The 138865-nt window shown below is 34.8% G+C and overlaps 2 long non-coding RNA genes across 2 annotated transcripts; both read right to left on the bottom strand.

Moving 5' to 3' along the window:
• Positions 1-70568: 70568 nt before the first annotated feature.
• Positions 70569-71647, bottom strand: LOC116423545. The gene is made up of 3 exons (XR_004234154.1): positions 71525-71647; positions 71339-71407; positions 70569-70931 (listed from the first exon to the last, which is right to left on the bottom strand). It is a non-coding gene; the product is annotated as an uncharacterized LOC116423545 (long non-coding RNA).
• Positions 71648-105354: 33707 nt separating this feature from the next.
• LOC116423544 lies at positions 105355-132455 on the bottom strand. The gene is made up of 4 exons (XR_004234153.1): positions 132319-132455; positions 116244-116386; positions 106380-106456; positions 105355-105831 (listed from the first exon to the last, which is right to left on the bottom strand). It is a non-coding gene; the product is annotated as an uncharacterized LOC116423544 (long non-coding RNA).
• Between the last annotated feature and the right edge of the window lie 6410 nt (positions 132456-138865).

Here is a 138865-nt window from a genome sequence, read left to right as displayed (position 1 = left end):
GGAGTGATAAGGTCTCAGTGTGAGATGACCTGGAAAATTTCTACAGGTTTTCATAATGATGAAAGAGAAAAGCCTATGACCTTTATGCTTCTCTTAATAAAATTTCCACATCCATTTGTTGAATATGGACACTTCTCTTTTCTATGGGGGGGTGGGGAGCTAAAGAGTAGGACAATCATTTGCAGAATTTGTTTTCACTGATTCTATTTCCTATTTCTTGAACATATATGGTCAAATATTTCTCTTTCCTCTATTCTAGTGAAATTAGGAATTACTAGCCTGACAATTAAACAAAAAGGATTATGTAAGAAACCATGAATCTCTTTTATAGGCAGCTTGTTCTTTTAAAATCATATGATAAATATAGCAAGTTTTTTTCAAAACTGTTGGACTCTTTTCAAAACTCTAAACTTTTAAGTACTAGCTAGCAAACTATAGCCTAAGGGACAAATTCAAGGTATGGTTTTATACAGCTTGGTAATTTAAGAATGATTTCTACATTTTAAGGTAAAACTTCATTTAAAAATATATATGCATATATATACATAGAGAAAGAGAGAGATAGAGAGAGACACACACAGAGAGAAACAGACACAGAGAAAGAAAGACAGAGATAAAGACAGAAAGTGAAAGGGAAGGAGGGAGGGAGGAAGGAAGGAGAGAGAGAAGGGGGAAAAGTGAAAGGGAAAGAGAGAAAAGGAAAGGGACAGAGAGAAAAGGAAAGGGACAGAGTATATATTAGCTTGAGAAACATTTGAAACAGGCTTCTAGCTGAATTTGGCTCAGGCCATTGTTGAACCTTGATCTAATTTGTTTATGATGTGACCTTTTGTATTTAGGTGTTTTTATCCATTTGGAATTTATTATGCTATATGGTGTGAGATCAGTCCTGATTTCTGTCAAACCTCTCTGTATTTCTTTCTAGTTTTATTCATCAAATAATAAATCTTTACTTTGATAGTTGCTATTTGGGGATTTAATGAACACCATACTACTATATTCATCCCCTCTCTCCCTTCTCTTGTATTCTACATCAGTTTTTATGTTTTTAAACAAATATTAAACAGTTTTGATGTTATAGCTTTATAGTATAGTTTGATGACTCCATTGCCAAGATCTTTTCCTTACTCCTGTCCCTTCATATGATTTCCCTTGAGAAGCATGATTTTTTATTTCTCCAGATCAATTTATGTTTTTATTTAGCTTTCTAAAGAAATTTCCTGGTAATATGATTGTTGTAATACTTTGTTGTTAATTTAATTAGTATTATCAATTTTGAAAAATATTGGCATGACTTAAGTATAGACAATTAATATCTCTTCATTTATTTCAGTCTTATTTTTATTTTTGTAAAGTGTGTTTTAAAATTGTATTCACATAATTCCTATGTGTGTCTCAGAAGGCCACTTTGCTTCTTAGTTGATTCTTTCTCTAAATTCCACAAGAATAGCCTTTGAGCTGGCATTATCATTATTCTATTACCCTTCATTTATTCACACTTTGTGATGGTGTGAAAGTTTACAGGCTATTTTCACTAATTTTATTTGTTTAGCTGTCTAGTGTGAAATTTAATAGAATATTTTTACTGTTTCACTGTCTACTGATGATGCGACAGGAAGAAAGTTTGTCTTTTCAGCAATAATAGCATCTAGCATTTATATAGTGCATTAAGTGTTGCAAAGTACTTTAAAAATGTTATTTTATCTTCACAGAAACATAGAAGATACATGTTATAATTATCCTCATTTTGCAATTAAGGAAACCAAGGTTGAGAAGTAAAATGACTTGCCAAGGATCACATGGCAATGTCTGAGGCAGAGCATTTACTCAGATCTTCCTGACAAGTCTAGTATTTTATTCATTATGCTACTTAGTTGTCCATTACATGATGGGAGAAATTACATTTGGAAAACTTTCATTAAAAGCTGAAAATATGACATAGGAATTAAGATTATTATAAATACATGAATTAAATATAAAGATCATTGACTTTGAATCCAGGTTCAGTGGGTCATAGGATCATAGTTAAAAGGGATCTTGGACTAACTATCAGGAAAGCTTCAGAGGGTATTACACAGGTCAAATTTAGTATCTGTAAACTCTGAAGGATTGTCCAATAGTACTAGAATTTGGTTATATTGGATAAATTATTGATGAGTGGGTTACTCTCAAAGTATCTCTTTATTGTTCTTTAGGGAGTTCTTTTTTGGCTGCAATCTGACCTTTTACAATGGAAAGGGGAACAAAGATCTGGAAGGAATCTTAGAGGTCATGTAATCCAAGTTCCTCCCTTTACAGATGAAGAAACTAAGTCCCAGGCAGGTTAAGTGACTTGCTCAAAATCAAGCCTTAGTTCTCTTTCCACTCTGCATTGATAGATATCAATTTTGTTCATATTGCTTTGCTACCACAAGGATTATTACTGTCAATTTTGATTAGTTATGGGATCATTTTATGGGCATGGGATTTGTGTCAAAGTATATCAGACATTTCATATCTTTCTTGTTTTTCAGAATGCTTTAACATCTATCTTCAGAGCTCCACAACAGTATTAATTGTGTCTGTTATATTGTATTAATATGCCTATCTTCCTACAGCCCCTCCATCAGTTTTGTAGATGCTTTATTTTCTGTAACTATCAACATACCTCTCAGTCATAGGTACCAAGGACACCTCATCTGCATGATATCAATGATATTGTTACAAGAAGGAAATCAGGAACAAAGCAGTGTCTTAGAGAATTGCTCAATTCGTATCTTTATCTGTTTTGTCAAATTCTTTCTTACCTGAAGAACTGACACTTTTGGCAAAGTTGTCCATGCTTTACTCATCTTTTTTCTATGGGGACTCTAAATATCAGTGAATTGGGCAAAATTTTTGATGGTGATATTAATCCAGAATGAATGGACAGTGAATGTGATAAGGCGACTGAGCTTGTCAAAATAAAATAATTAGACTCCTATGAACCTGGTACCCTGGTAGGCACAAGTGGAAAAATATAACTCCTGAATATGACTGAATCCCAGACCATGGGCAATTTATAATTCTTCAAGGAGGTAAAACTGATGATCAAGAAATAACTAGAGAATGGTTCAAGAAAACATATAATTAAGGGTCCAACAACATCTGTCAGTCAATAAGCATTTATTTAGTATTTACTATGTTCCAGACACTGCTCTGTATGCTGGCAAAAAAGAAGAGGCAAAAACCAATTCCATGAGGTACAGATAGATGCTCATCCCTCATAATGCTCCCACTTTTATAATACTTTGAAATTTACAGAGCATTTTCTTCAAAAACAATCTTTGCTATGGACATGTAAGTACTGTTACATTTTACATTTTAAAATTTTACATTTAAGAAATAAAATTTTAAAAATTTTATCGTTAATCATTTTAATAGTTTAAGAAACGGAGGTAAGAAGTAAAGACTGGTATAGCACCTCATGACTATTAAATAGAGCTGCGGGGTTAATTTAATTCTTTTAATTCTTGGATCTTTCCACTACACTGAAAATACTACAAGTTTTTAGAAGAAAGAAGATGATGGATATCAGCAGAAGTTTCTTGGAGGAGATAAATTAAGTCTGCATGAGACATTCAATCCTAAGAAATAATGTAGTACAATGTAGTATTGGGCAGTGAAAACCAGAGGAATTTGTTTTGGCTTCTCATCTTGAGTTTGTCTTCCTATCCTGTGTGTGACGTGAGCTATGTCTCTTCACCTCCCTGATTTAATTTCTCCTGGTGGTGACAAGGTAAACTTGCCAAACAAGTAGATGCTACATCATTGAATGCAGAACCATATGAGCAACTGGGGCATGTCTAAGCAAGATTGTTTTCATTTTTAAGTTGAAAGGAACACGCAATAACCAGATTGCTTCTGCAAGTCTCTCCTTACATACTTAGTTATTCATCTATGTGGTGAAAGTATTTCTTTTTCATAATAGAAACATTTTGGTTGTTATCACACAAATCCATCTGACTTATGTTAAGCTACTCTATAGAGAATTAGCAATCTTAGACTCAGAGTTCAGTATATTTATGTTATCATCTCTAAAGTCAATCCATAGCCTTCACAAATGAACCTTCCTTCAGTTTCACTTTGTCTGGGAGAGACAAACCTAAAGAAAGAAAGATGAAGTCAGAAAAGCAAGGAAATAACAATAACTAGCATCTCTATATGTTTACAGAATACTTGAAAGTTATCAGAGCACTTTTAGTCTTTCAACAATCCTGAGAGGTAGATGAGATTATTATTGCAATTTTTCAGATGAGAAAACTGGGGAAGAAAATGGTTAAGTAACTTGTCTGCAGCCATACAACTAGTAAATATCTGAGGCTGGATTGTTAAAATTATTTTTTATCAGTTACATGTGATAACAATTTTAAAGATGCATTTAAAAATTGAGTTTCAGATTTTGTTTCCTCCCTCCTCATCTCCCTCCTTGAGAAGGTAAATAATTTGATAAAGATTATATTTCCATCTGCATTCAAATTCCAATAAATTCTTTTTCTAGACGTAGATAGCATTTTTCATCATAAGCCCTTCACAACTGTCTTGGATCAACTATTGCTGAAAATTGGTGTCATTCACAATTGGGATTATGATCATCATGCAATATTGCTTTTACTGTGTACAGTGTTCTCCTTGTTCTGCTCACTTTACTTTGCATCAGTTCATGTTAGAATTCTTGAGAATTTCTCAAAAAATCTTGTTCATCATTTCTTACATTGCAATAGTATTCTATCACAATCATATACCACAACTTGTTCAGTCATTTCCAATTAATGGACATCCCCTCAATTTCCAATTCCTTGCCACCACAAAAAAAGAACTGCTCTAAATATTTTTGTACATATAAGTCTTTTTCCTTTTTCTTTGATCTCTTTGAGATATAGGTCTAATTGTGATATTGCTGGTTTAAAGATGTGCATGGCTTTTCTTTCTTCCTTAAATGGAAATAGAAAGTTTACTCTTTTCTCAATGGTACATGGCATCTTTAGATAATTTGACAATGTATCAGATCATAAAAACCATTCAATTTTCTCCTGAAGTCTGTCATATATAACCTTTCTAAAATTGTATTAATTTCCTTAATTTACTTCCTGCTTCTTTTCTTTTCTTTTTTAGATTTATCCAGTTCTGAGAGAGGAAATTTAAAATCCCCCACAAATATAGTTTTAATATTTCCTTGTTTAATTTGGAAGTGGCATTTGGTGCATATATGTTTAGTATTGATATTACTTCATTGTCCATGGTACCTTTAAGCAAAATGTAGTTTCCTTGCTTACCTTTTAATCAGATCTATCTTTGCTTTTGTTTTGTCTGAGAATTAGACTAAACCCTCAACTCTATTAGGCATGAGGTACCGTACCAGTCTTTATTTCTTACCTCAGCTTCTTAAATTGTAAAATGATTAACAATAAAATTTTTAAAATTTTATTTTTTTGCTTTTTTTTTTTTACTTCAGCTGTAGTATTATAGCTTCTGTTACATTCCTTTATTTTTACTCTGTGTCTCTGTTTCAAGTGTTTCTTGTAAACAACTTATTTTTCAGATTCTTGTTTTGAATCCATTCTGCTATTTATTTGTTTTATAGGTGAGTTCATCCCATTTACATTTGCTGCTATGATTATAAACTATGCTTTTCCTGTCATCCTGTTCCTGCTTCTACTCCTCTCTCATTCTCCTTCTTTTCTTTTCTGTTCCTAACCCTTCTCAAAAATCTGTTTTGTTTCTGAATATTGATTTCTTAATCTACTCTCCCTTTTTTCAGTATCCTCCTTCCCTTCTCTTATCTCCTTTCTCCTACTTTCCTTATGGTATGATAAATTCCTATATCCAACTAAATGTTAACTCTATTTTCTCTTTGAGCCAATTCTGAGAACAGTAAGGTTCAACTGCCACCCATTATCCCTACTCTCCTACCATCTTCTCTTCCATTGTAAGGAAGTTCTTTCTATTGAAAGTTCTTTTGAGGTTCTTTTATGCGAGATAATTCCCTCCCATTCTACCTCTCTTTTCCTCCTTTCCACAATGCATCCCTCCTTCTCACCCTTTAATTTTATTTAAAAAAAAAAAAAAATTGCATCATCATCTATTCTCTCCTGAGGCCTCTATTGATACTCTTTCTAACAGCAATAATAATAATACATTCTTAGGAGTTGCAAGTATTATCTTCCATATTAGGAGGATAAATAATTTAACTTTATTGAATTTCTTGTGATTCATTTTTCATGTTTTTCTTGTGTTTCTTTTGAGACGTATTTGAAAATCTAATTTTCTTTTCATCTATGTTTAAAATTCAGGTATATTTAAAAGTCTTCTATTTCTTTAAGAATCCTTTTTTTATTCCAAAGAATTACACTCATTTCTATTGGATAGGGCATTCTTAGTAGTAATCCTAACTCTTTTGCCTTCTGTAATGTCATATTTCAAGTGTTTTGATCCATTACTGTAGAAGCTATCAGACCTTTTGTTATTCTGACTGTGGGTCCATGTTATTTAAATGGTTTCTTTCTGTTTGCTTGTAATAGTTTCTCCTTTACCTGAAAGTGCTGAAATTTGGCTATTATATTCCAGGGAGTTTTCATTTTAAGATTTCTTTTGGGAGGTGATTGATGGATTCTTTCAATTTCTATTTTGTCCTCTAGCTCTAGGCTATCAGGCCAGTTTTCCTTAAGAAATTCCCAGACTCTTTTTTTGATCATGACTTTCAGGTAGTCCAATAATTCTCAGATTATCTCTCCTGGACCTGTTCTCTAGGTCCATTGTTTTTCTAATTGGATATTTCACATTCTTTTGGCTTTGTTTTATTTTTTTCTTGTTGTCTCATAGTCATTAGTTTACATTTGCCCAATTCTAATTATTAAGAATTTTTTTCTGCAGTGAGTTTTTGTATTTAGACCTTTGCATTTGGACAATTCTCCTTTTTTAAAGGTGTTTTTTGTCTTTAGAGTATTTTTGTGCCTCTTTTGCCATTTGGCCAATCCTTTTTTTTAAACTGTTTTTTTCTTTGGAATCTTTGTGCCCCTTTAAAAACCATCTTGTTGACTCTTTTTTTTTTTTTTTTTTTTTTTTTTTTTTTTTTTTTTTTTTTTTTTTTTTTTTTTTTTTTTTTTTTTTTTTTTTTTTTTTTTTTTTTGTAATTATTTTGCACCACTCTCATTAAAAGTTGTTTTTGAGGGCTTTTCTGGGAATTCTTTTTGGTTTTATCCAATTCACACTTTTGTTTGAGGCTTTTCATGAAGATTTTGATTTTGTATTCTCTTTTGACCTTGTGTCTTGATTTTTCCTATCTGCTCTGTATGTAACATGTAACAGTCTATGATCAGGTTCTTTTCTTTTTCTTATTTGCTCATTTACCCAGGCAATTTCTTGACTTTTAACTTTATGTTAAAGTTAGTCTTTGTTCCCAAGGTGGCTGGACTACTATCCCAACTTTCAGATTTTTTTGTGTTGCTGTTTTCAGGACTAGTTCAGGTGATCTGCAAGTTTTTTTTCAAGGTGTTATAATCTAAGGAGAGTTGTGATTACTATTTTCCAAACCTGTGCTCTGTGAGGGACAACAAGCACTGTTTGCCATTCTAAAATTATAATAAAAATCCTTGCTCCTCTGCAGTTGCCAGTGCTCACATTTCTAATGGCCTTGGAAATGTGACTTAGGTTCATCCTTTTCCGTGGGTAATACAAGCACTTTTCTCTAACTTGGAATCATAATGAGAGTCTTTCTTCCTCTTCACCCTTGAACCATGGCTCTGAACTGTGTATTGGCAATACAACAGCATCCAGTGCCAACAAAGAGACTTTGCACTTTCCTTCTGATTTATTGTCCAGACCTTTTATCATCTCTGAGCTGATTGCTCCCCAAACTGCCACTGCTATTGTTAATGAAGATGCTTCCAAGACCTGCTTCTGATTGCTGAAGTATAATTTGCATTGCTCTCTGCTCTGGACCTGATCACCACTCAGGTGAGAGAAGCCTTTCCTGATGGCTAGAAAATTGCTTTACTCTGATCTTTTGTTGGTTTTGACATTCCAGTATTTGATTTGAAGCATTGTTTTCAAGTTGTTTGGAGGGGAATTTGGAAGAGTTCAGGTGCTTTTACTTTGCCATCTTGCTCTGTACTCATATTGCTGAATTTGAACTCAAGTCTTCCTGAGTCTATATCCAGCACTCTCTTTCCTGTTCTACCTAGCTATCTCTGGCGAAATAAGGAAATTACTTTGGCCTGGAAAAGCATGGCACTTTTTACTATTTTTTTGCCTTTTGGTATGTTTATATTTGGAGTTTCTATAGTCTAGAAATTAATATAGTGGACATAACTCTCTACAGGATCAAAGGGGATCAGTATCTACTGAGAATTCAAATCTTGTTTTGCACACTATCTAGCTTTTTAAAAACAATCTTTTAATATAAAGACAATGTAGTAAAAGGGAAAGAACTCTGAACTTGGACTCAGGAGTTCCAAATTCAAATAGCACTATCATTTACTAACCATAGGAGCTGAGGCAAGTCACTTCATCCCAATCTGCCTCAGTTTCCACACTTGTAAAATGGGAATGTGTAATAAATAATAGATGAGTGCCAATTGGCATATTTTTACCACCATATGTAAGTTATTTCCTCCTATATATAAAAATAATACCTTGGTTGAAATTGGGGCCTGCCATGTTGCAACTGCTTGTTGCTTTGTTGTGCTCATAAACTCCTTTGTATTCCTGAGTTTGCCTTATTAACCAGGGGAGGCTGAACCAGGATTTCTTTTAACTCTCTCTTCACATCTTTGGTACTCTTTCCTCATACTGTATTTTAGGTGCTCATCATCTTACCTTTTGACTAAGACAATAAACCCCTAACTGACCTTCACTCTCCTATCCAACTTGGATGTTATCCTCCAAAATAATCTTTTTGCAATTTGCTTTTAAGAACTCCTAAAATAGTGTCCTATTATTTCTAGTATAACAGATTTCTCAGTTGTATTTAAGGATCTCTTCAATAAAGAGCCAATCAAACTTTTTGACCTTATTTCACATTCCTCTGGCATATACTCTACATTGGTGACAAACTGAGCTATTATCTGAACCTCAGCTCAGCATTACATCTCCCACCTCTCATATCCATGCATTTGCAGAAGCCATAATTCATTCTAGGCCTAGTATGCCTCCTCATCTCTATGTATCAGAATCCTTATTTTCCTTTAAGTTTCTTTTCTTATACTATTTTACATGTAAAGTCTTCCAGTTTGTTTTCTCCTTTAAAATTATCGTGTAATCATTGAATCTCTGTGTAAATTGTATCTCCCCAGGAAAAAAAAAATACTAAACTTCCTGAAAGCAGGGACTATTTTGTTCTTGTCTTTGTATTACCAGGAGTTAGTATAGTGCCTTGTCATAGGCTTTAAAAATGTTGGTCTAATAGAATTAAACTTTGAAAAAACAATGGATTTTGATAAAGACAGATAAAAATCCTGGCTCTGGTTCTACTTTTTTTCTAGGCCATTTCTTCCATGAAAAATTGCTTGTTATGCCATTTCAAGCATACCTGTATATCTCCATGGCTGGTTGTCTCAAGCTATTAATTTACATGAAATGAACTTGGTGCAATCCTGTGGACTTCTCCAAAATCATACATCATTACCTCCTTTATGGGGTTAAATGTTTGTACCTTCTCTGGGTTCCTCCAGCAATCTCAAAATATAACTCATGTTAAATTTTTTCAGTGATTTGGGTAAAGGGGTCAAAAGTTTTCAGGCAAGTATTCAAGGAAAACATGAATATCATATATAGAACAATTGAAATGACTGAATAATAACATCAACTTTTATTCAAATCCTTGGAAAATGCAAAACAAAATGAAGCATTCATAATAGTTTATAAATGATTATAATTCTCTTTCCCTTTGCTTTAGGTTCCACCTTCCATCCCAGGGACCTGTATAGGCTTTCAGATTACAGCACTACTCTCAAAGTTCACACTTCTACACTAAAAAAGAAAACATGTGAGGGTTGACTGACATTCCAGTCAATCTTAACATCAAACAACTGATGTGTTTCTCTAGATTTATAGCCAGCCCTTGAGGTAGAAATAATCTCTTTTCTATCATGTTTGTGTGATATCACAGTAATAATGAAGGCCAAACTACAAGTTTTTGCTTTTTTTAAAATTGTAGTTCAGTCTCTTGTTGTTCCTTAAGCATCAAGACCATGTATTCATTTCTTTTTTTTTTTTTTTGAAGAGTCTATCAATCTTCAGAAACTTTTCTTTTCTCTTGAAACTTGGTTATCATAATTTTCTAAGCTGTCTTGGGCTGGAAAATTGTTTTGCACCGATATATTGTTGGCTTTAACATTCCAGTATTGATTTGTTTAAATTTTGTTTAAAGGGAAATGTATTATTATCCAAGAAACATATTATTGTCCAAGAAATACCCCTTCCTCCATCTAAAAGTCTTAATCTTTACTGGGACCTTAGAATTTGGCTACTGTATGTTGTTGTCCTTTCTCAGGACATATGGTTGAGAATCTAAGTGATTCTTCCTGCTCCTTCGGGATTGTGGTTCATGGCTCCTTGGAATATGCTATGTGGGTATAGATTCCCATTCTACTCTTTCTATCCCCAGACCTTTTGGATTGTGTACCTCAGACTGTCCCTTTTTATAAACTCAAAACAAACAAGTCATGCCATTAAATGGGCTCTTAGGCAGAATGACTCATTCTTAATGAGGAATGAATGAGTCAATAAGAATCTTATCCAGGAAATATCAGTCAGTTCTCTTAATGAGATTTATAGGGCAAGTCCATATTACTCCATAGGAATATGCAACTAGAGGACCAAACCTCATCTCTTTGACTTTGTCAAATAAATCAACCCATCTTCTACATATATTCGATTCAGAGTAGTATGCTCAGTGAGGAAATTCCCTTCACTCATATGGTATGGCAAATAATCTGTAACTTAGAATTCAAGATTGTTGCCTGGAACTCCAAGAAACTACCATTTGCTCAAAGTCATAGAGCTATTAATTCTTATGAGAGGCAGAATTTGAGCTTACGTATTTTAACTCCAAGGCTGTTTCTAGCCTCTTACTATGATGCCTTGTGTTTATCTATGGAAAGATATGTACAATGTGCAAGTTTGTACTTGTGTGAATATATGTATATAGCTAACTTGTTAAAATCCAAATGAACCAGATTAGACTCTGGGAATAATCATTTATGACCATTAAAATTTTATTTTTCAAAAAGTAAATTATCATGGATTATGGGAACAATGTTTCATTTTTAATGGTTAAATTTTGTTTTTAACTAAGAAAAAATAAGCATATCCATAATATAGTACAATAAAAAGTACAATTCTAGTATGCACCACTTGCTATTCCTTTTAAATATACAACAAAATTATTATGCAAATGTCTTTCTTTTTTTTTTTTTAGGATAAAAAATAGTGAGTGAAATAACATGGAAAGGAATTCACAAATAGCGATTAGAGATTTGTCAAAACTCTAAAAATACAAATAATTTCCCAATCGATAAATGGTCAAAGAATATGAACAGACAGTTTTCCAATGAAGAAATCAAAACAATTTATAGCAGCGTTTTGTTTTAAAAGCAATTCCCACAGAGCATCCTTTAATTTTGTCAGTCTTACTGTAAGACATTTCTTTTTTTTTTTCTACATAAGGACTTTTCTCTAAAACAAAATTGTTGTGACTTCTTCCCTAATGGTGAAAAACTATTCTCCAAAATTTCAAAATGTATCACCTTTAAATTATAGCCTCATCATGTCGTATGACCCTAACTCTGCTTTTGGTATTCATTACCTTTAATTATCTGGAAGAACCCTATTTCCAGATTGTGTTCTAGATTGTGTCTGACTCACTCTTCTGGTTACTGAAGGAAAGGGATTGGGTGCTTTCTAGAGGATATAGATATTAGTGATGAGAATTGCCTCTGTTTTCCTGTCAGTGCTAGAGAAGAAATCTTCTGAGTGGAGTGTGGTAGAAAGTGGGGTGTCATCAATAAAATCTCTGAGTAAAAGTCACCCATCACTCTTTCCTTCCTCTTTCATTCCCTTCCCCTGCCAAAGATATGAGCTTTGATTATATTTGTCACCAATCTGTTAAAGCTAAACTGTTATACAAAATAATTAATTCTAGAATTGGAAACCAGAGAACTGGAGCTGAATTTCCAAAGCTCCAACTTTATTACTTTTAAGATGTCATTTAATTTGTTTGGTATTCAGGGTTGTCATCTGCAAAATGCAAGGATTGAATTAGATGAATAGTAAATTCTTGGACTATTAAAAAAAAAAAGGGCAATTGTTCAGGATGCTCTTCTCATGAGGATGGCATCATCCAGGTTCCGGGCCTGGAACTTAACTCCTTAGCCTCCACCACCCAGTTTTAGCAGCCATCCCAGAAGAGATCAAATTCTGAAAAGTTATCCACATTAATCTTATAAAACAGAATTTCAATGTAATCATTTTAAGGGGTGGTGCATATGCCAGGAGAACTGGAACCCAGTTTCATAGAGGGTCATTCCCTCTCTTGGAGTATATGATCCTTCCTAGGATAGCTACTGAGATGTTATTTAGTGACCACAGTTATATAAAATAGAAGTTCCACTATGTTTTAAAGGATATTCCCATTAAACTAAGGAAGCTTGATTAAATGTCCTTTTTTCTCTACTCTAAATATCTATCTAAAACCCAACTTTTTAAACTGTGGTTTGTTACCTGAATGTAGGGGTCATGAAATTATGTTATTTTCAGTAAATGTTTGATTTCCATACGTCATTTTACATACCCGGGGTCACAAAATTTGCAGGGGCAAAAAGAGGTTGTGAGTAGAAAAATTTTAAGAGACACTATTGTAAAGAATATGCATTGGTTATCCAGAATCAGAAGATACTTGCTCTTGAACAGTCCTGATAATGAACAAATTGCCCAGGAAGTCCAGCCCATCTTATTTCTTTGAGGAAAGAAGGAAGGAAGAAAGGTAGGGAAGGAAGGAGGGAGGATGGAAAGAAAGGACAGAAAAAGGGATGGAGGAAAGAAGGAAGGGAAAGGAAGGGAAGAAAGAAGGAAAGAAAGGAAAGAGAGAGAAGGAAGAAAAGCAAGAAGAAAGAAAGGAATTACAAAGTACAATAGCTTCCAGAGGAGAAGGATCTCTTCCTATGTTGGAACATCCTATAGTAGTTCTGTATAATATTTATGGGAAAAGCCATGAGAATCCATAAAAGGCAACCTCATGAAAATCTGGCAATTTCCAGGATACCATCAAGTAGAATTTTCATGATCCTTTCAGTAATTTTTAATTCCATTGTCCTAAAAAAAACATGGAGAAGCAATAAAATACTACAAGCTTCAGGTTCAATGATTGCTTGCCACCTTGAGGAAATGAACCTTGCATGTAGATATAAAAAGGCAGAATCTCACCTGATCAAAAGGAATCTCTTCTACAAGAAGCAGGCATTTAGTTTTAGCTCAAAAACTGCCAGTGAGGAGAACCCGCTACCTCTAGAAGCAGATTAATTTTTTTCAACTTGCAAAGGTGTTAAGTATGGAACTTAACTTGAAAACTTGGAACTTGAAAAGTATGAAATCTGAGTGAACTTCAGTGATGACTTTTTTTCTTGTGTTATTTACTATTCACTTTTTAGCTGAAGTTGTTTTAAGTATGATTATAGGAGTGTGATTCACTCTCTTAATCCTGGGGATTTTTTGAAGAGATTTCTGTGAATCCTAGGTTTTATAAGCACATAGTCCATTAGGAGGATACTTTGTGTTCCATGGTTCAGTTACCGGAAATCAAACCATATGGGATCTTAGATTAAACTAAAGGAAAAAAAGTTTTTATATTAAACCATGTGACTCACTATTAATTAAGGTTCTCTTCTAATGAACGTTCCAAAATTAACATGGGCTGGTTGAGACCAAGTCCTGACTAGAGAAAGAAGCAGGCAGGAAGGATATTTTTGTAAGGAACATTCCTTCTAGGCCTATGATCTAGATGTTTTGGGGATAACAAGAAGCACTGATCCTTGCCCCCAAGATAATAATCATAATAGCCTACTTTATCTCTAACACATTAAAGCTTACAGCCTACTTTGTATGCATAATCCTATCTCATTATGGTATGAATGCTAGATTTGGAGTCTCTTCTAAGACTTACCACTAACATTGGGTAAGTGACTAAACCTCTTGAAGTCTCAGTTACCTCTTTATAAAAGTAATTAAGAAACAGTAGTATCAATGTCAGAGTATTGCATTGAAGTGAAAACGAAGTGGAATGTATGAAGCACTTTGCAAGCATGAGCACTATATAGAGGCTACAGCTATGAGAGACATTTTTATCCTCACTTTATAAAGGAGGAAATGCAGAATACCACTAATGATACCTTGGTCGAGACAAAAGATTTATAAATTCCTTGAGGAGCTTACATTCCTGGGACAAACTTCTTCATGAGAAAGTTCATTATTCGATGTAGAGTGCATAGTTAAGCTAACAAAAAACAAGGTTTGATTGTAACTTGGAAGCAGATCACTGGAGTCTTAGAAACATTAGAGTACACATCTCCTTGGTTCTCTAAGGAAGAAAAATTAGAGCCAGATAAATGAAAACTAGCAGGAGAGCCACCATGAGGATGATCAAAGATAGAATGGCTGTGGCTGACTTTGTCCTCAGTTTATATACCCTATTAGATCGACTGTAGAACTATTACATCACCATGCTAAGTACTAAGTATATATGTGAACTAGACTAGAACAAGCATCTCATCAATTCTACTGAGTTAACACCTTGTTTCAAGTATACTTCTCCAGACTTCTGGCTCTCTACAACTAGAGAAAATAGAGAGGTACATTCTAAGACATAATATAAAGGAAGTTATTTATAAAAATATCATTAAATGCCAGTTAAAATTGTGTTTAATATGTCCCCTTTTTAAGGAAGGGTAGGAGGAGAAACCCAGGAGGAAGGTTTCAGTCAGCAAAGACTCAGGGGTAGAAAGTCAGGAGATCAAAGGAAGACAGCCAAAATCTTGGCCCTCATGATTGGGAGGAAGACAAGACCACTCAATCTAATCTATAATGGGGTTTCTGCAAGTTAGATGCCCCTACTTGTATGATTTCAGGAAAATGAATGAGTAAACTGAGAGATGTCCTGTCAAGCTGCAAGCTAGAAAGGAATAGGAACAATAGTGGAGGTTTTGAGGTGGCCAAGAAAAAGTCAAGTAGGTGAGAGCTCTGCCCCCAATATCTGGCAATGACAGGACCCAGAGGGAAAACTGCCATAAAGGACGTGGTGGGGTCTAGAAAGATATCTACCCCTTATGGCCCTAACTGTTCACTGACCACCTATTAACAAACAAGAGTAGATGCCTCTTTTTGATAGAGGAACCCAGGTCAGTCTTATTCTTGGGAATCCCAACACTCATCATGGAATACCTAACTCATACAGGTACTTGGTACCCGTAATATTATGAATAAATGCACCTTAGTTAATATAGAAATGTGTCTTGTGCTGGTTCTCTGACCTTTAGTTGTCCTGATATCTGGCAGTCACCTCCCTTTTTCCATCTCTTCCTTATCATGCGAAACCCTCCCTCCCTTTTTTCACTGGGGAATTTTTGGGATTACTTCAATCCCTTCCTTCACAAAAAACACTCATCAGCTGTTTTTACAGATGGGACTATGATGCTAAGAATAGAAATGGGTAGCACTCTGCTTTTCATTATTCTTTCAATACTCAGCACAAAAATCTCTGGCAGAGGTCAGAGGACACAATAGGCAGAGCCCAAAGTAGCTGACCTCACCCTGAAACATGGCTCTACAATGATTCTTGGACAGTCCCCAGAGCATATGGTTTGTCATTGAGCTAAGCAGAATTAGAGCATTCAGAAATTCCTGGTCTAGAATAAGGCCTTTTGGTAATGGATTGCTGGATGAGCCTCCCAACCTATCCTATGAGTTTTACATTGCCCTGGGACCTTGTTATGTTTTTGTTTTCTTTTTTTCTGGAGAATCCCAGCTTCTTGGTTCTTCTCCATTGATGTTTTTTCCACCAAGACCTTATCCATTTGAGCGACACTTGGGTGATTCGAGTTGGAATCTCAGTCATTCAGGGCCTCAGTGTTACCAGGATAAAAACTAAACTCTACTTTAGCATCACAAAGCAGGAAAGAAATACACTGTAATATCTAAGGAGGTTCCAACCACTGATACAGAAAAGAGAATTCAGAGATAATTTCTTGCCAGTCCATGTACTTGCAGGAATAGGTTGTATTGTTTGTTCCATACTCATGGTATTCCATAGTAATCATAGAATCCAGACAATAGCCAATAATAGGAGAATTGGGAGTAAGAGTTTGCAGTGGAGGCTTAGACATCTTGGGAAGAGATCTGGGAACAGTATAGTGGGGTGACAACCATTAGAAAAAATATGTAAGATTGTTTCCATAGATAGAATTTAGATATCACATCTCATCCATTTCAGTTGATGAGCTCTTCAGTTTCCATGGATTCAAGCATTGTTTCTATATAGATGATTCTCAGATCTATTACTCTAACTTCTCTCAATTTCAAATCTTGCATCTCCAAGTGACTATTGGAAATCTCAAACTGGATATCCTATAGACATCTTAATTTCAACACATTTAAAAATGAACTCATTTCTATCTCCAAACTCTACATTCTTTCTTTAATGACTTTACAGTTACTGTCTTGAGTATCCCCAACTTCCCAGTTACTCAGGCTTAGGTAACTTTTTTGTACATTGTTGTCTACATGTTGTCTCCCCATTAGATTATAAACTCCTTGGAGGTAAAGCTTGATTTTGCCTTTATTTATATTCCTAGGACTTAGTATAATGCCTGGTACATAGCAGGTGGTTAACAGATACTTGTTGATAGGAAGAAAAACAGAAAATTGGCTGGGGAAATTAAGCAGTTTCTCAGATAAAGGTCCTATATCTCAAAGAACTTAATAAATGATCCATTAGAAATACCCAAATTAACAATAAAAGATAGATGAAGATAATATTTGTACCCAGAGAAAGAACTGATAAATAGAAATAGGTATAGAATGATTTTACAAATATTTACATATTTATTTCTAATGGGAGCCATCTTTATAGGGCAGGGGTGGGGGAATAAAGAAAAAAAGGAGGGAAAGAAATTTAGATGATAACATTATTGCATATCTTAAAGGAATATTGCATATCTTAAAGGAATATAACATTTCTTTTAATAGCATGCTCTATAAAGGAATAAACGAATGAATGAATGAAGCATTTAAGTACTTAATATGTTATATATGTTATACAGTATGTATGTAATATATGTGCTACTGTGCTAAGTATTGCTTTTTTCACAATGCTATAAAGTATATGAGACAAGCATTATTATCCTCAATTATCAGTTCAAACATAGTTGAAATAAAATGAAACATCATTTCATTTGCATCATTGAAGTTATTGTGAATATTATTCTAATTCTGGTTAATTCACTTTTTATTTGCTATTACAAATCTCCCTGTGTCTCTGAATTCTTCATATTTATTTTTTTCTTGTGGTGTAATTATATTCTAAAACATTGACATATAATTTGTTTCACCATTCTGAAATCAACAGATATCCATTTTATTTCCAGTTTTTCCACCACTCCACTACCACAACAAAAAAATCCTTCAATGACAAAGGACCTTAGCATGGTTGTGTGTTTATCCGTGTGTTGTATGTGCCTACATTTTAACTTGCTTGAGATATGTGCCTAACAGTAGGACACCTGAATCAAAGCATATATATAGCTTAGTAATTTTTTCCCCACTATTTCAAATTATTATCCAAAAGTTAGGACTAATTCATAGCCCCATCAATAGTGTCTTTATCACATTATATTTTGTATAAAGGTTTATGCTTATATCTCTGTGATTATTAGATTTCAAGTTTCTTTAGGACAGGATTACTGTATATATTTCTAACCTCTACATTAGTGAGTATTATGAATTATGTTCACCTTGATAAAGATAAGGTTAATGGCATTGATTCTGTCAACTTCACATAGTCATTATGTGGATGGAAGGAAATGATAAGTGTAAATATAATTGGGAGAAAAAATAAAAACTATATAAAATGAAGAATAAAAATTTTTTTCTAATTAGAGGCAATTAGATGGCACAGTAGATAAAGTATCAATCCTGGAATCAGAAGGACCTGAGTTGAAATTTGACTTCAGGCACTTAACACTTACCAGCTGTGTGACCCCAGGCAAATCACTTAACCCAATTGCCTCACTCCTAAAAAATGAATAATAAAAAAAGAATTTTCTGATTGTCACCAGAATATTCGAGGAAAGGGATGACAAAGGAATAGTCAATGTTAACTTGACCCCAAACAAATTGTATACCTTCTATTTTCTCTTCTCTATTTATGAATTGGGCATGAGAAAATCAACTTCTCCTGTTGAGGTGAAACAAGAATGGAGAGAAGAGGTCAAGTAAAGCCTGGAATTATTCTTTTTAGGAACTCAATAAATATTTCTTGCATGAATGAGGAATAATTAGTTAAAGACAAAAAGAAATGACATATCCTTATAAAATCCATAGCTTCCTTCATATCCCAGTTCAATGTACCACCTCCTGACCTTTCTGTTTTTCTCTCCCTACTCCACTTCCCCCAGATGATTAGCACTTGATTGAGCTTGAAATTTATTTTGTATATTCTTTGAATTTCCTTATCTGTATTTCCTTACTTGTATAGCTGGCAATCATGTCAGAGATCATTTATTAAAAATCTATTATGTGCCAGGCATTTCCTAAGTGCCAGAATATTACATACTTCCCAATATAATTACACAAAGTAAGTCCCAGTGAATGTCAGCTGAGTTGAATGTAAGTCTTTCCTTTAAACATTGTCTCATGTGAGTTCCATGAAATGAGACAGATGTTCCAATGGCAGAATTTAAATAAACTCATGTTCCTGTCTTCTGTTTCATGCAAAACTGCTACAGTCACCATCATCCTCTTCTGGAGGTCTTTTTGTTTTGTTTTGGGTTTTTTGCTCACTGCACCAAAATATCAATAATAATTGGCCACCTGAGCAAGCTGACTTTACCTGCATGCATAGCCATCTTAGATGATGTTGAAAGTTGGCAGACACCTAGCCTCAGTGCAGTTTCATGGCACCTGGTAGGTGTGATTAAATCCTTTTAGTATTGAGAAATCTTTTGTGGATGCATTGCCTCATCGGAGCTCTCAATGATCTAGAGAAACTATTTCTTTACTTCTCCCCACCCTTCTCTTCCATTGGGCTGTGCTATGCATTATAATTATGACTGTTTTCCATGTATGTGAAGATGAACTTTAAGAAAGAAAATGACCAGTAAAGGTCAGGTGGAAGGAATCAGCTTTGGGTGGGAATTAAATACAGGAAATCTCAATCTGTCTCTATATAGGATATACTATTAAGTTTCCACTTTGCATAAAGCTAAAAGAGCAGGGGCAGTGTACAATGGATTGTAGGGGCAAGGCTGGTTTATGATGGACTGTTGGAAAGAAGGTACTATGTGACTCAGACTTGAATAAGGATAGGGAAGAAGACTTGTTAAATAAAACTGTTCTAAAACAATCCAATCCAGTAAACATTTTGTAAAGGTGTATTAAATGCAAAGCACTATATAAGAAACTAAGAGACTTAGGATAAAACTGAACCAAATGAAAAAAAAAAAAAAACTAGGAGACTTAGGATAAAACTGAACCAAATTAAAAAAAGTTCCCTAAGTGACATATCTTATTGGAGATAATATAACACATAAACATATGTGTGTGCATATATAACTATGTATATATGTATATAACTAAAAACTAAGGGCCGCAATTAAAACTCCCTAAAGTTAATAAACCTAGGCTAAGGAAGATACATAAGTGAACAGAGTGAATTCTAGATATCTGGATTTCCCAGTCATTAAGATTAGAAGATGGAGTTCAGAGCTCAGTTACAGCTTGGCTGTAACATAGAATCATTGATAGAAAATAATCCACAATAAGCCAGGAAGTTGAAAAACACAATTAACTAAGTAAAAAGCAATTGAATCTACATTGTAGAGTTTTTTTTTTTAATAAGTAAGAAAGTTAATTTTTAAAAACAAAACAAAACAAAAGTACAAAAGCAATGGAATATTGTTCTATAAAAAAATAATGAACAGGCTGATTTTAGAAAGCCCTCAAAGATTTATGTGAACTGATGCCATATGAAGCAAGCAGTATTAGGAAAACATTGTACATTGCAATAGACGGACTGTGATGATGAACCCAAGACTTGGTTTTTCTCAGTAGTTCAATGATCCAATGTAATGCCAATAAACTTTAGATGGAAAACGCTATTCTATTCTAGAGAGAGAACTGTAGAGACTGAATATAGATCAGCACATACTATTTTCACCTTTTTTCCCCATCACATTCTTTCCCCTTTTGTTCTGAGTTTTCTCTTCCAACATGACATATATGGAAATACATAACAAAAAGAAGTTTGTATATGTAACAGGGGAAATAAAAAATTGTCTCAAAAAGAAATAAAAAAGAAAAAATATTGTAAAGTGTAGCAAAATCTGGCACAAGAAAAGCAAAAGAAAACCAAGTTAAAAGAATATGTGAATCCAATACAAGCTAAATCAACTGACTTGGAAAATAGTATGGACAAAGATAATATAAAGATCATAGACCTTCCAGAAGAACATGAAAAAAAAATGCAAAAAACAAAAATCCTGAGCAGAAGAATTCAAGAAATAATGAAAGAAAAACTCCTTAGAATTTCTAATGCAAACAAAAAGCATCAATGAAGAAAATTTATAGATTTTTTTCAAAAAAGTAAAAACTACAAACCACAAACAAAAACAACAAAAAAGCTATTCAAACACTACAGTATGTAGTAATTAAATTTAAGATTTCAATTACATCCAACTTTCCAAGTAACAAGAAGAAAAACCTTCAAATGTAAAAGAGAAAAAAAAATTTTAATAATACAAGATTATCATTGCATCCATGAGAAATGTGGGGAATAAAATAATAAAAAATTTAAAAACAATGAAACTCAAGCTGTAACTAATTCATATAGCCAGCAAAACTAAATCTAATTATCAAATTAACAAGAGACCAAAACAATGATTTGCACCACTCTAAATAATAGAAACAGGATATGTGGCAGTCAAAAAGTAATAAGGAAATCTTAGATTGCATTGAGAAAATATTAGACATGGAAACATGATAGTCCTATACTATTTTATTCTGGGAAAAGTACTTATCTGGCATATTATGTATAGCACTCATCACCACATTTTAGTGAGGTTGGCAACAAACATTTATTATGTTAATCTTTTATATTATATATATTATATGTTATAACACTTATTATATGCTGGTCACTGTAATAAATGCTGGGGATACAAATATAAGTTAAAAGAAACATAGTTGTATTGCCATTACTGGTCTGTACCCCATACATATGCAAAAATGTAGCAGTTCTTTCTGTGGTAACAAAGAATTGGAAAAGGAGTAGATGCCCATCAATTGGGGAATGGCTGAATAAGTTGTGGTACATGAAGGTAATGGAATATTATTGTTCTATAAAAAATGATGAACAAACTGATCATAGAAAGGCCTGGAAAGATTTAGATGAATTGATGTTGAACAAAACAAGCAGAACCAGAAATACATTGTACACAATAACAGCAACAATATGAGACAATCAATTATGAAAATCTTGGTTTTTCTCAGCAATTCAGGGATCCAAAGCAATCCCAATAGACTTTGGACAGAAAATGTCATCAGCATCGAGAATGAGACTATATGTAAATCAACACATCCTATGTTCACTTCTTTTTTTCTGTTTTATATCTCCCCTTTTGTTCTGATTTTCCTCTTCCAACATGATTCATAAAGCAATGTGTATTAAAAATAAATAAACACAGTCTCCTGTCTGTGAAGGGCTTACATTCTAATGGGGAAAGACAACATACAAAAAACACAATGTGGGGAAGAAAGGAGGGGTGCTGCAACTATAATATGAAGTCTGGAAAGTCAGAAGCAGAGCCAACAGGGGAAGGAAGGTTAATTAGCTTGGACCTTGTGCAAAATGGTGGGTCCAGGAGAAACTCACTAATGAGAAAAAGGAACCAAAATGGCAGAGATATTCTGAAGTGAGAAGGCTATATAGCAAAGGATAGCTCTTGGCCCTGGAGATTTTTTCTAGGGAGTCGATTAATATCCTGTCCTATTTCTTTTCCTAAAATGGGACCATTTAAGTAATTTATTTCCTCTTCTGTTAATCTGGGCAATCTATTTTTGTAGGTATTCCTCCATTTCACTTAGATTATCAAATTTATTCACATATAGTTGGGCAAAATTGTTATGGGCCAGAACTCTGTACTTGAAACAAGAATTCTTACAAGGTGTTAAGTCAGTGGAATCAATAAGGCAATGGTTATCCTGTTTAGCATGGTGAGTAATAGTTCTCTAGTTCAGTACATGTACTTAGTACTTAATAGATTGATATCTATTCTACAAAATTCACACCTATGATAATGTAATTATAATAGAGTATATAAACTGGGATAAACTCAGCCAGATTCATTCATTCCATCTCACACCACCATGGTGGCAGGTCTGTCTTCCTTCATTTCTTCACTGAGACCAAGGCCTGTCTGAGCCAGAGAGAGACTCAGAAGGGCTCAGAGACAGACTCAGAGAAGACAGAGGACTGGTGGCTGGAGCACAAGCTCTTGGACTGAGACAGACTTTAAGGTAGAGACCATGGTGGTAGTTTTCCTGCCTCCCCCACAGAAACCAAGACATATTCAAGAGGACCTCAAGAAAGCTAGCCTAGGCCCCAGGCAAGGAAACAAGACTGTGAAGGAGATAATAAAGAATTTCGACTTTATCCCTGACTATTCTCATGGTGATTTCTCTGCTGAAATGAAGGCTAATCCAGAGATCTCCAGAAAACCAACCAGAACACTACACAAAATAACTTAATTATTGCTCAAATTTCCTCTAAGAACTCAGTATTTCACAAAAAAATTGCTGAAAAACTTCGGAAATAATATGTCATAAACTCGACATAGACCTACATCTCACACCACATACCAAAATAATGTCAAAATGTCCATACATGATATGAGTATAAGGTGATACCATAAGCACATTAAAATAACAAGTTCTAATTTACTTCTCAGATCTCTGGAGAAGGGAGGAATTGGTGACCAAAGAACTAGAGAACACTATGAAATGCAAAATAGACAATTCTGATTATAGTAAATGAAAAAGTTTTTACACAAACAAAATCAATCAAAGCAAGATAAAAAAAGAAATACAAAGCTGGAAAAATTTTTACAGCCACTATTTCTGATAAAGATCTAATTTCAAAAACATATAAAGAACTGTGTCACATTTATAAAGCTGTACAAATCATTCTGAAGTTGATAGATGGTCAAAGAATATGAACAGACAATTTTCAGATGATGAAGATAAAGCCATTTATAGTCATATGAAAAAAAATACTCTAAATCACTCTTGATTAGAGAAATGCAAATTAAAACAACTTTGAGGTACCATCTCACACCTCTCAGATTGGCTACAGGAAAAGATGATGATAAATGTTAATGAGGATCTGGGAAAAGTTGGACACTAATGCATTGTTGGTGGAATTGGGATATGATCCAAACATTCTAGAGAGCAATTTAGAACTATACCCAAAAGGCTATAAAATTGTACATACCCTTTGACGTAGCAGTGCTACTACTGGGTCTATATCCCAAGGAAATCATAAAAGAGGGAGAAGGACCCATATGTGCAAAAATGTTTGTAGCAGCTATTTTGTGCTAGCAAAGAACTGGAAAATGAGTAGATGTCTATTGCTTAGGGAATGGTTGAATAAGTTGTGGTATATGAAGATAATGTAATATTGCTATTCTATAAAAGTGATAAACAAGCTGATTTTAGAAAGACCAGGAAAGATTTGGATGAACTGATACTGAGTGAAATGAGCAGAAGAAGGAATACATTGTACATATACAATAATAGCAAGAATGTGTGATGATCAACTATGAAAAACTAGATTCTTCTTGTTGGTTCAATGATCCAAGGCAATAATAATTGTCAATAAACTTTGAAGAAAATGCGATTTGCATCCATAAAAAAAAAAAAAAACCTATGAAGGTTAAATGTAAATCAGCACATTATATTCACTTCTTTTTTTCTTTCTTTTTCTCTTCTGAGGTTTTTCCTTTTTGTCCTGATTTTTCTCTCCCGACATGATTCATGAAGAAATATGTATTTAAAAAATAAAATAAATATTTTTTAAAAAGATAATGGGATACAGCAGTTGTCCTTCCACTAAGATTCCCACAAAGACCCGGATCTCCTGGGGTTAAGTTCAAGCCTGTGTTTGGGACTGAGAGAAATGCAAACATCTTTGGGTCAACTGCAGAATCAACAAACAACAACCCTGGGACAGGTGGGTTGAGAGGTAGACTCAGCCTTAGAAATATTCATTTTGCAGATAGATGGGGTGAAAGGATGGGGGTCTGATGGCAAAGAAGAAAATTGAAGGATCTTCTACTATTAAGGTATACCAAGCACAGCTCTGCTAAACAGATGCATCTCAGGATGTGGCTATAAGAGGAAGACTACATACATCTGGCTGGAGTAGCAGCAAGGGACAAAGACCTTATTGGCTATGAACACTTGCAGTAGAGCAGAGTCCCTGGTTTCAGTCCCAGGACAAAAAAGATATCTGTAGTTACTATCCATTGGAGATCAAAAAGAACAAGATCATTTGCAGGACAGTATACCTGTAAATAGTAATAGTAAACTATTGCTTAGGAATGGAGAGGTGACTGCAAGGTTTTGCCCCTGAGAAAATAATAGTAAGAAGAGACTTAGGGCACAGTTCTCCATATCTCAGGGTAAGTTGATCATATTAATAGCTACTGAAAACAAAACAAAACAAAACAAAAATAAAATGAGTAATCAAAGGAGAAAGAATTCAACCATAGATAGTTACTATGGGGAGAGAGAAGATCTAGGTCCATATTTGGAGGAGGATGGTGGAGCTAAAACAGCTACTTCTTTTTCAGTGAAAAATATTTAATAGACATCAGCATAAAAACAGTTAGTGCTTGGAAGAACTTAAAAAGGACTTGAGAATAAAGTAAGAGAGGTTGAGGAAAAATTAGGGAAAGAAAGAAAAACAATCCAAAAAAACCCAAGAAAATTATGAACAGAAAGTCAATAAACTTGAAATAGAGAATAAAAAAACTTAAAGTAGAAAATGATTCCTTGAAAACTAAAATGCTTGAAAGTTTTCTATTTTACTGAATATCCATTTCATCCCCTGAAGGTTCATACTCAGTTTTGCTAGGTATGGGATTGTTGGTTGTAGTCCTATTTTTTCCCCTTTCTAATAACATATTCCAAGATCTCCAATGCTTCAATGTAGAAGTTGGAAATCTTGTGTTACTTTTGACTGTGGTTCTACAATACTTGAATTGTTTCTCTCTGGCTGCTTTCAGTATTTTCTCTTTGATCTTGAAGCTCTGGAATTTGACTCACATTTCTGGAATTTTTCATTTTAGGATCTCTTTCAAGTGATTGTAGAAGTTTTTCAGTTTCTATTTTACCCTCTGTTTCTAAGATATCAGGGAGATTTTCTTTGATAATTTCTTCTAAGATGATGTCCAGGTACTTTTTTGATCATGACTTTCAGGTAGTCCAATGATTTTTAAATGACTTCTCCTGGATGTATTTTCTAGGTCACTAATTGTTCCAGTTGATGTGGGTGAGCTCTGTAAAAACAAACAAAACAAAACAAAACAAAAAACCCCCCAAAACTGTGTCCCCTTTTGTTCTGTAAAATTGACACTCTGAAATTGTGTCCCCTTTGATTCCAGGTCTCCCAGACTCCAGAAAATCTATGAGAGAGGGCATATCTTTCTGGCTGGACTTTTCTAAGGCAAATCAAACCTCCCATTGATCTTTTGGTGATTCAGACCCTTTTCAGGACATTCCAAATTCTCTCAAACCTTCAAAATTGATTTTCATTCAATTGGAAGATCTGGGCCTGATATTGATAGGTATCTAGGCCTGGGGACACTGGATTTCTTTTCAACTTGAAACCTGAGCCTCAGACTTCTATAAAGGGCAATTCTAAACTCCACATTTTTGTAGCAGTCCTAAATAGTTCCTATCAGGACTCCTGCCTGTTGAGAAGAGATCCTCTTCTCAGCAAAACTTTTGTTATTTCTCTGCCACTGAGGAAGTCAGTCTACTAGCAAAGCTGACTTCTGCAGTGCCAATAAAACTTCCTTTTTGCCATAAATATTTTGGGTTCATAAATTCTTTCATGTTGAACTTATGCCTCTAACCAAAAGGGAATTCCCACATCTCTCTGTGCTGCCACTAGAACAGCATCACAATGAGATATTTCTCATTGTCTTTTATTTTTCCACTCTTTTGGTTTTGTTTTATTGTTTCTTGATTTCTTGTAAAGTCATTAGCTTTCATTTATTCGATTTTAAGTTTAAGGGAAAATTTTCTTCAGTGAGTTTTTAAAAAATCTCTTTTTCATATTTGGTTAATTATGCTTTTTAAGGTGTTTTTTCTTTATTTTAAAAATCACTCTCATTTCTCTCTCCATTTTTTCTCTCTACTTCTCCTACTTGATTTTTAAAATCCCTTTTGCCTGAGACCAATTCAAATTTTTCTTGGAATCTTTAAATGTAGTTTTGAGTTTATTGTTTTCTTCTGAATGTGTCTTTTGATCTTTTTTGTTACCATAGTAACTTTCTCTGGTCAGGATTTTTTTCTGTTTTCTGTTGTTTATTTCACCTATGGATCATTTAGTAAATTCAGACAATTCATTTAAAAAATTTAATTGAGCTACATATTTGAAGTTGTGAAGGATAAACATTTAGAAAATGTAATACATTTTCATCAGAAGTGACTAAATATTTTAAATTAAACACTTCATGATCATTTCTTCACCCACATTATCTACATCCTAAGTATTATTCTCAACTTTATCCCCACCACAACCTTGGACTCTGTCCATGATGTATCAGTTCTGATAAAGTATTTGCCTATTCTTAAAACCATCTCATTTTCCAACTATTTCCAAAGTGCTCTGCCTCATCCACAACCTCCTTTCTCTTTAAATATCCAGTTGTCTTCCTCCATTACAGAGTAAGTTCACTGAGGGTGAATTGCATATTTATCAGAAAGTTTAGCACAGTGCCTGCTATAAGGTACTTGTTCAGTCTTGTCAAAATCTTATTAATACCATTTTGGGGATTTTCATGGCAAAAATACCAGTTTGACCTTTCCTTCTCTAGCTCATATTTATAGATGTAGAACTAAGACAAACTGAGGGTTAAGAGACTTGCCTAGAGTCTCACAGGTAGTAAGTGACTGAGTCCAGATTTGAACTCAAGAAAGTGAATTTTCCTGATTCTAATCCCTACCCACTGTACCACCCAGCTTCCTGGCATAAAGTACTTAATACTTTATTAATAAATGGCCCTTTTCTGTTTGTTTCCCAGTGTCCCACTTGTGTGTGTGTGTGTGTGTGTGTGTGTGTGTGTGTGTATGTGTGTGTGTCTTCTCTCAGTTTCAATTTCATTCTTATCAGATCATAGATTTGGTGTTAAAAAGAATTATTTTGTCCAATCCTCCCATTTTACAAATGAGGAAATTAAGCCCCTGTAGAGACAGTAAGTCACCCTCCTGGTCCCATAGATGGTAAGTATCTCAGGCAGCCTGGAAACTCAGGCCCTCTGATTCCAGAGTTAGTGCACTCATTACTATATGCCATTTCTTATTAGAGAAAAGCATGGGAATTACACTGGCATTCAAAAAATATCAAAAGGCTCTCAAAAGGATTTTGGGGAGTTGGGAGGGTTATCGTATCATAGATTTATTACTAGAAAAAAATCTGAGATATCATCAAATTCAAATCCCACATTTTAGAGATAGGCAGCTGAGACCATCAGAATTTAGGGGACTTGTACAGGCCATCCATCTTTCATATGTCTTAGGGAGTATTTGTACTTAACTCTTACTGACTCCAGGTCCAGTGCTTCCCTATGACAGAGATATCAAACTTACTGGTTAACTGTAAGCTATGCAACCCTGCCCAATACTACTTCAGTCAGACTAAAATGCAATTGAGAAATATTTAACAAATAAGTAAAAATACAATAAAATAACATTACATTTTAGACTAATAATAGATACATTAATAAATTAATAAATGGATAATATTATATTTTAAAACTAATTCAATACATGGTCCGCAGGGATCTTTTACTTACTGCTCAATGGCATCCATTTATAGTTAAATTTGTCAACCATTGTCCTACATCAAACTCCCCCTAGAGATCCCCTTTAGAAGATTTATGAAAGGCTATCGATAAGATAAGATTACATAGAATAAGAAGACATGGAGAGAATGCAGTGTATGCCAGAGAAAATACCTTCTTCAATAAGAGCAGAGGTGCCATAAGTGAACTCTTGGTAGAATATGTTAATTGAGTTCTGTTGTAAGAGATGACCCAAATTATATCAATTTTTATGTTTTAAGTACCCAAATGAAGGAAATCAAATTTTCTTTTCTTTAATTTTTTGTATTTATTTATTTAAAATTTAAATACAAAATAAAAAATAGAAAAGGAATAAGATAAGAAAACAAAGAATATCATCATGTGCACCGAAGACAGAATTTAAATTATGTAACAATAGATTTCCAGTTCAAGAATGCATATATAATAATAAAAGACATTATATTCAGAACTGTCCATCTTTTCTTTGCTTCCTTGTAGATTATTTTATGTTCTCTGCTATGTACTTTTTACTTTATTCTTTTCCCTCTCTTTTCTCTTCCCCTTACCCCCAAGCACAAAGCACATATATATTAACACTTAACACACACATCCACATATATACAGAAATACACTTATATCTAAAACAATATTAATATGACTGACATATAATGTAGATTAGGAAAATTAGGAAAATGAAAATTAATTTTCAATTGATTAAGCCAAAAGTGAAAAGTTATGTGACATAGTAAATAGAAAGCCAGTCTTGGAATAATGAAGACTAGCCTTAAGTCCCTTATCTAAGATATGCTGATTTGTGCCCCTGCCCAAGCTCTTTATATTAACAGTTTCCTAGAAAGCTTTCTAAGACTATAAATTGAACAGATGACTATTTAATCAGTAGAAGTTTCTTCACTGGAAGTTCCCTATGCAATTACATTTGACCAAAACCCAAAATAAAGCAATGATTTCCACCAAAACATAAGAAATAGATTGCCTGTCTCTAATAGATTTAGACTACAAATTTATCAAACAAATAATAGCTGCCTCTAATATGACTAGTTAGGCATTGGCATTTAACCAGATGGACAATTTCTTATATGGGAAATGTTAATGACGGGACATAAACACCCCTTCATCCTACACAAATATTTCTAGAGTTTTGCCTTGGAAATGTTTGAATTTTAAGATGGGAACACTTGAACCACATGGGCTAGTAGAAGTAAGCCAAAATCCAGAAATAAACTTATGACCATAAACCAAGAAATCAAAACAATGGAAACTGGAACAGTTAATCTGGTCGGCAGGAATGGAAAAGGGAGAGTTACAGAGGGATGAGACTCTACCTAGTCAGAAACCACCAGTATCAGAAGAAAGGAACCACAAGTGATTTTGAGTTGACTAACCTGATATTTATTCTGAGCCCCTTTAAAAATAAATACACAATGGCAGTGTGGTTCAATTGAATGAGTACTGGATTTGGAATCACTACTTATGTCACTTTGGAGAAATCAAGAAACAACCTTTTTGGGGGCTCACTTCCACATTTGTAAAGGGGAAGATCAGATGACCTCTAAGTTACCTTCCAGCTCTAAATTTATTATACCATAGTGAATTGTCATATACCCCAAATACTTTGGGTTTTACGTCCTTTGGTTAATTTACTTTTCTGAGATTTTGAGGGATGGCCAGTTTTATCAGTTAACCAAATATCTTTTATATAAATCCATTTTCTTGAAACATTTATAAAATATATTTGCCTTTTTTTCACATATTAGTCTCATAAGAACATAGTTTTACCCATAGTTGGTATCCAGTAAACTTTTACTTTTTAAATTTAAAATTAAAGTATATGGGACATAATCAAGAATGTATAGGAAAATGATTAACATCCAAGTCTCCAAAAAATGTGCATGAAACATTTTAAACTTTAATCTGAATTATTAACATTTTCTCCATCATTCCTTTAAATCTGGATAAATAATTAAATCCTGATGTGTAGCTGTTTGCCAGTTTTCCACATATAAATGCTCATGGTGGATATTTAACATATTTAACAACTAGCTCAAGTATACCCTTTAATATAATAAAAATCTTCTAATGTTGATTTTGGATCCTGTTGCCATTAAAGTCATTATTTCAAACAGATCAGTGTAAGTGATCTTGTAATAATTCTGGACTGGGAGTTAGGAGGCCAAAATCTTTTGCTTAATTACTCCATTAATTATTGTACAATCTGGGGCAAGTCACGTCTCTTTTGGCCTCAGTTTCCTTATCCATAAAATGAAAAAACTGGATTGGATTACCCATATGGCATCTTCTAGTTCTCTGGTATAAGTACTTCATCATTGTGTTATTCATTAGCTCAATATCTTCATTTTTATCAACCAATAAGTATATTATCTACTAGATGTCTGGTACGTCTAGACATTGGAGACTTAAAATCAAGACAAAAAAGTCTCTGCCATCAGGAAGCTTAACATCTAGGCAGGTATTTTCAGGTAAGTATAAGCAAAATAAATGCAAAATAATGATGTTAGAAAGTCATTAGCATCTGAAATGGGGTGAGGAGGCAAGAAAGGTTTACTATGATAATATTTTTTTACAGTGACATTAACAATAATGTAAGATGATATGACTCTGAAAGTCTTCAGAAGTCTGAAAATGACAACCAAATATGACTTCAAGAGACTGAGTATGAGTTGTACATTCCATCTCTTGACAGAAAGATGATAATTTAGAAGTAGAGAATCAGAAATGCATTCTCATGCATGACAATTTTGGTGATTTGTTTTGCCTAACTATAAATTTTTGTTATATTTGTTATTTGCTTTTTAAATTTAAAAACATTTCATTTTCTCCCCAATTACATTAAAATTATTTTTAACATTTTAGAAAAACTTTTGAGTTTCAAAATCTATGTCTCCTTCTTTGCCTTCCTTTTTCTCTGAGATGATAAGCAATACAATATAGGTTATACATGTACAGTGATGTAATGGTTTTCCATATTATCCATTTTATACAAGAAGGCAAACAAGAAAAAAAGAAAGAATGAATGAAAATGAAAAATAGTATGCTTCAGCTCGTATTCAGACATCAGTTTTTTCTCTGGAAGTAGATAATATATTTCATTATGAATCTTTTGGGATTTTAATGGTATTACCAAGAATAGGTGAATCATTTGTTGTTGCTGTGTATAATGGTCTCCTGATCCTGCTCACAGATTTTTACAGCAAGCTCTTTTCATTATCAAAGATACTTGAGGTATCACATTGGGGCTCATATCACAGTTCTGATGTGATAATAGTGGAGGTAGAAAAGACATTGAAGCCAACAATCAAAAGCAGTTGGATTAGACCAAAAATACATATAATCCATATTAGGGAAGGAAAGATACACACATTTATTAAGTACCTACTAAGTACCAGGCACTGTGCTAAGTGCTTTTGTAAATATTATTTCATTTAATCCTCACAGCATCTCTATGAGGTAGGGGGTATTTTTATTATAATTTTGCAGTTGGGGATACTGAGGCAGACAGATGTTAAGTGATTTGCCCAAGGCCACACAGCTAGTAGGTATCTGATATCATATTTGAATTCATCTCTTCCTGATGCAGGTCTCATATTTTATCCACAGTATCATCTCAGTTTCTCCAAGGCTAGGGACAAAATCATTGTTGCGTCATTGATGGAACAATTCTCAAGCCCAAAGTGGGCAAATTCCCTCTCCACACCTCAGACCTTATTACTAGCAAAAAATATAAATGAGAGAGTATTTATTAACTTATAATGTATCAACAATAATTACCATCTTATATGCTTACTTATCTATCTCTATAAAAAGTATATTAGAATAATCTACAGAGACATTGAGAGCATCCTTGATGAAGCTACTAAAATGGAGTGGACAGGCTTTTACAAGTATTATTACATAATAGATCAAATCCTTGCTATTGAACAACTGATTTACAGATGTAACAAATGGAAGGATCTATTGTATTTTCTGTTTATTGACTATAAAGACATTTAATTCAATCTCATGCAGATGGAGGAAGAAAAACTCTACCTTAAAGGTTTTCTTCCAAACAGGTGTCTTCAAATACACACATTCAAATTTTACAGAACTCTGTGACAAACATAAGAGAAATAACTTTATTTGGTGCACTTCTGACCATTACTACAGGTCAAGGTATAAAATAGAGAGAAGTGCTCATCAAATTTATTTACTGTCATCATGGAGGGAAATCATCTATATTGAAGATTTATCATTGCACTGTGGTGCAGTCAACTGGCGCCTCTTAAGGATGATATTATGCTGATTGCATTAAGTTGGAACTCTGCAGATCCTTCTGGATGAGATCCATGACCACTCAAAAGAAGTATGTTTAAATAGTTACCAAAAAAAAAAAAAAAAAAGAAAACAACAACAACAAATGGACAGATAGTATACTAATTGCATCAATTTCCTCTCATCCCACTCATTTTCCAACCTTTTGAAATCTGGCCTCTGACTTTACCACTTAATTGAAAACATTCTTTCAAAGGTTACCAGTTAGCTTTTAATTGCTCAATCAAATGGACTATTCTTCATAATACTTGACCACTGGGCATCATTTTATACTCTTGACCATTCTCTTCCTGAGCAATTTCTTCTTCCTGAATTTCTGTACTTTTCTCTTTTGATTTTCCTACCTTGTTAAACCCCCACCTCTTGCTTCAGTTTACGTTGCTCAGTTATCATATATATCTCACTACCAAATTGTGGGTCTCTCTCTGCTAAGGATCAATCCTGGAATGATTTCTTTTCTCTCAGAGTTGTCTCTGACTGATCCCATCATCTCCCATGGATTCAATGATCTCTATGCAAATGATTAGAACATGTATATATCCAACCTTCATCAGTACTCTGAGCAATAGTATTGCATCATTTGGATGTCTCCAACTGGATCTTATGAATCATGAAGCATATCTAATTGCTTCATTGTTTATTCTATTCAATCCACTTCTCCAAACTTCCCTATTTCTATTGAGGGAATCATGACTCTTTTAATTCCCAAATTCAAAATCTGGGCATTAACTCTTCACTCCTCCTTACCCTTTCATATCCATTGAGTTGATGGATCTTACTTCTACCACCATGGCATCTCTTGAATTTCCTCCCTCCCTTCCTCCTTTGCATCCTCTTTTCTCTTCTCCATAGCCACCACTTCCCTTAACTGCCAAATCATCCATTGCCTCTGGACCATTGCACATGTCATTCTGTCCCTCATTATCATTCTGTCCCTCATTCCTGAAATACTCTCCTTAATCACCTCTACTTTAAATCCTTAGCTTTCTCCAAGTCCAAGTTCATGTTTCCATCTTTTTCTGGAAGGGTCTGTCTTGCAGTTTTGAGTACTGCTCCTTCCTATTCAAATTGTCATGAATATTATTATGTTTACATAATTTATTTTCTCCAGTAGAATGTAACCTTTTAGAGACTAGGAACTCTTTATTTTGTCTTGTATCCTTGGTATCTGGAAAAGTGCCTTGATAAATGCATGTTCATTGGGTTGAACTGACTCAATTCAGGTGTCAACTCAATCTATAAAGAACCAAAGAAGACAGGGGGTGGAGAGGAGAGTTCCCATCATGGCGGGAGAGCTATTCAAAATTCCCAGAATTGGGAGAAAGAATATTTTGGTTGAAGAATAATAAAGAGTTTGATATCATAGGTTTGCAGCTATATTGGGGTAAATAAAATGTAAGAAGATTCAAGAAATGGGACAGGGAGGGAGCAGGTTATGGATGGCTATAAAAGCCAAACTGAGCATTTTATTTCTAATCTTGGAGGTGAAAGGGAGACATTGGAGTTTGTTGACTAGGGGGTAACATGTTCAGGCTTATACTTTAGGGAGATCACTTTAATAGCTGAGTGGAGGATGGACTAGAATAAGGAGAAATTTGTGTCAGGAAGACCACCTAGCAACTGCAATTGTTGTTGCTATTGTAAAGGAAAGTCCAGTGTGTTAGAACCAACATCTACCAGAGTTTTTCCACCCCTTCAAACACCAACAAGGGTTAGAAATAAGCAACAAAGAACAAAGCCAAGGTTTGATTGACTTGAAGATGGGCAACATTCAAGTTATGTCTTTGCGTGGCTCAGAAAGGTGAGTGATGACCATTTAATTAAAAAAAAAAAAGGCTAGAGATATCTCTAGTAGCAAAATGACAGTATATTATATGTTCTCCTAAGAAGATGTCCCTCCAGTAGAACAAGCAATCAAAAGGAGGATGCCCAACTGAATCATCTTCTCCTCCTTCCTCACTTTCACCCCACACATCTATCTATCTGTCTCCAAGTTTTGTCATTTTTATCTCCACATCAGAAATATTAATTGCTTATGAGTAGGCCAAGTCAATACATTAAAAATTCTGATATTACCTAGTGTCTTACCTAAGTTTTATACCAGAACAATGAAACTGCCAAAGAATATTTTATAGAGTGAGAAAAGATAATAAAATTATCTGGAGGAACAAAAGATCAAAAGAATAAATGAAAAAGATTTTAAATGATCTAATGAAGTGGTAATTATCAAAACAATTTGATACTAGATAAAAAATAGAAGATCAGCAAAACAGATTGAATACATACCATATAAAAGCATATGGTTACAGTAGCTTAATGTTTGATAAAGCTAAAAATCCCAGCTACTTGGAGCAATAATTCACTATTGGATAAAAACTGCTGGAAAAACTTGAAAGTAGTTTGACAGAAACTAGGTATAGACTATTTACCCTCACTGCATATCAAAATAATATGAAAATGGGTACATGATTTAAGCAAAAACTGTGATATAATAAGCAAATTAAGGGAACTTATTAGATCTGTGGATAAGGAAGGAGATCATGCCCAAACAAAAGATAAAGAGGTTCACAGGAGATAAAAAAATGAACAATTTTGATTGCATCAAATTTAAAAGGTTTTTGCAAAACAAAATCTATACAGCCAAAATTAGAAGAATATCAGGGAACTGGTAGAAAATTTGCAGCGTATTTTTCTGATAAAGATTTTATTTCCCAAACACATAGTGAACAGCCAAATTTATAAAACAGGTACAATTCTCCAAATGATAAAAGGTCAAAGGATACAAACAGTCTCCTATCTCTTCACAGTGGTTTTCAGATTGGCATTTTGCCATGGGACCATACTTTTGGAACTGATCCATTACTTTTTCCTGTTTATCTGATCCAATTGCTACTTGGCAGGATTTAAATGAAGTTTACAAGTATCACCACATATCTCTATTACACATTTGTATGCTTCTCTGATCTTTCTACTGGGTAGCTTTTGTTAGCCCTAAGCAAACAAAACTCTTTTGGTCTAAAACATTTCTTCCGCTTTCATAATTAACTAATTGGATGGTCATTTTATGTGTTCTCTTCCCCCCTTCCTGACCCAAGATATTTTGACTCCTCCACAGAAATGAAGCCAGTTTCATCCACAAGGTTTTGTATCTCTCCACCCACTTTGTCCTAACTGTAAATTTACAGGCACTTTCTTTTGAAACAAACTCTCAGTAATATAAACTACAGGAATCCTAAGGTTAGAATCCAATATGAGGGTGATGATCATATGATAGGAGTTGCTTAATGCTTATGTAATGAGTGATCATTAAAATGAGTGGGTTGGCTAGCTGATGATTTGTGCCAGTGTAAACATTCTGGGGTTCTCTCGTCTTCCTTCTCCCTCCTTCTCATATTTTTTCTCATCTTTACCACCATAACCCTCTCCCTCCTCACCCTCTACCACCACCCAATTTCCACTAACCAAAGCACAGTAAATGAAGTTTGATATTATACAGAATAGTATCATTACTTATTTAGTACTTTCTGAAGTATTGTGTTACACCAAGAATCTGGAAGCAAAGTTTTAGAAGAAATACTGAGTTGCAGATAGAGGACTGACATTGGCGTCTGGGTTCAAGGTCTTTCTCTAACATATTTTACCTGTATTGTGAATAAATTGGTCAATTTCATAGTACCCTAGATAACTCTCTAAAACTACATATTATAAAAGAGTTTCTGATATGTACCAATATTAAGCTTTTCTACCTTAGGAATTCTATATAATCTCATACCAATTCCTAATACTATAAAATCCAATACCAATTCCTTCCCCAACAATGTAAATCGCACATTTCAAAAATTTAGAAGCACTTATCTCTTTTTTGTATCACAATAACATTTCTTCTAATATTATTCATTTAATTTTACACTAAAAAAATTGAGACCAAGAAAAGTTAAATGAATTGCCCCTATTGGACATCTAGCACAGGCAGAAGTAGAATTTAAACCTACCTTTCTGCCTGCCAGTCTAAAAATCAAACATCATGGGATTCTAGATGTAGAACTAGAGAGAACCATGATCAAACCTTTCACATTATAGATAAAAAATCTGATACCCAAATACATTAAATCACTTGCCATATTTCATAAAGATATATGTAGCAGACTTAAAAATTGAATATGGGCCCCCTGACATCAAATCCAGCACGCTTTTCATTGGAACATCCATTGTTATCCTGTGGCTGACTTATCAAAAGAAAGGGATATTAACGTATCAAAAAGTACTCAAACTAAGCACAAGGAATGTCTTACCATTATAAAGAAAAAGGCAAAAGGTAAAAGTTTGATTAAATGGAACAGACCATCACTATAAAATTTGAACAAGTAAAATCAGAGCTTATATTGGACCAAGACAATGTTGAGTCTCCTCTAGGGCAAAGTTCATGTTTCTACTGCCTCAGTTTTTCTGTCTATGAAATCTCAAAGCATTTTGAGATGCTTTCTTGGGAAAGCTTGTATAAATAGTCATTGTATTCTTTCATGAAGGTTTCTTGGATGAGATATACTGCCTAGTAGTGTACTCTGCTTTGTACCACTAGATCAGTACTTTTTCTCAGAGATAATGAAATGCTTATCAGTGTCTAAATCACCTATCAGTGTTCTTACAGGTTGCCTTGCTGTTTCTGGCTGCATGCATGTGTCAGAGAGTGCAGGTCAATGGCCAATGCTCTTAGAGACTGAACTGCAATGTCATCCTAGTGTGGAGGCTTTTCCTCCTAAGTAAGTTTGGAAATGACCTGATGTCACAGAACAATCCTTCTTTCTCCCTTGCATCAGATTTCCATAGCCACACCTTTTCCCACTGTTCCAAGCCTTGGCCACCTTCCACTCTCTTGTCTTGAAGGGATGGTCAGATGACAGGAGCATTATGTAGAAGCAGGATAACCCTTCTGACCCTTTTTAATGAGATAGCAAAGATGGGGAGCTCTTTAAGATGGGGTGTATGACATTTACCATTTCTGCCTTACTAGATTTGAGTTTGAGGTTTTTATGTCCTAATATATGGTCTGTTTTTGTATAGGTTCCATGAACTGCTGAAAAGCAAGCGTGCTCCTTTCTGTCTCCATTTCGTTTTCTCCAGAGGTCTATCATATCTAATTTTTCTAGTATTCTATTTACCTCTTTGACTTCTTTCTTATTTATTTTGTGGTTTGATTTATCTAATTCTGAGAGTGCAAGGTTGAGATCTCCCACTATTATAGTTTTGCTATCTATTTCTTCTTGCAGCACTCTTAGATGCTACACCACTTGGTGCATATATGTTTAATATTGATATTGCTTCATTATCTATGCTACCCTTTAGCAAGATATAGTGCCCTTCCTTATCTCTTTTAATTAGATCAATTTTTGTTTTTGCTTGATCTGAGATCAAGATGGCTACCCCTGCTTTTTTGACTTCACCTGAAGCATAGTAGATTTTGCTCCATCCTTTTACCTTTATTCTGCATGTATCTCCCTGCTTCAGGTGTGTTTCCTGTAAACAACATATTGTAGGATTCTGGCTTTTAATCCATTCTGCTAATCGCTTCCTCTTTATGGGGGAGTTTACCCCGTTCACATTTATGGTTAAAATGACCAATTCTGTATTACTTGCCATCTTGTTAACCCCTGTTTATGTTTTTCTCCCTTCTTTCCCCCTTACCCCCCTTCCCAGTATTAAACTTGTGAGCACCACTTGCTTCTCACAGCCCTCCCTTTTTAGTATCCCTCCTCCCCACCTTAGAGTTCCTCCCCCTATCTTACTCCTTTCCCTCACAGTTTCCGTATTCCCTTCTGCTTAGCTTATTCCTTCCCTTTTCACTTTTCCCTTCTCACTTTTCAATGAGATGGGAGAAGTTTCACCATATATTGAATATGTCTAAAATTTTTTCTCTTAAAGTCAATTCTTATGGCAGTAAAATACCCACTATATTCATCCCCCTCCATTCTTTCTCTCAGATATAATAGGTTTCCTTTGCCTCTTCATGAGATATAGTACCCAGATGGGGTGTATGACAAAGGAAGTCTTCTAACATTGGCTATTGAAAACAAAATGACATCTTTGGCCAATACTTTGGGTATCAGTAAAGGAAGAGGAACCCTTTTTCCCACAACCTCTTAGGAAGAAAGAGAGGTAGGGCATCAAGTAGTTATTGTGTAGGAGTAGAGAGCTGGCATTTGATATGTGGGCAAAGGAGACTTGGCAAGGATTGCTGAGGACAAGGAGGGAAACCCTGCCCTGTTGATTGTATAAAACTTAGGTTTCGTCAGCATCCAATTACAGCACTTACTCATATTTTTCACATCCAAACCTTAATGTAGAACCAAAAAATATTATTAATGGTATAGATATTACACAGTAAATATAGAGCTAGCCATTGGTATTTTTTCCCCATGGGTTTGAGAACCAGAAAGTTCAGATAATTTAAAGTTACTAATAGCAGGAACTGGTATCCTTGTGAAGGCTGCTGGTGGTTTCCTAAATGCTATGGGCTACAGATAGTAATCAATCCTTGCCTTCTTTTCCTCCTATCACTTGAGCATCCAATCAATTAGTCCCTAATCTGACTATATGACAATCCACCTCCATTTGCAACCATATATTTTTTAGATAGTTGTCTCAATGACAAATTTTATGCTAATTTTCTCATAATATAATTATTTTTGAATTTATTCATGGTTCCTTTAGTGACAATTTTTTTTTAATTCTTCAAAGCCCAAACACCAGAGGATACTTCCCTCTCTTCCACCAGCTATAAATGATGTATAGAGAAGCAAAGAAGTGATGAGAGATAACTCAGTTCTTTCCAAAGATGCCAGTAGTTCTGGCTACTCTGTTGAAAAAAGATCCCTTCCAACCTCACTGTTAGTCAACCAGAACCAGTTATGTAATATCCACACATGCTCCACAGTCTCTCCTTTCTTTACTCAGCATCTTGCTCCCAGTTACCTTCTCCCCAGCTTCCTCCATAAGGGAAGACACCATCTGAACAAGTTGTTAGCATCTGCTTATGGGTGATACTCCCGTGAACTGATAATAATAAAACATGAAATATTAGGGAAAGAGAGACAAGAGGGAAAGACATATCTCAATGACAGAAAAAACAAGGTTCAAGTCCTACTTCTCATAATGTATGACCATTAGTGTTGTTTAACTTCTCAGTATTTATAGATATTTCTAGAGACTTTAAGATATTGAACAAGTGTTGTCTTCATTGTAGATAGAGTTTCAAATGGAAAATTCCCTATATCAATAAAATAAGTAGCCCAGATGACCCTTATTACAAAAAGAAAGGAAGAAAGGAAGTAAAGAAGGAAGAAAGGAGGGAAAGAAGAAAAGGAGGGAGGAAGGAAGGAAAGAAGGGAGGGAGAGAGGGAGGAAGGGAGGAAGGAAGGAAGAAAGAAAGGAAGGAAGAAAAAAGAAAGGAAGGAAGAAAGAAAAAGAATGAAGGAAACAAAAACCATTTATGGTTTGTAAACCCTTTTAGACATCATCCCATTTGGTTCTAAAGTCAACAGCATTTTTTAAAGTTAACAGACTTCTATGACAAAAGGAGTGTGGATATTATCCCTATAGATATAAATTCATTCTATTGCTGGGAAAAAACTGAAGAGCAGAGAAGTTATGCAACAATTTATGCTGTTATATAATTAATATATAATAGAATTAAAAGAATATATATGAATTCCGGTCTTCTGTTTTCCTAGTCTGATTCTCTTTTCACTGAATCATGAAGTCCTTCAAGGTAAGTAAGTGGTGAAATTATTATTATCACCATTTTATAGATGAGAAAATATAGAGAGAAAGGTTTGACTGATTATCTCTTTTGTGAATCATATAGTATGAAATATGAGATTAATTTGAGGAAGGAAGCTGGTTAGACAATCAGGATGTTTCCCCTCCTCTTCCACTAATCCACAGTAAAGGCTTCCTCATATGGCATTAATAAGTTTCATATATGTTTGTCTTTGGGTGCATAGCTGCAGTCCTTGCCCAATGATGTCTCTTCTCTAAGTTGGGCTTGATCTAATATTAGTTTAGAACATTCAAACACCACAAATTCACGATAAATTAATTATAAGCTATTTACAAAGCCCGAAGCAGAGGAGAACATACTGTGAGCTACACTAGCTGGTCCATTAAAGATTAAAAGCAGTTTCTAGAAGGACCTTAAACTAGCAAGAAGGACATACATTGGGAGGCAGAAGGAAGCTTGGTTTATTGATAAGAAAATAGATTAAGCCAAAAGATGTGATTTCCAATTTCTGCTCTGCTTTTTATTACCTGTGTAACCTCAGGATCCTCTTTCTGAGCTAGGGATTCAGAGAGCTACAACCTTAGACTCTTCTCCTAGTTCTGGATTTGTTATTAGCTACCATAAGTCACTTAACCATGTACAGATCCTATCATATAGGAAAGGGAAGAAGAAAGGAATGACAATTTATTTAGCCCCAACTATGTGTCAGGCACTGTGCTAAAGTGGTTTACAAATATTATCTCATTAAATCCTTAGCCTTTGGAAATTCAACATTATTAAATTTGTATGATCTAAGGGAATAGAGAACAGGTACCAAAGGTTAGGACAGGGGTACAACAACTTGTAACCCTCAGAAGGGAAAGGATTGATAACCAGAAATTCTTTTATGGAAGGCATACTTTAGAAAAACCAAAAGTTATTGCTACAAGCTGACAAAAGCTAATTGAGAAAAATTAAATAAACTTGAGAAGAAAAGAACCATATCAATGACAAATACCTTGCAAGAAAGAAATCTAGGGGAAAATGCCCCAGGGAAGATAGTAAATAGTATTCTAGCAAATTCTTCATTAATCTTTGAATTTGGCAATGGAGCAACACTAAGAGACAGAACAGTTTCTAAGAATTTAAACCAAAGAATTTAAAAAGAAAAGAAAATAAATAAGGACTTTAAAAGAAGAAATCAATAAGTGTAGCAATTTGGGACAGAATAAATAAGAAACAAAGCATAGAAATTCAAAAGAATAATTCACTATTTGAGAAATCTAAGAATATAAATTCCTGAGGAAAAAAGGAGGAATGAATTTTTTTAATAAGGAGTGCTGGGAGAACTGGGAAATTTCTTGGCAGAAATTGAGTTAGTATTTTGTATCATATTCCATTAATAAGCTCAAAATGGATACAATTATGGATTGGAAGAGAATGAGTCCAAACTAAAGCCTTGAATTGTCATTTCCTTATGGAAGCTTCAGTTTTAGGCAGATTTTTGAAGCTAATCTATAAATAGTGAACCATGAGGACACTATCTCTCATTTCCTGTCCTGTTTCTTTGACCTCTTTACCACCCAAACAAGTCGTAGAAAAGATCAGAAAAGACAAAATAAAAGACTATCCAAATTTTTTAAAGTATCTTACATGAATAAAATAAATAATTGCAGAATATGTTAAATTATAAAGTAGGAAAATATTTGTATCAAATATCATCAATAAAAGTTTGATATCTGGGACAGTTAGATAGCACATTCTTCTGAGTTCAAGTCTGGACTTGGATACTTGACACTTATTAATTGTATGGCTGTGGGCTAATCATTTATCCCCAATTTCCTTGCCTCTCCCCCAAAAAGTTTGATATATAAGATATATAGAGAACTGGAGCAAATATTTAGCAATAAGAGTCATTTTGCAAATTCTGTTAACAAAATATGAACAAATACTTTCTAAAAAATATAAAAGAATGATGAAAGTCACTAATAATAAAAGAAATTCAAATTTTTAAGGAATACTTAGAATTTATTTTACACTATGTAAATTTACAAAGATAACCAAAACCAGAAATAATATTGAAAGAACTGTAGGAAGTCAGGCCTTCTAATCAATATTGTTGATACTACACAATGGTCCCACAATTCTGGATATCAATTGGGAAAATGTCCATTTACAGAATGCCCCCAAAGTTGTAGTGCACTTTTAACTATAGTTTTAAGGGCACTGAAACTTTGAGTTTGTCCTGTATGTTGACTCAACACTCTCCTCTGTAGCATATCTAATAAAGGATCATGCAACTTCTTCAAGATCATTGGGAAAGGAGATCACTTCTACTGAAGGTAACTCATCACCACTTTCAAATAGCTTTACCGAGGAATGTGCCATAGCACTCCTAAGAGCTGATTGATAAATTTTCAGTATGAGCATTTACATTTAGGAAATAACAAACTCTGCAAATTGAGGTTTGATATGTTGGTTTATTATTGAGACTTAAGAAAGTGATAGGAAAAATGTTAATAATGCAAATTAACATGAACACTTTTTTTTTTTTTATTAGAGTCAACTATTAAACATTTATCAGTACACCACTGACTCTTAATTGTTACTAATTCCATAGTTGGAAGGGAGGCTGTGAAAAGATGGTAAGAGATAAATAGGAACTATTCACTTATACATCTCCTGGACCTACACCTAAAAAGGGCAAATGTGTTAGTGTCAGGGGTTAAGGGAAGATGCTTAATTCTGAGGAGAGAGGGATTAAAGTCTTTTACTTTAAAGAGTTTATCAACCCTTCTAGGCTAATTTCCCCTGAAGAGTTTTGTTCTATGGGAAGCTATCTGGCTTTTTCCAGCACTCTTTGAAATCTATTCTTCCAAAATATAGGCTGCATATAAAAGCACTCCCATATTCCCTTTTCTATACTATCAAAAAAATCTTAAGGTGAGAACATATTTTCTTCAAGATACTTATCAATACATCCCCAACAACCATTTCTGTCTTATTAGTAGGAATCAGCTCCAAAATAAATATGCTACTTGTTGTTTCTGTAGGTGGCTAAAATCTCATCTTTGGCAAAAAGCTTTTCCTGATTCCTCTCATTTTTAGTGTCCTCCCTTAATCATCTCCTGTTTTTCTTATCTATGGTTTTATTTGTACATGGTTGTTTGCATATTACCTCCCCCATTATGTTGTGAGCTCCTTAAGGATAGTGACTATCTTTTGGATATTTCTATCTCCAGTTTTAGCACAGTGCCTTTCATATAGTAAGCAAATGTTTATTACTTGTCTGACTGCCTAGATCTTCCACCAACTGGAAGAATAATATAGGGTAGAGAAAAGAACATTGGATCTACAGTAAGAGAATCTGGGCTCAAATCCATGGACAAATCACATGTGTAAGCCTCTGTTTACTAAATTATTAAAGAAAGAAAGTCCAGATGTCTTTTCAGGGACCCTAATTCAAGAAATCTTATCTGATTTTGATTCATTTTGTCGATTACAAAGACTCCATCAATTGATAACTTTATCAATCTTAAATGATCCCAGTTAAGTTCTGAAAATCACAAGTAGCTACCTATCCTGGTCTTTTCTATAACTTGACTTATCAGTGGCATCTGTTGGGCTTCTGGTTACTCATGGCTCATTGTGCTAGGGAATACATGGACTTAAAATGCAAAGAGCCTGAGATCCAGTGCATGCTAAGACAGGACTCTGTGAAGCTTAGGAAGTCCTCTAGTGATACTTTCTTCAATGAGGTATGAGGTTTTGTTGCACGTACATAGTTATCTCCACCCACAGGAAGAGCACAGGAATATGTTCGATTGGAGTTTTACCCTAAGGCTTTCTCATTAAAAAAAAAAAATGAGGTGTGGCTGTAAACTATGACACCCAGCATTGGAAACTGGCATCATCAGATACTTTCCTTCTCCTTTACTGATTGGGATTCAGGTGTTGGGAATGAATGGTGTCAATTGCTATACCATCACTTTTTTTTTTTTTTTTTTAATTTAATAGCCTTTTATTTACAGGTTATATGCATGGGTAACTTTACAGTGTTAACAATTGCCAAACCTCTTGTTCCAATTTTTCACCTCTTACCCCCCACCCCCTCCCCAAGATGGTAGGATGACCAGTAGATGTTAAATACATTAAAATATAAATTAGATACACAATAAGTATACATGACCAAAACACCATTTTGCTGTATAAAAAGAATCAGACTCTGAAATATTGTACAATTAGCTTGTGAAGGAAATCAAAAATGCAGGTGGGCATAAATATAGAGATTGGGAATTCAATGTAATGGTTTTTAGTCATCTCCCAGAGTTCTTTCTCTGGGCGTAGCTGGTTCAGTTCATTACTGCTTCATTGGAAATGATTTGGTTGTATACCATCACTTTTACTGAGGACTTATATTAGACATTGCCAAAGGATAGAAATCACTCATTTTTTTCTCCCATTTTCTTCTTTCTCTAGGCCATTGTCCAGGATGGTTCACTGGGATATATAACTAGGATAATTGCAACAAGAAAAGATAAATAGCTCTTCCCTAAACCATTCTGGGTTCTTCCGACCCCATCCTCTTGGGGTTTACACGTCTTTCCATAATTCAAAAAACCCCTATCCTTTCATTTTCTCCTGTGCTCATGATAAACATTCTTTTTCACACATAGAGGAGGAAGGAAAGGTATATATATGTATAATAAATGTTTTGCAAATATTATCTTACTTGATCCTCACAATATTTTGAGAGATAGATGCTATAGTAGCCCTATTTTACAGTTAAGGAAACTAAGGCAAACAGAGGTTATATGACTTACTTAAGGTCACATGGCTAGTTAATACTTGAGGCCATATTTAAACTTAGGTCTTTCTGACTCTCTATCCACTGTGCTTTCTAACTGCCTCATATGAAGAAGATAAATTCTTTGACAGATCCTTCCACCCTTTCCTTCTTTCCTCCCATTTCTGATGAATAGACTTTCTCCTTTCCAAGTATAATCATTTTCATGTACTCCTTGATTTGATCCCTTACAATCTTCTCCAGCAAACTATAACTTTACTCATCCCCCTCTCTTTTTCTAATATTTAGTTTCTCTCTATTGACCCTTTCCAAAAAAGGAACAAAGAAAGAACTCTATCATGCTGTATTCTCAGGAAAAGATATCTATACTTGTTTCCTCCACTTTCTTTCCTATCACTCATTCCCATCTCTAACATTTGCAATCTTTCTTCCCACTTTTCTCCACTGAAATCTCTATTTCCTGCCTGCAATCTCTTAATTGCTACATCTGATGGCCTTTCAATCCTCATCCTACTAGATCTGTCTACTCAACTTGTTACTGACTACATTCTTCTTCTGAATATTCTCTTTTTGGGGCTTAAAAAAACCCCAAACAAACACTTTCCTTGTTGTCCTCCTACTTTAGTAACCACTTCTTCGAAGACCTTTTTAAAGTTTTGTTATTGAAATTGTCTCCAAACTGTGTGTATTCCTCAGAGTTCTCTCCTAGATTCCCCACTGTTCTCTCTTTCTATGCCCATAAACAACTATTGGTTTTGTTATTATCTTGCACTAATGACACCCATATCAGTTTTTCTATGTACATTTATATATCTATATATCTTTCTATACAAATATACATGTGTTTATATGTATATAGACACACACACACACACACACACTTGTGCATAGCTGTGTGTTTGTGTAACCCTATCTTTCCCCTAAACTATAATGTTGCACCCTAGATTGCCAATTGGATATTTTAAACTGGAAATGTAAGAGACATCTCAAATTCAACATAACTAAAATGCAACTTGTCATCTTTCCTTCCAAACACAGTTCTTTCAAGTTTCCCTGTTCTTGTCAAAGACACTACATTCTTCCAGATCCCAGCTTTATACCCTTGATATTACCCATTATTTTTGCCTCTTTCACATATGTAAGCTGTTGCCAAATCTTTCCTTTTCTAGTTCCATAAAATCTCTCTCTACTCACAGGCCCTCATCACTTTTTGCCTAGATTAATTCAATCTCTTCTTATTTGGTATCCCTGACTCAAGCTTCTCCCCACTTAAATCCATAATTCACTTTTACACAATTTTCCTTAAATGTAGATTTGACCACACCACTCCCCTTTGTCAATAAAGTCCAGTAGTTTTCTTGTCTCTAGAATAAAAATAAACATTCTTTTATTTAGCTTTTAATGCTCATCTTGTCCCAAACTCTCTTTCCTACTTCATTGGCTATAGCTTTGCTGTTGTACTCTATATTTGAGTTAACTGGTCTTGTCCTGATCTCCACATGATCTTTTATCACTCATTTCCATTTCTTTTCATTGACTGTACTCTGTTATGCCAAAGTTCCCTTTTAATGTGGTGACCCAGTTCCTCCAATTGTTCTATTTAGTTATTCTGCCTTAGGTTATAACCTTTCCCTCTAAATGTTTGAGATAAAGGTTTTATAGACATTCCTTAATGTTTGACAAGATTAAGGTTTATCCATTTTAGATGTCATTAGAGTATCAGTACCCTTCATTAGGTAATCCCCACCTAGGTACCTCCATTATGTCATTGTTCTTGTTATTCCATAAAAAGCTTGCTGCCCGGATACTTGGGGCTAGACTCTTTGAGATGATAGTCTCATCTAACCCTGGGATCAACATGGATCGATTGGTCCCAGTATTTCTCTCTATTTAATAAACTATTGAGTTGGTCTCTAATCTCTGTCTTGCTCAGTTTCTTTGGCATTACAACCCCATATACAGAAATTTATTCTGTCCCAATTTTCACTTCATAGAATTCCTCTTCACTTCCAGATACAGCTCAAGTACCACATTCTGCATGAGGCCATTCTTGATCTTAACTGCTAGGTTCCTCTTTCTCAAAAATACCTTGTTAGTTAATTAAACTACTCTTGTTTTGTTGTTCAGTAATGTCTGACACCTTGTGACTCCATTGGGTTTTTTTGACAAAAATACTGGAGTGGTTTCCCATTTCTTTCTCCAGCTCATTTTACAGATGAAAAAAATGAGGCAAACGGGGCTAAAAGTCTTGCCTGGGGTCACACAACTAATCTAATAACTTTATATTTATTCTCTAATAGTTATACATGGCATCGTTATCACTTTCTTAGAATGCAAGAACCTTCAAAGAGGGATTGTCTCATTTACTGTATTTGTACCCCGCTAGCTGGATGCCTTGCATAGATGGTTGACAAAAACTTGTTAATGATCAATTGGCCTAGAATTATGCCCTTTATTCTAGACATGAATTATTGACTTATTCCTGGTTTTCTCAATTATCGACTTTTTTCCTGGTGTAACCATGTGCCCCACAGAGATTTCTGTCTGAGTCAAACAATTTTCTTTTCTATGAATTCCTTGTTTAATATTGTGTACGCTTTCTTTATAATTCTCTTAGCAATAACAAGATAATTGCAATTGTTTGTATTCTTCAAGTAAACTGTTCTTATCTGTCTAAATTACCTAAATCAGTGTTCCTTAAAATCTAATCTTTGGATTCCATATAGAACAGTGGCAGATGATAACATGTTAATTAGTATCCCTTCTGAACACATTTTTCAGACACAATTTATGTTTTTGGGTAATGCTCTGAAAAACTGGAAATTGGTTCATATCAATCACAGTAGAGAAAGCTTCTCATTAATCTAAAATTGGTTATTAATCATTTGAAAAACCTATTACAACTATCCTTGTTGGAATATATGGACAATGTCCTTTTGCATTCATTGTTCATTTTTAAACTACTTGTATATATATAGAGGGGGGTAATTGGTTTCTCAATGGAATTATCTATTCTCCAGGCTCTATGTTTTTTGAATTGCTCACACTCTTTAATTCTCATACTACAGTAGGATTCCATTATATTTATGAACCACAATATGTCCAGCTATTCCCTAATAGACAAAAACCATTTTGTTTCCATTGCTTTATCACCATAAAAGTGCTACTTCTATTATTTGGAATATAGAAATTTCTGTCTTTGACTTTTCCAGAGGAAAAATGATTCCAACAATGAGATTACTTGAAGCAAAGGGTATGAGTTATTTTATTCTTATAATTTAAAACTGTTTTACACAGTAGTATCTTAAAGCCGTATATACAGTGCATTAGTGGGAGCATATTTCTACAGTGCTTCCAACTTTGGCCACTTCATTCATTTATCATCTTTGTTAATTTGATAAGTAGACCATTAGAGATACTTTGAAGAAACCTAGGGGAGTGAGCAGCTAGATGGTGGGTAGATAGAGCATTGGCCCTCATGTCAAGAGGACTTGAGTTCATATCTAATCTCAGATACTTAACACTTACTAGCTAAGTAAGCTAAGTAAATAAGTAAGCAAATCACATAACCCCAATTGCCTTGTCAAAACAAAAAAAGAAAGAGAAAGGAACATAGGAGTTTATTTCTCTTATTAAATGTAGTTTGTAACATTTTTCATAGGGGTATTGATAGTTTCCATTTTTTCTTTTGCAAACTATTCATCATTGTTGATTACTTTACTTGTCTATTTGGTATTGGCTCTTAGTCTCTTGTATTTGTGTTGATTCCTATATATTTTGCCCTTAAGAACTTCATCAAAGATACTTGATACCATTTTGTCCCCTTTACAAAGCTTCTTTTTTTGTTTAGCTGCAGTGATTTTGTTTGTGTAAAAGCTTTTAATTTTTTATAACTGAAATTGTATTTTGTGATCATAGCTATCCCTTTCTTAGTTGTGAATTTTTTTCCCCTAACCAAAAATCTGAGAAGGGTTCCCATTTCCCCTCCTTTGACTTTTTGATATTTGATTAAATTTTTCTTATGGACTGGGGATATTGTGTAATTTGATACATTTATACTTACTAATGACATTTTTCATTGCCTATAGTATCTTTAAGTATACTGTAATTTCTAGGTTTAGCTCTTTTGACAATGTGAATCTTTAGTGTTACTTTGTCATAAATCATTAATCCAACTCCTTTTTGGCACAAGTGTTCTTTCTAATCCCTTATTTTCACTCTGAATGTATCATTAATATTTAAATTTGTTTTGTAAATGATACAAGTTGTTGGGTTATGCTTTCTTAAGTATTTTGCCATTCTTTTTCATTTTTATTGAACACTTTAATCCATTCAGACTCAAGGTTATATAATATGAAGGTTCTTTTCCCCCCTTCATTTTAGTTATTTATTTTTTATTTAATACCTTTTCTTTCCTTCCCTTTCTTTTCTGCTTAAATAACCATATTTCCTCTAATTAGTTGTCTAAGCAAAGTATTTTCTGTTTTCTCCTCCTTTCCCATTATCTTAGTCTATGCTTATTTCTTTCATTTGTTATAATTATAAATTCATTTATTCAAGAGCTTTTGGTTCCAACAATTTTTCCTAACTTTAGCTATTTATTTGTGGAATGCATTCCTCTACCAAGTTCTTTCATCTAATATAGCTTAAAACCTTCACAAAGGCATTGTTTTTTCTCATAAAGAGGAGGCATCCATCTCTCCTTCCAACCTGATTTCAATAGACAGGGACAGAAACTGACATTCCATTGATCTAAAGGTCTTATTAAAGTTATACAAACTGATCAATGAACACAGGATATTCAGGCCACATCTGCCCTGAGTTGACTGCTTCTACTCCAGCTGTATCTTAGTGTTGATTCTCTTTCTGAGGAATGCTGCAGCACATACAATTCAAGGCAATCAACAATGACCAGAACTTTGCAGGCTGATTCTTAATAGGAACTCAGAATCCTCACCTTCCAGTCCTTTGCCGAGCATGATCTCTTAATTGCCAGATTTAATGGTTCTTTCTTTTTAACCTCTTTACAGCCTTTGCCACTGTCAAAGCCTTCTTCATCTCTCTCTTTACATTTTCATCACACTGTTCTCTACTGGTCCTTCTCTTACTTATGTGAGTACTTCTTCCCAATTTCTATTACTGGATGTTCATCCAAGTCATATCTGCTAACCATTGATGTCCCATAGAGCTCTGTCTCAGACTCTCTTCTTTTTTCCCCTTCACACTATTTCACTTAATTTAATCAGTTCCTAAAGTTTCAATCATCATCTCTAAGTTGATGATATTTAAATCTACTTATCTAGCTTTTACCTCTCTCTTGTACTTCATTCTGACATCTCCATTTCAAACTAGATGTCCCAAAAGTATCTTAAACTTAACATGTCCTTTATTAGCTATTCAAATTTGAACAAATCATTTAATATATTTTTTTTTGGTCTCAGGTCATTTATAAAATCATTTTTTTAAAGAACCAGATCAGGAGTTCTTAATCTTTTTGTTCATGAGCCCTTTTGGTGACACAGAATCATATTGTTAAACAATGGAAATGCTAAATTTCAATTGTTCATCAATCATTTTTTTCAGTTATATTTGACTCTTTGTGACCCCTTTTGTTTTTGTGGTAGTTTTTGACAAAGATGTTGGAGTGGTTGAACATTTGTCAGTTGTTTCTGAGGCATGGTTTGAACTCAGGAAAAAAAAAATGTTGTCCTTATTTCAGTACTGGAGTCCATCTGCTGAAATCATCTAGCTACCAAATTTCAGTTAGAAGTTAGTGAAAATAAAGATGGAATTTTCCACCTAAGTTCATAGATTTCCTAAGATCTATCCATATATCACTTGAGAGTCTAGGACCCCTGATTAAACATCTCTGGAATAGATGATCTATAATACTTTTTCTAGCACTAACAATTTTTATTAAAATCCCTCATAGAAAGTATTATGTATACATTCATGTATAAACATATGTACATAAATATGTTTTATGGGTATAGTATAGAAGAAAAAGTAGAGGGGCTTAAAAGATGGTAGAGATAGTAGGAATAGATTTGGAATGAATAAAATAATGAACATTGCCCAGGACATGAAACTATTAGGAGTAATGGCAGCTATGTATATATCAGGGCCAAGGAAGACAAAATAAATTGAATTTATTTATCATTTTCCTCCCTGCTGTTTCACTCCCTCACCTCTTGGCTCCCCATACCTATCACCCAGAGTGAAACATGACTGTCCCAAGAGGTCTTGGAATCATGTTTCAGCCAAACACTAGTATGATTGCCCCATTTTTTCCTTGTTGAATAACATTCAGACAAGCATAACATACATTTGACTTATTCTTCTCTCATCTGTGTACCAGGAATGTACTTGTTTCAAAGAAGACATAAGGGATTGTAACATAGTGCACTGACTAGAGCACAGCCCTGGAGTCAGGAGGATCTGAGTTTAAATCTAGTCTCAGAGTACTTGACCCTTACCAGCTGTGTGACCTTGTCTCTCTTCCATCTCCCCAAAGAAGCTGTGGCTATATGGATATAAAGTGATGTTTTTGTTTTTTATTTTTTAACTGAAGGAGGCAAAGTTTCTCTCGCCAAGTGTGTCTTCAAACCTCAGCTTCGCAACCCAAATCATTAATGGATTCATTCAGTGACTATACTACTTGTTAATGTTCATTTTAATGCCTAGATGATTAACAAATACAAAAGCATTGCTCAACACACTATCTACAATGCAATTTGGCAGAACAAAATGAAATGGAATCCTGAAGAAGAAAGAAAATTATTTGATTCAATTTCCTGTCTTTAGATCAGCGGCGTCAGTCTGTGAAGCTGATTACATTATAATTTTGAATTTTTTTTAACAAAATAAAAACAGCAGAACATAGATAATTTCAATATGTAGTTTTCTAGGTCAATATGCAATCTTCAGGGATCCTTAAGTACATAAGGTTTAGTGCCCCCCCCATTTCTTTTTGAATTTGATATTATTACTTGTTTAGACCATTCATTTTCTAACTCATTCAAGACAAAGAAATCACATAACCTAAGAGTCTGATTTTCAGTACCTATAAATACTTTCCTCTTCACTGTCACCAAAAGTCTCTGTCCACCATTGTCATTCTACCCATGAGTCAGGTAATAATCACATTTCCATTCTTCCTTACTCAAGCAAATAAAAATTGGATCATTACCACCCTTCTCTTAAGTAGAATCACCTCAATCACTATCTTCTCAGTTAAGAATTGACTCCACCATTACTTCACCTATTAATTGCTCACATGCCAAAAAGTCAAGGCGTCAGTATCTCAGCAGGTGAGGCTCTTGAAAGGTTATCCCTGCCTACTTTAAGAGAGATTATTTTATCCTCCAATGACTTTAGGTAATGCAATGACATGATGAAATCATCCAACCCTCATTTTGTTCCTTTGAACTAAGAACACCCCAGCTTCTAAAAATAGTTTCTTGTGAAACCCAGATACACGTATGAATTTATTACAATAAACACACCCTCCAGGCTCTTGATTCCTTTACTTTTCTTCCCTCAAACATTTTGCATCATTCTTTACCTTTTCTTTCCTTTTGCAAGACAGTGCCTTGTAGAAACAGAAACTCATCAACTTATGGTTTATTCCACAGATTCTGTGATAAGAAGTAAAGACGTTATTATTGACCTAAAAATAGGGTAGAAAATATATGTTCTCTTAAATACAAATTATAAGAATTTCAGGATAATAGTACAAAATGGTTTGTATTCACATAGTCAGTGGATAAGTGGAAAGGTCAGCTCACAGGTTCACATCCTTAATTACAATATTGGTGAATGGGGAGAAGATAGCTGTTCAACACCTCACCTGATGCTTTTTTTCAGTGAATTGATTCATTTATAGATTGAATTAATTAAATGTTGAGATAGCAGAAATTCTTATTCAAATCCTGATTGTCTCTCATTTAGAGACTGATCCCTATTAATCTACAATAAATACGTAAGTGAAATATCCTCAGTGGAACAATATCCAGTCTGTTAATTAGAGGAATTCTCACAGATGTACATTAGCTCATCAAGTATAGAGAGAAGAGCATACAGTTCCAAATAGTCTTCTCCCATTGGTCAATTTGGAGTGTCAAAAACATAGTAGTAGTAGAATACATATGATATTTATTATTTTACAAACTGGTAGTAGTACCTATCTGATCCAACTTCTTACCAATTTCAATTGTTCAAAAGTAGATCAGCCTATTTCAGTGAGTCATGGATTTCTTATTACTAAAGGCCTTCCAGTAGAGGCTAGATGACTACATCATTAGGAAGAGATGCTGTAGAAGTAATGTCATGTAAGGATGGGCCAGCCTCCCTTCTGATACCAAAATTCTGTGAAATACTCTATGTAGGGCCTTACTCAGGACTTTAAAATGTTGTTGTTCCTCCTTCATTTTTAAGAGAATCAATCACATTATAGATGATGTCTTGACCTTCATATGAACTGGATTTAAGTGAGGCAGACTTGCACAAAGATGCCAGCCTACTCTCTCTCCCAGAGCCTTCTGCAATCTAGTAGTAGCAAGACAAAAATCAGGAGGACTGGCAATGGTAAGGAATACAGTGGATGACTTTGGCATCTTTGATGATTGAACAAGCCCTGAGTACTCCACAGGGCTTGTTTGATTAGATGTAGAGATAGCAAGAACCCTTATTTACTGCCAGTGAAAGTCTTCACATACTGGGGGCAGACATTTCTCTACCTCACTGACAGGTTTGAGGTTTATTGGTTACCCTAGAAGCATTTGACAGTTGACCATTGGACAATGGTCTAAATGGAATAATGTGAAAGAGTTTGGCTCCTACTGCCATATATTATATGAACTCCACCCTACCTTCCCAGCTCAGGCCTGGTGTAGTAATAATTCTTACTTATTCTGAGGAATTCTCATTGGACACTGCCAAACAAATGGAATTTGATACCAGTTCTTTGAGGTAGATTCTATTGTTTTGTTTGTATATATTTGTATTCCCCTTGTCTTGCACAGTCCCTGGAACATAAGTAAGTCTTGAATAAATAATTATTGATAAATGACACTTAAAATACCAATTTTATTAGCTGACTCCTTTTGACATAATAATATTAGATATTTAAAAAATCAAATAACCAATATTTATGATGTCAAATCCCTGAGGCTATATTTCCCCTATAAAAAATCTTATACTGTATATCCTTGCAAACTTTTCTATGAATTTAGCTCAGCTATCAGTGGCATGCTCCCACTTCATGACCTCTTCCTTTAATGTCATCTTCCTCTTGGGTAGATTATGAGTTCCATTAGGAAACTTGTCTTTCTCCCAAGCTCTTTTGGATTTGGCCTGTTCTTAACAGTATAAGAAAATCTTTGTCCCTTGATTTGGAGTATGTCTAAGCTTATGAATTCTTTTGAGATGGTTTATAATACCAGCCCCCAAGCCCCAATATGCTTTTGAAGTATCATCCTGTACCTCATCATTTGGTGATTAATGCTGTCATTCTGGTGGTCTACAATAGAAAGAATATAAATGAGCCACATACTTATAATCTCAACATTTTAGTGTTCCTATACAAGGACAGCCCTATAACCTCAACACTAGGACTATAAAAATGAGAGAGTTTGAATTTAAACTTATGATTCAATAAATGACAGCTACTTTAATAAATGAAAGAACTTAAGAAATGGAAGGAGCCTTGAAGATCATTTACTTCAGTCTGCTCATTTTTTATGTGAGGAAACTGAAGATAGACTTGTGATAGCTAAAAGCCTCATCATTGCTTGTTTCAATAAATTGTACTGCTCCTGCCACATATAGAGTGAGAGAAAAAGAGGTGTTAAGAATTTAACAGAAAGATTAAGTTATTCCATCCACATGGTCATATCAGAGATGTCCACTGGACATATCAAATTGGATATAAATTCAACATGTCTAAAATGAAACTCATCATGTTTTCCCTAAAATTTATTTATCTTCTATTTTCCCTACTAATATCAAGGGTGCCACCTTCCTTCCAGTCTCTCAGGCTTATGATCTACATATCATCCTTGACTCTCCCTATATCAAATATTTCCTTATATGAGTTCATCCTCAATTCAATTATAAATTGGTCTCCTTAAAGCGTGTTTTGCCATGTCACTTTCCCAACTTCAAACAATAAACTCCCATAAACCCTATCACTTTGAGGATCAAATACACAACTCTGTTTGACATTCAAAGTCCTTCATAATTCCTACTTTTTCAGTTTTCTTATGCCTTATTTTCTTCCTTTCTTCTTCCTCCCCATCATGTACTTTACAATCCTGATATTGATTTCTTGCTCTTTCTCAAACAAGATACTCCATCTCCACATTCCTGCTTATTACCATCAACTGTTCCCCATTCTTGAAATTCTCTGATTATTCATTGGTTCTTCAAGTCCCATCAAAAAGTCTTGTGATTCCCTTTAATGCTAATGACTTCCTTTTTGGGGGGGGGGCAGGGTTTATCTCCAGTTAACCCAGAATATATCTTGTTTCTGTCTAGTTGCTTGTATATTATCTCCTCCATTACAATGCAAACTTCCTGAGTAGTAGGAGGTTGCTTTTTTTTTTTTTTAATATTCCCAATGCTTAGCCCTGTGCTTTGACTTGACTATAAATAGTAGAAACCAAAATCTTTGCTTGTGAGACTTTGAGGTTCTCACTAAACTATAACTTTCATTTCTATTTAGAAGAATGGACAAAGCAATGGAATAAGATACTTTTTTGTGCTCAGAAAACCTGGGTTCAGTCTCGTCTTATTAGCTGTATGATCTTGTATGATCTCACTTGATCTCTGTGAAATTCAATTTTCCCATTTATATAATCTTGTAGTACAAGATGCTTTTGGTCTTTTTTAGCTGTAACATTCTATGATTATTGTGGTTTGATCACAACTGTGTTATGACAATATTAATTGACATTTATGTAGTGCTTTATGGATTGCAAAGCATTTTCCTTAGGCTATGTTAGTCATCTCTGCTCTGAAAATGTGTGAAAGGATAGAAACATACTTCTAACACCCCAAAAGAAAATGGGAATTTAGTATAAGAGCCAGAAGCTTTAACCGATGAGACATGCTAACCATTAGAAAAATTCAAGGAAGATTAATCTAACTCCTTAGATCATGTCTCCATAAAAAGAGATAATAATAACTAACAGTTTAAAGGTTTTGAAGTTTGCAAATCACTTTCCCAGAGTAATGCAATCAGGTAGGGTGCAATGTTATTATCATTGATAGACAATGAATTTATATCTTGGAGAGTCTGAGTGACTTCTCAGGGGATGGAATAAAGAAAGTTCTTTCAGTTCCATAAAGTACTTTTACCGTTACACTAAACTGCCATCTTCCTTCCCCCAAAAGCAAATTACTTACATCCAGAGAGGGTAGTTGTTTGTCCTTCATTGTCCAAGAGGACCTTAGAGTTGCAGCCGCCCTGACTGAGAGGTCAAAAGCAAGATGAATGAGACAGGAGATTCATAGAGTGTGAAAAGAGCTCCTGTTTATTATACCACACAGCCTTATTGATATACATTTTTGCAACCATGATTAGCACGTGAACAAGAGGCAGTCCCCAATCACCATTCAGAGGAGCAGCTTGTGGGGTTTGTGTGTCCATGGTATCTGCCAATGGGAGAAGAGACAACCCCAGACACATCAGCAACCCGCTAACTGGTGAGAGCCCTTGTTAAGGCATCCCTGTTTATAAGCAATCATGCTGTGATCTTCAAGCTGTTCCTTTTCCAATTGCACATCACTGCTCCTTGCTCAACAAAGACATTTCTGCAATGTAGCAGAAAACTTATTGTGCACCAAAGGTCAAGGTGACTTCTGCACTCACTTTCGCCAGAGTCCCATACCCTAGAACTATAGCACCAGGCAGGTGATGCCATGATATGCAAGTGAGTTGGATTTAAGTGAAGATGGGCTATGCAAAGTAACCAGTGCCATTTTCTCCTCCATAGCCATCTAATCCAGTGACCAGATATAGCTAAAGATAACTGGAGATGGCCCTAGATACAGTGGGAGAACTTGGCCTTTTTAAGCTAATGTATTTAATAGGTCTCAGTTTGACTGAGGCAATACCCGTTTAGTAAATAAGGCTAGGTAAGAATTGTGGCAAAAAATGATCTTTTTTTACCTAGTCACAAAAACCAAAAAAAAATGCAATCTGGGAGGGGAAAACCCTCAGGATTTTTGGTCAAGACAGAAATAGTTGCTATTTACATTTATACTGAATCAATTACGGTCCAAATGATGACCAGTTGGGCTTGGCCTGAGACTTATCCTTGGCCAATCAGTGAAAGCCAGAGTGACTTAGATTTAAGAAATGGTCCTTAGGGAAGAAATCTAGCTGGCAAACCCCAAAATATCTTGGGAGGTTTCAGATATTAAAAAAAAAGCTAAAGACCTGTCTTTACCAGGTCTCAGTTTAATTGAGACTATGCTCATTCAGTGATAAAGGCAAGATAAGAAAAAAACAAAGGGGATGGGGAATAGCCAAAACAAAACAAATATTTTAATCCAGGAGATTAAAAGTAAAGAAGAAAAGAACTAAAATAAAATCTAAGGATGTAAACATCAATTAGGCAATGACTAAACAAATTGTAGAATATGAATGTGATAGAATTTATCACATAAAAAGAAATTGTGAAATCAATGGTTTCTAAGAATCATGGGTAATATGAACTGAGTAGAGTGAAGTAAGCAGAAACAGGAGAACAATTTATACAAGGACAAACATGTCATAATGAAAAAAAAAAAACTTTTAAAGACTTAAGAACTCTGAACATGGCAATGATCATCTATATCTCTGGAGATACTCACCTCTTACAAAGAGGTGACAGACTCAAGATGAACAAAAAGACCTACATTTTTGGATATGACTATTGTATGGCTAGATTAGTTTTGCTGAGTTATGTCTAGTACGACATAATACTCATGTAATTTTAGGTAAATAATTTCTCATTTTCATCACTTTGGGGAAAAGGAGCATTGTCTCTGGCAAGTTCCAGAGGCTTATTGTTTCTGCCTCAATGAGTGGCCCCAAATAGGGATATATAAGGATAATGGGGGATGAGTCTATAGCTACATCCTCAGTGCCTTGAGTTGGAATGTGTGACTAAGGTTTTAAATTCTTCTTTATGATTCTATCAACCTGTCTTTGGTTCCAGCAGCTCTCTGGTAGAGCCCCCAAGCATTCAATTTGTGATATCAGATCCATAATTTCCACTTGGAGAGACAAAGTGGAGATCCAATTCAAAAAGACTTGATTTTTTTGTCTCCAGGTCCATAGGAATATGGACAAATTTCTTTGGGGGCAAAATTCAATTTAGGAAAAAGGATTACCTTACGAGAGATCTTCCATCAAAATATTTAGGAAAAAACGAATGTGAATGTATATATCCCAGAACTCCTGGTTCTGGAGAAACTTCTAATTGGACTCCCTGGAGACAGAGAACTTGAATAAATTCAGAACATCATGGAAAGATGAAGGAAGGGGTGATTATGAAAGACTTGATCCTTATAACTGAGGAGAAATCTTTCTCTTTCCAAGACTCTAACTTTCCCCAAGAAAGCATAGAGGAAGAGGAAAAGAAAGCAATGATCTCTGAATCCCTGACAGCCAAGATGCAGCATTAATGAGTAGACCCTTTCCTTTAAGATAGGGATGGGAACCTTTTTTTTGCCAAGGGCCATTTGGATATTTATAACATCATTTGCTGGCCATTCAAAATTATCAACTTAATAATTCAAGCAGTGGGAAGTTGTTGTACCTAGCTTTCAGTTCATTATGATCTGTGGTTGCCAGGGCAGGGCCAAACCAAATAAATAAGGTTCTCAGGTCAGACTTCTCCTGCTCCAAGGACTACTTTAGTTTTGTTGCCTACATTTTGAAACTTAAATTCGAGGAGGGAATAAGGGAAGGGAAGAAAAAGAAAAGAAAAAAAAGAAACTGACCTAGAAATAAAGAGGCCACTTGAACTCTTCCCAGAGGTGCCCATTTAGGTATGTCTCAGGTAAATGGTTAACTAGCAGCTCTTTGGGGGAAAAACATATATGACAATATAATCTCCTTTGCAAACATTTCCCCCATCACTGTAAGTTTAAACAATCAACAAAACAATGAAAGCATTTATTAATTTCAAGGTATAACTGCTTATACTGAAAATTTAACAACTAGATATTTGATTTCTTGCTAAAAGTTTTCCTACATTTCTAGAATTAAATAAATTTTATATTAATTAATAAACATTTTCCAAATTATGAATTTTCTCATAATTAATAATGGTTGTCCTAAAGCTGAACTCTTTTCCAATTCCATTAGGGTTTTCCCCTTCATGCATATTTATTACATCAAAAGTACTTTTGTCCAGTATGAATTATTTTCCCTTTGGATGGAAGTTTTTTCAGCCATTAAAATTTAAGTTTTGTTTTTTTTTTTTTATTACAAATCCTTTGATGCTTAATAAAGGATCCTTTCTGGTTAAAGGTTTTTCCATATTTGTCTTCTACCAAAGGCTTAACTCTGGAATGAAATTTCTTATGTAAAGTAAGATTTGATTTTTCAGTAAATGCATGCCATATTCACTCCTTTCAAAGAGGTTTTCTCCCCTAGGAGTTATCTGCTGAAGAGGGAGTTGTGAACTGTTGTCCACTCATTAAAGTCAAAGTATTTGTCTCTGATATGAACTGTCTGATGCTCATTGAAGTTTACATTCTGGCAGAAAACTTTTCCATGCTCGTTATGTTCAAAGGGCTTATCTTCAGCATTTTATTTCTGATTTTTAATAAGACCTGAGTATTGTTAAGTCAGAGAAAAGTTTGTGCCTAGTAAGACATAAAACATTTAATTAGGTTTGAAAATCCATTAATGCTTTTTCCAAGTGTCCTAAGTGAATATTTCTTCCTATATGAACTCTCTATTGTGGAAAAAAAGATGGCAACTTTCCATGAATATACTAAAATAGGGGGACAATTGCATCATCAAAAGTTTTATTTAGAGGTTCTGAATATCGATGGAATTACTCCCTGAGGCAAGCAGGAAGGGAACTGATGGGGATTAAAGAGCTATCCTTTGTGGAGGTTATGGGGAGCCCTGCCTTGCTATGTCCAATCCTGAGGCTATATCTCCCCTATAAATCTGTTCATGGCTCACACCATATTTCCTGAATCCCTTTTGGGATCGGAGCACTCTGCCTCATGGTGTTTTTTCCTCTTCCCTTTTCCCCATGCCACATGGTATCTTTCCTCTCATCCCCCATCATACCTTTATTCTTTTTTCTTTCTTATAATTAACTAACTCTTTTAGGGTGCTAAACTGCTTTAAAGATTTAGCCTGGCAGATAAACCTCCTGGGGTGTTTCCTTTCTCCTGGTTAATTGTGAGTTCCACTAGGGAACTTGAGTTTTCCATCATTAATTGTTAAAACCCCTTTCCCAACTCTATTTCATATTTCCCATTCCTGGCTTCTATTGTATCTCTTCATTTTATCTGTAACCTCTTCTCCTAAATAACCTGCAACATTTGATGCTAAACCTCAAACACACCATTTGGAACCAGCAATTGCTCTCTTAAATCATAGCATAAATGATGATCACTTATTTGGACTTTTCCTCTAGCTTCATTTCTGATTTTCTAGCTTGCATGCTCCCAAACATTTTCATCAACAATCAGAAGTTGGATTCCAGAGAATCCCTTTGCCATTATTTCCTTGGATGGAATTCCAAAGAAAAATGCTCTTCTTTTGAGTTGTATTTTTGGTTTCAAATATAACCTTCTGGTTGAAGCAATTAAAAACAAAAACAAAATGCCTCTGGGATCTTCTGGCACTTACAAATCAATAGTAAGATTAGATCTGGCCATGAGAACTAGAAATCCAAAATAGACAAATTTCTTTCAGTTATTCTATTTTGGGTACAGTCATAATGCTGCTTCTCTAGTAAACTCGTGCAAATATTGCTTAGCAAAATAAATTGTGAAAATTTATTTTACCGAATGACTTAAATTACTTTCTTGCCAGAAGCTGGCAAGATGTTCAAAACAGACATAGCCTGTCTGGATTCAGATTATTTTGAATTCAGATTATTTAAGTGGTAGGACTTTCTGAAAAGATTAAAGGAGCAGTTAGTTACTTTTGAATCAGGAATTTCAAGACTGGGAATATACCTTTAAACATATCTTAAAAGAGTATTCAAAATTGTCAAGTATTTTCATAGTTAGATTCTTTGTAAACACACAAACCAAAGGAATAGATGAATAAACAGATAAATAAAACAAATCCAAGAATCAACCTAATGTTCAATCATAAATTGTTATATTAGTATAATTGAATACTATGATATTATTAAGTTTACCAAATGTACGAAAAAATTTAAAAAATCTTAAAAGACCTGTGTGAAATTACTTAAAGTAGAAAGAAAAACAGAACCAAAAAATGACAAATATATTAAATATAAAAGAATTGGTCAATTTAAAAAAGTACTGGTGGAGATATTGAAAGTTCCTAAAATTTTATGACAAAAGATGCATTGAAATTCATGTATTCAGTTGTAAAGAGATTGGTTTGATTGATTTAAAAAATAAAGTCAAAATGGCTATATGGAGAAATAAAATTTAAAAAAGGGATCAAATTTATTAGATGGCAAAAATAGGTTGCTTTTAGGTTTGCAAAACACTTTATGAATCATTATCTCATTCTATTCTCAAAAAAATAGTCTTTTTTATATAACACAGAAGACAACCTAGAAGTCCTAACACTAGAAAAAAAAATTGAATGTATAGTCATCATTGATACTTGATATAATGCCAGTTATATGCTGGAGCTGACACATGCCAGTTCATGAGAACCAAATATTATTTTCTTTGAATTTCACATATAAGTGTTTCTATATAGTCCAATCAGCTCCTGAAATAATACTATTTTTTTTTTTTTGCTTTAAAATAATTGGTGTCAAACAAGCAGAGTTTATATTTAATAAACATATGTGCATTATATCTATATATAATATATAGATATTAAAAATACACATAATACCAAAAGATCATCAGAGATTAGAGCACTGAGCAGAATCTAATAATATGAAAATAAATGCAGATAAATAATATTGCATTTATAAAGTGCAGGAACAGAAGAGCCCTCAAATGGTATGTAAAATTTGAGTTAAGTCTTGAAGATAACCAAGTATTATCTTGAGATAATATCAAGAACCAAAGGAAAGAAGGTGTATTCTAGACATGGGATACATCCAGGATAAAGGCATGGAGATAGGAGATGAAGGATCACATGTGAGATAAGAGGAGTGTTTATCTCAGAATACCAGAATTTAAGATCTGGAAAGAACCTTAGAGTCTATATTTTATAATCCATTTATATATAGAAATCCCCTCTGTTACCCTTTAAATGATAATCCATTGAAAAAAAATGCATTCTTTTCTAAGACAGCCCATTGCATCTTGTTGTTACTATTAAGAACTTTTCCTTAGATCAAGATGAAATTGATCCCTAACTTATACCCACTTCCTTTTCCTCTTCCCACTAAGTCAAGTAGGACAAGTCTGTGGTTCTTCTACAAGACAGAGCTTGGGTGATTTTATCTAATGAGGAAACTGCATGATTTTGTAGAGAAGGCAAAGGCAAGTCCTTGAATTAATTTTTTTTTAAGTTTTTTTTTTTCACATTTTACATTGGGAAAGTAAATATTGACAACAAATAAATTTGGCAAATTTCTGTGAGGCGCATCATCAACTGATGTTACTAAGTCATAAATTCCTTGGCCATGTCCCCAGTTGGATGTGAGAAACCATAGTAGTTTGCTCTTTTCCAGACTAAATATACCCAGTGCTTTCCACTAGTGTTTACCTGAAATGGTCTCCAGACCTCTCATCATTTTAATCATTTTCTTCTCTATGTCAGACCTAAATATGACACTCCAAACTGACCACAAGTGATCTGACCAGAATGTAGTATGACAGGCCTGTCATTTCTCTCATGTACCTTATTAAACAGAAGCAGCTGGATAGAGGGCTGGACCTGGAAAAGGAAAATCTAAATTTAAATTTTCTTTCTTTCCTTCCCTCTTTTTCTTCCTACCTTCCATTCTTCTTACTTTAGTTTTTTTCCTTTCCTTCCTTCCTTCCTTCCTTCCTTCCTTCCTTCCTTCTTTCCTTCCTTCTTTCCTTCCTTCCTTCCTTCCTTCCTTCCTTCCTTCCTTCCTTCCTTCCTTCCTTCCTTCCTCTTCCTTCCTTCCTTCCTTCCTTCTTTTTTCCTTCCTTCCTTCCTTCCTTCCATGTGTGGGAGAGGTGCAAGATTTCTTTTCCTAATTAACTAATCAGAGACATCATCATGTACAAAGAGAAAGCATTTATTTAATCCCTGAAGGGAGAGGCCCAGACACACCTGGGAGCTATCCCAACTCCCACCATGTGCTCCTGGAACCTGGCCAGCTTCTGGCTTGTCCAGGACTTAAAAGCAATAGACCTGAGCCTTCTTATTGCATAGATTAAAAAGATATAACCATCCTTGATTAATGGTCACCAATGTTGGCTTCCTTCCACAGGTCATGTCACTTCCTGCAACTTCCTGTATCCCAGGGTTCAAAGTTCATCCCTCCAGAGATCTTCTGACCCCTTCCTTCCAGGGTCCCAGATCTAGGAACAGAGATCATGTGACTCAATATTGAGAAATACTTCATCTATTCTATCCTATTCCCTCCCTCCCTTTCTTCCTTCCTTCCTTTCTTTTTTCCTCCCTCCTTTCCTTCCTTTCTTCCTCCCTCCCTCCTTCCCTCACTTAGTTTCCTCCTTCCTTAGTCGGAGATTATATTCACTTGTTGGATACCATGTCATGGTATTGACTTACAGTCATTTTTCATTCTAATTAAAACTGTTAGATAACTTTCCCAGAAATCATTTTCTAGTCATGATTGCCCCAGCCTGGATTTGTGCAGTTTATGATCTTCCCTTAAGTTTTGGACTTTACATTTAGCTCTGTTAAATTTCATTTATTATAGTTAGTCTATCATTCTAACCTACTGAAATCTATGGTTCTGGACTTCCTTTGATAATTTAGTAATTACAGTTTGCTTATAATGAGTATGTTTTCTTTATTTGAAGCAATCAACAAACACTTATTAAGCATCATTGTTCCAGGCACTGTGCTAGATATTAGGGAAACAAATATAACAATATATTCTTGAGCTTTTATATGCCAAGGATAGACAATGTGTACAGATAGAAATAAATACAAAATATGAAAAAAAAATGGATGCAAATAAATATAAAGTAGTTTTGGAAGGAGGGTACCAGTAATTGATGGTGGAGGAGAAGATCAGGAAAGGCTTGATAAAGAAGATGGATCCAGTACAAAGGCACAGAGATGAGAGATGGAGCACTGTATGAGAACAAAAAGAAAATCGGTTTGGCTGTATTACAGGGTGGTGGACACAGGGGTTGTATCAAGAATAGTATCCATTGAGAATGAAAAAATAATTTGGAATCCGTTTATTAAGGACTTTAAAAATTTTAAAGATTATATTTTATCATTGAGGTATTAGGGAGCCACTGCAGATTCCTGAGTGGAGAAATGACACAGTTAGTTCTGAGCTTTAAAAAATTGACTTGAGGATGTTTCTATGTTTATATTGCACAGCCTTTCCTTGTGACAGTCTGTTCCAAATCTGTTCCAAAATCTCTATCTTTATACATTCTGGAATTGTATCTCAAAGGGCAGAATATTTCATACTGAGTACTATAATTGTGTATAACATTAATAAACATGTTTTCCTTTGCATTCAATGATATGATAGAATGATTGTTTCAGAAAAATCCTCCTTGTTTTCATAGGGTTGGTGTTTATGTTCAGAAACATTCTCCATCTTTGAAAGGAAAATATTCAGAGAGATATTGCTACTGAATTTTCATTCAGGAGACTATAAGTCAATCAGCCAGTCAATCAACATGTATTTATTAAATATACCAAGCAGTATACTAGATGGTGAGAACGCAAATGGTAGTCTCTGTCCTTAAATAGTTCACATTCCAATGGAGGAAAATAATATACAAAAGGGATCTGAAAAGCAGAGGGTAGAGAGCTTGAGAACAGAGGAGACAGAGGTGGATTAGTTCCAACACAGAAGTCTGAAAGAGAAACAAATCTGGAGACTCAGGAACAGCCAGAGGGAAATGAAGGAGTGAATATGGAACTGACTTGGATAGTCTTCAAAATGGTGCTTTCATTGAATTTACATTCTAATAGAGTAAACAACATGCAGCCAACTATGTACACACAAGATACATACAGTGCCAATATCTTATGGGGAAGTTAAGAGGCACTCGAAAAGGGAAAGGATTAGGAAAAGCCTTTTGCAGAAACTGGAAATGAAGTCAGATAACCAGGAGCCAGTGGTAGAAAGAAAAAGCCCTACATATAATGAGGGATTCAATGTGAGGTAGTCATGGTCATTCCCATACTCTTACAGAAAAAAGTGACCAGGTATTTTTTATTTATTTATTTTTTAAATTGAGGCCCAAATTCATTCCTTCCCTTCAGTCCCTCCTTTAAAAATTTAGGAGGCAAGCAAGCAGAGATTATCTTTTTGCTTGTATCAGTCATCTTGATTTCTATCTTGTCACTGGACTCCCAAACACTGGAGAAGAGAGTGAGATTGAGGATTTTGCACAACTCTGTCTCACTTAAATCCAATTCACTTGCATGTCAAGATATCACTTTCCTGATGTCATCAGTCCTCTTTGAGAATGAAGCGTGACTAACACCAAGGTAAGCTGTATGATGCCAATTACACATGTGAAGTCATGTAAAACATATTTCCATATTAGTCATGTTGCAAAAAAGAATAAAGAAAGAAAGAAAGGAAAAACCATGCGTCACTCTGCATTCAGAGTTCATTATGTTTCTAGAGACACTTTTCATCATGACTTCTTTGGAATTATATCAGATAAGCATAACTGTCTTTCACAGTTGGTCCTCATTACAATATTGTTGTTTCTGTGTACGATATTCTCCTGGTTCTAGTCACTGTGCTATTTCAGTTCAAGTAAGTATTCCCAAGTTTTTGTGAAACCACTCCCTTTGTCATTTCTTATATTTTTTATAAAACACAATAATATTTTTATCATAATCAGATAGTGTGTGTTCAGTCATTTCCTAATTAATGGGCATCCTTTTAATTTACAACTCTTTACCACCACAAAAAATGCTATAAATATTTTTATACATATATGTTCTTTCTATTTTGCTTTGATTTCTTTGGGATACAAACCTAGTAGTTGTATTGTTGGGCTAAAGAGCATGCAGTTTTATAGTCCTTGGGCACAATTCCAAATTGTTCCTTCAGAATGGTTGGATCAGTTCACAATTTCACCAAGAATACACTAATATCCTTATTTTTCCACATCCCCTCCAGCATTTGTTATTTTTCTTTTCTGAATCATCAGTTGCAAGGTGGCAAAGGTTTTTTAGTTTGGATTTCTCTAATTAATAATGGTTTAGAATATTTTTTCAATAAATTTATTGATAGCTTTGGTTTCTTCTGAAAACTGCCTGTTCATATCCATTGACTATTTGCTCTTATTTTTATAAAGTTGTCTTAGTTCCTTATATATTTGAGAAATGAGACCTTTATCGGTGAAATTGAACAGAGACATTTTGTGGACAAAAAAATAAAGGTTGTTAACAGGCATCTTGTAGAAAGAAAGATTAGAGAAGAATTATTAACTTTGTCCTTGCTTTCATATAGATCTTGATTGTCTGTTTATCTGCTTCAATTTCTATGGTCGGGGGAGCAGAGCCAAGATGGCAGAGAATAGACAGGTCTTTATTTGAGCTCCTCCTGGAGTCCCTCAGATCAATACCAAATCATGCCTCTAAATTGGTTTTGGAGTGACATAATCCACAAATATTTGAAGTAAAATAAATTTCCAACAGAAGGTATCAAGGAGTCACAATAAGGATTACTTAGTAACTAGAAATTTATACTTTACAGAATCAAAGGGCCTGGAATCTGATATTCCAAAAGCCAAAGGAACTTGGATTGCAGCCAAGAATTAATTATCCAGCAAAATTAAGCATTATCTTTCAGGGAAAAGATGAACATTCAGTGATTCAGGTGAATTTTATTTATTTATTATGAAAATAGCAGAGCTGAACAGAAAATTTTATGTTCAGGTGCAGAGATCAAGTGAAGCATAAAAAGGTAAAAAGGAAAGAAAAAAATAGCTATCTTTTAAAAGTCAAAAAGCTTGCATTGCTATAGGGGAAAATGATATGTTTAACTCTTCAGAACTATATCTCTATTATGGGTATACTTAGAGGTGCAGGTATATTTTGATTTGATTGGGATAATATAAAAAAAGAAACTAGAGGTAGAAAGGAGATAATACTGGAAGAAGAGGAAAGGGAAGGTAAAATGGGGGAAATTACATTTTATGAAGAGGCCAAAATAACCTGTTACAGTTGAGGGAAAGAAGAGAGGGGGATTGTGAAGACCGCGTATTTTAAAATCAGCCGGAGTCAGGAATTCAGGTTAGGGGAAAATCGTCAGTCTTTATTCTCAGTGAAGAACGGAGGTGGAAGGGAATCGGCAATAGCAATGTGTGCAGTTGAGTCAAGAAGCTAGCTAGACCAGAAGCCACACAACTAGCAGCTGGGAGTATGGAACCCAGGCTCAATCTCTCCCAGCTTCTCTTCCTTTCTCTTTCTGCCTCCACCCCCCAAAATCATCATTTCCTATACAACACATCAGGACTTGCACAGAGAGTGGGTGGGGGCCATTCTTTATCCAATCATGTATATTAATAGGGTATAGTCCAATTACTATTTAGCCTCACGTACTTGGGAGCTCAGTGCATCAACTCAAACCTCAGCCTATTACAGGGGATGAACATTGTATGAATCTTACTCTTGTCAGATTTAGCTCAAAGAGAGAATATCAGACATATTTAGCATCACAAAGAAACTTTTTTCACCATATAGGGAAGAAGAGTGGAAAGGGGAAAGGGGAAAGGAAAAAGGGGGAGGCTAATAGAGGGGAGAACAGAAGTAGAAGGGGAAAAGTATAAGAAAAGAGGGACTGTAAATGAGGAGGGTTGTTTGAGGGAGGTGCTGGTGAGAAACAAAATACTGGAGAAGAGGCAAGGGGTAAAGTAAAAAGAAAAGTATAACTTAAGGAAAATAGGATGGCAGGAAATAATAGAATTAGGAGTTTTAACTCTGAATGTGAATGGTATGAATTATCCCATAAAACAAAAGCAGATAACAGACTGGATTAAAAGCCAGAATCCTACAATATGTTGTTTATAAGAAATACATTTAAAGCAGAGTGATACTGTTTGACAAAAACTGCTGGGAAAATTGGAAGTTAGTATGGCAGAAACTAGGCATTGATCCATACTTAACACCGTACACCAAGTTAAAGTCAAAATGAGTTCATGATCTAGGCATAAAGAATGAGATTATAAATAAATTAGAAGAACATAGGATAGTTTACCTCTCAGACCTGTGGAAGAGGAAGGAATTTATGACCAAAGAAGAACTAGAGATCATTATTGATCACAAAATAGAAAATTTTGATTATATCAAATTGAAAAGGTTTTGTACAAACAAAACTAATGCAGACAAGATTAGAAGGGAAGCAATAAACTGGGAAAACATTTTTACAGTCAAAGATTCTGATAAAGGCCTCATTTCCAAAATATATAGAGAATTGACTCTAATTTATAAGAAATCAAGCCATTCTCTTATTGACAAATGGTCAAAGGATATGAACATACAATTTTCAGATGAAGAAATTGAAACTATTTCTAGTAATATGAAAAAGATGCTTCAAGTCATTATTAATCAGAGAAATGCAAATTAAGACAACTCTGAGATACCAGTACACTCCAGTCAGAGTGGCTAGAATGACAGGGAAAGATAATGCAGAATGTTGGAGGGGATGTGGGAAAACTGGGACACTGATGTATTGTTGATGGAATTGTGAATACATCCAGTCATTCTGGAGAGCGATTTGGAACTATGCTCAAAAAGTTATCAAACTGTGCATACTCTTTGATCCAGCAGTGTTACTACTGGGCTTATATCCCAAAGAGATCTTAAAGAAGGGAAAGGGACCTGTATGTGCAAGAATGTTTGTGGCAGCCCTTTTTGTAGTGGCCAGAAACTGGAAACAGAGTGAATGCCCATCAATTGGAGAATGGCTGAATAAATTGTGGTATATGAATATTATGAAATATTATTGTTCTGTAAGTAGTGACCAGAGGGATGGTTTCAGAAAGGCCTGGAGAGACTTACACAAACTGATGCTGAGTGAAATGAGCGGGACCAGGAGATCAATATATACTTCAACAACAATACTATATGATGATCAAGTCTGATGGACATGGCCCTCTTCAACAATGTGATGCAACAAATCAGTCCCAACAGAGCAGTAATGAATTGAACCAGCTACACCCAGTGAAAGAATGCTGAGAGATGACCATGAACCACTTCATAGAATTGCCAATCCCTCTATTTTTGCCCACCTGCATTTTTGATTTACTTCACAGGTTATTCTTTTTGTACAGCAAAATAACTGTATAGACATGTATACATATGTTGTATTTAACTTATACTTTAGCATATTTTACATGTATTGGTCAATCTGCCATCTGGGTGAGGGGTAGGGGAAAGGAGGGGAAAAATTGGAACAAAAGGTTTTGCAATTATCAATGCTGAAAAATTACCCATGCATATATCTTGTAAATAAAAAGGTATTAAAAAAAAAGAAGTGGTCTAAATCATCTCATTGTTAATAAGAGCCATGTTCATTTATCATAGTTGATCATCACATAATCCTGTTGCTGTGTACAATGTTGTCTTGGTTCTGCTCGCTTCACTCAGCATTAGTTCATGTAAGTCTCTCCAGGTCTTTCCGAAATTATCCTGCTGATATTTTCTTATAGAAAAATAATATTCCATTACATTCATATACCATAAATTATTCAGCCATTCTCCAATTGATGGGCATCCACTCATGGAAAACCAGTTTTCTATAGAAAGGAGAAATTTTAAATATTAAGAGAAAATGCTGAGGATGTAGGTAGAAGAGGACATTATTCATCAAGGAAGAATCCAAAAAGAAGAGTATTCTAAGTGAAAAGAAGGATTAGCTAGGTTGGAGAGAACCTGGGGAGGAATAGTTTGGTATAAGTAAGGATGAGGGAAAGGATAAACATCTACTGTGTGCCAAAAACATACTGTACCAAACACTTTATTTAAAAAAAACATCTTATTTGGTTCTCACAATAGCTTTCTAAGGTAAGTATTATTATTGTCCTCATTTTTTATGGTTGAGGAAACTGAACCTGGACTTGTAACAGTGTCACAAAGCTAGTAAGTATTTGAGTCTCAAAGAGTGAAAACAATGAAAAAATGACAACAATAAAAGGAAGTTTTGTGGTGGGATTTTTCTCAGTTGTTAAAAATTGGACAATAGATAAAGTTAGTCCCAAAATCCTAAATAGAATGTGAAGCAATGGTTTTTGTTTTGATAAGCCTGTATAAGACTTCACACCTCTTACTCTCCCAGGTTAAAAGGCCTTATCAACAGTGTGGATCTCAGATCTGAAAAGAAAGCAAATAAGAATTCTGTATTAATTTTTCCTATATATATTCTGCAATAGGCTCTTGCCTACACTGAAGGTGACTATGAATGGTAACTATGGGGTTTTCTGTTAGAGAGAATAGATGATAAAAAAAAAAGAACTTCATAGATTTTAACCTCCCCCAGACTCCCAAAGCTTCTTATGAATGGGAATGCTTCTGCAATTACTCATCTGTAAAATTAGCTGGAGTAGGAATCTACTCCAATATCTTTGCCAAGAAAACCCCAAGTGGGTCATGGAGACTGAGACATGATTGAAAATGATTAAACAATAACAATGGGTTAGATAGTGAGGAAGAGGTAGAACAAATCTTGTGGAAAGAATTGAAAAAGCTTGGAGTTGGGAATAGACCCCCCTTTCCCTTACCTTAGTCCCAACTTATTTGAATAAGTTGAATTTAATTATTTATCTTTTACTTTGATAATGGTGTTTCCCCTAAGGTGAAAAGCAAAAACAAATGAACAAAACAAGGGAAAAATTATCTTAGTCCAAAGTTATATTGTTAGCAACTTTCCCACATCTCTGAGGTAGGTTGCTGAGAAAATTAATCACCTTCTCAGCAAGAGATAGATAAGGAGGGGAAATGAAGCCGGACAGGAGATGCTGTTATGTTGTCTTATTACTTGTCAACTCCTCTTCCTCCTCCTGGGTTTTCATTAGGTCAGACTTTACCAGTTATCTGTGGGCAGAGAAAGGCCAAACAGGAACTCAGTGACTAACATCACTTTAGTTTCTCTATTAGAGTGCTCTTGGGCCATTTTAGGTGCTCACTTAGTGGGGTTGCTTAAATGTCTTCCTGTTAAGTTGAAAAGCAAAAATCAAATGAACAAAACAAGGGAAAAGCTATCAAAGTTTTCAATGTTGGAAAGAGGTTGAGGGGTCATCTAAAGCACACTTGTTTCATATGAAGAAGCAACTCTTCTCCTTGCATCCATTCTCTCTTCTCAAGCAGATTGCTCCCTCTTTTATCTCCACTCTCTCCCTTATCTTCAATCTCTTCCTGTCTACTCACAAATATGCCTATGTCTCCCCATTCTCACAAAACCACTTGATCCATCCATATTTGCTAGTTATTGTCCTAGATTCTCTCTTTCTTTTTCTGGTCAAACTCCTTGAGAAGAACGTGGACAATTGATGCCTTCATTTCTGTTCCTTTTATTTTTCCCACAATTCTTTGCAGTCTAGCTTCTGACCTTATCATTCAACTGAAATTGTTCTTTCCACCTTTTCTCAGTCCTTATCCTCCTTGATTTATTTGTAGCTTTTAATACTTCTCCTATATATTCTCTTCTCATACAACACTGCTTTCTCTTGGTTTTCTTTCTATTTGTCTAAAGTTTGCAAGGGTCCTCAAACTTTTTAAACAGGGGGCCAGTTCACTGTCTCTGAGACTGTTGGAGGGCCGGACTACAGTAAAAACAAAACTTTGTTTTGTGGGCCTTTAAATAAAGAAATTTCATAGCCCTGGGTGAGGGGGATAAACATCCTCAGCTGCTGCATCTGGCCCACGGATGTCGTTTGAAGACTCCTGGACTCTAAACCCTTCTCAATCTCTATTACTAGTCATCCATCTCCTACTAACTGTGAGAGTCCCCCCAAAGAACCATCAGGGCTCTGGTCTAGACATTCTCCTCTTCTGCCCCTATACAGTTTCATTTGGTAATCTCATCAACTCCTGTGGATTCAACTATCAACTATCAACTCTATGTAAACGATTGTCAGATTTCTTTGACCAATTCTAAACTTTCTTCTGATCTCCAATTCTACTTCTTCAATCACTTGTTGAACATTTTTCAACATGTTTTGTAAATATCTTGAATTCTACATGCTCCAAAACTTTTCCTTCTTCCTAATTTCCCTCTTTCTGTTAAGATTTGCACCTTCATTCCTGACACCTGAGCTTATCTCTTGGTATCAGGGAACAGATTGCAGAATAACCCTATACATATTGATCTTATTTTTAAAAGTCACAGGTATTATGGAGGAAAAATAAATTCTTAGAAAAATAACAAGAATAGGTAAAGAATGTAAGCTGCCTTGATATAGTAGCATCACCATCAGAAGAAAACTAGAAGTAAGTTGAGTCAGAAAGAAATTTCTTTATCCTTCTCTTCCTGATGCCAACATTGACCATAGTACCTTGCAACAGATCTACTTTACCATTAGAAGAACTGCTTTTAATAGTTGATAGAAGTTTTAGAACATTGGTTCAAGCCTCTAGGTGGTATAATGAATAGAATAGAATAGTAGACATAAAATCTGGAAGAGCTTAGTTCAAATATAATTTTAGACACTCTACTGTGTGACCTGGGGCAAGCCACTTAAATGCTCCCTGATTCAGTTTCCTACATTGTTAAATAGAGATCAAAATAGAATTGACCTTTCAGGGTTATAAGGATCAGATAAGGTAATACTTTTAAAGTGCATAGCCTAATAGGAGCTTGAAAAATTCTTGGTCTCTCATCTTTTGAAGCCTCACAATGCATTGAGCTTTATCAGTTACTTTCTTGACCAGTGTGTACTACAATGCTAGTCAGACCATAGAAATTTTTTTATTAAAGCTATTAATAATAAAATCATAAAACTAACTCTTTAGTTTTATTAGTTCAATAGTTTTTATTTTATTTTCAATTTTATTAATCTCCCCTTTTATTTTCAGAATTTCAAATTTGGTATTTAATTGTTTTTTTTTTAAATTTGTTCTTTTTCTAGCTTTTTTAGTTGCATACCCAATTCATTGCTCTCCTCTTTCTCTATTTTATGCAAGTAAGCATCTAGATATATACAACTTTCCCTAAGAACTGCTTTGGCTGCATCCCATTAATTTTTGTATGTTGTCTAATTATTTTCATTCTCTTAGATGAAATTATCAATTGTGTTTATGAGGTGTTGTTTCACCCAGTCATTCTTTTGTATTAAATTATTTAGTTTCAAATTAATTTTTGGTCTATTTTTCCTGGCCCTTTATTACCTGTGATTTTATTGCATCATGATCTGAAAAAGATGCATTTAAAATTTCTGTCTTTCTGCATTTGATTTTGAGGATTTTATGCCCTAACACATGGTCAATTTTTGTGTAAGTTCTATGAACTGCCAAGAAATAAATTATTCTCCTTTATTCTCCTTTCTGTCTCTATTCAATTTTCTCCAAAGGTTTATCATACCTAACTTTTCTAAACTTCTATTTACCTCCTCACCTTCTTTCTTATTTATTTTGTGATTTGATTTATCTAGTTCTGAAAGAGTCCAAACTGAGACCCCTTTGCTTTATAATTGTTCTTGAAGCTCTCTTAACTTTTCCTCTAGAAATCTGGATGCTATACTATTCGGTGAATAAATGTTTAGTATTGATATTACTTCATTACCTATGGTACCCTTTAGCAAGACATAGTTTCCTTACTAATCTCTTTGAATTGGATCTATTTTTGCTTTTGCATGATCTGAGATCAGGATTGCTACCCCTGCTTTTTTTTTTTTTTTTTTTTTGCTTCAGCTTGAAGCATGATACATTCTGTTCCAGGCTTTTACCATTACTTTGTATGCATCACTCTTTTTTTTTTAAATAGCTTTTTATTTACAAGATATATGCATGGGTAATTCTTCAGCATTGATAATTGCAAATTTTTTGTTCCAATTTTTCCCCTCCTTTCCCCTATCCCTCCCCCAGATGGCAGGTTGACCAATACATGTAAAATATGTTAAAGTATAAATTAAATACAATATATGTATACATATCCACACACTTATTTTGCTGTACAAAAAGAATCGGATTTTGAAATAGTGTACAGTTAACTTGTGAAGGAAATCAAAAATGCAGGTGGACAAAAATAGGGGGATTGGCAATTCTATGTAGTGGTTCATAGTCATCTCCCAGAGTTCTTTCCCTGGGTGAAAGCATTACTGCTATATTAGGACTGATTTGTTTCATCACATTGTTGAAGAGGGCCATGTCCATCAGAATTAAACATCATATAGTATTGTTGTTGAAGTATATAACGATCTCCTGGTCCTGCTCATTTCACTCAGCATCAGTTCATGCAAGTCTCTCCAGGCCTTTCTGAGATCATCCCACTGGTCATTACTTACAGAACAATAATATTCCATAATATTCATATACCACAATTTATTCAGCCATTCTCCAATTGATGGGCATCCACTCTGTTTCCAGTTTCTGGCCACTACAAAGAAGGCTGACACAAACATTCTTGCACATACAGGTCCCTTTCCCTTCTTTAAAATCTCTTTGGGATATAAGCCCAATAATAACACACCTGGATCAAATGGTATGCACAGTTTGATAACTTCTTAAGCATAATTCCAAATCACTCTCCAGAATGGCTGAATGTTCACAATTCCACCAACAATGCATCAGTGTCCCAGTTTTCCCACATCCTCTCTAACATTCTGCATTATCTTTCCCTGTCATTCTAGCCAATCTAACAGGGTTATAGTGGTATCTCAGAGTTGTCTTAATTTGCATTTCTCTGATTAATAATGACTTGGAGCATCTTTTCATATGGCTAGAAATAGTTTCAATTTCTTTATCTGAGAATTGTATGTTCATATCCTTTGACCATTTGTCAATTGGAGAATGGCTTGATTTCTTATAAATTAGAGTTAATTCTCTACATATTTTGGAAATGAGGCCTTTATCAGAATCTTTGACTATAAAAATGTTTTCCTGGTTTATTGTTTCCCTTCTAATCTTGTCTGCATTAGTTTTATTTGTACAAAACCTTTTCAATTTGATATAATCAAAATTTTCTATTTTGTGATCAATAATGATCTCTAGTTCTTCTTTGGTCATAAATTCTTTCCTTTTCCACAGGTCTGAGAGATAAACTATCCTATGTTCTTCTGTGTATTTATACTTTCATTCGTTATGCCTAGGTCATGAACTCATTTTGACTTTATCTTGATGTACGGTATTAAGTATGGATCAATGCCTAGTTTCTGCAATACTAATTTCCAATTTTCCCAGATGTTTTTGTCAAACAGTGAGTTCTTATCCCAAAAGCTGGGGTCTTTGGGTTTGTCAAACCCTAGATTATTATAGTTATTGATTGTTTTGTCCTTCGAACTTAATCTATCCCACTGATCAACTAGTCTACTTCTTAGCCAATACCAAAGGGTAATTGATGCTTTATAATATGATTTTAGATTTGGTACAGCTAGGCTATCTTCATTTGATTTTTTTTTCATTAGTTCCCTTGAAATTCTTTTTTTTTTAAATTATAACTTTTTATTGACAGAGCCCATGCCTGGGTAATTTTTTTTTTACAACATTATCCCTTGCACTCACTTCTGTTCTGACTTTTCCCCTCCCTCCCTTTATCCCCTCCCCCAGATGGCAAGCCGTCCTATACAAGTTGAATATGTCACAATGCATCCTAGATACAATATATGTGTGCAGAACTGAACAGTTCTCTTGTTGCATGGGAAGAATTGGATTCAGAACGTAAAAATTACCTGGGAAGAAAGACAAAAATGCAAACAGTTTACATTCATTTCCCAGTCTTTCTTTGGGTATAGCTGCTTCTGTCCATCCTTGGTCAATTGAAACTGAATTAGATCTCTTTATCGAAGAAATCCACTTCCATCAGAATACATCCTCATACAGTATGGTTGTTGAGGTATATAATGATCTCCTGGTTCTGCTCATTTCACTTAGCATCAGTTCATGTAAGTCTCTCCAATCCCTTCTGTATTCATCCTGCTGGTCATTTCTTACTTCTGTTTACATTCTTCTTACTTACCTAATTATTACTTATTACTTATTCTACTTACTTCTGTAAACATTCCATAACATTAATATACCACAGTTTACTCAACCATTCTCCTATTGATGGGCATCCATTCATTTTCCAGCTTCTAGCCACTACAAACAGGGCTGCCACAAATATTTTGGCACATATAGGTCCCTTTCCCTTCTCTTTGGGGTATAAGCCCAGTAGAAACACTGCTGGATCAAAGGGTATGTGCAGTTTGATAACTTTTTGAGCATAGTTCCAAATTGCTCTCCAGAATGGCTGGATCCATTCACAATTCCACCAACAATGTATCAGTGTCCCTGTTTTCCCACATCCCCTCCAACATTCTGCATTATCTTTACCTGTCATTCTAGCCAATCTGAAAGATGTGTAGTGGTATCTCAGAGTTATCTTACTTTGCATTTCTCTGATTAATAATGATTTGGAGCGTATTTTCATATGGCTAGAAATAATTTCAATTTCTTTGTCTGAAAATTGTCTGTTCATATCCTTTGACCATTTATCAATTGAAGAATGGCTTGATTTCTTATAAATTAGTGTCAATTCTCTATATCAGAACCTTTGACTGTAAAAATATTTCCCCAGTTTATTGCTTCCCTTCTAATCTTGTCTGCATTAGTTTTGTTTGTACAAAAACTTTTCAGTTTGGTATAATCGAAATTTTCTATTTTGTGATCAATAATGATCTCTAGTTCTTCTTTGGTCATAAAATCCTTCCCCTTCCACAGGTCTGAGAGGTAAACTATCCTATGCTCTTCCAATTTATTTATAATCTCATTCTTTATGCCTCGGTCATGAACCCATTTTTACCTCACCTTGGTGTATGGTGTTAAGTGTGGGTCAATGCCTAGTTTCTGCCATACTAATTTCCAATTTTCCCAGCAATTTTTATCAAATAATGTGTTCTTATCCCCAAAACTGGGGTCTTTGGGTTTGTCAAACACTAGATTATTAAAGTTATTGGCTGTTTTGTCCTTTGAACCTAACCTATTCCCTTGATCAACTAGTCTATTTCTTAGCCAATATCAGATGGTTTTTAGTAACCGCTACTTATTAATATAATTTTAGATCTGATACAGCTAGGCCACTTCCATTTGATTTCTTTCTCATTAATTCCCTTGAAATTCTTGACCTTTTGTTTTTCCATATGAACTTTGTTATTTTTTCTAGCTCAGTAAAATAGTTTTTTGGGAGTCTAATTGGTATAACGCTAAATAAATAGTTTAGATAGTATTGTCATCTTTATTATATTTGCTCACCCTATCCAAGAGCACTTAATATTTTTCCAATTGGTTAGATCAGACTTAATTTGTGTGGAAAGTGTTTTGTAGTTTTACTCATATAGTTCTTGATTTTCCCTTGGCTGATAGATTCCTAAATATTTTATACTATTGGTAATTACTTTAAATGGAATTTCTCTTTGTAACTCTAACTGTTGGATTTTGTTAGTGATATATAAGAATGCTCATGACTTATGTAGGTTTATTTTGTATCCTGCAACTTTGCTAAAGGTGTGGATTATTTCTAATAGCTTTTTAGTAGAATCTCTGGGGTTCTTTAAGTATACCATCATATCAACAGCAAAGAGTGATAATTTGGTTTCCTCATTGCCTACTCTAATTACTTTAATCTCTTTCTTGACTTTTATTGCCAAAGCTATAATTTCTAATAATACAATATTGAATAGTAATGGTGATAATGGGCAACCTTGTTTCACTCCTGATGTTATTGGGAATGGTTGCAGTTTATCCCCATTACATATGATGCTTACTGATGGTTTTAAATAGATGCTGCTGATTATTTTAAGGAAAAGTCCATTTATTCCTATACTTTCAAGTGTTTTTAATAGGAATGGATGCTGGATTTTATCAAATGCTTTTTCTGCATCTATTGAGATGATCATATGGTTTTTGTTAATTTGGTTATTAATATGGTCAATAATACTAATAGTTTTTCTAATATTGAACCAGTCCTGCATTCCTGGTATAAATCCTATTTGATCATGGTGAATTATCCTGAGGATAATTTTCTGTAGTCTTTTTGCTAATATCTTATTTAAGATTTTAGTATCAATATTCATTTGGGAGATTGGTCTATAATTTTCTTTTTCTGTTTTCAATTTACCTGTTTAGGTATCAGTACCATGTCTGTGTTATAAAAGGAATTTGGTAGGACTCCTTCATTCCCTATTTTTTCAAATAGTTTATATAGCATTGGGGCTGATTGTTTTTTAAATGTTTGGTAGAATTCACATGAAAGTCCATCTGGTCCTGGGGATTTTTTCTTAGGGAGTTGATTAATAGCTTGTTCTATTTCTTTTTTTGAGATGGGACTATTTAAGCAATTTATTTCCTCCTCTGTTAACCTGGGAAGCCTATATTTTTAAAGGTAGTCATCCATTTCACTTAGGTTATTAAATTTATTGGCATAAAGTTGGGCAAAGTAACTCCTTTTTATTGCTGTAATTTCCTCTTCGTTGGTGGAAAGTTCTCCCTTTTCATTTTTAAGACTAACAATTTGATTTTCTTCTTTCTTTTTTATAATCAGATTTACTAAAGGCTTATCTATTTTATTGTTTTTTCGTAAAACCAACTCTTATTTTTATTTATTAATTCAATAGCTTTTTTTTTTTTACTTTCAATATTGTTAACTTCTCCTTTTAATTTTAGAATTTCAGGTTTAGTATTTGATTGGGGGTTTTTTATTTGGTCTTTTTCTAGCTTTATAAATTGTAAGCCCAATGCATTGATTTTCTCTTTCTCTACTTTTTTTAAGTAAGCCTCTAAAAATATAAAATTTCCCCTTATTACTGCTTTGGCTGCATCCCGCAGATTTTGGTATGATGTCTCATCATTGTCATTATCTTGAGTTAAATTATTAATTGTGTCTATAATTTGCTGTTTCACTCAATCATTCTTTAAGATGAGATTATTTAATTTTCAATTATTTTTTGGTCTATTTACCCCTAACTTTTTGTTGAATATAGTTTTTATTGCATCATTACTATTTCTGTCTTCCTGCATTTAATTTTGAGATCTTTATGTCCTAATATATAGTCAGTTTTTGTATAGGTTCCATGAACTACTGAGAAGAAATTATATTCCTTTCTGTCATCATTCAGTTTTCTCCAAAGATCTATCATACCTAATTTTTCTAATATTCTATTTTCCTCTTTAATTTCTTTCTTATTTGTTTTGTGCTTTGATTTATCTAATTCTGAGAGTGCAAGTCTGAGATATCCCACTGTTATAGTTTTGCTGTCTATTTCTTCTCGCAGCTCTCTTAACTTCTCCTTTAGGAAGTTAGATGCTACACCATTTGGTGCATATATGTTTAGTATTGATATTGCTTCATTGTCTATGCTACCCTTTAGCAAGATAAAATTTCCTTCCTTATCTCTTTTAATTAGATCAATTTTTGTTTTTGCTTGATCTGAGATAAGGATGGCTATCCCTGCTTTTTTTACTTCACCTGAAGCATAATAGATTCTGCTCCAGCCTTTTACCTTTACTCTGTATGTATCTCCCTGCTTTAAATGCGTTTCCTGTAAACTACATATTGTAGGGTTCTGACTTTTGATCCAGTCTGCTATCTGCCTCTGCTTTATGGGCAAGTCCATCCCATTCACATTTACAGTTAAAATGACTAATTCGGTATTTCTTGCCATCTTATTATCCCCAGATTATGCTTTTCTTTTTCTTCCCTCCCCTTTACCCCCTTTCCCAGTATTAAACTTGTGAACACCACTTGCATCACACAGTTCTCCCTCTTTAGGATTCCTCCCACCCCCTTTGAATCCCTTCCCCTTTCTTGTACCCTTCTCTTATTACCCTTCTCCTTTTCCCCTTTCCTCTCCCACTTTTTAATGTGAGAGAAGTTTCTCTGTAAACCAAATATATAAATTATTTTCTCTTTGAGCCAATTCTGTTGAGAGTAAGATTCACACAATGTTCCTCCCCCTCTCTAAATTGCCTCAGATATGGTAGGTTTCCTTTGCCTCTTTGTGGGATGTAGTTTCCCTCTTTTTATCTCCCCTTTTCCCTTTTTCTGACATTATCCTCTTTCCATTTCTACTTCCCTTTTTAATGTTATAACAGTAAAATCAAATTATACATGTTCTCTTTATGTATCTCCACAACAGAAATACAGTTCTCAAGAGTTCTTTTTACATTTTTCTCCTTCTCTTGAGTCCTATGGTTGGAGATCAATTTTTTTGTTTAGTTCTGGTTTTTTCCTTGGAAACAAATGGAATCCATCTGTTTCATTAAATGTCCATCTTCTTCCCTGGAAGAAAATGCTTAGCTTGGCTGGGTAGTTTATTCTTGGCTGTATTCCCAGTTCTTTTGTCTATTGGAATATCAGATTCCCGGCCCTTTGATCTTTTAATGTGAAAGCAGCTAAATTTTAAGTGATTGTTATTGTGGCACATTGGTATTTGAATTGTTTTTTTCTGGCTGGGCTTGTAATATTTTTTTCCTTACTCTGATAGTTCTGAAATTTAGCCAAAATATTCTTTGGAGTTTTATTTTAGGGTCTTTTTCAGAAGGTGTTCCATTAATTCTTTAAATGCCTATTTTCCCTTCTGATTCTATTACACCTGGGCAGTTCTCTTTGATGATTTCCTGCAAAATAGTATCTAAGCTCTTTTTTTCATCATAATTTTCAGGAAGTCCAATAATCCTCAAAATATCTCTCCTAGATCTATTTATAGTTCTGTTGTTTTTCTAAGTAGATATTTAAAATTTTTTTCTAATTTTTTTTTTTTTTTGGTTTTGTTTGACTGATTCTTGATGTCTCAATGAATCATTCATTTCTATTTGTTCAGTTCTGATTTTTAATGAGTTTTCTTCATTAAGTTTTTTTTACTTCTTTTTGTATATGTTCAGTTGAGTTTTTAAATTAGTTGTTTTATTCTATGGAAATTTTTTCCATTTCATTATTATTATTATTGTTATTTTTACTGAGTTATTTTCTTTTTCCAATTCACAAATCCTACTTTCCTGGAATTTCTTTACCTTTTCCAATTCACAAATTCTGTTTCCTTGCACTTCCTGGGAGTTCTTTATCTTTTCAGTTCACAAATCCTACTTTCCTGGAATTTCTTTACCTTCACAAATTCTGTTTCCCTGCACTTCCTGGGAGTTCTTTATCTTTTCCAATTCACATTTCAGGAAGTTGTTACTCTCTGGCATAGCTTTTCTTTCCTTTACTCATTTTTCTTCTACCTCTCTTTTTAAAGATTTTTTATAGTTTTTCTAGGAGAACCTTGTGTGATGGGGACCAGATTACATCCCCCTTTGCATTTTTTTTTCTGGAGACTATCTTCTATTAGTCTCCTTGGAGTTGAAAGTCTGTTCTCTTTCTGTATAGAAGCCAGTGATGGTCCTTTTGATTTTTTTACTCATTTTTTTTAAAGCCTGTAGGGTCTGCCTTCAGGGCAAGGAGGTTACCAGCTTCCTCTGCAGAGCAGGGATAGGTATATGGACAGTAGCTGTCCTGCCAACGGGCTGCAAAGAGCGGCCGAGCTGTGGGGGTGCTCTGGGAAAAGCTCCACACTGGAAGTGACTCAGACCTGGGTCCCACTGGCTAAGTTTAGGAAGTGCCTTGTGAAGAGTCCTACTGTGAGGATTAGCAACTGCCTTGGTGTTAGAGGCTGAGCAGGGAAAGTATCACTTCCCCCCTCCCCCCCAAAAAAAAGCCTGCTTTGGGTATTAGCAGTTGTCCTACCCCTCATGGCACCAGAAGTGTCGCTGCACAGTCACACTGCATAAATTCTATTGCCCCAGGCCTCCACTGTGCAGATTAGAGGCTGCCTCAGGCTGCGCCTCCCTGCCATGTAGATTTGTGACTGCCTGGAGTGAAAGCCCCTGCTGCAGAATGCTGCTGCACAGCTGTGTTGTGGGTTGTTCATTTACTTCTAGTTTTGGGTGGCTATAGCCAGATCCTGTTAGATGCTGGCATTTTTAGAGTACCCTCTACCTTTGCCTTTAATTTCTCTGCTGGTCTACTATTTTGCAACCAAAGCAGAACAGTCCAATCTATGGTAGAGTCTTCTCTGTAAATTTTCCAACCACAGAGACACTCCCACCCCCAGTCCGCTGCAGATGCTAGCCTCTGGTTCTATCCCAGCTTGTGCTGATCTGCTCCCGCTCACTCAGGACAAACCTTTTCTGGAGATCTTCCAGATTGTCTTTGCTGGTAAATTGTTGTACTTCCAATCTTTGTGAATTTTACCAGCCAAGTGCTATTTTTGAGGCTGATTTTAATAATTAGTAATGAGGGTATGAGAGAAGCTCAGAAAGTCATATGTGCCTTCTCTGCCATCTTGGCTCCACACCCCAATTTACACCATTTCTAAGAGACTTATGATAGAAAGAGCCATTTGCATTCAGAAAGAGAACTGTGAGGACTGAATGTGGATCACAATACAGTATTTTCACCATATTTGTTGTTTGCTTACTTTTTGTTTTCTTTCTCATTTTTTCCTTTTTTGATCTGATTTTTCTTGTGCAGCTAGAAATATGTATAGAACAATTGCACATATTTAACATATATTGGATTACTTGCTATCTAAGGGAGAAGGTGGGGGAAGGAAGGGAGAAAAAAATATGGAACACTGTATTTTGCAAGGATTAATGTTAAAAAGCGATGCATATATTTTGAAAATTAAAAGTTAAAAATAAAGAAAACTGGTTTTCCTCTAGGGATACCTCTTGCAAGTATCTTCATTGAAGATTATTTTTGTGATATATCCATCTTTTAGGATAATAGATGGGCATATTCCTTCTTCAAGATCTTTCATACTTATTGTGCAATAAATTTCACAGACCTTCACTTGATCATCCTTCTACTAATCCCATTATGTAAAAAAAATATAACAGGAAACCACAAGACAAAATTACTATTTTATTCTAATAATTACAACAGTAACTATATATATATATGTGTGTGTGTGTGTGTGTGTGTGTGTGTGTGTGTGTATTTAAAAATCTACACATGAGCCAAGAAATATATAATGTTGTTTTGATAGAAAGTTTCCTTTGGAGTCAGGAAGACTTGGGATTCTGAGTAACTGTGAACAAGTCAGCTCACCTTTCAATGGTCCAAACAATTTGCTATTTTTAAGTCATAAATAAGTGAAAACATAATATTACAAAGATTAGGAAAGAATTGTCAACAGTTTATATGAAAAAAGTTCTAGTGGTAATGGTGATGATATTTTACTGGACTGAACTAAGGAGTGGGAACAGGCAATCTCCAAAGTGATTTACATCTTAAGCTGTATGAATAAATACATTGTTAAGTACAAGGGAATTAATGATCTCTAATTTGAATTGATAGAAAAGTTTTCTCTACTGGAAATTAACCACACTGATGACATCAGAAATCCCTTAGTACATACATACATGTAAGTTGAAGAGCAATTACTGAACTAGTAGAACTGGGAAGGTTCCTAACTGGGAGTTCATTGTACAAATGAAGTTACAAGTTTAGGCAAACACATATGCACATTAATTAAAGGTCACTGTTCATAGGAGTACATGAACCTTTTGTTTATCTATATTCCTTTAAATTGCCATAATAATGAGAGTTTTAAGTTACAAGTATCATCCTCTCATGTAAGAATGTAAACTGGTAAACCTAATAAAATCCCATATGATAACTCTTTCCTGATTACCTCCTTATGCTTCTCCTGCATCCTGTATTTGAAAATCATAATTTTCATTCAACTCTGGTCTTTTCATCATGAATGTTTGAAAATACTTTATTTCATTGAATGCCAACCTTTTCTTCTGAAGGATTATATTAAGTTTTGTTGGATAGGTGATTCTTGGTTATAATCTTAGCTCCATGGCTCTCTGAAATATCACATTCCAAGCCCTCCAGTCCTTTAATATAGAAGCTGCTAACTCTTGTGTTATCATGACTGTTGCTCCACTACACTTGAATTGCTTCTTTCTGGATGCTTGCAATATTTTCTCCTTGACTTGGGAGTTCAGAATTTGGCTATACTGTTCCTGAGAATTTTCATTTTGGGATCTCTTTCAGGAGGTGATCAATGGATTCTTTCAATTTTAATTTTATCCTCTGGTTGTAGAATATCAGGATAGTTTTCTTTGATAATTGCTTGAAAGATGATGTCCAGGCTCTTTTTTTGATCATGACTTTTAAGTAGGCTAATAATTTTAAAATTATCCTTCCTGGATCTATCTTCTAGGCTAGTTGTTTTCCCAATGAAATATTTCATATTGTTTTCTATTCTTTTTTTTGTTGTTTTGCTTTATTTTATCTTGATTTCTCATAAAGTCATTAGCTTCCATTCTAATTTTTAAGGAAGTATTTTCCTCAGAGGGCTTTTGCACCTCCTTTCCTAATTTGAATGTTCTGATGCTCTAGAATTTGTTTAGAGTCATCATTTAAAGGAATTTGGCATGGTTTGAGAAAAGTTGGACAAGTTTATGCCTTTACTTTGCCATCTTGTTTCTATGATCCTTTTTATAATAATTCTTCAGATTCCCAAGGATCCATTGTTCACAGGCTGGGAGCCAGTGTTATCACTGCTATTTTTAAATAATTTATTCTTCTATGAATTCATGATTCAATCTGTTAATGACCCCCTTTTTCCATGGCTGTTGATGAATTTTCTCATTCTCTTTCTCTTTACCCCATTCCCAGCAATAATTCTCAGGGGTCTAGATATTCATGTTGATAATGCATCAAACATCCTGACTAAAGTTTCTTTTTTTACCCATCTTTAGTACCAGCAACTTTCCCCATCCCACAATTTCATGATCATACGTCAAATCTAACCATTCTAGAATGTGACAGAATTTTGAATTATGAAAGTCCATACATTAACCACACTCTCCAATTCTTCTACCTTCCCCACTCCTTAATTCATACCAAACCTACTTTTTTATCCACACCATGATCTTCAGTCCCTAAATTCATATCTTTTCCCCTTAGTTCATCTCTACTCTTATTTCTGGCTTTACAGTTTTACATACTTGACTTTGACCCTGTGGTCTGCAACCTCAATGATATATTAGCCAAGAACCAAGAAGCTTCTGCCTTTCTGATCTTTTATTCTTACCTAATCTGTCTTTAATCCTAGACCTCTACCAACTGCTTTTGCCTCCATGCTAATGGAGATATTCATAAAATAAAGCTCATTTTACGCATTAAGTTTACAATGCAAAATTTCAACTGTCCCCTCGCAGCTGTTTAGCAATCCCTCAAATTACTCCTATTTTTACTCTATTTCATTTCCCAAAAATGAATTTTCCTTTATATTTTCTTCTTCCTAAAGTTCTTAATCATATTCTTACTCCACAACGTTTCATTTATCAGCTTTTGTCTTTATATCTTAGCATCTAGCAGAATGTTTAGCACATGAAAATAACTCAACAGATCACTGATAATTGAATTAACAACAAATGATCTACTTTTACCTATTACCTTCAATAGTTCACTAGCCAAGACCTAAATTAAATTGAATTTTTCATCAATTCCTTTTACAGGAATATAGATTTCAGCACTGGAAATGGGAGATAACTTTTCTTTCATTAGGTTCATTGCAAGGGCACATTTATTTCTTCTTTTGAATAATAGACATAACTTCTGGTGCCTTTGTATTTTTGCTGATTGAACAAAATTGACTCACCTAGTAAGTTTTGACAGGTTTGGAGGCCTTAAGGCAGATTAGTCATCCAACCAGAATTTATTATTATGTAACTGGATTTTACTATGGATTACTACTTGCCTGAATCCGTCCCTACTCTCAAGGAGCTCACAATGTACTTAGTTTCTGAGGTTCTAAAAATAAAAGGTAAGAAGTAACACAGATGTTATAAACAAACTCAAGTTTATCCCCAGGTTTGACTTTAGTCTAAGTGCTGTAGACAAGTCTTGTCCTCCCTATTCTAACTTGGTCATAAAGACACAACCTCAATATTAAGGAGCTTATTGTTATCCAAAATTGAAATATACCAACAGTACACAATTATAATCCTCATTGCTTTTCAGATTAGGAAGGCCCCATTATCCTTCTAATGGATTTATGAGTCAGTTAGTATTCATGGAGCATCTACTGGTGTCTGACACTGTATTAAATGCTGGAGATACAAAAAAGAGCAAAATCAGAACAAAAAAATAGTTCCTGCTTTCAAGGAGCTTGCGGTCCAATGGAAGAAACAATGTTCAAACTATTATTGTGTGTGTGCATATGATGTTTTTCATAACATACAACAAACATTTCCTCAGGGATGTATATCACCAGTCAGTATACTTGTCCAACACACAGAACAGAGTAGGGATTAAACCCCTCACTATGAAGGCTAGATTGGAAAGAGAAAATGGAGGCAGAGAAACTGATAAATTCAATAGGGTGTATGAAAGGTGATAGAGTGATTGATAATGGGAGTGAAAAAGGAAAGAGATGACTAATTTAAAAGGAAGTGATTCAGATAGGACTGGTATTCAAGAAGACTGTGGAGGTAGGATTGATGGAACTGTTGTAGTGGGTGAAAGAGAAGAGTCAAAGATGACTCTAAGTTTTCAAGACTGATGACTAAAAAACTGTTGGTGCCTTTAATGGAAATGGGGAAATTGGGTGAGGGAGAGGAAATATTATGGGGAGGGGAGAATTACTTGTTTACTTTTAAATATGTTGAGATGATTATGGAACATTATGATTGAGATGAGTATGGTAGAGATTAGCATTCATAGATGTGGCCAAAAATATCAGTGCAATTACTAGTCAGTCTTAAACATATGATATACATTTCCATGTAAGAAAACATAAACAATTTGTTCATGTTAAGTTCCTTGAAATTGATCTTTGATGTTGGCTTTTATATGTCAAATTTTCTGTTAAGTTAGGGTTTGGTTAAGACAGAATCCTGAAAATTTGTAAGTTCTTTGAATGTCTAATTTTTTCATTCAATATTATGGATAATTTTGCTGGATATGATATTTTTGTTGTTTTTTTCTTATTTCTTGCAGGATTTTATCTTTGATCTCGGGTTTTTGAAATTTGGCAATAATATTCCTATGTGTTTTCCACAAAAGATCTCTTTGAAGTGATGATCATGGATTTTTTTCTATTTCTATTTTCCTCTCCTTTTCTATCATTCCAGGACAATTTTCTTGAATTAGTTCCTGGATTATGGTGTCAAGGTTATTTTTGGTTACAATTTATTATTTTATATTTTCTCTTCTTGATTTGTTCTCCTCTGTTGTTTTTCTTTTGTTTCACAATCTATTCTATTTTTTTTCATTCTTTATATTTTGTTTTCTTATTTCTTGTTCTGTTATATCTTCACTGGCTTCCCCTTGCCCAGTTCTAGTTATCAAAGAGTATTCATCTTTAAGACTCTGTACCTCCTTTTCTAGTTGGTTAGCTTTTTCTTTCATCATCTTCTTGTTTTTCTTGGATTTTTTTTAGTTTTTCCTCAGTCTCTCTTATTGGATTTTTAAAGTCTTTTTTTTTTTGAGTTCTTCTATAAATTCTCTCTAGGCAGGAAGCCATTTAACTACTTTTTGGAGTAAAAGAACCTTTTTCATCTTCTGAAGATGAACTCAGTCTTCCCTATTCCCATAGTAAGTTTCTATGGTTAGTCCTATTTTTTTTTTTAAATGAGAAATATTAGGGTATAGGACACTAATAATTGAGGTGGGGGGACAGTGCCTCTAGTGTCACTTCAGCTCTCCCATCTAGTCTGGAACCTCAAATCAAAAGTTTCACCCTCCCTCAAGTGACTGCAGCCACTAGCATTCCTGCCCCACTGTTACTGCATTCATCAGATATGCAGGTTCCTTCTCAACTAAGGCTATGTTTCTGCAACATAGCTGGGTCTGGTGTTCCTAATCAGCCAAGCTTTGCTCAGTCTTCCTGAACTCAGATCCCCGACTTTTCATGCTATCCCAGAGGAGAAAGTTTTTTGTTGTTCCAGACGAGTCTCTGAACCCAGCTCCCTCTCCCCACTCCCCAATTGCTGTTTCTGTAGAGCTAGCCTGGAAGTATTTGCAGTTTAAAAATTTATATAAATATATTTCAATATGTGTATTACACACTATTATATAATGTTATGCTATATGCTACATTACATGTATAATATGTATAGTACATTACATATGTAATATACATTATATACTATATTTCAATATAATTAGTTTCTTTATATCCCATATATTTATGCATTAAAAATATTACTCTTAGAAGAGATCCAGATAGCCAGAGGGGCCTATGACATGAAACAGTTAGAAACTCCTGCTCTAGAAAGAACTCTTCAATCAATCAACTTGGAAGCAATTATTCACAGTGCCTACTCTGTACTAGGTACTGTGCTAAATGCTGAGGATTAAAATTCAAAAATGCAAAGTTTTTGCCCTCCAAGAGTTTACACTTTATTAGGGTAGATAAGCTATATACACATGAATGTTCATTATATATATATATATATACATGCATATATATATATATATATATATATATATATATATATATATACACATGCATGCTTGTGTGTATAAAAATTACATACAAAATAAATGCAAGGTAAGCATTTGTTCTCCATAGAAGGTAATCTACTTGAGAGCAAGGTTTGTTTCATTCATTTTCTGAACTTAACATAAAAAGCTGATATCTTTTCCCCTTCCTCCTAGACTATCTAATATTGAGAAAAATAAAGTAACTTTCTCAAGCTAAGAGGAAGTTATGAGTAAGCAACTGACCTCCAATTTAGTTCCCTAGATTTAGTGATTGAATCATGAGCTTCCTTCTCAGTTCCCATACAAACCATGTGGAATTAAAGCTGATAATATGCATGTGTCTGTTTAGATATTCATAGAAACAGCTTTAGTAATCACCATACCTAGCATTTGACATAAAAATGACCCATGGCTATAAAGCTTACAGGAAATCAGACACATGATTATGATTATAGTGTCTTCCTCTCCTACATAAATGAGGTCCATTAATACCAATTATATCATCCCTAAAGCATTATCAATGAGTTTCTTACACTATTAAATGGATTTCCCAAACCTGTAAAATATAGAGAGCTATTACCTAATTCTTTCACTTCTACATAGTGATAAAGTGTGGACCTCATGAGATGAGGTATTTGGTCTAATTATTAAAAATAGATCAAAGAGCCATTCCAACACTAGCTGTTTTAACTATAGCAAACACTTCACTATTCCACCTTGCTGTGGCTCAGGTTCCTCACTAGCATATGTTTCATAAATAAATCACAAATTCTATTTATATCTCACTTCTACCCCAGAAATCCAGAGAAAGGTACACTATAATCCATTCCCCATGAAAACCTTTTATGATTTTAAAACCTACCCAACCCAGATCCAATCTACTTTTCCAGGCTCAATAGACAGTATTCTCTATCTAACCAATCTCTCTAGCTATCCGAACCAAACCAGCATTCTCTATGTTCATCATTCATTATACCACCTTTGTCGCATTATCCATTTATATCCCACTATTATTCCCTTCTCTCACCTTACTATCTTTGCACTGGTTATTCCTGATGCTTTCACTTCATAGAGTCCTTCTCCTTTAAGATGAAGCTTAGGGATCCTTTTCTATGTGATACCTTTCTCAATCCTTCTAAGTACTAGCATAGCTTTATTTCTTCCTTCCTCCTGCAGTGCCTTTTATTTAACTATTTTGTGTGTGTGCATAGGGCATATGTATAGATGTTGTATTCATTAACTTTACATAAGCTGTTTCAAAAACCTTAACTGTGGTGTTTAGTTTTAAAATTGAATAAAATTGAATTGAATTTAAAATTGAATAGTTTTAAAATTGAAAAATAGAATTAAAATTGAATAAAATTGAATTTTGGAATACTCTTTATTTATACACATGCTAAAATTAAATTTATAATATAGAATACAGTGGTAATGTGATAGTTATCATGAATTGGCTTCAGAAGGCATGACGAGATATGAAAATAACATTTTTTATTAAAGCTTTTTATTTTCAAAACATATGCATGGATGGTTTTTCAACATTGACCCTTGCCTAGCCTTGTGTTCCAAATTTTTTCTTCCTTCCCCTCATCCTCTCTCCTAAATGGCAAGCAATCCAATGTATGTTATAAATGTTGGAATATATGTTAAATCTAATATATGTAAACATATTTATACAATTATCTTGCTGCACAAGAAAAATCAGATCAAAAAAGAAAGAAAATCAGTAAGAAAAAATGCAAGTGAACAACAACAAAAAGAGTGAGAATGTTATGTTGTGATCCATATTTGGTTCCCACAGTTCTCTTTCTGGATGTAGATGGCTCTCTTCATCATGAGATCATTGGAACTGGCCTCAATCATCTCATTTTTGGAGTCATATCCATCAGAATTGATTATCATGTAATCTTGTTGTTTGTGTGCACAGTGATCTCCTGATTCTGCTCATTTCACTTAACATCAGTTCACGTAAGTCTCTTCAGGCCTCTTTGAAGTCATCATTCTGATTGTTTCCTATAGAACAATAATATTCCATAACATTCATATATCATAACTTATTCAGCCATTCTCCAGTGGATGGGCATCCATTCAGTTTCCAGTTTCTTACCACTACAAAAAGGACTGCCACAAACATTTTTGCACATGTTGGTTCTTTTCCCTCCTTTAATATCTCTTTGGGATACAGGCCCAGTAGAAACACTGCTGGATAAAAGGGTATTCACAATTTGATCACTTTTTGAGCAGAGTTACAAATTGCTTTCCAGAATGGCTGTATCCATTCACAATTCTACCAACAATGTATTAGTGTTCCTGTTTTCCCACATCCCCTCCAACACGTATCATTATCTTTCCCTGTCATCTTAGACAATCTGAGAGTTGTATAGTGACATCTCAGAGTTGTCTTAATTTGCATTTCTCTGATCATTGTGGATTTAGAATACCTTTTCATATGGCTAGAAATAGTTTCAATTTCTTAATCTGAAAATTGTCTGTTCATATCCTTTGACCATTTATCAAGTGGAGAAAGGCTTGAATTCTTATAAATTTCAGTCAATTCTTTATATATTTTAGAAATGAAACCTTTATCACAACCATTAAATGTAAAAATCTTTTCCCAATTTATTGCTTCCCTTCTAATTGTGTCTGCATTAATTTTGTTTCTACAAAAACTTTTTAACTTAACATAATCAAAATTATCTATTTGGTGTTCAATTATGAGTTCCAGTTCTTCTTTGGTCACAAATCCATTCCTTCCCCAAAGATCTGAGAGGAAAATTATATATTGTTATTCTAATTTGCTTAATAACAAGTATTGAATGAATTTTTCTCATAAGCAATACATCTCCAATCCATAGCCTAAACATCCTTCCTCACCTAATTTCCCCCAAAAGTAAATGAGACTTTCAGCTGTGGAGAAACAAGCTGAACCAGCCAGGTTCAGTCCTTCCTGACCCAACTTACTTTCTGAGGGGATCCATGATTTTTAGCTGCACTGGGCCCCTTCCAATACTACTGTTTGGGAGCCAGGAGATTATACACTGCAGCCTCATCATTCTGCAGGAACTGCCCCATGATCTCCCATCCAAAGTGTACAACTTTAGCATCTGGGACTCCAACCTGACAGTCCTGTCCAACACCTTTTCTAGGGATGAATTGCTCATGACCAGAGCAATAGCAGTGGCAGCAGGCATTAGGCAGTATGCCAGGCCAACCTCACATGTTAAACTAAGACAACAGCCAAGTACCATAAATATCAACTGCTAAAGCATTTTTAAAAATTTCTCCCCTTCCCACCAAAGATGGCTACTCTATGACAAAGATGTACTGCTCTATGACTATAATTTAGTGATAACTTTGAAGTCTGAAATCAGAAAGTAAAAATAACAATGATAATAAAATCAATAATTATGGTGAACATCTATATGGTGCTTCAAGGTTTGCAAACAATTCTTACTATATTTTCTCAATTGATATGACATATCACAAATAATTTCCCTGGCTCAGAACCAGAATTGTCTGGTACACAAACATAACATTCTGCTAAGCACTTTTGTTCATTTGAATATTTATTGGTTTGGGAATTTTGAAGAACAGGTTGTCTTAACAAATCCAGAACAACTATCTCCATGACTTTTTTAGTCATGAAGTCCTATATGCAACAAATATTTATTGAGAGCATATGCATATATGCATAAACCCTTGTGAGACATGATGGGAGAGATATAAAGATTAAATAAACATTGTCTCCTGAAGAATAAGACAGTAGTTGTGATTTCCAAAAGTGTAACACCAAGTGATATAAGCCACATATAGGGGCCCAAATAGAAATAACACTTGATTTGAAGTCAGAGGACCTGTGTTTTAATCTCTTGGTGGATGACCTAGGAGAGTCACTTTACCTCTTTAAGCCTTAGTTTTCTCATCTGTAAAATGATCTGGAAATGGAAATGGCAAGCTACTATCTTTGCCAAAAAAAGTGGGTCAAGGTCACTCCTAACAATTCTAGGGCAGAAAAGAGGGCTTGTTGTTAGGTACCCGGAAGGATCTCTGAAGATGAATGCACTAAATCTCTGACAAGGCATAGTGCACTCTCCACCCTGGAAACAGAGCCCTACATCAACAAAGAATTAAAAGCAGAGTAATAGGCTAGGAAAATGAGCAGATAAAAGAAAAAACATTTCTGACTATAGAAATTTATTATGGTGACAAGGAAGATCAAAACACATATGGTTCGAGAAGACCATAACAAAGTGAAAACTCCTGTATCCAAAACCTCCAAGAAAGATAAAAATTAATCTGACAAGCCATTCTTCAATTGATAAAAGGTCAAAAGTTATGAACAGACAATTTTTAGATGAAGAAATTAAAACCATTTCTAATCATATAAAAATGCTTTAAATTACTATTTGTCAGAGAAATACAAATTAAGACAACTCTGAAATACCACTACACACCTCTCAGATTAACTAAGATGACAGGAAAAGAAGATAATGATAAATGTTGGAGGGGATGTGGGAAAACTGGAACACTAATGCATCATTGATGAAATTGCGAACTGACCCAACCATTCTGGAGAGCAATTTGGAGCTATGCCCAAAGGGCTACCAAATTGTGCCTACCCTTTGATCCAGCAGTGTCTCTGCTGAGTCTGTATCCCAAAGAGATCATAAAAAAGGGAATAGAACCCATATGTGTAAAAATGTTTGTATCAGTCCTTTTTGTAGTGGCAAGGAAATAGAAACTCAGTTGAATCCCATCATTTGGGGAATGGCTGAATAAGTTATGGTATATTAATGTTATGGAATATTATTGTTCATTATGAAATGATCAGCAAGCTGATTTCAGAAAGACCTGGACAGACTACATGAAGTGATGCTAAGTGAAGTGGGTAGAACCAAAAGAACATGGTTCTCAGCAATAAGAAGATTAGATGATGATCAATTCTGAAGGATGTGACTCTTTTCAACAACAAGATAATTCAGGCCAATTCCAATAGATTTATGATGGAGAGAGCCAGCTGCATCCAAAAAGAGGACTGTGGGGACTGAATGTGGATCAACATAGTTTTTTCACCTTTTTGTTGTTTGCTTGCTTTTAATTTTAATGTCTCTTTTTTTCCCTTTCTGATCTGATTTTTCTTATGCAGCATGATAAATGTGAAAATATGTATTGAAGAGTTGTATGTGTTTAATTAATTGGATTAATTGTTGTCTAAGGGAGGGGCTGGGAGAAAGGAAGGAGAAAAATATTGAATATAAAGGTTTACAAATAAAAAGCTATTATTTTTTTAAAAAAGAATTGATCTCAGGCTATGGAAGAGATCAAAAGGGATCTTGAAAACCAAGCAAGAGAGATAGAGAAAAAATCAGAAAAAGAATTGAGAGTAGTACAAAAGGAAATAAAAAGCTACTGAGAAGAATGCCCTAAAAGCAAAATTGGCTAATGGGGAAGGTGGTACAGAAGCTCACCGAGGAAAATCATTCCTTATAAATTAGAATTGAGTAAATGGAGGCTAATGATTTCATGAGAAATCAAAATACAATAAAGCAAAACCAAAAAGAAAAAAATGGAAAAAATGGAAAACAATGTGAAATATCTCATTGGAAAAATGAGTGACCTGAAAAATAGATCCAGGAAAGATAATTTAAACATTATTGGTCTACCTGAAAGTCATGATCAAAAAAAGAACCTGGATGCCATCTTTCATTATGAAATTATGAAGAAAAATTGTCCTTATATTCTAGAACTAGGGGGTAAAGTAGAATTTGAAAGAATCCATCGATTACCTCCTGAAAGAGATCTCAAGATGAAAACTCCCAGGAATATTATATCCAGTTTCCAGGTCAAGGAGAAGATATTGCAAGCAATTCAAGTATAATGGAGTCACAGTCATGATCACAGAAGATTTAGCAGCTTCTATATTAAAGGAGTGGAGGGCTTAGAATATGATATCCCAGAGAACAATGAAGCTAGGATTACAACCAAGAATCACCTACCCAGCAAAAAAAAAAAAAAAAAAAAAAAGATACATATTCAATGAAATAGAGAATTTTCAATCATTTGTGATGAAAAGACTAAGACTGAATGAAAAATCTGATTTTCAAATACAGGACTCAAAAGAAGCATGTGGAAGTAATCAGGAAAGCGATATCATAAGGGACTTAATACAGTTTATCTATTTACATTCTTACATGGGAGGATGATACTTGTACTTATATGGTAGGATGATATTTTCTCATTATTATGGCAATTTGAAAAACTACATATATAAACAGAGGGCACAGATGTGAGTTGAATATGAAGGGATAATATTGTAATGGTACAGAACTTTGGAGAAAGGTGTTAACTCAGTGGAATTGATAAGACAATGGTTATCTAGTTTAGCATGGTGATTAATAGTTCTCTAGTTCAGCACATGTACTTAATACTTAATATAGTTCTTCAAGATTCACATCTATTCTACAAGATTCACACCTATGATGATGTAATTATAATAGAGTATATAAACTGGGACAAACTCAGCCAGAGACATTCATTCCATCTCTTTGTGGGTGGCTGGAGGCTAGAGCACAAGCCCTGGGACTCAGGGAGACTTCAAGACAGAGACCATCATCGTGCTCCTCCTGCCTCCTCCACAGAAACTGACACATTCCAGAGGACCTCCAGAAAGCTGACCTGGGCCCCAGGCAAGGAAACTAAATTGTGAAGGAAATAATAAAGAATTTGGACTTTATCCCTGGATATTTTCATGATGATTATCCAGTTGAAATGAAGGCTACTCCTAAGACCTCCAGAAAACCAACTAGAACATTGCATAATATCTTTTTAAAATGATGAAATTAAGGGGGAGGAAAGTAATATGCTGAGAGAAAGGGAAAGGCAGAAGTAGAATGGTGTAAGTTATCTGCCATAAAAAGAGGGAAGACATAACTTTTACAGTGGAGAGGAAAAAGGAGAGGAGAGAGTGAGTGAGTCAGTCTTACTGTCATCAGAATTGGCTCAAAGAAGAAATAACACACACTCAATATGGGTATAGAAATCTATCTTATCCTACAGGAAAATAGGAAGGGAATGGCATACAGGAAGGGGATAGGGTGATAAAAGAAAAGGCATATTAGGGGAGGGAGTGGTCAATAGCAAAGCACTTTCGAGAATGGACTAAGAGAAAGTAGAGAGAATAAATGGGGATAAATATAGTTAGCAATAATAATTGTAAAAAAGAATTTTGAGGCAAATTTATTTGATGAGGTCTCATTTCTTAAGCTTGGAGAGAAGTGAGTCAAATTTATAAAAAAAAAAAAATTAAGAGCCATGTCCCAATTGATAAATGATCAAAAGATATGATCTATGCCCAAAGGCTACAGATTCATGCATATCCTTTGATTTAACAATACCACTACTAGGTAAGAATACCAAGAAATTTTTTTTTTAAGGAAAAGGACTTATGTGTAAAAAAATATTTATAGCATCTCTATGGGCAAAAAATTGGAAATTTAGGGGATATTCATCAATTGGGGAATGATTGAATACATTGTAGTATGTATTTGTGATGGAATGTTACTGGTCTATGGGATATGATGAGCAGAATCCTCTCATAAAAAACCTGGAAAGTCCTCCATGAACTCAAGCAAAGTAAAATGTACTCTATCCAAAGTAATAGCAATGTTCTGGATGACCAGTTATAAATGACTTTACTATCCTTAGCAATACAAAAATCCATGACTACTCTAAAGGACTTAAGATGAAAAATTCTACTCATATGCAGAGAAGGAGCTGATTGTGTCTGAATACAGATTGAAGCATACTTTCTCTGTGTGTCTCTGTCCCTGTCTCTCTCCCTCTCTCTTTCTCTCTCTATCTGCCCCTCCCTCTCTTTATTTTTCTTGAGGGTTTTTTCCCCTTCTTAATAGTGGAAGTCATAATATGGCTTTTATAAAAATCTTTTGCATGTTTATGGTTTCTTACTGGGGCTAGGGGTGGGGATAAGGGAGAGAATGTGGAACTCAAAAGTTTTAAAAACAAATGTAAAAAATTGTTTTAAATGTAACTGGAGAATAATATTAAATAAATAAAAATTTAAAAATAAAATAAAAACATGAGAGAGATTTTTAAAAATGAAAAAAAAAAATGACAGCTTTCTAAGAGGGGGATATGCCTGGGAAAACTGTAGTGATGTAAAAAACAAAATAGTAAATAAAAACATTTTTTAAAAATGTGGGAGAAGCTATTTGGTGTATTGGATAGATTACGAGTCTTGCAGTCAGAAGGACCTGAGTTCAGATCTAGCCTCAAATGCTTAATACTTCCTGGCTGTGTGATCCTGGGCAAATCACTTAATCCCAAGTGCCTCAGGAAAAAAAAAAAAAAAAAGTGCAGTTGTAAGTACTGTGATTATTCAAGAAAGAAAGACTGTTGTGGACTGGGGATGCTGCTGCTGAGTTTTGTGGGATAAGATAAGATTTAAAGTTGACCTTGAGAAATGGATAATATGTGTCTTTGCTGGACACTGAAAAGAAAGAAATTGGTATGAATATAGTGTCCACTAAGTGCTAGGCATTATGCTAAGGATTTTGTAAATAACAACTGATTACATCTTCACAACAACCCTGGGAGATTGTTATTTTGTTGCTCTTTGTCTTCCATTCTCCAAGAGGACCATGACTGACGTGCAAGTGAACCAGATTGAAGTGAGGATGGTCCATCCAAAGTCACCAGCCTCACTTTCTACTTGAAAGCCATCTGAGTCCAATGGCAACATATAGATCAAGACAACTGCATGAGTGGGAGACACTGATCTTTTTAAGATAAAGTCTTTAATTAGTTTCAGTTCAATTGAGGAAATTCCTATTCAGTGATTAAGGCTAGGCAAGAAATGTGTGCATCATAATCATATACCACAGCTAGTTTAGTAATTCACCATTTATGAGCATCATCTCAATTTCCAATTCTTTGTTATCAATAATTTTGTACAAATAGCTTCTTTTGCTTTTTCTTTGATCTCTTTAGGTTACAAACCTAGTAATGGTATTGAAGGATCAAAGAGTTTTCACTGTTTTATAGGCTTTTTGGTGTATTTCCAAATCGTTCCCCCAAATGGTTGGACCAGTGCACAACTCCATCAACAATGTCTCAATTGTCCTTATTTTGATGAAATACTATTGTTCTAGACTCTTTTCAACTAATTCCATAAATTAAGGAGGATATCTGATTCTTAGCTCTTGATAGAAAGGTGAAGAACTCCGAGTGCATAATGAGGCAAATTTTTTTTTTCACACATTACCAGTGTCAAAAGTGTTTTGACTGGCTATAATGTTTGTAATAGGTTTTATTTTTCTTATATTCTCAACTTGTAGTGGGGAGGAGCATGAGAGGGAAAACTATTTTTTTCTCTTTGATTTTTTTCTTTTTTTTTCTTTTAATTTTTTTCCATTTATATGTAAAACAACTTTTTTTGTTATACATGTACATTCATTTTTCACAGATTTCTATATGAATCATGTTGGGAGAGAAAAATCAGAACAAAAGGGAAAAACCATGAGAAAAAAAAAAAAAACAGAAGGAAAAAACAACAGAATATAGCATGTGATGTTTTATATTCAGTCTCCATAGTTCTCTCCCTGGATGTGGGTGGTGTTGACAAAGGAAATCTTGATTGATTAAGCAAACTTTTTTTTAAACAAATAGTAAAAGGGAAGTTTGAAAGAGACTGGATTTGTGGTAAAAGATGATGGGTTCTACTGGACAGGCTGAGTTTGAAAAGCCAACTTCAGTTAGGAACAAGCACAGTTCTAGGCACATTGTAGCTATCCAGTAAGCACTTGGAGCAATGGAAAATTAATTATGTCTAAATCCAAAGGACCTGATTTCAAATCATGATATCACAACAATGACCAGCAAGGTCATCTAACTTCCCCTTATTTGGTGTTTATAATGTATCTAGGAGGTACAATGGATGGACAAGAGGGTCTTGATGAGTCAGGAAGACCTGATCTCAAATGTGACCTCAGAGACTTACTAGTTTTGTGACTTTGGGCAAGTCACCTAACCTCTGTATGCCTCAGTCTCCTCCTCTGTAAAATGAGGATAATAAGAGCATCTAAGTCCCAAGGTTCTTGTGAGGAACAAATAAGATAATGTAAACCACTTTGCAAAGTTGCTTTATAGGTGCTAATTTCTACCACTACTAGTATATATACTACTACTATATATGTGTATATATTAGTATTAGTATAATTATATCATTATTATTGTTCTCTTAGATAGTTGATCTCCTGTCTCCATGCCTTTGCACAGAGTGTTCCCCATGGCCGGAATATCCTCTCCTCACATCTCCCTTTTAGGATCCCAGTCTTCCCTCAAAGCTTAACTCAAGACCTAAGCCTCCCATATGAGGCTATTCGCTGAATCCCCCTCATTTGTTATGCCTCCTTTCACACTGTTACTTTGTACAGATACAAAGTATCCAAAGTTTTGGTGCAGTCTTAAGCTTTTAATAACATCATACCACAATAAAGACTATAGGGACATACTGAATTTATGTGTCCTTGCTACTTTCCCCCCTCCCTACCTGTTGCTACCAAAATGAAGTTCTCTTTTATCTCTGGATCTCAAGTTCCTCACCTTTAAAATGAAAGGAAGTGGACTACTGAAGATTTTTCCTGCTCCATATGCTATAATAAGATTCCTCTGTGTGTAGATTATTGTGCTAAGAAAAATAAAAACTTTAATCAAAATATGGTCCTGCCTTTCTGGAGTTTACTACTGAGTAGGAGGATAATACACACATATAATTGTAATAAAAATAGTATTGTGTAGCACTTTAATACTTGCTAATTGATTTATAAATATTATTTTATCTGTACAACAATTTTAGGAGCTAGCTACTCTTATTCTCCTTTTATAGATGAGGAAACTGAGACAGAAAGCAATTAAATGATTTGCATAGGGTCATACAGCTAGTGACTAAGCTCATATTTGAATTCAAGTCTTCTTGAAACCAGATTCAGCATGACCTGATACCTGGTAAGCCCATTAGAGACATATAAGACAAAGTGCTAACTGAGGTTCAGATTTGGGGAAATTAATTGCTGAAAATAAAGAACAGATAGATTGCACGAAGGAAGTAGAATTTAAGTTAGACTTTAAATAATAGAGTTTCAACAAGGTAATAAAAGGAGGGAATCTAGGAATAGGGAAATGTCAGAGCAAAGGTATGGCATCACAAAAACAAAGGGCAAAAAGATAAAGAAAGGCATTAGATATGTTTTATATCGGTTCCAACATATGTTCCAGGGAATTTATTTAGATAAATTCAGAAAGGTAGGGATAAGCTGTGAGGACCTTAAATGCCAGGATTAAAAGTCAATATTTTCTCAGCGGTCAATAGAGAGCCACAGAAACATTTTGAGGAATGGAATAAGATGATCACATTTATTAACAGAAACTGTTGGATGGGATCTTAAAGGTCATTAAGTCCAGGTCCATAATTATTCTTGAGTATTAATTTCAGTATAGAGCTAAGGTCTAAAGATGACATTTGATAATTGGGTGTGGGGTGCAGGGGAATAGAAGGGATTTACTCCTTTAAAAACTACAACTAGATTGACCAGACCTTTGACTCAGGAGCAGATGAGGAGGGATAGTTCCTCCCTAGTGGAGGAGTTAGGGTGTATTGAGGAGAGATACTTCCTCCCCATAGCAGTTTGGACATATCATACTTCTTCTTAGTTCTCTCCTGGAGAATTCTATTCCAATTCTTATAGAATTGGAAAGAAAAAAACTAACCACTATAGATGACAAATATTGAAAAGAGAAATTCAAGGAGTAAAAAATCTAGGCCATCTTTTTCTTGGCTTGATAGTAGTCACTGAGACATTATCTTTCAGTCCTTAACTGTACTATATGTGTCCTCCATCTTGCATTCTACCCCACCCAAATGAATTTGCCAGTGGCCTTGGTACCATTGCTACTGAATATTAAATGATTCAATGGCAGTTATTGGGAATATATATACCAAAGAGGTTGCGTATTTATTTATCTATCACTTATGTTACATAAATATAGATATTTTATATACATACATATATACACCACTGTATAAATTTTTATAATATATATGTATGTATATATAACACACACACACATATATATTTGCATTTATTGGTAACAAAGAACTGAAAACAAAAATGGATGCCTACTAACTGGAGAATGGCTTGAAAATCACGTTACATAAAGGTGATGTCAAATTTTGTGTCTTTAAGAAATGATATAGTCCAGCATGATGGCACATGCTTGTAGTCTCTGCTGCCAAGGCTTGTAGCCCTAGCTTTAGGAGTTACTTGAACTAGGGAGTCCTGAGCTACAGTAAGCCTAAAACTGAGTGTCCCCACTATGCCTGACACCAATATGATAACAGAAACCTGGTCAGGAAATGACAGGAAGAGAAGGGGTGGGGAAAAAAGAGAAGGGAAAAAAAGGGAAAAGAAGATGAAGGGAAAGGAAGAGGAAAGTAAAGAAACTTGCAATAAATACAGACAAACATGGAAAGACTTACATGAAATGATGCAAAGTGAAATAATAAGAACCATGAAAACAATGTACACAATGAGTGCCAAAATGTACATGGAAAGAATGACAACCACAAATAAATTGAAACTGAATGTTGCAAAATTACAAAAGCATGGCACCAAAGAGGGGAAGTGAGAAGACACCTCCTTCAACTACTTTGCAGGGGTGGGGGGTCCACAAGTATGGAACATTTCATATATTTTCAGATTTCTTTCAGTATTCATCATTTTTACTGATAACCTTGCCCTCCCTCTGATAACCCTGATAACCACTCTTTTTCTTAAAACATTCTGTTTCAAGGTGTGGTTCCCTGGGAGATATGAGGTGATATTCAGGTGGCAAAAAATAAAGATAGCAATTTAAAAAGCATTTTTTAAATTATCCAATGACTATCAGGGAACAATGCACACTTATCAACTACTTAGGACTTCATCTCCTACTATAAATGTTAACTCCACTATTGGATGTCTATTTACTTCTTTTTTTGTTTGTTTGTTTTCCCACATAATAGTATTTGTTTTTTATCCAATCATATGTAAAGATAATTTTCAACATTCACTTTTATAAAAGTTTGAGTTCCAATTGTTTTCTCCTTCCCCTTCCCCTCTCCAAGTACTGTCCCAAGTAGTCCAAGATAACAAACAATATGATATAGATTATACGTGTGCAATCATATTAAACATATTTCCACATTGGTCACATTGTAAAAGAAGAATCAGGATAAAAAGGGAAAAACCACAAGAAAGAAAAAAAATACCAATAACAACAAAAGCAAAAATGGCATGATTCAGTTTGTATTCAGACTTTATAGTTCTTTCTTTGGATGTGGATAGCATTTGCCATCATGATTCTTTTTTAATTGTCCCAGATCATTGCATTGATGAGAAGAACTAAATCTATCATGGTTGACCAACTAATAGTGTTGCTATTACTGTGTACAGTATTCTCCGAATTCTGTTCACTTCACCCTCAGTTTATTACTTTGGAATTCTGGAATCTATAACTCCAAGAACATAGCAATCTTTTCAAGGAATAGCTAAAATAAGCTAAGCAGTAGGATGTGGTATCCTCTTATTAACTTGCAAAAATACTTTAGACTATGAGTGTCTGTATTCTATGAATCTGTAGGTATGTGGATATGTGAAGAAGAGTTATATGAGACTCCATTCCTAAGGGAAGATGGGAAAATTCAGGAAAGTGGAAACTAGGAAGGGTTACTATAGCAAAGGACACTGCAATTCAAACTGAATATTCAGGATATGAAGATGAATAAGGGAATCCAATTGTGTGGGATAGAGGCTTTTCTGATAGGTATCTTTCTTTTTAATGAGAAGGGGGAAAAGTTACTATTTCCCTCTAGTGGTAAACAGTGGAAGTAGATGAATAGAAAGTTTGGCAGATTTCTACTAGAAATATATGCCCACAACTACTACCAACAAACTATTTCCCTTTTTTACTCCTACTCCTATTCCCATCCAATATGTCAGTCACAAAAAGATTCCAACATTATAGACATGAGGAAAAGATATAATTAATATAGCAGTTCGATAAGACTGAAACAGAACTCTGAAGTCTAATTTTTGCCATGGTTGCTCTCTTATTGCCTCTATTATGTTTGCTTATAAGAACCACACTGATAAATTCAAGAGTGTCAAAGAAGGAAAATCAAGATGGTGATGAGCCTTCTGTTCATATAAAGGTCAATTTAAATACTGAAGATACTTGGTTGAGGAAAAGTCTTAGTCATTAGCATGATAGCAGTTTACTAGTCTTTGAAGGGTTCTTATGTGATTTGATTTATTATAGCATTATAAATTTAAAGCTGGAAAGAAACTTAGACACTGTCTAGTCTAAGGACCTCTTGGTCCTTGACAAGACATGGGGGTCTAAAAAGGTTAAGGGACTATGCCCAGATCTTATGACAAAGATGAGATTTGAAATAGATCCTCCTTCTTCAAATCTAAAGCTATTTCCATTGAAGCCAGGATTGGCCATAGGACACAGAATTAGAATCAATAAGGGGAAATTGCAAAGATCCAACTTTAGGCTCAACATAAGGGAAATTTTCCTACTAATGAGAACTATCTCAAAATAAAATGGGGTACACCCAGAGACAGTGGGTAATCTCTTACTGGATTTCCTTAAGAAAAAGTTAAATGACTGTCAGGTATGTTTTAGTGGGGATTCACTGAGGCAGTGGATGGTGCAGTGAATGGAGCTCTTAGACCAAAGTCAGGAAGACCTGAATTAAAAACTGACCTTAGATACTACAAATCCTGCAACCTTGGCCAAACCATTTAACCTTTATTTGCCTTTATTTTCTGAATTATGAAATGTGGATAATAATAGCACCAACTTTGTAAGGATCAAATGAGATAACAGTACCTGGTACATAATAGGTACCATACAAATACTTGCTATTATCATTATTATTATTTATTGTTCAGACATAAGTTTGACTAATTGATCACTGAACTTTGAAATTCTATAGTATGTACTGAACCCATCAATCTTCTCACATATAAACTCTGTAATCTAGTTACGTCATATCACAGTCCCTATGTTCTGAAGCTTTCTTTCCCATTCACCTATGTCTCCTACTCAAACTTGCCATATTTCTTAGGGGTTTGCTTTCCTCCTTGCTAACTTGAAAAAGCAACAAAATTTAATTGTAGCTAAGGTATTTATTTGTGGTTTTTAAAAAAAGGATCAGACAATTGTGAAAGACTTGGTTCTTCTCAGAAGTTCAGTAATCCAAGAAAATTCCAATAAACTTTTGCATTCCAATCAAGTCCATCTGCATCCAGAGAGAGAACTATGGAGATTGAATGTAAATCAAACCACGTAATGTTCACTTTTTTGTTTTTCTTCTGTTTTTCCCCTTTCTTCAGATTTTTCTCTCCCAACATAATTCATAAAGAAATATGTATTTTGAGTGTGAACCACTACATAGCATTTCTAATCCCTCTGTTTTTTCCACTTGCATTTTTTATTTCCTTCACAGGTTAATTGTACATTATTTCAAAGTCTGATTCTTCTTGTGCAGCAAAATAACTGTATGGATATGTATACATATATTGTATTAACATATACTTTAACATATTTAACATGTATTGGTGTACCTGCCATCTGGGAGAGAGGATGGGGGGAAGGACGGGAAAAATTGGAACAAAAGGTTTTGCAATTGTCAAATGCTGAAAAATTACCTATGCATATATTGTGTAAATAAAAAGCTATAATAATAATAATAAAAGAAATATGTATTTTAAAAGTTTTTAAAAATGCATGTATAACCAGAAAAATAAAAAAGATCAGAGCTTTAAAAATAGAAGAAACCTTAATGGTAATCTAGCCTAGCCCTCTCTTTTCACAAATAAGGAAAGTGGGACCCAAAATGTTAAAAAGAACTTGTTCAGTTCCTGCATTTCTCAAGTATATATTCATAAGGGCATCTCAAAGAATACTCTTTAAATTAAAGAAATGAATATCTAATGCTGGCCATTTCAGTCATTAGTGGGAAGATATTTTAAAAATCATTTTGTCCAATCCATTTTACATTCCCATTTTATAAGTAGAGAAACAAGGACAGAATGGAATGAAGTAACTTATTTAAGGTGTTATAGCTAGTTAGTAGAAGTGTTCTTCTAATCATATGGAAGACTTGCTAGCTTGCTGGGCCTTCAGATACAAAATAAGTCCTCAATCCTAAAGAAAAATAGTGAGGGGTAACATATAGTCTTAGAAGTAGAAGAGACCCTATAGATTTCCTAAGCCAATCCTCTTTTTATTTTTTAACAAAACATGAGCAAATGAGTTCTGAGAAGTTACCTCTATTCTTATGATGATGTATGTATAATGTATGATTGAAGGCTAGTCTTCCAAACACAGGAATGGAAGCCCATGACAAAATTGAAGTTTAACCTTTTTCTCTTCAAAAAGTACAGAATATATTTCAACTTCCTCCCTTTTCTTGCAGAAACCTTCTTCTTCCCCCACAAAGGGCAAGTTAAAGGAGTTTGTTCTTAAACTCTGAGGAAGAGAAAACAGAAAAATGATCTAATATCATCTTCAAGTATGTAGAGTAAAATGAAATTACAATGAAACATCTGGTTTCATGGGAGAAGTGCTGGTCATTTTCTCCCCTTTCTGGGGAGGAAATAGACTTAACTGATAGAAGAATAGTGAGTGGGTGGGGGAAGCTTAGATACAATAGTTATGAGGCAGTGGTTCTTTTGGAAATTTAAACTACTAAACAATTTTTGGATTAAGATAAAAGATGTCTGTCTGTCTAATATGTCTCAAGTAAAGTCCCATCTGGATTTAGGGATAGCACAGAAAGGAAAAAAAAAGAACTCACAAAGTCTTGGTTATAATCCACAAAAAAAGGACTTATTGACTTCCTTTACTAGATTTTGTTTTCTCTTTCTTCCACTTCTATCTCCATTGAATAAAAAAAAAAAAAAATCAAGAAAAAAATTCTCCCATGGATATTTATAATAAATATGCATAATTCCATATCAAAGTCATTGTATCATAGAATTTAGAATTAGAATGACAGAGTGGTAGATATTGCCTACCTTTTCACTTTATTGATGAAGAAACAGAGATCCATAGAATAGTTGCTTTGTTTCTCTGGGTCTCAGTTTTCTCATTTCTAGAATGAGAGGGTAAATCAATCAGTGAACCATCATTATCAGGCATTTACTATATGCTAGCCCCTCTATTATATGTGAGGGATGCAAAGAAAAAAAAGAAGGTGAGAACCTCTGTCTTTTTATATATATAGCTTTTTATTGATAGAACATATGCATGCATAATTTTTCAACATTATCCCTTGCAATCACTTCTGTTCCAACTTTTCCCTTCCCTCCCTCCACCCCTTCCCCTAGATGGCAGGCAGTCTCATACATGTTAAACATGTTAAAGTATGTCTTAAATATAATATATGTATACCGATCCATACAGTTCTCTTGTTGCACAAGAAAAATCGGATTCAGAAGGTAAAAATAACCTGGGAAGAAAAATAAAAATGCAAGTAGTCCATATTTATTTCCCAGTGTTCCTTCTCTGGGTGTAACTGATTCTGTCCATCATTGATCAATTGGAACTGAACTGGATCTTCTCATTGTCAAAGATAGCCACTTCCATCAGAATATATCCTCATACAGTATTGTCGTTGAAGTGTATAATGATCTCCTGGTTCTGCTCATTTCACTTAGCATCAGTTCATGTAAGTCTTTCCAAGCCCCTCTGTATTCATCTTGCTGGTCATTTCTTACAGAACAATATATTCCATAACATTGATATACCACAATTTACCCAGTCATTCCCCAATTTTAATCCATTCAATTTCTAGTTTCTAGCCACTACCAAAAGGGCTACCACAAACATTTTGGCACATATAGGTCCCTTTCCCTTCTTTAAAATCTCTTTGGGATATAAGCCCAGTAGTAACACTGCTGGATCAAAGGGTATGCACAGTTTGATAACTTTTTGAGCATAGTTCCAAACTACTCTCCAGAATGGTTGGATTCGTTCACAACTCCACCAGCAATGCATCAATGTCCCAGTTTTCCCGCATCCCCTCCAACAATCATCATTATTTTTTCCTGTCATCTTAGCCAATCTGACAGGTGTGTAATGGTATCTTAGAGTTGTCTTAATTTGCATTTCTCTGATTAATAATGACTTGGAGCATCTTTTCATATGACTAGAAATAGTTTCAATTTCTTCATCTGAGAATTGTCTGTTCATATCCTTTGACCATTTTTCAATTGGAGAATGGCTTGATTTTTTATAAATTAGAGTTAATTCTCTATATATTTTGGAAATGAGGCCTTTATCAGAACCTTTGACTGTAAAAATATTTTCCCAGTTTATTGCTTCCCTTCTAATCTTGTCTGCATTAGTTTTGTTTGTACAAAAACTTTTCAGTTTGGTATAATCGAAATTTTCTATTGTGATCAGTAATGATCTCTAGTTCTTCTTTGGTCATAAATTCCTTCCCCTTCCACAGGTCTGAGAGGTAAACTATCCTGTGTTCCTCTAATTTATTTATAATTTCATTCTTTATGCCTAAGGTCATGAACCCATTTTGACCTTATCTTGGTGTACAGTGTTAAGTGTGGATCAATGCCTAGTTTCTGCCATATTAGTTTCCAATTTTCCCAGCAATTTTTATCAAACAATAAGTAGTTTGATAACTTTTTGAGTGTAGTTCCAAATTGTTCTCCAGAATGGTTGGATTCATTCACAATTCCACCAACAATATATCAGTGTCCCAGTTTTCCCGCATCCCCTCCAACATTCATCATTATTTTTTCCTGTCATCTTAGCCAATCTGATAGGTGTGTAGTGGTATCTCAGAGTTGTCTTAATTTGCATTTCTCTGATCAATAGTGATTTGGAACACTTTGAGTAGAAATAGTTTCAATTTCATCATCTGAAAATTGTCTGTTCATATCCTTTGATCACTTATCAATTGGAAAATGGCTTGATTTCCTATAGAGTCAATTCTCTATATATTTTGAAAATGAGGCTTTCATCAGAACTTTCAACTGTAAAAATGTTTCCCATTTATTGCTTCCCTTCTAATCTTATTTACATTAGTTTTGTTTATAGAAAAGCTTCTTAACTTAATATAATCAAAATGTGCTATTTTGTGATCAATAGTGATCTCTAGTTCTTCTTTGGTCACAAATTCCTTCCTCTACCACAAGTCTGAGAGTTTATCCTATGTTCTAATTTATTTATAATTTCATTTTTTACGCCTAAATCATGATCCATTTTGATCTTGTCTTGGTGTACGATGTTAAGTGTGGGTCCATACCTGGTTTCTGCCATACTAATTTCCAGTTTTCCCAGCATTTTTTTGTCAAATAGTGAATTTTTATCCCAAAAGTTGGGATCTTTGGGTTTGTCAAGGAATCTCTGTCTTGTAGGAGCTTGTATTCTAATGGGGGAGACAAGCATGAAAATAATTATATGTGATAACTAAAAGAGCATTTATATAGAACTATAAGTTTTACAAAATGCTGTACATGTTATTTCATTTGATAAAAGATATATACAGAATAGGTGGACAATAACCTATGAGGAGAAACTAGTAGCTGCTGCTAAAGCCTTCTTGCAGAAGGCAGAATTTGAGCTGATTCTTGAAGGGAATCAAGGAGGTAAAAAAGGAAATAATTCTAGTGCAAAGTCACTGAAGTGGGTGATAGGAGTGTCATATTTGAGGAACTCTAGTTGTTTGGATCATATACTACATGGGTTGGGTGGGGTAGATGGAGTAAAGTTTGAGAAGGTTGAAAAGGTAGGAATGGGACAGTTTATAGAGAACTTTAAATGCTAAACCAACTTGATATTTGATCCTGAAGATAATAGGGTGGCAACAGAATTTATTGAGTGGAGGAAGAAGAATGGGTAAGATCTAACCTTTAGGAAAATCACTTTGATAGCTGAATCAAGGATGGATTGGAGTAGGGAGAGACTTGTGATGAGGAGACCAATTAGAAAGATATACCATAGTCCAGGTGAGAGGTGATAAGGATCTGAATAAGGTTTGTGGCTTCATGAGTAGAGAAAAGAGAAAAGACATTATAAAGGTCAGAATGACAGGATATGGTACCTGGATACTGAGGTGATTGAGATGACATTAATGTTGAGAAATGGAATGGTGATTCCCCTGATAGTAACAGGGAAGTTCTCAAGAAGGGAAGATTTGGAGAAAAAGAGAATAACTTTTCTTTTAGATGTGCTGAGTTTTAAATATCCAGTTTGAGAGATCAAAAAGGCATGTGAAACTGTAGGACAGAACTCAAACTATCTTGAAATTATCTGCAGAGATTAAAATTGTACACATGAGATCTACCAAAATCATCAAGTGAGTCAAAAGAGACAAAAGAGAAGAGGGTTCAAATCAGAACATTGGGGGACATCCATTCTTAGAGTGAATGATATGAAAGATCCAGATGTAAAAGCAGCGGTCAGAAAAGTAGAGAACCAGGAGAGATCAATGGCACAAAAAATATAGAAAGGAGAGAATGTATCTAGGAGGAGTGAGGGGGTGGGGGTGGGGTGATTACCAGTGTCAAAATCTTCATGAGGATTGAGAAAAGACCATCAGATTTGACAGTTAAAAGAGCATGAGTAATTTTTTTCCTGAGGCAATCAGGGTTAAGTGACTTGTCCAGGTTCACTCAACTAGGAAGTGTTAAGTGTCTGAGGCCAAATTTGAACTCAGGTCCTCCTCCTGACTTCAGGGCTGTTACTCTATCCACTGTACCACCTAGCGACCCCGCATGAGTAATTTTTGAAAGATCAATTGCAGTTGAATGGTGAGTCTTCCCAAGGAATATAGCCACAAAACAGGGAGGAGAGATTAGGACAATAACTTGCAAGGATGCTCAGATCAAGCCAAAAAGATAACTTCAGTCCATTTACTCCCACTGTTCTCTCTCCAGGAAGGGACCCTATAAGCAGCACTTCTCTTATGAAACCAAATGTCTCATTTGTCATTTAGTTTTATCCTATATACTTGAAGAAGATATTTTCCCTCTTAAGGATGGTGGATACTTGAGTACATTTATAGACAATAAACAACCACTAATGTAGGGAAGATTGAATATGAGTTATATATGTGTGTGATAGCAAGACAATGTTTTGTAAAGGGAAAAAGAGATGAAAGCAAGAGATACATAAAAAGGATACCTCTTCATTCTACTAACAAGTCATAAAAATGGTGGTGAAAGAAGATGTCTCAGACTTGTGAGATAAGGAGGGTAGAACAGAGTGTTCTCAGGAAATGGTCTCAGTTTTTTTTTGTCAGTGAAATATGCAATGAAGTTTTCTAAGGAAAGGGTTTTGAGAGGAAGTACTAAAGAAATTTTGAGGAAAAAGGAGAAGGTTTGGAAAGGCCATTGTGGAGAGTACTGAATTGCTTAAAGAGGAATAGAATAATTACTTCATTGCAATGAGGACCCAGTTGAAGTTGGAGAGAATGCATTTTAGTGCATCTACTAGTCATAGTTTTGTGACTTTCTCCAGTTCTCTTTAGAAACACATGAAGAATAGCAAAAGGGATGGATGGTGGGAGTAATACAGGTTTGAGTATGGCAGTGGGACATGAGGTAAAGAAACTGAGAATGTAGAGTTGAACTGGTTCTAAAATAGGAAAAGGAAAATGGTATAGCCAGTACAGGAATGATGATCTGGGAAAGAATAGATGAGTGAAAATGGCATACTGAGGATGGACAAAAAGAGGGATGTTGTAAGGGAGAGGGAAACATGGAGTTATAAAAGATTTTCATCAGATAAAAGAATTTCAGAGTTCCTGAACATTAAAATGAAATAGTAGTTTGTGTTGGAAATATCAAAGAAATGACCAATTTTTTTTGGTATAGCTAGAGGGAGAGTACAAGAGTAGTAGGTCATGGCAAATGAGTAGGTAGAAAAAGATTTTTTAAGGGAGTACCATTAGTTTTTACATTAAAGTCTTCTGATTTGAAGACAGATATTGGGGAAGAAAGGACATGTCAGGCACTTAATGCAATAAAGAAAGCAGAACAATGCCTTTGAGATTGAGAGAGAAGGGTTTTTAGAATTTGAATTGAGAAATTGGAGGTTGAATTAGATAATCCCTAAAAATCTTCGGGTCCTAGAATTCTAAGATTTTATTCCTTTGGTTTCTGGATCTGCTTCTGTTTTTCCTTGATAAATATATGGAAGTAATCTGTAGCTTTTTACAGCAACAGCCCAATGGAGAATTTGGATAAACCAATTCAAAATCCAGAAAATATCCTTAGATAATGGATTTTTTTGTGGTTTGGGAGGGTTTTTATATTTGCTTATGTTTTATAGCAGATTCTTTGAACCCCTGAGACCATTTGGCCTGCCAACAATTGCTTTTTACTGATTGTTGCTTTGGCCATTGTTTCTCTTTCTACTCTTTTCCTTTTTGACTCATTTTCTTTTCATGGTATTCATCCAGAATTTGCCTCTAGCTTCTTAGGGATGAATATTAGAGGTTAACTGGTCCAGCTTTCGCTTATTTATTTGTTTTTAATAGGTAAGTACACTGAATGTGAAAGTCATTAAATAATGTGATTAAGGTAACCCAAATAGACATTGGGGAACATTTTTTTGATATCCTTGTCCAGACAGTGTCAGCTCTCCTCTGATCAACTTGATCTTTCTTTTTGCCTTGTATCTGCCATTTTACCTTTAAATTTCATTCCATTGACTCCAAATCCAGCATTATTTGGACTTTCAACTTTATCACTAATATGCTGAGTGATCCCAAAGCTGAGGGTTGAACACAGGTCCACTAACTCCAAAACTGGACTTATTTTCGCCCTACTACACTGACATTTTGTTTTATCCTTCTCACAGTGGATTACCTTTCACAGACCTGGACTTATGCATACTGTCCTGTGAGTTATCCAATGGAATCTTGAAAAACTCTCAGATGTTTCACTCTTCAGAGATCACAAAACATTGTGATTGGATGTCTATAATGCCCGTGGCATCAGTGGACCACTTTTCTCTTTCTAAAAGGACTTTTAGAGGGATGGGAATTTCTTCTAGAAATAGCTTTTTAAAGACCTTGAGCAGTTGCTGCTTCCTGAACTCAGCCCAACTGAAACAAACTTAGATGCAGCTGGAAAACTAAGCTCATTTTTATATGGTCTATTTTTAGGTGTCACTTCAGTGTAACCACAAGGATGATGTAATTTGTTTGTTAAACTAGTCTCTATTCCAATACCCCCTAAAAAGGAAAGGGGAACTTTCTCTTTCCTCTTTGGGGAGATGCTGGATTAGAGATTAGGAGAATTACTAGATAAATAGAGATTAGAGATTAAAAGAATAATTTACTACCAAATCTCCACTACTTTTTTGTAAACAAACTTTATAAACAACAACAAAAAATAATTGCTTTTAAAAATATAACTTCAGGATAAATCTACAGTGCTCTTTGACTTGAGAGCTCCTGATTCCTTGATTAGATTTTTAATTTCCATAAATAAAGATTTTTTTCTATTGTAAATATAAGATAAACATTGACATGTTTTAACATATGATCACAAATTATTGGGTATCTATAATACAAATGTGATGAGCCAGAAATTGGAAAGTGCAGGGCTATAGTGAAATGTAAAATGCCCTTGGGTCCAGTTTCTCAATGTTAGATAAGTTTTGTTTAACTCATTTAATTTTCCATGACAGGGAAATAATCTTGGTAAGTGCTAAGTGGATGATCTTGCCTTCAGATCTTTGAATCTGAATGATTAAAATAAATAGAAGAACATCTGTACCAAGGTCTTTAAATCACTTTCTGTCAGTCTCCAATACACATTTTCCTTGCCCCTTTTTTCTTCCTCTGATCTATAAGAGAAATACCAAAGTATCATTTCTCTTAAAAATCTCTTAATTTTTTCAAAGCTCTATTCAACCACTGTCTTCTATATTAGGCCATTCCTAAGCTCCAAGATGCCAGTACTACTCTTTGCAGTAAAGATTTGGCATTTGCCAAAACTTGGAAGTTTTTTTCTGAAAGTTTACAGCCAGCATTGTTCTCTGGTATGAGGACATGTATCTTAAACTGCTTTCTCATTTGGGTGGTTATCTCTTTGAATTCATCTTTGTCCATTTTGAGTTCTCTCTCTGTGTGTGTGTGTCTCTATCTCTCTCTGTCTATCTCTGTCTCTGTGGGTCTGTCTTTCTGTCTCTTCTCTGTCTCTGTGTCTTTCTGTGTCTGTCTGTCTCTCTCTTTTCCTTCACGTGTCTGTGTCTCTCTGTGTGTCTCCCTTCCTTTCCTTTCCCCCCCATACCATTTCTTTCTTTACCTAGCTATTGTCTCTTACTGGTCCAATCTTTGATGAAGGTGAAATTCTAAAATTTCTCCATTTCTTCATACATAAAGTTTCAGTTTGTCTAGCCTTAATGGTTAGTTAACCACACTGATGCCTTCACATTTCTCAACAATATCACAAGCTGAAAACTTTCCTATTCATAAATTTAAAACTCATCAAATATTATTGGCTAACTAACTTATACTAAATACCTTGTGATTTCATTAATTAGGGGTAGGGTAGAACACCATTTGTGACTTGATCCTTTGTCAAATATTTATCTAATAACTGGGTCTCACTCCCATTGTAAATGTTGATGACCATTATCCCAGGGGATCCTGGTTTATTTTGGGGAGAGACTGATCTGAACTTTTAGGAGGAAAATTTTTGAACCAATTGTTTTTACTCTATTTTATCAGAAAGTTATTTTTTAAAAGTTAAGACTGTGGCTGACTATTTGCTGGGAGCACACTTGATTTATGTCAGATACTACCAGAAATCACAGCCCTTTTGGATCATCACTTCTTTGCTAAAGTTGTGGGGCAGAGTATTGATGAATATTATATTCAATCCTCCAGTCCAGTGTCTCTCTCCTGTCTGTCAGCTTGATTTTTTCATTGACCTTATCTTTTCTTTTAGCTTCCTATTTCTCTAGGTATAACATTTTACCCTACTGACTCAAAATCCAATGCAATGTGATCTTTCCACTTTATCTCTGGTATACCAAATAGACATATGGTCAATGAATAATTTTTGTGACAAATATTGTCAAATAATATGCAACTGAAAAATAAGTGTAATCTTATAATTAGGGACACCATAATCCTGGTCCCCCAGACATAACATAGATGTTATTCTCAACTCCTCCGCAATCTGTTGCCAAGACCTTTTTTGTAACATCTCTCAAACATACTCTCTTCTCTTTTCTTCCTTTCCCACTTCTCTGGTGCAGACCCTCATTACATCATGCCTAAACTATTGAAATAGCTTCCTGGTTAGTCTTCCTCTCACAAGCCCTCCAACAAAGTAGTTTTCTAAAAAGAGGTCTGACCATGTCACTTTCCCGTTCAAAGAACTTCAGTGGCTCCCTATTACATCTAGGATCAAATATAACAAAATCCTTTCTTGGGTGTTAAAAACCCTTCATAATTTAACCTTTCCTGTCCTGACCATTCTAGGGCTATTTTACCTTACACCCAACCCCCCTCAAGTATTCTTTGATTCAGTTGCACTGGCTTTTTTGCTGTTCTTCACATAAGCGATTCCATCTTAACTGTTCATTTTCTCTGTCTATCTCACATGTCTGGAATTACTCTCTCTCTTTATCTCTCCTTCCTCATTTCCCTGTCTTCCTTTAAGTCCCAGATAAAGTCACACTCTTACAAGAAGCCTTTCCCAATTATCCTGAATTCTAGAACCTTCCTTCAACTAAATGTTTCCAACTTATCCTGTTTGTAGTTTCTTTGTACATACATATTTTCATATTGTTTTCCTGATTATACTATGATCTCTGTGAGGACAGAGACTGTCTTTTGCCTTATCTGTATCCCTATTTCTTAGCATAGTGCCTGGCACAATAAGTTTTTAATAAATGTTTATTTGTTTACTGACTGACTAGCAAGAGTAAAGCTATGAGCTGGTCTATTTCCCTCATGGCCCAGGGATAGCAAATTCAAGAATCTTACAGAGAAGTAAATGCATAGAATGAAAAGATCTGCTTGAGTTATGATCTGTGTCCCTGGAGGAATATATATCTTGATGAAATTGGACAGTGCTCAAAAGTGTTAATGGATTAATTAATAATATAATATTATATATATAATATAATAATATACATTATTTTCACAATTACTACTCCACTGCATCTATATGCTTCAGGTACACAAAATAGTACATGGCACCCTTAATCTTCTTCATTTGGAATTGCAATAACTTTGACCTCTGAGGTCTAGGGTCCACATTCATTCCCTCAAAATGTAACTTCTCTCAGCACTCTGAGAAAACTGGCTTCCTTCTATGAGATCCTCGATATAAAGGGTAAATGTCTAAGACAGCACCCAAACCACTTTCAAATCCAAAGACTAAGTGAAAGGATGAGAGTAGCTACCATCCTATATTCACTGGTAGAAAACAGGAAACTTCACTGGGATGCTTATCTGCCTTACAAGTCGGAGCTTGATTCTGACTCACCACTCCTTTCCCTGGAGCTCCTGGAGCCAATACCTTTACCAAAGTCTGGTTGATCAGTGTTGTCAGTTCTATTAGACGTTATACTTCTCCCACCCTTTTATCCACACCCTTCCAACAGTCTAAGACTTGATAATAGCAAACTTAAAACATGCTCTAGTCTAATGGAAAAAATGAATGTCACAGAGTCATTGAACCCAGGTACAGGCAAAGCAAGGAGTCTCCTCTTCATCTCCAGCCAGAAGCTATTTAGAAAGAAGGTCTCTAGGTGAAGTTTAGTTGCTTTAATTTTTTTTAACTATCATTTAAAACAAGTTTAAAAATGGTACTTATAATATCCAAAGAGGGGAAATTTGCAAGCCTGAATAATATGAAATATAGTTTTGGAAAGGATTCTATACTTACTTCCCATTAGATTGCTAACCACAAAAATAAATGTCTCCTCTCTTAATGCTTCCAGATGAGTACCTTGGATAGATTGTGTTCCTTGCTTTCACTTCTTGTTTTAGAAGACTAGAATATATCAGTTCCATTCAACTGCTGCAATACTATTCCCCAAGGTTGCAGGGCAGTGATTTTCAGGGAAAGAGTGGGATTGGGGCAAAAAGAAAAGAGGAATCAATTTTAGTTAACTTCAAAGAAGATATGAGTCTCTTACACATAAAACCAGACTAATACTCTATGTGTGTCTCTGTCTCTATCTCTCTTTCTTTCTCTGTCTCTATCTCTGTCCCTCTGTCTGTGACTCTGTCTTTGTCTATATCTGTGTTTCTCTCTCTCTCTCTCTCTCTCTCTCTCTCTCTCTCTCTCTCTGTCTGTCTCATTTTTCTGTCTTTCATTTCTGGATGTTTATAACTGAATGAGAGCATAGCACAGAATGTGTCAAGAATAGAATGTAGATGAAGAGTTATCTGTAGTCAGAATACAGCAGAATGAATGGACACAAAGAATAGTGCTATGAATTAGAGGATGATAAGAATCAGAAGATGATGCTGGATTTGTGGGAAGATACACAGTCAATGACCCTTTAGGTGTTGTCTTCCCCTACTTGAATATAAACTTTCTGAGTACAGGGACTTGCTTAAGACCAAATCAAACTTGAATCAGATAAGATCTAGAACCTAGATGCAGAACCACTGAATCTCCAATTCACTGTGGCATCTCTAAGACAACTGCAGGTGATGATGAGCTGAAGCTAGGTACAACTTTCCCCTGCTTGAGTTCTGTAAGTTGATAATTTTGGATGGTCTTGGATGATGTTATAAATATCCAAAAGGCCCTTGGCAGGAAAAAAAAAAAAAGGTTCCCTAAAATATCTCATTTGATCCTTTTGATAAGTTTGGGAGTTGTTATTATTATCTCCTTTTTACAGATGAGACAAATCACACAGGTTGTAAATGTCTGAGGCTGAATTTGACAGACCTAGGCCCAGTGTTCCAATTATTGCACCACCCAGTAAACCTGATATTGATGACTTTTGTATAACTTCATTGTCAAACTCAATGCTTCTTAAACTTTTTCCACTTGGGACCCCTTTTTACCCAAGAAATTTTTTCATGACCTTGGGTGTATAAGTATATAAAATAGGTTTAAAAATCACACATTAACTGATAATAAATCATAATTTTGCAACCCTGCATTCAAAAGTTATTCATGTACCCTCATGTGAGGGATAGAAATCCTGTCCAAAAACGATTACTCAGAGACCTCTCGAAGTAATAAGTAGAAAAGTTGTTTATTTAATTAATTCTCATGAGAATGAGCAGTTCCACCATGAGGAGGGAAAGAGAGCTCATGGTAGAAGGACTAAAGAAGTGGATAAGGTATACAGTCTTTATAGGGTCTTTTAGATACAAAGGATTACATCATGTGTTTGAGGAACATTAAGAGGTAGGTGCCCCCCCCCCCCTTTTTTATTGGATGTTATTCGTACCAAAAACAGCAGACTCCTAGTTCCGGGAGGAATCACACATCAGGCAACTAATTGTTTAAACATCAATGGTTTGAACAGCAATAAATGCCATCATTCTAGGTTGGATACATCCTTTGAATTTCTTCACTTATCTTTACTAGAGGAAGCTGCTGGAAATTCTTTACCTTATCTTTACTAAAGGAAGCTGCTGGAAGTTCTTCAATTACACACACACACATTCATATGGGGTCACCACTCATAGTTTAAGGAACTTTGACTGAGCCCTAATTTCATGATCTTGAAGCTTTCCTGCTCTAGCCATGAATTTATGATACCTGCTTAGTCTTAAAACTTTCCTTTCTTCCTATCTTCTAGGTGGTCATTCATTTGGATATCATGTCAAATAAGGCTTCTAGATTCCTAGGCAGAAGATGCCCCTGTTAAAGATCACTCACATTTTTGTTTGAGTCTATTCTAAATACTTCTATCAACACTTCCTTGTCCCAACACAATGGTGTTTTCAATTGGTGCAATTCATTTGCAAATTCTAGGAAAGACCATCTTTCACCAGAGACTCAGAATGAGAAGGGTACATCCCTCTTACAATAAGAAAACTCTCTCAATAGCTCAGCTTGACTTAAGTAGCTGATAGGGTCCTTCCTATAAGGGATTCCCAACCCTCTCCATCAGAAGAACTCTTCAATCAATGGCATCTAAGTTAACTATCTGAAAAAACTTCTTGTCAAAGAGGGATTAGGGTTGCTGTATTTGACTAAAGAGGTGTAGCTACAAAAGAGAAATTTAGTCTTTTTTACAAAGAAAAGCTTCCAACAGCATCATTAAAAATGGGCTACTTCAGAGAGTAGTGGCCCCTCACTATTAAGTTTTCAAAAAATGAGTATTTGTCATATGTGTTTTATAAGAAATTTCTTGTTCGATACAGTTTGAGTAGATGGCCTTTGAGGTTCCAGCCAAATCTGAGGTTCTGTGATTCTTTGATTTCCCACCCTGCCACTTACTTGTTTTCCCCACCAAGTCCTCCTCCATGTTACGTTATACCAATCATAAAAGCTATCCTCAGTTCTACTGCAAAGTTCAGGTTCTCTTTTCACTGCAACTAGAATATGCATGGGGAAAAAATGTGAAGATCAGATCACAGCAATTTTTCCCTGGCTGGGGAGGGTGCTTCTGCTATGCCAGAGAAAAATCAATCACCCCTACCATTCTAGCAGCTCGATAAACATTTCTTAAGCACCTGTTATATGCCAGGTACCATGACAAGTTCTGGGGTTGCAAAAGACAAAAGCAAAAAAAAATTCTTGATTTTGGGGACTATATATATATATATATATATATATAATTTTGCTGTGGCAATTGGGATTAAGTGACTAGTGGGCACCTTACATTGTAATGGGCATTAAACACATTCTATAGGTATACATATACATAAAATCTATTTTAAATGGTTCTTTACAGTGAAGAGTAGAAACATCAAGGAAAGGCAGAAAAGGCCTTGTACAGAAGGTGATACTTGACTTGAATCCTGAAGAAAAACAGAGTACAAACTCTCTGGACAAGAGAGGAAAGAAAACACTTCAGACATTGGTGACAACTAGTGCACATTCATAGAGATGGGAGATAGATTAAAAAGTATGAGTCACAAATAGACTATTTTGGCTGTCCCAGATGAAGGGAAGAATGGGTAACAAGATTACAGCTGTCACAGCAATCCATTTATTATCCCTAATAGATAATGTGAAGTTATGAGAAGGACAGAAGACTGGAGAGGAAAAAGATCTTTGAGATACTAGTGCTAATACTGGTAGAATTTGAAGAGAAGAGGTAGAATTTGAATTTGTAGAGGTCTGTAACTGGTCTTGGTTTACCAACCACATAAGGAGTTTTTGTTGTCTTTGTTGTTGGAAATGGGGTACAGTCAAAAAAAAATCTGGTGAGGATCCTCTCTCAAATGGACCCAGCCTAAAGCACAGAGTATATGACCCTGCTGTTGCTGCAGTCTCTGTGGTGTCCATGCTTTCCCCCTATTAGAAAGAGACAGGAGATTACCATGGCTTTGTGAGCTTGGAAAGCTTAGAATGGTAAGAGGCCTAGAAGCAGACACACTAAGGTGCTTCCAGATTATAACCTGCATCAACCCTCCAACCCACTTTATCCCTTTGACATTTAAATTGGAAGGGAATGCAAAAGAAGTTTCCCACAGCAATGATCATCTTTTATATTATCACACTTTTTTGAGAAGTGTGAGTGGTTCACAATAATAAAAATTTTTCTTGAAGAAGGTCTAAAGTTTCTCCACATCTATATTCCACCCTTTCTCTCCCATTCAGGAATCCTCTCTACAATGTCTAGGACACAAGGTCATTTCCCTCTGCTAGAACACTTTCAAGTGCCTTATGGATCCACTATCCCATAAAGTTATTAGTATCCAGATTTGGACATGGTATTCCAAAGATGGTTTCAGTTGTGCTCAGTAGAATGGGACTATCACCTCTTCTGAAAGGAACACTTTATTTTTCTTAATGTATCGAAAGGTTCTACTGGTTCTCTGGGCAATTGCATCATGGTGTTGACTCATATGTTGGAGGTATGCACTAGGATTCCCTTTTGGTATCAAAATCTCCAATCTGCCCCTGGATGGTTGCTACACTCTAGAATACATGTAATGACAGAGAATGGGATTAAAGTTTGTTCTCCTCCCTGGGAATTCCCAGGCTTCTAATGCTCTTCCTTCAGTAAGGAAACAAAACCAGGGATGCTTTTTTCCCCAATGAATTTGCCATGCAGATATAAATAGTTCCTTTTCAATTCATATGCTCTAATGTCCTTATTAGACCCATGTGAACAGTGAATTACTCTGCCCTCTGTACTTTCCCAGTAGACCATAACTTTAGTTTTGGGGAAGTGTAGCCCAGTGCTTAGTGACTCCTTTCTTTTTTTGCTTCCAGATTCAATTCAAATATGGCAGTAGAGTGTAATGGAAAGAGAATTGGATCTGGAGTCAAAGGATTCTGTTTATGATACCACCATTCTTCCTATTATTTGGCTCTGATGGAATTAAAACAGCAAATGGGAGTGGAAATGGGGTGGAATACACTGACTTCATTTTGTGATTCAATTCTAGAGTTAACTCAATTCCTTTTTAATTCAGTTATGGGCCTAGCCCAATTTCTGTCTTGTAAGAATTTTTTATTCAATTGTGGGAACTGGGAGAAAACCTTTTTGCATTATTTGACCTTAGCCCTCCATGGCTGGAAAGCTGAATCATCTTTACCTGTTGTTTACAGACTACATTAAAATGAGATTACCTATTTTTGTATATGGTTAATTGCTTTCTTTAAATTAATTGGTCTTATTTAATTGCTTTCAAGGCATGAAAATCTGTTTCCCCCTAAATTCAGGGTCAAGTGTGATTTGTTGTTCAATTTGCATGCATTGCTTAATAAATTGATATATTTGGAAATTTAAAGCTTTTGTTTCCCCAGCCATTTCATCTTTCACTTGCCACAATTCCCAACTATTAAGCTGTAAGTTTTTTGAAGGAGGGAATTGTTTTTAGCATCCTTTTTTTATTCTTGGTAGTTGTCATAGCATTTGGTGCAAAGCAGGTTTTTAATTGATTGATTGATTGAACATTAGTGTCATCTTTGACTCTCTTCTTCTTTTTCATCTTCTATATCCAATCAGTTGCCAAGTCTTATCTATTTTACCTCCATGAGATCTCTTGAATCCACAGCATTTCAACTCATCCCTGAGTTTAGGCCTCGGTATTTAGACTATTGCAATTATTTCTTAAACAGTCTCCCTGGTCCTAGTCTCTCTTTTTTAATCTATCCCCTCCATAGTTGTTCAATTGATATCCTTAAATCACAGCAGATTTAATTATATCACTCTACTATTCAAGAATCGTCAATGATTATTATTATAATCATCATTAATTATTAATGGAGAGGGAGTGTGGTACAATGGAAAGCGTGATGGATTTAGAATCATAGGAATTAGTTAAAAACTTAGCTCTGCTTTCTATCTGTATGATTTGGGGCAGTCATTTGACCTTTCTTGAAGGACTTGAAGGAAAACTTCAGTTTCCACAAATGGAGTATGGGAGATTTTGACTGCATGATCTTTAAAATCCTTCCAGTTCTAGATTGATGTCCCTTTGACCTTATTGCTTTTAAATAAAATAAAAAAGCAGAATTCTCAACCTAGAATTTAAAACCCTCCATAATATTATTCCTACCTATCTTTTCAGTTGTGTTTCATATTATTGTCTTCCATGTATTCTATACTTTCCATTCTCATTGTACTGGTTTTCTACTTTTTCCCTATGTAATATATTCCATCAATGAATTCTGTGATTTTGCATGCACTGAGTGAGCACAGTGGTGCAATAGAGAGATCAATAGGCTGCTGGGAGTCAGGAGTCAGGAAGACCTGACAAATTCAGTCTCAGCCATTTACTTAGCTGTAAGTCATTTAACATTTCTCTGCCTCAATTTCCTTAACAGGAAAATGGAGATAGAACCTACTTTATAGGGTTGTTATGAGCATTAGATGAAATCATATGTAGAAAGTTCCCAGGTTCTTAATCAATTCTTATTTCCATCCTCCCTCATGTCTGGATTTCACTCATTTTCTCTTTACTATCAGAACTGATAGATTCTTTCAAAGCATAGCTCATCGCTACCTTCTATGTCAACACTTGTTATCTCTAGAGCTAGTGGTGTTTTTTCTCTTAAATTTACTTTGTATTATTATGTATAAATTTTGTGTTTCCTTATTTATACAAATGATTATATAGCATATAACTGAGACCATTTCTTAACATAAGCTGCCACCACAATCACTACAATCCCTACATTGTACCACAAATCAACCAGCAACATCTGATATCACTGAGGGGATACATGCATCTTTTCCTTCCCCAATGTAATCCTTAACATCTCAATGCCTCATTCTCACCAGGACTAGACTGCCCACTGTCACCTGGATGCTGTCACCTCTGTTCCCATTCCTGTGAGAGGCATCCTAGAGCCCCACTTCACTCTGACTCTTGAACCTATTATCATGGTTGAGAATCATCTACCATACCATTGTTCTCCAAGGATTTTGGGATGCCTTTCCATTTTTCCATTTTGAAAGACTTCTATAATATGAAATACAACTGAAAATACAACTTCAAATTTAAGTACCATTTTGTTGTTTTATCTGCCACGTGCTGGATGAAGCAGTTTGGTACCCTGAGGAAGAAACTGGATACCACATGGGCTAAAAAATCCAAACCACTGTAATACATTGATCACCATTTTCCATCAGATCCTGAAGGATATAGCCCAGGACCCTGAATCCAGCAATCTTGGGAAGAACAAAATTCCTAAGATCTGCTAGTCTGCTCCTAGCCTAGTTCCCATAACCATCATTGAGGAGAGAGATCATTGTAAAGAAAGGGATCATCTTCCTTTTCACCACCAGCAACAACTACTGACCAGATGCTACCAAGAGGTAGAAAAGAACAAGAGTTCTGGGAATGGCAACACCCCCTCATATCACTGGTCCTGCTTCTATCTCATGCATCAAGGTCATCACCCAAGGAAGTAATTTCAGTGGAGAAAGAGTCAGTCTTACCCACTATGGCCACTCAATTGCTACTCACAGATTGGGCAATTTGGCTTAGATGAAGTAACAGGTGACCTTGAGGAACAGATAAGACACGGCATGTTCCAGACTAGCCAAACCATCATAATGATCACAATTTCCCCTTAGATTTTGATGTATGCATCCCAGAATCTTGAATGTGAAAGATTTGGGGTAGGCACTTGTTTGTAGCCCAGTGTCTTCAACCATCATTGTGGGAAATAATCCCTATGGAGATACAGCCTGGCCACTGCCCCTGCAGGTGGTAAAGACACAGCAACTGAAGATCTCAAAAAGAAAGTTTGTGTCACTACAAACTCTTGGCAACATCAATTGATTCAATATCAGAAACTGATGTCATTTTATCAGTGAAAATGACATTAAATAAGTGCCATTCCCAACTACTTTCCTGCTGGGACCTTGGGAACTTTCCAACTGAGTTGCAGCTAAAACCTTCCACAAGTGTTGTCTCCTCCATTAGAATAGAAATACCTTGAGAGCAGAAATTTGACTTGATTTTCTTCTTATGTCCCTAGGACTTAACACAGTATTTGGTAGATAAGGAATACTGAAATACTTTTCCATTCAATTATACTTCCCCATCTCTCATTATAACATGAGACCCTTGAGAAGAGGTACTTTCATTTTTGTTTTTGTATATCTTGCACAGAGGAGACACTTAATGTATGATTAGCGATGGAATTGTTAATTGAATTGACTTGATCTCTGTGATCTACAACCAGCTTGCCCCTGAAAACAAGTCATTTTACTTCCCTAAGCAGTAGTTGCTTCAAATGATATTTAGCTAAGATGGTCTTGGGTGTTCCTTTATGTTCATGATCTAATAAGTTGCCTTTCATTCACATATTTCTTTCACATATCAATTCTTCCTGATTTAATTCATCATTCTGGCAAAAAGGATCAGGGTACTTTGCCCAGTAAATGTTGGCAAGATGTGTTCTGTATGGAGCCCTTTGTTCTAGAGATCATGTTCAAACAGAGCCTGCATTTCCTGACCACTGAGGAGGAAGTTAAAGGTCACACATTCCAATATTCATCCAGGTACTGTGTTACTCAGTGAACATTAGCCCTGGTTCTCCTTGTCCTCCTTCACACTAAAGGATAACTAAGAATGAGGAAAAGAAAAGGTGACTTCCCAAGTTTGAAATATTCTTATCTAGAGTATGCAATGAGTATCTTACCTATCATCTAAAACATTGTAATCATTCCTTTCGGGTTTCTGGAGAGATTGTGATATACCTTGTATATACTCCAGCAGATGCTCAGATATTTTTGATGAATGTATGAATTTCCCGTTTATCTTATTCCTGCTCCTCATGGAGTCAGCCAGAGGCTTCGTCACTATGCTTTCCTTGTTTTACCTCTTCTTTCTGAAGTAGACAATGACTCCATGGGATTTTCTCTTTCCAGGGCTTCCTATCACCTTACCTGTACCTCATCTACCTGAACTACACTTTATGCTATAGATCCACCCATTCAACTTCCTTGTCCTGTGCCTCTCTCCTTCAGAACCTTGCTAAATGACAGGCAAACAAGAGAAATTAAATTTAGCCTGGGTTGATAATGATTTAACATTTCACATTCTCCCATATTGAGAAAGTTAGGGCCACTATAGGCATAGAGATGTATGTAGGATAGAATCTGTTATAAACCATCATCCTACTATGGGATCAGATCACACAGCTAATATGTGTTGAGTGTCTAAGGCTAGATTTTAACTCATGTCCTCCTGATTTCAGAACAGAATTATGTTCACTGCAGACTGACCAAAAAAAAAAAAAGTTATTAAGCACCTACTATGTGCCATCCACTACCTTAAGCATGAGAATATAAAGAAAGGCAAAATAGATCCCCTGTTCACAAGAAGGACATGGTTTAATAGGGAGACAACATTAAAATAACTTGTGCAAACAAGATATATACAGGAAAAAATAGAGATAATCAATGGAAGGACGGCACAGCATGATGGGAGATCAAGAAAGGCTTCTCATAAAAGAAAGGATTTTTTACTGATTGGTTATAAAACAAAATCAAAAGGTAGATTTCCAATCATTACTGAAAATCAACTTTGTATATCTTGCTACTTCAGTTAAGTGACTCAGCATTTGGGCCCCATGCCTAGACTGTTATTGCACTGGAATTGCCTGGCAAACTGACAGAGACCTCAGGATACTATTAATTTGAACTATTAGTGACCTACTTCTTCTTCTTCTTCTTCTTTTGGTAATATATTTCATTTACTACGACTGTGACCAGAATCAGAGATCTGCTTTCTGGTTCCCTGTGAATCTGGAGGACAGAGCCCCATTGGGGGAACCACTTGACCTAAATACAGTGGTAGGGATGAATAATTCTCAAGGGTTACCCTTTTAATAGGAAAGTAAGCAGCTAATTAGCTGAACAGGATAATGCTTGGCACACAGACTTTTACGGGAAATAGCAATCTGAGACCCTACTGTCATTTGAAAATAGCTGGAAACAGAATAAAGGAACTCCCCAGTTCAATTTATTAGGCGGGCTCTGGAATATTCCCAGAAATTATCAAAATTATAAACACTCTTTTTCTCTAAGTGCCTCCTTTTCACTTCAGAGTCAACTAATGAGTTTTCTTCTCCCATAGTCTTGCTGTTCTTTTATCAATATCAAATACTTAATTTGCAAACTTTTAAAAAAAGTCATCATTGATGGCCATGTGTTTTGTTAGTGTTATCGAATAACAATCAACAAATATAAGTGAACATAATAAAAATATAGAAGCTGTGATGGAGCTTGTAGCTGAAATAATCTATGTGCTCTTGAAAAGCAGAGAAAAAAAGTCCAGTTTATATATGAATATAGCCAGAATAATTAATCAAAAACTGAAAATATAACAAAAATTCAGATCTGACATTTCATACTTGCCTGTTCTTTATGGCCATGTTATTGGAATTATCAATTAAAAACATGTAAGGTTTTCTTGAGTACATTAAACTGATTGAACCATTTACTTTTTTCTCATCTGGACAATCTGCAAATAAAAATATCATACTTTTGCTGAGTTCTGAATATAAAATCTGGCATTTCTAACTTTATATCTGGTGAAAAATAGCAACAGGGGAAAAGAACATGAACTTAGATTTATTTCCCAGGCATATTTGTATGGGTGTGATCTCTTACAAAAATTCTTGTATGAGGGAAACCCCTATCCTGCTACCAGTTAAAACATTATTACCATAAAATCTGAGGAAATACCATAACAAGTCAGACCAATGGAATTCAGGACATTTTTTAGGGATCATCAAGAGACATCTTGCAGGGATGGTCTTCTTTCATGTTGCCTGTGAAGAGTTAGGGATATAGTCTAATCATCCACATCTTTCCTTAATAAGCTATTATAGATTAATTGTCCACTTTAAAAGAAATCATGTGTATTTTTATCTGACACAGTGTTCCACGTGCATACAATCCTCTAAAGCAGAGTTTCTTTTCTGTTTTTTGAAAACACCCAAATTGGTCTCTTTCATGCTTTAAGAAAGAGTCATTGTCACAAGTATGAGCAAATTCTTCCTAATCTGCTCAGCCCACAGCACTTCTACTTGAGGGTCCTCTGAGCAAAAAAAAAAAAAAAACTGCTATTTTTTTTTACTTGTTCCCATGTATATGGAAATATGAGGGCAATTTTAATAAGATCCTCTTAAAAACAGTACCAGAAAAAGGGTGTGGCTTGCTGTCTGAAGTGAGCATATGTAGTCAGGAGAACTCAGTCCCCAAATTGACATTTTTATGCAGTTATTGTTGAATTGTTTCAGTTGTGACTCTTTGTCTTTGCCCTAATAAAAGGGACTGGTTTGCCATTTTCTTCTCTAGCTCATTTTACAGATGAGGAAACTGAGGCAAATAGAGTTTTTTTTTTTTTTTTTTTTTTTTTTTTGCCTAAGGTCCCATAGCTGGGAAGTATTTAAGGCTGAATTTGAACTCTGGCCCAGCACTCTATCTATTGCATTACCTAGTTGCCTTAGTTGATCGGGGGCAAATAGGAGTTAAATAACTTACTTGCCCAATGTCGCAGAGCTAATAAGTAGGCTATATTTGACCTCAGATATTCCTGACTCTAGTCCTCTGTTCTGGTCCATTGCACCACCCAAATGTCCACAAAATTGACATTAGATACCAGCTAATCAAAACCCTTCATTTTACAATATTTTTTTTAAAAAAATAGCCAAACCTGAGCTTCAAAGGAATGATGTGACTTGACCAAAGTTAAATAGGTTTGCAGAACTAGTCAATCACCTGAAAAACAATAGAACCAAAACTAGATACAAGCAATAAGAGTGGAATACTAATATACTTTAATATAGTGATAGATCTGCTATCTCCTCAATGTGATTATTCTACCACCACTACCACCAATGATACCTCTTGTAAACCCTACACAATGAGTTAATCAGTGTGCTGAGCATCTTCAAAATCTCTTGACAATATGCGTATTTGGGGGAAGGCTGGGATTGATGAGGTCTCTCTTGAATCTTATGATTGTAAGAGTCAGGATATAACTTGGACTTTTGACAAACATCTGGACTGAGTGTACAAAAAGACTCCCTCATCATCTCTCTTCTTGATAGTATGCTTCCTTGTTCTTGGTCCTCAAAACCATATTATAAAATGAAAGTGTTCGTTGTTTAACAAGATTATACAACCTGAAAGAGCAATGGTATATAAGCTGTACTTTGTGACACCTCAAAGTCCATTGGCAAGAAGGAATCTTGCTATCCAGCCTGGCTACTGAACAATATGCTGCTCCTTTGGGACCTTAAGGAACTGCATGCATTCTTAGTCTGAATGCTTTTCTTCTGTTAGTCACTGAATTAAGCCTATCTGCTTGCCTCGTCCTTAATCTATGTGAAGTGATTAGAATCTGAATTCATCCACTGCAGGGTACTAATAATTAGCACATGGGCAATATACCCCCTTCTCATTGCTTTCATAAGACTCGTCCAGCTCCTTTACCAATCATATATCTGATCACTTTTAAGCATCTTCTCATGTCCATTTGAATTTCCATAGAACATTATTGATTACTTTTGCCTATTGCAAATTTCTCCATTGCCTCTTTAGTGAAATGCAATTTTGATTCCTCAGAGAAGAATTTCATGGCATTTCAAAATGCACAGTAATGTAGTATCAACAGAATAATATTTGAATAAAAAGACAGGACTTAATTTCAGGGAAAAGCTAGGTAACTGAAACTGATGCACAATTTCCCATATACAATACAAGTCATATTTCCCCTCCTTTTCAACCCAAGCTTTGTGAGACAATTGTCTGATTATGAATATTGTCAAGTCCTGAAATAAATCAAAACCATAATTCACAAAGCACAACATCTTGGCAAATAAGTCTGCCACCCTGGGAGATGTACAGTAGATTTCCCAACTAAAGAGACCCAGAAAAATGTTAGGAAGAAAGTGGGAGGAGACAGTAGGAGGTGGCAAGACTTGATGTAGAGATTCAACAGTGGCCCTTGGCCATCTGGACAAGGAAAGACGCTTTATTCTGGTAGTTTTAATCTTCATGCCATGAATCTTAATGGAAAATGGCAAGAACACTATCAGCTGAGATCCAGCTTGAGTTGGGCTTCCCATAAGGCAACATCTCTGGGTGGAAAGCTAGGGTGTGATTCAGCTCACCCGAATCTCATGATCTTAAGGGTAGGAATGTAAGGACATTACTGGAATTTTGACATTATTATGATGACTAAGAGATATTCAAAATTACCATTGGTATTAACAATTTTCTGTCATTACATTAACAAATTATATTAATAGTTTAAAACAAATTAATTAATAGTTAATTAATATAATTAATAGTAATAATTAATATTAATACTAAATAAAACATAAAACAGAAACATATTTGACCCTCCAAATGTAAAATGAATTTCCTCTACTGGTGGAGTCCTTCAGATATTCATATTTGAGAATGTCATTCTATTGATTGCATCAATTCTAAAACTTTGCAGAAGCTCCTAATTACAGAAGTCCAAAAATCAATTAAGATCATCCACACAGGTAAAGCTAAATGGATAAAAATTATCCAGAATATGATTTGAGGTTAAATAGAAAGCCCATAAAACTGATACAGCAATACATATATTTTGAATCGATTTCTTCCCTCTCCTTCCCGCTCCCCTCCCCCCCCTTGAAGGGAATGAACTATGCCTACAATTGAACAAATCAAATGACTAAAAGAATAAACTAAAAATGCTGCCCTATTGTCTGACTCCAAGGTTCTTACCTTCAAGGAGGGTAAATCTCATTGGAAAGACATGAACAAAAAAACCCTAAAGAGTAATGTGGGCAGATTAAGTAAAAAACAAAATATTTCAATCACAGCTTGAGATGAGAAAGAGATACTAGAAAGCACTAACATGCAATAAAAAGTACAGAGAACAAGGGACATGAAAATTGAGAGAGAAGCAGGCTATTTCACTCAGAAATAGTCATGAAAGCTTTTTAAAAGAGGTTAAAAATTTGAGCTCAGGATTGTATTTCAAGATGTAAATACTAAACATAAACTGCATACTTCCCAACTATATAGGTCCTACTTCCCTCTTAGGCCTTGACTTAGGAATTCCTTAAAACACCTACATTATTTTATTTGCTTCTTTCTGATACTTTTCTAGATTCTAAGAGAGAACCTTCTTGGAACCATTCATCCCATTAACTCTTTCCTAATTGTATCAGAACAAGATGGGAATCTGTCCTGAAGGGGAAAGTCCTATTCCAAATTTATTTCCTAGTCTTTTAAACTTGTCTCAACTTCCCAACCAAGTAATATTTAGGATTTTGCCAGTCTCTGGTATCTTCCCTTCTCAACCCCCCCCCCCAAACCAAACTCAAAAATGAACCCCCTTTCTTCAGCAGAATGACAATCTTTCTTCAGATGCTAATAACTATAAGCATCCACCTCCCTTTTTGTGACCCCTTCCCCGCCCACTCATTCATTCACTCAGTAAATATTTTTCAAATACCTTCTCTAACTTTTAAGTACCTATTTTAGGAGCTGGGGTTAAAAAGACAAACCCACACAGTAGAGTTAACTTGAATTCTAGAAGGCTATTTATTTACAAGGAAAAGAACAAAATCAATTGATGGAAAGAAAAATATGTGAGATATAAGTTCACATAAAATGGAATCTGACCAGACTATACTCACTAATTCTTTCTGAGACTTACTATTTCCTTGATCTAAACCAATGCTCATTCTCAGAGTTTTCATGATAATTTACTGAAACTTGGAGCAACTATTAAGCCACATTCCTTATTGTTCTAATTACCAGGTTTACCCATTCCACCTCTATCTCCCTTTCTCCTTCTGTACATGTACAAACACATAACCATGGATCTATCTAGCAAGAATCAATCAGCCAGCAAGCACTTATTAAGCATGTATTATACACCAGTGTTATACACCAGGGATATAAATATAGGTAAACACAAAATAAAACAAAGCAACAAAACAATTTTTGTCCTCTAATTCCAAGGGAAGAGATAATAATAAACAGCTAGGTATATAATATGTGTATATGTATGTGTGCATGTGTGTATATATATATATATATATATATATATATATATATATATACATGAAATAGCTAGATAAATATAGATAATATATTAGATAATATTTATTATACATGAAGAGGGAATAGAAATAAGATAATCTGAATGGAAGAAGGCACTAGTAGTTGGGAATAGGAAAGAAAGAGTTATATGTCTTTTTCAAAAGGTGAAATTTGAACTAAATGATGAAGAAAACCAGGGAAGTCAGGAGTTAGAAGTGAGATGTCCAAGTATTCCAAGAATGGGGCACAATTTTTGAAGGGCAAAGGCAAGAAAGAGCCCAGAGATTGAGAGTTCTGTCCATGGCAGTCCAGCATAGTCATATCATAGAATGCATACAAGGCATGAAATTACGAGAAGACCAGAAAAATATCAAGGGATCAGGTTGTGAAGTGCTTTAAGTGTCAAACAAAGAAATTTTTATACAATATTGGAATAGGTTGTCACTGGGGCTTTCTGAGCAAGGAGTTAGTTACATGTTCAGACCTGCACTTCAGAAAACTCACTTTGGCAATTGAATGGCAAATGGATCAGAATATGGAAAGATTTGAATTAGAGAGAGCAATTAAAAGCCTATAAAAATTGAAGTAGTGTATTTTCAGGCACTGAACGAGGACCATGTTTGTGCACAGAAGGGGATGGATATACATGAGAGATGCAGTAAATTTGACAGATAATTGGATTTGTGGGTAAGAACGAAGACTAAACAACTGGACAACAACAATAAGCTACTCACTATTAGCTCATTCTCCATTTACAACACCTGTAATATAATATACATATGTTTATACATTCATATATATAATGTCTACATGCATATATGTGCATATATATCACATAAATGTATATTTATCATATATGTATATTTATTCATTTGTATATACATATACACATATGCACATATATGTAATAATTCACTTGACTGTTCCTCCAACCACAATTTAATCTATATGTATTTTTCTTCCATTTTGTTTTTCCAGGGTCAATATCTAAACCATTCAGGACCTCTTTTCACCCAAGAAATTTTATATAACTCAGGATATATAGGTATATAAAAGAGTTATGCAAACCAAAGATTTACTGATAATAAAGTATAATTTCATGATCCCCAAATTCAATTAAGTGATTCCATATGGGATTGTTACCTACAGTTTAAGAAATTTTGATTTAAACTAATATCTCTCTTATTTTTTTTAGACCATATCACTATAGGTTTCTTTAAAGAGGTTTTGTAAGATTCTAGTACCCAGCAATCAATACAATGTCTTCCACAAATAATATTTAGAGATTCTCACCATTAAAATCAAGTCCTTCTTCTGTTTAAACTCTGCACAGGATATCATTTATGACACTGGAAAATATTTTAAATAAGCTGTTGTCTCTCTGTTTGATATTAGTTCTCAGTGGTTCATTGAACTGTCATTACATAATTATAACAGTCATGGAATCATCTATATATAGCACATTCTACTCAGCTCAGGATTTGTGAAGCTAAGGGATCAATATAGGAACATGTTAAATGATTACTACATTAGATTTTGGCCAGGCCCTGATACAATCCCACTAAAACTCAATTTCTATACTTTGACCTAGAAAGAGGGAGTACCTTAGGGATGATAGAATTTAACTTAAGGGATTCAGAAAAAGAAAATAATAAAACAGAGGATAGAAAAAGAGTAAGAAAATAAGACTGTAAAATTGAGGAAGGGAAGACATGCAGTTTCAAATCATATAAACCCTTTATTAACAAATGTCAAAGTAATGAAATATCTGAAAGTTGGAGATGAAGCCCATACAGCTGTATAAAATATTCTGTACCATACTTGCCAGTCCAGATTTAATTAGGTTTTGGAATTGTTTGTCTTAGTGGTCTGCTTGAGTTTAAAAATAAAATATTAGTTAATGATTATGACGCAAATAAAAGCCTCAAGGAAGAAAGGAATGCTTTTTGTGAACCATTTGTTTGATGGTAATATTGTGGGTTTTTTGGCATTTTTAAAAAATCAGTCATTTTTAAATCCAAACAATCTGACCAAACATCTGTCCCAGAATTTTAAGATCACAGAAACAGTTTAGCAGGAAGAAAGTAAAAGGAAATATTTTGGAAATAAAATGGACATAGTAGATAATTAACTGTTTGTGGAGAGAAAGAGAGACAGTGAGAAATTGGGAATAATTCAGATTGTGAATCTGGGCAACTGGAAGGATGCTAGTACCCTCAACATAGATAAGGCAGTTTTGAGGAAGAGTGGGTTTACAGTGGGGAAAATGAAGTGGTTCTCTCTAGGATACCTTCTGACTTCCTTTAGTCAGAGAATCTTAGACTTAAGAGAAAAAGTTCAATCATATTGCAGCTGGTATGCATTGAATTGTTCAGGCTCCTAATGACTCATAAGAAGAGAATGAGTAAAGAATGTTGTGCGAATAAATGAAGAATGTGATTGCTTGGAATGAGAGAGTATGGGAAAGCACATACCAGGGAAATATACCAGGTTTCTCACTAGGGATTCTGTAGAAGGAAATAAAACCTGGGGGAAAGGTAAAATATCTCTCTAACTGAAGTTATGTTATTCACATTTTAGTTAACATTCTTTCCCAGGAGATAGAGATCTATGTTCCTGGAACAAATAATTTGACACAGTAAGAAAATTTCCCCTACTGTTCCATTAGGTGCAAAATCAGATTTCTCATGCACAGTATATTTTTAGATTATAATGGAAGAACTTAAATCATTTTTCATTAATATATACCTTTCCATTGGAAATGGAGATTAATGGGCCACAAGAATAGGGCATCTTGGGATCAGGAAGAGAGCAGTGTGACTCTGGGAAAGTCACTTAAGCTCTTAATTTTCTCATTATAAAATGAGGCAAGGTGTAGAGGACCACAGATAGTGGGGGACTCTGAGAAAAATATCCTTGAAGCAAAGATACTTATAACAACTCAGTGTAATTGTTGTAATAATGTAATCATACTGAGGTATTTAAGGGCTGAGAGGACTGGAAATAACACACCATCCTCCTGGTGGTTCTCCTGCCTCCCACACTCCTCCACTAAGATCAAGACAGGGCCAGAATAAAGACTCTAGACTCTATTCTTGACCATTCTCATGGTATTTATCCTGTTGAGACCAAGCCCCCTCTTAAGGACCTCCAGACAGCTTGCCCAAACATTACAGCAAGGGTATGGGTGTGGGATGGAATTCAATGGTCTTTATGGTCCTTTTAAGCTTTGATTCAAAGCTGATTCTCTGATTCAAAGAAATATGCTCTCCATTGAATAGAGAATTAAATCAGAACTATCCATATGAGCAATAGAACACAATCAGTTATTATCTTATAACCCTTTCTGTATTCCTTGTGGAAAAGAATATTTGAGTCTTGCAAATATAGCATGTGACTTTACAGAATGACTTTGCATATCAAGAAATATTATCGAGCAGGTATTTTACAGAAAGCAAAAATAATGAGCATAGCATTTTAGCTTGGATGTTTCCAATCAGGGGTCAGGATGGTGAAGTTGTAACTGATAAATCTCTAATTCAGTTCTAGTCACTGTACTTTCTTCTTTGAATTGCTAGAATTCCCAGGAAGGAGAGTATCCATCCAAAAGGATGTTACCATTTGAATATTTCTCTCCTTTTCCTATTCTCAACCCTAAGAATCTTATAGCTTTCTGGGAAATGAGAGGTAGATCCTTAAAGCAAAGTTTGGGACTCCTCTTGAAGATCAAAGACTTCTGAAGGAGGATCCAGCCAAGCCACATGGAATGTGGATAGACATGAGAAGTTTCTTTTCCTTTTCTTTTTGTACAGTATCTTGTCAATATTTCACAATTTCATAAGCTCAAAGAATTAGAAAGAGCTGCAGATGTCATCTGCCTTCTTCCATATCTGAACAATAGTTGCCTCCACAAAAAGCACTCACCTAAACCTTGCATGAGACCTTCCCATCCCATTTTTGGAGAACCCTAATTGTTAGCATTTATCAAGTGCCTACTAAGTGCCTGTCAGTCACTGTGCTAAGAGCCAGGAAAAACTCCTCATCAAACCTCAATATCAAATGTCAGCCTTCCATTCTGCAACTTCTGCCCATTGCCCTTAGGAATTCAACAGAATCCCTATTTCACATGATATTTCTTCTAGGACTCAAGGACCATTAATATGTCTCTTTGAATCTTGCCTTCTTCAAGTTAAATGTTTCTTGGTCCCTTCAAAAAAACTTCAAATAGCAGTTTTTAGTCTTTTTTTTTTTTTTTTAACCATTTTACTTCATTTTCTTTGAATGTTTTGGCTTATCCATGCCCTGATGAAAATGTGCACTCTTGAATGAATATTATACTTTAGACCACATCAGAATGCCATCTTCCAACTTCTAGGCCCTAGGCTTTTCTTAATGTAATTGAAATATTTATCTGCCTGACTCTTATCTATCATTTCCACCAAATATCTATCTTTACATATATGTATATATATGTGTGTGTGCTATGAGTGTACATTTATATATAGAAGGCTGTCATGTCATGCTATTGATTCATATTAAGCTTTTTTACATAAGATTTTCTATTTCTTTATTAATCTATTATTGTTTTTTAAACTTAAAATATTTATTATTTTACAATTTATTTCTTAAAAATTTTATCTTATTATATTCCATTTAGTGAAGGAAGAAATTATGATAATATAAGTAAATAATTTATCAATTCAATTCTCTAGGTCAAAAAAGAATTCCAATATCAAATTGGTGTAAATGATTTTCCTGCTCATTACAAAAGTCGTCTCAGCCCCCTGTTTGTGATTTACTTTCCAAACTAAATCCTTCTAATTTTTCTTTCTGTCCTAGAAATCTGCTAAATAATCCTCCTAAAATATTACTTTATCTTTCTCTCTCCATTGATCCTTACCTAAGAAGTCTACATTTTGATTTTTACCTCTCAGATTTTTTCACTTATATAAAAACATACATTTTATAATATACATACACATATACATATATGTATGTATGCATACAAAGATATAATACTATATATGTGTGTGTTTTTATATGTATATTCCAGCTCCAGAATTACATCTAGCTATACATGTATTTTTATATTTCCCTCCCCAAGTCCCTCCTATTTAGCACATGTATCAATACTTTCTCAACTGCTTTAACTTCATAGTTCCTCAATTTACTCATTTCCCATGAACTGCTTACTCCTCCACTCCACCACAGCTACACCCAGTGATGGTTATACCATCACTTAATTGCACCAGCACCCACAAATGTTCCACTTCCATGTTCATGAATTCTGAAATAACTATTTGATCACAATATGTTTTCATTTCACCTCTCCCTCTTCCTTACAATTTCTAAACTTTATTCTTCATCTTCAAAATGATCTCAAACTTCTCTCCCCCCTTGCTTCTTTCCCAGGTCATTGACCCATACTCCATCTTGTCCTTTGAAGATCCAGTTAAACTCTATATTGTTCTCTTCTCTTGAGTCCCTTACACTCTTATCCAATCAAAAATCTTGCCATGTCTCATTGTATTATTCCCACCATCCTATGCCTTTTCTCTTATTCATATGTTCCCAAATGAAGCTGGAGAAAATAATGAAACTGTTAATAGACTCATAAAAATTTGTTATACAGCCCAACTGGATTTTCCCTGCATAAAGATAATCCTTTTCTAACTCGAATCAGTTCATTATCCTACTTAACTATGGGGGCTTTTGAAAATCTTATCACTGATCCTCAAATATCCCATGAATTCCTCTTTCCTCATTCTCAAAGATGAGAATTTTGCCTAATATTTTATTGAAAAAAATTGAGACCATTTACAACCTAGAGTTTCCTCTTCTCTTTTCCTCCTCATCTCACTTCACCTAGATGTTTCTGCTCTTCTTTCACATCTATCTTAACTGATGAACTAATCCTTCTCTTTATCAAGGCAAATTTCTCCACACATATAAATAATTCCATTCCATCTTTTCTTTTCCAACATTTTATTCCTTCTATTATCCTTCCCCCATCATTAATCTTCAGTTTCTTCCTATCTTATGACTAATTACCTAGTTTACAAATATGGGCTTTGTATCTCCTACCTACAAAAAACTCTCATTTGATATATTCATCCCCACTGATTAATGTAATATAGATTAGATAGATGGAAAGACAGACATACAGAAAGACAGGCAGATAGACAAACATAAAGAAGACAAACAGACAGACAGACAGATAGATAGATAGAAAGAAATATCTTCTCCATTTTCCAGTTAAATTCCTTGAGGAAATTGTTTATAACCAGTGCCTCATTTCCTTTTTAACTTGCTCTCTTCCTGATTCTGGAATTTGGCTCTTAAGCTCATTGATCACTTAATTGCCAAATCTAGTAGTCTTTTTTCAATCCTCATTCTTCTTGATCTCTCAATAAGCTTTAACACTATCAATTTTCCTGTTGAACTAGATACTCTCTTCTTTCTAGATTTTCATGATACTATCCTCTCTTGTTTTTATACTACCCATGTTTGACCATATCATAATCACCTTTCCTAGATTTTCATCTAGGTTGTTCTTGCTGAGCATATGTATAACTCAAAGCTCTTTTCCAGGCTCTCTTACTTTTCCTCATACTATTTTACTTGATTGTTTCATAAGCTCCTATGTATTCAATTATTACTTTATAAATGATTCTCGATCTATTACCCAGCCCTAACCTCTCTCCAATCTCACATCTCTAAAAACTTATTAGATGATAGACCAGTCATTTTATACTCAACATGTCCAAAACTCCATTATCTTTATTACAAAATCATCTCCTCTTCTAAACTTTCCTATTACTGTCAAGGGTACCAATATCTGTGAGTCACTTAGGTTACACTCCTGACTTTATCTTCCATGCCTCCTAAAACTTCTTCATCTTGGATGCTCATACCACTTTGGAATTCATATTTCCACCCCATACCCTTTCCCTATGATTGGATATCTCCTCCTAGAATCTTCATTTAAGAAAAATGATCAGGTCAGTCATGTTTTTATTTCTCTACAGGTTGCACTCTTGGCTTTCTTTACCATGCCTATGCTAGGTGTCTTCATCTCCTCCTTCCCTTTTTCATCTTTCTTTTATGTATTGCCTTTCCTCATTAGAATATAAGCTTCTTAAAGCAGAACCAGGAAACTATTTTACACAGCAACAGCAAGATTGTGTGAGAATCAATTGTTATGGAATTGGCTTTTCTCAGCAATTCAGTGTTCCAAGGCATTTCCAATAAATTTTGGATAGAAAATGTCATCCACATTCTTAAAGATAAAGATGGAGACTGAATACAGTTCCAAATATACTATTTTCATCTGGTTTTTCTTCTTTTTTCCTTTTTCATGGTTTTTCCCTTTTTTTTTTTTTTTTCGATGTTTCTCTCCCAACATGATTCATATGAAAACATGTAAAAAGTGAATGTATATATAAAACTTAAAAAAAAACTTGCAAACAAAAATGTAACCTTCTTGTGGACAAGGACTATATTTATTTCTGTTTCTATTTGTATCCTTAGCATTTAGCTCAATGCCTAGCACATAGGACATGCTTAATAAATACATATTGACTAACAGATGAGACTATTGAGATAGATGTAGTTTAAGAAGTTGGAGATGAAGTAGTCTAGAATTAACATAGGTAATAAGTCATAGAACCGTTAAAGTTAGCATTGAAAGGTATAGGAATCATCAAATCCAATTTCCTCATTTTTAGATGAGCAAAACTGACACCCAGAGTGATTAGAAGACTTGCCCAGGGTCAGCTCTTTTGTGTCTGATGAAGAATTCAAATTCAGTTTTTTTCCATATTCATACTACCCAGCCAAA

This window comes from Sarcophilus harrisii, chromosome 4 (assembly GCF_902635505.1).
Source record: "Sarcophilus harrisii chromosome 4, mSarHar1.11, whole genome shotgun sequence".
Lineage (NCBI taxonomy): Eukaryota > Metazoa > Chordata > Mammalia > Dasyuromorphia > Dasyuridae > Sarcophilus > Sarcophilus harrisii.
This window is presented reverse-complemented; position numbering and strand designations above follow the sequence as displayed.